This window comes from Electrophorus electricus, chromosome 17 (assembly GCF_041902795.1).
Source record: "Electrophorus electricus isolate QZ-2024a chromosome 17, ASM4190279v1, whole genome shotgun sequence".
Taxonomy (NCBI): domain Eukaryota; kingdom Metazoa; phylum Chordata; class Actinopteri; order Gymnotiformes; family Gymnotidae; genus Electrophorus; species Electrophorus electricus.
In genome coordinates this window covers 9,955,001-10,090,000 of record NC_137513.1, presented here as the reverse complement: position 1 = coordinate 10,090,000, position 135,000 = coordinate 9,955,001, and the positions used below count along the sequence as shown (strand labels likewise).

Here is a 135,000-nt window from a genome sequence, read left to right as displayed (position 1 = left end):
GACAAGACACACACACACACATACAAAAACAAACACTCATGAAAAAATACTTTATTTTGTTCCATACAGTTTGAATGGGTGGTGTAATTATAGCAAACCCAAGGAAGAATATTAATGAAGACCTACAACCATTGGTCTCTTAACTTTTCACTTTGTAAAAAAAGTGTTTTGGTGACTGCTCGAATGACTGACTGACACTTACTGTCACATGACTTCTTGCCAGTGATGTACCCAGAGATACGTCTGGGGTTGTGACCCTCCGTTTCCACGACGATCTGCAGCTGACCCCTAGACAGCCAAAAGAGCTCACGACTGTTCAGATCCACCAGAACCTCTGCAAAATCAGGGTCCTAACACACACAGCACAGACACATACATACACACATTAGAACATATGTACACATGTGTGTCAGAACCCTAGAGAATTTCTGGAATTTCTTAGGGGCTGAACTAACACAAAGACAGACATGGACACAACCACACACACAGACACAGACACACACACACACACACACACCCTCCTACATTTTGTCAGCAGAGAAAAGGTGTTAGGGGAACAAAGAGAGTCAGTAGTAAGGAAGAGTGCCAGGCAAAGACCGGAAAGGCTCTCCATCGCCATCTGAGACAGACCGAGAGGAAGGGACAGGGAAAGAAGGAGGGAGAAAAAGAAGACGAGTGAGAAAGTGAGTAAGGGAGAGAGAGAGAGAAAGATTAGACCCCCAACCCTCCCTCCAGCTGGTACTGGTATGTGTGCAAGCAGAGGTTAAGGCTTTCCTTCCTGCTGTCTCTCTCTTCACCAGGTGTTGTTGAGCCTGCGTATTTTTGCAGGTGTGTGTGTGTGTGTGTGTGTACTCACGTGAGCTGTAACGTTGGCATGTATCTCTCTGAGTGTGTGCTGGCGGTACTGCAGCATCACTCTGATGGGCACCAGTGGAGGCTCTAACAGAGAAATTACAGAGATTTGAACACAGCAGCCACAGGAAGAGCGAGAGCCACCAAAACGATTTACTGCTGATAAATACTGAAGCATGAGAACGGTCTGTGTGTGTGTGTGAGTCAGCGTGCTTTGTGTGTTTATGTGCGCGTATATGAGAGTGGAGATTTATTCGTATGTTTGCGTGTGTGTATGTAAGATTCTTGTGAACAAATATTTGTTTGTGTGTATGTTTATTTATAGTCTTTTAGAGACTTTGTGTTTGTGTTTTGAAGTTTCTGTGTTTGTATGGTTCTGTCTGTATGGGTGTTATGTGTTTATGATTCTTTACGTGTGTTTAGGTATATGTTTATATGCATATATGAGTCTGTCTGTTTGTGTGTTCGTGTGTGTGTGTGTGTCTCACTGCTCTCTGTGGTGAGAAGAACTCCCTGCATAAGCAGAATGAAATGGAGGTTGTTTTCTGTGTCGCTCAGAGTCAGCATAGCAATGCCCCCCATCCCAGAATGCTCCTCTTCAGCTGTTAAAGTGGCACTGAACGTCTCTGCAAAATAGAGCAACAAATACACAGATTGCAAGCAAGGACATACTGGACGTTATTTCAGTACAGCTCCAAAAATAATTAAAGACATATACACGCAGCATACAGAGACACAAAGACACACAGAGACAAACACACCTGCAAACAATGCTCTATGTTTGATGAGCTTTCCTTGGATCTCCTGTCTCCTGCTGTCCATTGTAACTATGGAGACACGAAGCTGTTCTTCCTGGAGCTGTCGCATATGGGACTTTGGCAGGTTCCTCCAAACACCACAAATCTACACACACACACACACACATAAACAAACAAAACAGGTACAAAAAACATAAATTATGATTAAATTACCAGAATTACCAAATTATCAAGGACCCCAAATAAGTAAAAGCTCAAACCCTAACTGCTAAACTGCCTTTTATGGTTAGCTTGCTACTAATTCCAGCTAGCTGTGTGTGTGTGCGTGTGTGTGTGTGTGTGCTGTATGTACAGTATGAATAGCTGTCAGCCTTCCGTGTCTGCGTAGGAATAAATATTTGGTTTATGGGGAAACAGAAGTGGTGATGAACACACTTCATAACTCAGAAAAGCAGCAAATTGACTCATTTTAGAATTAGCATTTCTAATACTACTGACATCATGACATAAACAGCTCTCCCTCTCTCTCTCTTACAGACAAACACACAAATACACACACACAGTTGGTGTCTATGCAATGCTGGCAGTGTTTGGACAACATAGGAATTAGACTGTGAAAGTTCTGTGAGGAGATTTACTTTGGCAGTATACACATTCTGGAATATTCTATGCCTACCATTTCTGTGTCTGTCTGAGGAACCCTGAACTCAAACGCAGTGTTTCCTTCTGAGTCCAGAAACACTACAACACTTGGCCTGCTCATCCTGAGAGACAGAGGGACAAAGAGAGAAAAAGAGAGAAAAAGAGAAAGAGCGAGAGCGAAAGAGCAAACATAACATTTTCAGTCATTAGGACTCTAAAACAAATTCAGTGTTATTCCATTTTATATGTTTGCGTGTGTACATGTGTATGTGTGTGTGTGTGTGTGTGTGTGTGTGTGTGTGTGTGTGTGTGTGTGTGTGTGTGTGTGTGTGTGTGTGTGTGTGTGTGTTTTTGTGTATTACTTCTGGTAGGTAATAGAGAATGCCAGGGTGGTTTTGGTGAGAGTAAACCGAGCACGTGCTACTCCACTGTAACTGGACAACCAGGAGTCCATCACACTGGTCAGTAAGGCCACAAAGTCTAGAGAGTGACAGAGAGACAGTAAGAGAGAGAGAGAAAGCAAGAGAGAAGGAATTTAATTGAATTGGCTAACTGCAAAGAAAGGCACCACCAGGTTAGGCACTTTTTGAAACAAACATATTTGTGTGTCCAAGTATGTGTATGTTTATGCTTTTGTGTGTGTGTGTGTGTGTGTGTGTGTGTGTGTGTGTGTGTGTGTGTGTGTGTGTGTGTGTGTGTGTGTGTGTGTGTGTGTGTGTGTGTGTGTATGCTTGTGCATGTCACCTGTCTTGCTGTCACTGGTGCTCATGTGCTCAGAGCTGAGATAGGATCTGTCATTGTAGGATTTGTGGAGATCATCCTCCTTGTCCTGGAAGAACTCGAAGCCATCAAAAAGTGACTCCGTGGCCTTCCTGTCCATGTTACCTGTTACCGTGGAGAATAAACACATGATTCTTTAAAATCTCTTTAGCTCACTTCCAGAAGCAGCAGGGTCTCATTTAAATTCACACAAGCCATGTCTGTTCTCTTCAAACAGCATCTAAACTAATGAAAAGCTTAGCTTTTCAAAACATTAAAAATATATGTATTTAAAAATATATATGTTCGATCATTTTAGAGACTTCATATCACATCGTAAGTGAGTGTAACCCTAATCCTGTGTGTAAACTCTAATCTTAGTCTGTAGGTGTATTTGAAAGCAATACTTCCTATATTGGAGGCCATGGAGATATAGCCCACTCTGAAAGCTCACACCTCTCACTCTTCCATCTCTCCATCAGTCTCTCCATCTATCTATCCATCCATACATCCATACACCCATAGCAAAATCAGCATAGATGTTCTAACATGCTCCCAAAGAAATACACCCACTCTCACATACATGCGCACTCACGACCACACACACCTAAGTAACTGTTTTCTTATGGCTGGTGAAACTGAATGAATGGAAAGAGACTGTAGTCTTTTGGAGGCCCTGTCACAAAAGTGAAAATGTGTGTGTAAGTGTGTATGTGTGTGTGTGTGTGTGTGTGTGTGTGTGTGTGTGTGTGTGTGTGTGTGTGTGTGTGTGTGTGTGTGTTCAAGTGCACAAGAAAAGTTTACAACTGTGCATGATTAAACTATGTATGTATTAGTGCAGGTCTCATAAGTATGTATGTATCTGAGTGTGTGTGATGTGTGTGTGATGTGTGTGTACCTTTAGGGCATGTCTTGCAGCATTGCCCTGGCAGTAGAACTGGCTCATCACAGTTTGGTTCAGGGCAGTCCTGCTTTATATTCTTACAACTGACTTTCCCAAACACCTTTCCACGCCTGCTCCTCTGCTGCTCTCACACACGCACACACACACACACACACACACACACACACACACACACACACACACACACACACACACACACAAAGAGAGAGAGAGAGAGAGAGAGAGAGAGAGAGAGAGAGAGAGAGAGAGAGAGAGAGAGAGAGAGTTAAGCATTTATGCATACATTCAAAATCCATTCTTCAGACCTGAATTTCAGAATTGTTTGCCAATATTGTTTGTGAACTTTAAGACGGGGGGTGGGGACTTACTGGTTCACAGTAACACATGACACAGTGCATAACACCAAATGGATCCCCAAGGTCTGGATGCCATGTGTCCTCTAAAGAATAAAACCTTCCACCAAATGAGCATCCTGGTGAATGAACTGAGAGAGAGAGAGAGAGAGAGAGAGAGAGAGAGAGAGAGAGAGAGAGAGAGAGAGAGAGAGAGAGAGAGAGAATTTTAAGACTTTGACTGCTTCAAATATCAAATTCTTTATTTATGCGAACTGACAGTGCTCGACCTGCGGCGCATGTAAGCCGGACGTGAAATGACCTCATGGCAGATAGAACAGAGGCGCTTATAGGCCTGCGGGCAAGAGTGCATCAAGGAAAAAGAGTCACTACTGCAGTCTTTCGCGCCTACTTAGTTATGTGTACGATCATCTGCCAAACGACTGTGAAGAGCTCGTTAAGGCTCGACGCAGCCTGACGAACAGCAGGTATGGAAAAGTTTTGTTTAAAAATGGTAAAAGAAAATAAAAACCGTTAACAAGTGGCGCGTGCAATCAACGTCCTTTAAATGCGCAGAAATGAGAGAATTCTGAGGCACTAGTTGAACTTGAATGAACTTGGTGACACTTGCGTCTGGATTCGTTGTCAGAAACCACCAACTGCAGCTTTCAAACACACTATACACACACTATACAGCTCAAAGGTTTTTGGATGAAATAAATAACGGCCGTGAGACGAGCAAAACAGTACTGACAGCACCCAGCTGAGGCAGAATGAAAGTATTTGTTTTGGTGCAACAAAAACATTCTATTGCCACTGCTAATTAAACTCAATATGAATGCCAATTTTCTCTCTCTCTCTCTCTCTCTCTCTCTCTCTCTCTCTCTCTCTCTCTCTCTCTCTTCTCTCACACACACACACACACACACACACACACACACACACACACACACACACACACACACACACACACACAAAACTTACCGGACACCCCTTTCGATGGGAGCGGTTCTCTCTCTGACTGGATCGGAAGAGCGGGCGACTTCATTCGGGAGGCCTGACCTGAAGGAAGCCAAGCGCCGCTGAGCACACACAGGACGGTTCCCAGCAGCCGGATAGTCTCCATCCCTGGGCCCGCCAGCATCCCCGTGGTCAGCTAAACAAAACGCTTTTCTTCTTTCTCCTCTTCGAATTCTCTGCAGTAATTCCTGGGTCCTCACGCACAGTGCTCTGTCCAGTAATCCAGAAATTGCAAGGATCCAACTAAACGAAAGGGGTTTGCAACTTATGCTGTAAATCGACACAAGACAGACTTTTTGCTAATGTGCCGCTTCTCTACAAATATTGAAACCTTTACAGATTCGTGAATATCACGCTTAATCGCGAGAGGCGGGGCGTCGCAGCAGACGCTTCGCCAGAGCTACAGCTGCGTTTGTGTTCACCCGTGTGAGCGTCTCCGAGTTTTATACGCTACTCGGAAAACGGGAGGGAAGGATAGCAGTGGGCAGGCCCAGATTCTGAACTCTTTACCTGAAAGTGTGTGTGTGTGTGTGTGTGTGTGTGTGTGTGTGTGTGTGTGTGTGTGTGTGTGTGTGTGTGTGTGTGTGTGTGTGTGTGAAGGAGGTTTACTTATGCTGTACACCTTGAAGTAGAGTTAAATGATTTAACGGAAACAAAAAAATGTTTTGAATACCACAAAAAACTCTTAAGCACCTCGCACTCGTTTTCTGTCTGGCATTTCTCCACCTATCCTTTTCCCTCTTCTCTCTCTCTCCCCGGCCTTGTTTTTACTAGTGTTCCATTTTTCCCTTCTAGCCGGCTTTAAGCATACTTTCAATCACATTTACTGCGCTTCTCTTGTCCGCCTGAAAAATGTACTCCAGAACTTAGAACTCTTGACGGTCACCATCAAACAAGAGATTGCTTAATGTTCCATTACTCACATCTTAATAGCCCGTTGTATCTGTAGAGCTAAATCAGAATCAAAACCCTTTAGGACTTTGGTGGGGGAAATAATGATTATTCAGTGAGCTCTTGGAAAACGAAATGTCTCGATAAAAATATATTCGGTGAAGAACCATTTTCTCTAATTGGTTTTCAATAGATGACTTGAAAGGTGTATTTTAAAAGGCTATTCGGCACCTGCATTGATTAAAAAGGTTCTTCAATAGTTTGTAAAAGATCAAATAAACTAGGCCTATTTCTTTCTTTCAGAATTGATTACCCTCAAAAGAGAAAACATTCATGATTTTAAGAACAATGGGATGAGAGATTTTAAAAAGATTTGTATATTGCATCTAAAAAAACCATTAAAAACTTCAAGAAATCACAGTGTTAACGTATTGCATTACGGCGATTCAGGACCTTATTGAGAGGAAAATTACTTTCATCACGTTACGTTCATCAGTCTTAATATGAAGGATACTATTTCACCACTTAACATAGCGACAATCTACTTTTGTCAGCAAGTTTAGGGTTTTGTGTTGTGACGACCCGGTTATTTTATTTTATTTTCTCTGGACGAGAACCAACACATGCACTTTGTTACGCAATTTCATTTCGCGCACTGACAGCACTTGTTTCGAGTCTCTTTACAAAATTGTAAAACGCAGGACGTTTTTCAATAATAATAATAATAATAATAATAATAATAATAATAATAATAATAATAATAACTTTATATCTTATTACCTAACTGGTGTAGGTAATTATGTTTCGTTTTTTGCTTTAGCGCGCTCTCTCTCTCTCTCTCTCTGTAGGAGACGAGAGGACCATTTCCCCAGTGCGAGGAAAAGAGAATGAAATAGTACAGGCTGACGGAATAATAAAATAATAAAATAAAATAATGGAGTAATAATGGCTCTCGTGTTCCGGAAACTTGGTGGGACCCCCACCCTCTTCACTATGCACATGCTAAACACCACTATAGAGACCTCGCTGAAGAGGTAGAACAGCGCGTTAAATGATAAAGGAAACAGGCAATAAACCGCACCGGTGGGAAACGCGCGAGTGAATTGACAGGGAAAATGTGCAAAGAAGAGAGGAAGAAAGGGCGCTTGTTCTTTAACCTTTTAAAAACGTGTTCCTTTTCTGCAGTAGGAAGGATTGGTTACATAGAAGTATCATGCAGTCAGAGGTCTGGGGAGTTTTGTATTTGTACTTTTGACTACTTCTAACAGCTCGCTGCTCGGACGGTTTATCAAGGAACTAAATCATCGCATCATTCCCTCACGAGTAGTGCTAGATGGCTCCTTTTTTTGCGGCTCATTTCAGTCATACATGAGGCGAAATATGATAGACAGAAGACTATTTTTACTGTTTTAATCTGCGTGGGAAGAGTTTTCTTATAGCCGAAGTTCCAGTCTCCCACTCACTTGCAGTATCGGCTACACACCGAAAATTAGTTAATGTTTCAAGACAAATGGTTTAACACCACCACCAGCCACCGGTAAAACGCTGGTGACAGACATGTGAGACAGAATGAAGCTAGACCATTAAATATCCATTCACCTTTACATCAGAATATACACAGCAAATGGTAATATGCTCACGGGTGTGTGTATTAGCGTTTCCGAAATGAGTTGACAGTTTGCCGTTAAAATGGGCAGGTAGCGCAAGGTGCTGTTTTTATGGAGATTTCACATTATGCACGCGGGAGGCAAGTTCGCACCTGCATCCGCATCCGACCGTTGCCAAGGCGCGTGAAAATGGGAATCGATGATGGCCTGTTTGCATTTAATCACGAGGTGTTAACCTAAGTTATTATTTCACTTGACGGACGGCGATTCATTAAGGAAACAGGGGGACAAACTGAAGAAAATGGACCACAATTATGCAGTTAACTATAATGAGACCCGGCTTTTGTGTATTGCAATAATAGTCACTTCCCCCAGCCCAGACATTACAGTGTAATGATAGCGGCATGTTATCTGCACACTACCGTGTCGGCATTAGTTTAGCCAGTTCCTTAGAACACCCCCACCCCCGTTTGGCCACGTTGGTCATGAGTCAACTGTCCCTTAGTAAATCTCAGCGAGAGTCAGGAGAATTGGGTCAGGCGTTAAGCAAAACCAGGCTTTCTCTGAATACCGGTGTGACATCTGTTGTGCGCAAACAAACTGGATTTGTTCATTAGCACACGGTTTAAAAAACGAAACGGCGTTATGAACGCGGAACGCGGAGAGACTTCTCCGTTTGTTCGAGATTAATTAAAAACGTTTGGCATTTCTTTCATGCACCGCTCTTCCAAACACACACACACACACACACACACACACACACGAGCGCGCGCCTATTGTACTTGTGAGGTCTTAATCCAATGTAACAGAATAACCCCTAATCCTAGACTCACTTACATTTAACCACGTCAGATTTGAAACAATTGCATCAAATTACACTAACCGCATTTAATTTAATACCTTTATGAAACCACTGGGCTACATGAAGATTTAAAGTAAATGCATTTAAATAGAGAGGACCAGCAAAAAGGACCTCACGGGTCGTTAAACGTTTCAAGTCACTACACTTGATACTTTGGTTCTCAGAAGTATAGCAAAAGAAGTGCACAGCCACCGCATAGATACTTTTCCTTCGTTTTTCTTACAATGACAGGAACCCTCCGTAATTATAATAGGCTTTAAAACTATTTGCTAAATAATCGTCATTATCATCATGATAATCACTGTTTGAAGGTGTGAACGTCACTCACTTTATATTTTCCCTTTTTTGCATTTCGCTTTATATATTTACCTTTATAAGTTTCCCTGATAGTATATTATATAACCTACCCTACAGGATATGCAAAGACAATCAAGTATAGCTGCATAATCACTGGCCTGAAGATGTGAAGTGTCGCAACCTGCAAGCAAACAGTCATTACCACTTGATTCATTTCTCAGTGTCAGTCGCGATACAGCCCTCCGACCCGAGACCATTCATCCCGGTCCTAGAGAAACATAAACAGCATTCGCCATTATATCTGGTTATTGTTTGGAAAATGTCGGGAAACGGTAAATACACGCATCCTGTCTCGCGCACCGCACCATGGCCAAAGTGTTTATCGAGTCCAGACATCGAGTCTCTCTCTCTCTCTCTCTCTCTCTCTCTCTCTCACACACACACACACACACACATTTGGTGCGGCGTCAGAGGTACGGTGACTAAGTGTATATTCATTAATAGATGATACATTTCCTTGAAGCAGGTCAGCAGAATTAAATGAAGCGACTGCTAGACTGAGCGTATGCAGAAGCACTGAAAGTCCGGTTCGGGGACAGATTCACTGCGTTCATTTTTACATGTTTAGTGGGCTACGTTTCATTAGAATGGGTCAGCAAAGTAGAATGAATCAACGTCTGTTGTACAAATAGACTATTTGGTAATCAAATGTGACATGCGATTACTCTACCTTTGCCTACTTTGCTGTCTCCGCTCAGAACAGATTTAATACGTTTATTTTTTCCTTATTTCCTTTATATTTTCTTAAAAAAACAAGCCAACAAACAAACAAACACCATTTAAAAGATTCTCTATGAACAGATGAATGAGTAAAACTAATAGTAGACCTAACATGTCAAGCTCTGCTCTCTCTCTCTCTCTCTCTCTCTCTCTCTCTCTCTCTCTCTCTCTCTCTCTCTCTCACACACACACACACACACACACACACACACACACACACACACACACACACTACACTACTCTTAAGTTTGTGTTTACAGGAGAAAATTACTTCCACACTTGTTTTCAGTTGGTTCATGATAGCTCACAAAGAGAGTCATTTACTTTAACGATAACTGGATGAAAAGTTCACAGTACCCCCCCCCCCCCTCCACAAACAATCACACACACGTGCGCTTCACACACACACACTTTACACACACACACACACACACACACACACACACACAAACCTAATCATCTGTGTTTCTCTGTTTCTCTGGCGTGAATAAAATGAGTGACTGCTGACCATTTAATAGCATGACATTCTGAAAATGTGAGTTAAACAATGCATGGGTGGTTCAGGGAAAGAATGAACAGATCCTTCCAAAGCATTCAAATGAGAGAGAGAGAGAGAGAGAGAGAGAGAGAGAGAGAGAGAGAGAGAGAGAGAGAGAGAGAGAGATAAAGTGAGAGATAAAGAAAGAGAAATTTTCTCTTTTGGATTGACCAGATCCTGAACAGATAGTGATTTATAGCTTCTGAATATACAAATGCAGGCCATACACTAACACTATGAGAGGACTGCCCTCCACTAGCCCGTACACTAACACTATGAGAGGACTGCCCTCTACTAGGCCGTACACTAACACTATGAGAGGACTGCCCTTCAGTAGGCCGTACACTAACACTATGAACGGACTGCCCTCCACTAGCCCGTACACTAACACTATGAGCGGACTGCCCTCCACTAGGCCGTACACTAACACTCTGAGAGGACTGCGCTCCTCTAGGCTGTACACTAACACTATGAGAGGACTGCCCTTTACTAGGCCGTACACTAACACTATGAGAGGACTGCCCTTCAGTAGGCCGTACACTAACACTATGAGGACTGCCCTCCACTAGGCTGTACACTAACACTATGAGAGGACTGCCCTCCACTAGGCCGTACACTAACACTATGAGAGGACTGCCCTTCAGTAGGCCGTACACTAACACCATGAGAGGACTGCACTCCAGTAGGCTGTACACTAACACTACGAGAGGACTGCCCTCCAGTAGGCCGTACACTAACACTATGAGAGGACTGCACTCCAGTAGGCTGTACACTAACACTACGAGAGGACTGCCCTCCAGTAGGCCGTACACTAACACTATGAGAGGACTGCGCTCCAGTAGGCTGTACACTAACACTACGAGAGGAGTGCCCTCCACTAGCTTAATACAGAGCAGTCACTCCCACACCTACAGACCTGCCTGATTTGTGTTTTGTGAAGAAATTCACATTTACGCAATGCTGAATCAGGCATGTCTCAATCAGCAAAAAAAAACAAACAAAAAAAAACAATATATGTTCTATCTTTGTCACTTTGCCAATTTTTAAACATTTGGACAATCCAACATGTGGGAAAATTTATAAATCTTTAAGGATGGAGGAAGGATCGGCTTATTGATCATTGATCATTTTTTTTTTATCGCTCTTCTCCTAGGGAATATAGAAAAATCACTTTCATTCATTATTATTCTAAAGAGATCATGCTGGACAAGTTCTGTGGACATTGTTATGGTTGTGCTAACTGGTCTCCACCGGTGTTCATTTATAATTAACCACCCATCATTGGTAGTTTATTTATTGTTAACCACTGTCCAATTGAAGTATTTTTGAAATTAGCCACAAGAGGGCAGTGTAGGTTGAGGCACCAAAACACTTGTTGGATCCTCAGTATTAGCCATTAGGATGAACTGTCTCTGGGTTTGGCTCAGGCAGGGAAGCTTGTGAGCTGGAGCTATAACTGGACATCAGGCCTGAATCAGAGTCTGACATTGCCATCTCCTCAAACTTCTGAATGACAGTCCTTACTGATCTGAAAGCAACATCTCGTTTCCATCGGCCACCTCCTGCCCCTTCCGGTCCCCGGTAGGCCGTGCTGCAGCTCAAGAAGATGTGACTTGGTGGTGGCAGGCCTGGGCGGAGCTTGAGCCTGCCCTGGCCCAATTGGAATGCGGGGCAAAGAGGAGGGATGAAGTGGGAGGGGATTGCAGTAAGAAGTTCTTGAGTTAATGGGTTGTGGAAGGTGAGAGAAAATCCGCCCACATTTAAAAACACACCCACTGTCTTCAGCTGTGGGGGAACAGAAGGCAGGAGTTCATGCCGTCCATCAAACACAGCATGGAATGCAGGACCACGTCTCTCAAACCACCATGCCTGGTCGCCATCCAATGAGCATACACCTGTATGATGTGAGATAGGCATGGTAATTAGAGCAACAGAAACTACCGAAACAGCTTACAACTGCTTAAAGTTGTCCTGAGCTATAAGGCATTTACAAAGACAAGGTCCCTAAATGTAAAGGCATATACACAACATCTTATAGATGCAGAATCACTTTTAAAATAAAAGATTTCTTTAGAGTCATAACTGCACTTCAAACTGGTTTAGTATTTATGAAAGTGCAGTATGGTACCATCTCAAGGCTAAAGCCAAACTGCCTTAATTTAAATCAGTGAATTTCCATAGATGCCTAGCTGTGGTCAGAGCTATACATTCTATTACTTCTAGCCCTAATCTAATGCACCTGGCTGTAATGTTCAGATAGTCCTGGAGCCAGGTTGTGGCTCTGTGGGAGAACTGCCTCAGCCACGCCTGTAGCTGCAACATGAAATACAACCACTAGATGGCATGAATGTTTCTGCTGATCTAATTAAAGTATAAATTTGGGACAATACATAAGCCCAGATTAAAAAGTCTTTCTGAGTTTTTCTCCTTTGTCACAAAAGTGGCAGTACAAGGGTGTGAGGGGAGAATGAGGAGCACGTTTAAAAAAAAAATTGGTAAGCAGTCACCCTTGGCAGAAGATATATAACATATATAGAGTTTATTTCTTTGGTGATTTGCATGAGGCAAAACTCGTGAGAGCATGTTAAAAACTATTAAAACGCAGGCACACTGTGTCTAAACTTACAGGGCAGTGCATGGATGCACATGTGTGTGTGTGTGTGTGTGTGTGTGTGTGTGTGTGTGTGTGTGTGTGTGAATGTATGTGTGTGTGTGTGTGTGTGTGTGTGTGTGTGTGTACTCAGGGAAGATTATTATGTTTGTGGATATATAAAATATAAAGGACAATGTTTACACATATTCATTGTTATGTATGAACATTCCTGAAGTTGGAATGGATTTCATGTTCATGGGACAAGTATGATTTTAAATCAGAAAGTCACAAAAACTATCTGGGATAGAGAATATGCTTTCTTCAGACCTTTGAAGAGACACACAATTTTGTATACATAAAATGTATATATGGCATGTATTTTTTCATCTGCTTTAAGCACAAAACAGAGGCTGATCAAACTGAATCAGATACCTTAATATTTATCCCATCTAAACAAAAATTAATTTGATTTGTTCTGTGCAATTGTTGAACAATATAAATAGGTCATAACACATTTCCTACAACTTTCATTACATTTCTAAGTGTTTCGTTTTTTTTTGTAAGGATTCCATTCCATTAGCATGTACAACTTACACTCTGTGTTCATCAACATTACTCTTAAAGTCAACAAATGCTTGTAGAGTATAGGACATAGTCATAGCCACCTGCCTAAACTTTACTATGAAACGTTGTTAGCTTACCAACCCTGTAGAGGGCGCTGTTACACACATCAACCTCCCAGTAGTACTGGCCTCTGTGGATGGCCACATTGCCACAGACCTGAGGGAGGCGAGTGGAGGAGTCATGCTCCCCAGACTGATCACCATAGTTGCCCCATGCACTGGTATCACCCCTGAAGGTTGCTGTGAGGGTGGAGTTCGTGAGGTGGAGGGACGGGGCAGCTGAGTGTAGAGCAAAGAACAGGCCTGTGGAGTTCAGAGAGTAGAGAATGGGAGTTTTCAAATGCATTTATTTATTAATAAAATAGGATGAAATAGAAATTTTTAAAAAGATAGGAGCCAATATGGTTCTTATTGTTAATTATGAATTATATATTTTTTATGTATCATTGTGTGTAGTTAGAACAGATACACATCAGACAGACAGACACACACACACACACACACACACACACACACACACACACACACACACACACATATATATATGCATGCAAAGGTTTGTGCACTCTTTGCCAAATAACACATTGTCATTTTCAAAAAATTAGAAGTAGCAAACGCAGCCTCTGCTAACCAAACATAAAACAGTACTGCAGCATCAGTAACACAAAAACACTTCACAATGATGGTAACCATCAACAGGGCACAACTATCTGAACTAAGCACATACACACAAGTCAACTATTTAATAACTATTTAATATCTGAAAACTTTAACCATTAAATGTAAACTAAATAAGGCTGCAGAGTAGTGAACGGCATCCTGGGAGTCCTACACTCTACTCCACTCTGCTCTCCTGCTTGCCCACTACCAATGTCTTTCTTAGCGGACACCACAACATTTTTGACAAATCCTAACAGGACAATTACTCTGTGCTAAATAACCAATGTGGCCTGTGCAAAAAATTTGGACACACCTTAAAAGTTGAAAAGGCTGATTTTTTTTTCCTCAGAACTCGATTAATAAATATGCCTGTCACCAATTGTAAGTAAACTGTCAGCTGAATAAAATTACCAAGCTTTATAAATTCTATGACTCTTCAAACCTTGCGATAACACTCAGCAACCATGTCCAAAGATCTGAAAATGAAAATAATTGATGCCCACAAGTCAGGGGGAGGCTTTAAAAAGATAGCCAAGTGTTTTCAGCTTTCGGTTTCTACAGTGGCAGTGCAGGGAAACTGTGGACGTCAAGATGAGATCTGGAAGACCAAGCAATCTCTTGGAGAAAATTGCACATATGCTGGTAAGAAAGGTGAATCAAAGCCACCATATGATTTCCAAGAACCTGAAGGAAAATTTATCTGAGTCAGGTGTGGAGGTGCAAGGTTCCACTGTGCATAGTTTACACAAACATAATTTTCATGGAAGAGTCCTAAAAAGGAGACCTTGGGGTTCCCTTTTGAGTCTTGGTCCTTCCAAGTTTTCTTTCTTAATTCCACCCAGGGAGTTTTTTCTTGCCACTTTCATGGCTTGCTTACTCGAGATTTGAACCCAAATATTTGTAAAGCTGTTTTGTGCCACCATGTGTTGTAAATAGTGCTATATAAAAAAACTTGACTTTGAGTTCCTTATGATCTCATCACCAAACTCAGAACAGAACAGCTAGCCAAGGCAGATGAGTTTGGGAACGAAGTGCTGTGAACTGATGAAGTCAAAATAGAACTCTTTAGACCACAATCGGCAAAAGTACATTTGGAGAAAAAGGAATGAGAATATCTGCCGTACTGTGGGGTTGTGTTGCTTCCAGTGACATTGGCTATATCTGTTAAGGCTGAAACTGAATAGAGGATGGCTTCTATAGTAGAATAATGATCCAAAGATATGCCCAAATCCATATGGACTACCTGAAGCAACCCATACTGAAGCTTTTGAAATGGCCCTCACAGTCCCCTGACCTAAACAAGTGGTGCATGCAAGACAAGCCAAGAATATCTCAGAACCTGAGGCCTTCTGCAAAGAAGAGTGGGGAAAAGTGTCCAAATACAAGAACTGAAATACTTTTAGTTGGTTACAAAAAGTGTTTGCACTTTGTTTTGCAAGCTGTTTTCTTTCAAAAGGGATGTTATGTACGAATCTATAATGTGCCCAAATTTCAGTACTGATCACTTTGATATGATTTTTTTATGCTATGAAAAATGGAATAACTGCATTAGGTTTTGCCAAAAGACTGTGCATTTTGTTTGACTGTTTCATTGTGTAATCTGTTAGCTACAGAAGCTGTTTACTACCTCTCCATTTTAAAAATGACAAAATGTGTCAATTAGCCAATGGTTCCTTAACTTTCATATATAGTTGGTGGCACACATTCTCCAACACACCTGACACTGACCGTTCCATCTCTTCGTGAGAAAGGTCCACAGAGTCATCTAGAGTAACAGGAAAACAGGCAACAAGGTAAAGGTTGGATCATTTGTTTACTTCTTATACCACTTCTTATACCACTTAGTATACTTCTTATACTCTTTCAAAAACACAGTTAAAAAATGAAAAATTTGTCTCAAAATCACTAATGAAATGATCATCTTAGACAGAATATACATACCAGCAATGAGAATCTATCAGCGGCTTTACGAACTCTGTGGAACTATATTTGTAAGCAATAGTTAAAAAAAAACACCTACCACTGTGTGGTCAAACAATGTACAAGCTGCTTTGTTCAAGCTCAGTGAATGCCTTCCATATAAACTCCTTCCACTTGCATACAAAGCTCTGCACAGTCTTGCATCTCCATCTCTGCTCTTCACTTTCATCTTTCAAATCCCAACTTAAAACGTACCTATTTTCTCAACATTTTTCATCACCTTTTTTCTGTTAATACTTGTTAATGGTTTTTTTTGTTATTTTTCTCTCCATCTGTACTGTTATTGTAAAATTATTATTATTATTATTATTAATAATATTATTATTATTATTATTATTATTATTATCTTACATAATACATTTTACACTTTCTTCTCAGTAAAGTCACTAGAGATTAACACATAACCACTGCAACTCAAACTGAATGCCAGAGAAGTCTGAGAAGGCTACAGTCTATTCTGGAAGGTAAATATGTAACATAAACATACTAATCAGAATCGAGATGCCAATTCTGTATATCCATTCACATCTTACAAAAATGCGACTAAAAGTCCATAGGAAGGCAAAAAAATGTGCCTCCTTCCATACTGATAACCAATCATATTCAGCATTAATATTGTTAAATAGGGCCATCATGTGAATCAGTTAGCTTTAAGAACCACTTAACATGGGCTGACATCATTAGATCTTTTATGATCATCATTACGACTAATATGGCTGTGAACTTGGACCATTTGCCGGAAAATGACTTAAATGTGTGGAAAATTACTTAACTGTGTCAACTGTATGGCATTCTGTATTAAGGGCTGCTATTTTGAATTGTTGGATGGGGCTGTTTTGTGGTAAAACTCCTAACTGAAAAATGCAGATTGCATAAGATCAACCCTTATGCTGTGGAAGCTCCAAGATGACAGAGGTGAAAGACCCCGATGAGTACACCGATGAGTACACCTTGATGAGGCTTCCAAGTGGCCAGTCTACCTGTCAATCATTAAAAAAGTGAATCCTTTATAGAAATGAAAAACACCTTTAATTCAAGTACCATTGTTCAGCGTGAGTGAAGAGCATTTTAAGGAAGTTACACGTAATGGCATAGATATGCAAAAGATCAGAAAAGCTACAAAATAATATCCAAGTGTTTGGACAACCCAGTGAGCGGTACCGGACCAGTTGTGAGGAAAAAGAGGCTGAATCACACTGCCCAGGCACTGCATAGACAAGCCCGTCATTCAGAATTCAGCAGCAGAGTAAGAATTTGTGACAAAAAGCCAGAGAGACCAATAATCGCCTTAAAGGCGCTACAGAGTTCAGTGTCTGAGACTGGAGTAAAGTTGCACCAGTCAACAATATCATGAACTTTGCATACAGCTGGCCTGTATGAAAAATGGCTAGAATGAACCTTTTAGTGAAGAAATCCACATCAAAGAACTTCTGGAGTTTGCCAGAAAGCATCTGAGTAACACAGATAAAATGCAGCATAAGGCCAAATTCAAAACACCAAGTTTGGTGCAGTCCTGATGCTGCTTCCTCTACCAACACCATCCCAACAGTGAAGTATGGGGATTGCAGCAGCATGTTATAATGATGCTTTTCCTCAGCAGGGACTGGGCGTCTTGTTAAACCTGAAACATGAGCCAAAGGTGCAAGATACAGTGAGGTACAAGAAGACAACTTACTTCAGTCTGCTAAGAAACTACAGCTTGGGAGAAAGTTCAACTTTCAGCAAGACAATGACCTTAAACACAAGGCCAAAGCAACACAGGATTGACTGAAAAACAAATAGGTGAATGTTTTACAATGACCAAGTCAAAGTCCAGATCTCAGTCTATTGGAGAATCTGTGGCACTGTTTGAAAATTGTGGTCCACAAGCGTCATCCAACCGACCTGAACAACCTGCAGCAAATCTGCCAGGAAGAATGTGTGAAAATCTCACCCTGCCAGCATTCAAAGCTTTTAGAAACTTACTTTAACAGAAGTAAAGCTGTTACTGCAACAAAATGTGGTTCCACCAAGTGGTCTGAGAGGGTTGAGTACTTATGCAATCAGTATTTCTCAATTTTTATTTATTTTTATTTTTTTAAAGATCTGCTGACAAATAATTAATTAAGAGTTTTTGAAGATGTACTTAAGAGTATATTGATTCATAATAAAAATGCTGGCTAGAACAATCTCTATGTCATTTTTAATTCAGGCAAAACTGATGACTTTTAAGGGGGTTGAATGTTTTTACAAAGATGTGAAATTGTCCTGCTATTAGATAACTTACAGTGATTAAAGTTATGTTTCCTGCTTAAAATCGAGGTACTAATCATATTAATTATGTAACGGCAACGTGTACTATCCAGTCAGCTCTGGTAGTGTTTTATAGGTATCAGATCAAATATACAAGCAGATAACCCCGTTGACACGATTAAATTAAATGCATGAGTAGTCAGCGTAAAGGAACCCCTCCGTCTCCTCTCAAATGATAGACCTGCACTGGTCTGTATGTATGTGCTTGTATTTACTTTGACAGTATTTCTGGTTAAGGCTGCATGTAAATATATTTCTAGTTTATACTGTAAAGAAGTTTTATTTATTTATTTATTTCCATTGTGCCCCTCGGCTAGCTAATTGGGGTATTTTATTTCACTTTGCGCCTTAGAACTTGTAGTAATATTTATGCTATTTCATTAACGTATTACCATCAATTTGTTTTGTGTACAATCTTTGTTTAATATTTCTTAATTAAGCACTTTGAGAGTATAACACTAAAACAGAAGCATCAACAAAAATCAATAATTCTTATTATCATTACATTGTGCATCTCTTTGTGGGTGTGACATTTACAGAGTTTATTTTAAAAAGTTATAAAAAGGCCTATACAACTAAAATCCTCTTGAAATAAACTGATCTCTGCTATGAGTATGGTTAGTATCGACACTGGAGGAATGGCTAACCATAAAGGCCATACAGCGTAGGGTAACTCACCTGATCTCATGGTAATATTTGTTCTCACATACTGCTCATTCTCATCTTCCTCTTGTTGTCTCTCTGGTAGCTGACACACAGCTGCCCCACATTCAGCACCAGTGCTCACTGTAGGGTCAATGGGCAAGCACCTAATGGCTGATGACCAATCAAAGCAGGGCAGTTCAACACCATGGCAACAACGTGGGCAAAGGACGGCGCAGACTGGATGAGAGGACACACCCCTTACTGCAGGTCTGTGTTTGTCTAGCCTTGCCCCCTCTGTTAAGCACCGCCCACATAATGTGTGTGAACAGGGGAGGAGGAGGGGCATGTCAAAGTCACGCCCACATAAAGGGCATAATGAGGAAGAGAGACCATCTTCTTCTTGGACTACCTGTTTTTCCTTTTCATCTTCTGATTGGTTCACTCCTTTTACTGTTCTGTGATAAGGTCTTCTTCCTTTCATTGGTTTATTACTGCACGCACTCCTGCAAGCACACATACACACAAACACATACACAAACACACATAGGTTTAGGAGGCCGTAATAATAGTAATCTATATTTATATAGCACTTTTCATTCTCAAAGTGCTTTACTTCAGAAAGATTAAACATTAAAGTTTATATGGTGGTAATAAAGCAAACCAATGAAACAGCATAGCACATTATGATAAATCAAAAATATATGAAAACATAAGCCACTCAAGGTGGTGTTGTTATTATGCATGACATGAAGCAGAGTAAAACTCCTTTAACTAGGGTAAATCTCTGGTTTATTCTTAGCTCCCTGGGTCTTCTATTTTATTTTATTAAACTAATAGTTCGTGTTCTAAAATCTGATTGGTGGAGCCACATTTGAAACATGGTAAAATACATGATATATACATATATGACTATAGATATCAGTTGAGTTCCCAGTTGAATCTTTAAAACTGTCACGTAGTTTGGAAACCACAGACTGCTGTTAACAAATGACATTGCTTGGTGTGAGACTTCATAATTGCGATTTTTGTTAATAATATTTCTATAGCATCTGTATATTTTTTTTTTCAAATTCTAGTTTTCCATTCTATTTAAAAATGGGGTTTTTTCAACTTCTCCTGGCTTATTGGTTTAATTTATATATTGGTTTCTAAAAGTATTCATACCCCTTTACTTGTTGAATACTCGTTCATCGTGTTGTGGATGTGATCTTGAATGGCTAATATTGCATTTTACCCATCAATCTACACTTAATCAACCAAAATTAAATTGAGAATTAAAGTGAACAAAATAAATGTAAGTGAAAACATGATTAGAAACTTTCAAAAATTAATAAAAACTAAAATAGTTTATTCACAAAAGTATCCAAGTATCCTTTGGCAGCAATTACAGCTACAAGTCTTAATGGGTACACGCTACAAGCTTTGCACCCCTGAATTTTGACACTTTATTGCATTCTTTTACATTCCTTTTCTTCATTGCAACAGGTGAACTCCAACTGAGCTCTAGACACATCTCAAAGAGAGTTAAAGTAAACAGGATGTACCAGACTACAGTTCTCAATACCACAGTAATGGCTCCAAATACTTTTGTGAATAAAATATCAGTCCATAAAACATGTTTTACTTCATCGTGGGTGATTAGGTGTAGATTGATTGTTAAAAATAGTAATTATATCCACAAAAATTTAAATCCACAAACAAAATAAAGTGTGCAACAAGTGGTGTGAATACCTTCTGAATCCACTGTACATACACCTCTCCTATATTACACTATTGCGATGGTAGCGACGGCACAGAGGAAGCAAGACGCAAGGTCGAGCTAGAGAGGTCTTTATTTTCCATGGTCAAATAAAAACACTCACAAAATGCACAAAAAAAACAAGTATTCTTAATATGAGGATCTGGGAAGCAATGCACGGGATGAGTTTCCCATCTGGCTTAGTCCACTAATGTGCAGTGCCTTCGGTGATCTGGAACGAGGTAGGGGTGTAGGACGGTCCCTATCTAAAGTGGGGGACCTACGTACTTCGCGTCCAGCTTTCCAGTAGATCCTACTCGGCCGTCCTTTGTAGCTACACACACCTTTTGCCCCATCACATACTGGGGAGTCTCTCCACGTCTTCTGTTGGCTTTCCGCGTGTAAGTGGCAACTGCCTTGCGCAGGTGCTGGTGTGTCTCTTCCCACACTTGTTTGCTGCGTAGTCACCACTGTTCCACTGCAGGCTGATCCGAGGTAGGGGGGTTCCAAGGGTAGAGTGGCGGTTAGTACCCTAGCACACACTCAAATGTGGTTAGTCCAGTTCCTGTATGATGCAGAGAATTCTGCCCATATTCTGCCCACGCGAGGCAAGTGCTCCACGTTTCTGGGTGTCGTTGGCTATATCGTCAGAGGACCTTACCCAGTTCCTGGTTAGCTCTCCTCCTGACCGTTGGCCTGGGGATGGTAGCCAGACATTATATTCAGCTTTCCCAGTAGTTCCTTCCATACCCGTGAAGTAAACTGTGGTCCCCTGTCGGAAACGATATCCTCTGGTAGGCCAAACTGTCGAAAGACACGATGGAGGAGTGAATCCGCCATTGCCCAAGCCGTGGGTAGACCTGCCAAGGGAACAAATTGGACCATCTTCGAAAATCTACTATTGTGAGGATCACTGTATTACCCTCCGATGCAAGCAAATCCAAAATAAAATCCGAGATGAGACCACAGGCGCAGCTTACCTGCGGGAGGAGTACGTGGCATTTTGCTATGTGCACAATCCGCGCATGAAGCCACGAACCTCACTACATCCCTGTTCAGGGCTGGCCACCAGTAGCGTGCACCTAGTAACTGGGCGGTACGTGTGGACCCCCGGATGGCCAGTTCCCATTGAGGTATGTGCCCACATGATGAGGGAGTCATGAAGTTTTGGTGGCACATATAGGCAATTGGGTGGACATTGTGGATGAGGGTTAGCCGCTTCAATTTGCATGTCGATCTCCCAGCTTAGCGACACCAGGAAGCAAGATGAGGGAAGAACAGGTTCTAAACAGGCCGCTTGTGCCTCGGCGTTGTATAGGCATGAGAGCGTGTCTGCCCTCTTGCTCTTCTCCCCTGATCTATAGGTAACTCGGAAATTGAAACGTGAAAAGAGCGACCTGGAGTTCATCCTCTTCATGTTCTGGAGGTATTTGAGGTTCTTGTGATCGGTGATCCCTGTAAAAAGGTGACGAGCTCCCTCTAGCCAGTGCCTCTACTCCTCGAACGCAAGTTTCATGACTAGCAATTCGCGGTCTCCAGCTCCATAATTCTGTTGGGTCGGATTCAACTTACGGGAAAAGTAGGCTATGGGGTGTAATTTACCTCCTTTAGCCTGTTGTTGCCACAGCACAGCTCCCACACCTACATTTGACGCGTCCACCACGAAAGGTTTTCTTGGATCGGGTTGTCGCAGCACCGGTGCAGAGGAGAAGGCGTTTTTGAGCTCCTCAAAGGATCTCTTTGCCCTGGGATTCCAGTTCAGTCACTTGTTCTGACCCCGGAGTAGATCCATGAGGGGCTGAGTTAGTGTACTGAAAGACTTAAAGTGCCTGTAGAAATGATCAAACCCCAGAAAAGGCTGTAAAGCTCTACACATATGGGGTCTCAGCCAGGCCTTAACTGCCTCTACCTCAGCTGACTGCATACGCACGCTACCTTCTTGAATAACGTAGCCCAGGAGGTTTATCTCTTTCTTGTGGAATTCACATTTTTCCGCTTTGCAATATAGGAAATTCCTCAACAGAGTCTGGAGAACGGTACGCACTTCACATACATGTCGGTCCCAGGAGGTGGAATAGATCAGAATGTGGTCGATGTAAGTGACAACGGATCTAGCCTAGAACTCCTTTAGGGCCTCATTAATGTATGCTTTGAACACAGAGGGAGCTGTGGCCAGACTGTAGGGTAGGACTAGGTGTTTATAATGCCCTAAAGATGTACTAAACGCCATCTTCCAGTCGTCTCCCTGTCTAATCCTTATATGCACTGCGTAAATCGAGTTTAGTGAAGTACCTAGCTCCCCTTCTTTGTTCCAGCGCAGCAGGAACTAGGGGAAGGGGATACGGGTATTGTATAAGCATCTTATTGATGCCCCGATAGTCCACACAGGGTCTTAGAGCCCTGTCTTTTTTTTTCATGAAGAAAATGCTGGCTGAGGCTGGAGACATAGAGGGATGGATACATCCCTGTTCCAGGGCTTACTCTTACATACTGTCCCATCGCTTGCTCCTGCTCCAGGGAGAGAGGATAGACTCGGCTTCTGGGAGGTACTGCCCCCTCCTTAAGAGGAATGGCACAATCCTAGTCACAATGGGGAGTGGGGTGGGAGCTGTGTGGCCTTGGTGGTACTGAACACTTGTGCCAGATCCTCATACTCTCGGGGAATGGTGACCTGCTTATCAGCCTCTGGGCTCTCTATGGAAGTCGCCTGGAGACACACCCTCCAATGTTTTGTGGAAAACATTGCCCTTCACAAGATGGCGCCCAATGGAGGACGCGGTTCTTGTTCCACAACAGGTGCAGGTTATGGCGACGCAGCCATGGTAAACCCAGCGTGATAGAGTGAGCAGGGGAGGATATGAGGTAGAATGCCTTTTGATCAACGTGCCCCCACCCCCAGTCTTGAGGCTCACCGAGGAGTGATGTGAGATGTATCGTAACCCCACCAGTCCTCCATCAAGTGCCTGAATGCAAGGGGAGAAGGTAAGGCTATGGCTCTTGTTCCTAATTTTTTCATGAAACCCCAGTCCGTAACGTCACCGGCGGCCCCAGAATTGACCAGTGCAAGGGTCGAAAGCACACCTCGCTCGTGGGTTACCTTAACTGGTATCCTACACAACGATGGGTTCGGAGAGTAACTCATCGTATTGCCACTCCTCCTTTGTTCTCCTGGCATGCTTCTTACCCCAGCCATGCCCAGTTGCATAGGCTCCTCTGAAACTGAAACCTTACTGGGCGTCAAGATCCCTCTCCGAGTCGAAAACCCTCGGTGGAGGTGACGCCTTCGTTCCTGTAGGAGGTGGTCGTAGGTGATTGCGAGGTGGATAATCTTGTTCAGCTTGGTAGTCTCCTGTTTGCAAGCCAACTCTGCTTGCAGCTCTGCCCTCAAACCGCCGAGGAACGCATTCACCTAAGCCGGTTCAATCCAGCGCGTTCCCGCGGCTAGTGTCCGCATCTCCGTTGCATACTCCGAAGCGGACCCCATTGCCTGCTTCAAACAAAGTAGTGCTTGCCCGCAGAGTCTTCATTGCCGTGGGTGGTAAAACACTGCTTTCAGCTCCTCTACGAATCCGCGGTAATTGTTTATCAGACGAATTAACCACTAAGGCTGTTCCCCAAACGTGAGCCTTACCCGTGAGCTGGGAAATCATAAATGCCACTTTAGCGTGATCTGGTAAATGGGACTGATACCCCCAAAAAAGTTAGCATTGGGCAATAAAGCCCTCACAACCTTCAGGGTCTCCCCAGTAAGCCTCGGGAGTGGCGATCATACACGTCACTTCCTCCTGATTAGGGGTGATGGAAGGGGTCACTCGCTGTTCGGAACTCGTAGTCAGGCGATTCATGCATTGACCGAGACTCTGCACTAATGACCGGACCTCTGCAATTTCCTGCTTCTGCTGATCCAGGGCCGTCATCTGTATTGCAAACAGGTGAGCCCAGTCGGGGCTACTTGCTTCGCTTCCTGGTGGCTGCACATTCTGTGACGGTAGCGACGGCACAGAGGAAGCAAGAGGCAAGGTCGAGCTAGAGAGGTCTTTATTTTCCATGGTCAAATAAAAACACTCACAAAATGCACAAAAAAACCCAAGTATTCTTAACATGAGGATCTGGGAAGTGATGCACGGGATAAGTCTCCCGTCTGGCTTACTCCACTAATGTGCAGCGCCTTCTCCAGAGACCTGTAGGTTTAAATAGTAAAGACACGTATGCACAGGTGTAATTGATTAACACTCCGGTGATCGGAAATGAAGCAGGGGTGTAGGACGGTCCCTATCTAAAGTGGGTGTGTCCTCTCTGGCCAACCGTGACAACTATAGCTATAGCATCACAGAGTGCAGTCAGCCCATCCGCTGGCATGCTCAACTTGACAGCCGCCCTCCATTCTATTTATTTCTGACCAATTGTAAATCATTCTCATCACAGCAGTGAAAAAGCAGCAACATCATAGAGGCATGGCAGCAGAGTTTGCATTAGTATGAGCGTATCTGGCACAGCAATGTTGCTGGAGTTTCTGCACAAGTCAGTGTTACTGCTGTACAGAATAGTCAGAAAATGGTCTGACACTGATGATGAGTTCGGCAAAGGTTAATACAAACTGTGCATAGCTTCATAGCAAACCTATTTAAAGCTGTTGACTGGCATCTCAATTGTTTTTCACACTAAGGCAGCTTTAGACAGTGTCATACATAACTTATGAAATGGTTATATATAGCTTAATAAACATGTCATCGGATTAATAAACAGGTTATCTGATCACATCTTTGTGTAATGAGACACAATGTTTTCCTTGATCTAACCTGACATAATCCTACCACTATGATCACTATGTGTGTTATGAAATGTTATGAAATATTAATGAAATACGTACGTAGTCCCCTTCAAATAAAGTGTTCTTTATCTCAGGCTCTTCTGGTCTTTTTCTCTCTCCTCCCCTCTTCCCATTCAGTCTGTTATCTGTCCGGCCGCCTCCCTCTCTGTCCTATTCTCTCTCTCTACATGAATTTTTATCCTCTATCATGCTTTTTGTCTGCTTTTCTTTTTCCCAACTAATAACACGTGACTTTTCAATAATGTTCAGCTCTCACATATCCACGAATAACCCAGCATACATCTCAGGTACATATCCAGAAATCTGCAATCTCTTATGTCACAAATCTATGTGTGCATGCATGTGAGCGTGTGTGCCCGAGCGGCCGGCAGACATAAACCCTCCCGCAGGCAAACTCACACAGAGCGATGGCCGCGATCAGTCCCGTGTTGCGATCGGTCCGTCCCCGTTCAGCTCTCCTCTTCTCCTGTTCTTGATGACAGAGGACAGAGCACAGGGAGTAAAAGAAAGGAAGGGAGAGGAGACAGCACGACGACAGAGAATCGCTCTCGTGGGCCACTCAAAGCTTGAGGTTGTCATGGTGACAGGTCTGCTGGTAAAGAGTCTGGTAGAAGGGGGAAGGGACGGGGTAAAGAGAACCAGACGCACTCCAAAGAAACAGACGGACAATTGATAGCTGCTAGATGAGATGTCAAATATGCATGCAAAGCAGAAGTGGTCATTTTCCTTCGATATTACAAAGAATAATCTCTATTTTAAAAGTCATCCAAGTGCGAATTCCGAAAATAGTCTTCTGTGTCAGCTGGTCTTAGAGCTCACTCAACAGCTCCCCATCTAAGTCTATTAAATAAATTCTAGTTTACCAAATCATGAAACAACCTAAACTTATAACCAATGCTTCTTATCTAGAACACTTGAATGATGAAAAAAGCAGTGTATCAAATCAATTTGTTACAGAATCGTATGCCATATTCCCATATATCTGCCTAATCTCATATCATATGTGATCCAAGTGAAATCAAACAGAACTGACAGTAAAGAAAATGTAAAGTAAATGTATTTCATATAGTTTTTTTTTCATATAGCTACTATATTTCCTTAAGAGATAGGCTTATTCAAATTAAAATACAATTTAAAATTTATTTGTGTAGCACTTTTTCTAACAGGTGTTGTCACCCAGAGGTTTACATTAAATCAGTTCTACAGAGAATCTGGGTCCAGGTCCTTAAAAGTGAGCCAAAGGGGGCGGTGACGATGACAAACTATCTGAGAGCACAACAAAGAAGCGTTGTGAGGAACCAATTCTCAAAGCGGGAATCCCTCCACTCCTGGCAAACTCAGAACATATAAACAGTGCTAGTCTTATAGTTGTTTCATTCTAGAGATCACTGAAAGAAGGCTGATTTCCACAGGGTTTGCCTGATGATTTTGTGGAGCCTACATCAAGCTAATAATCATTAGAAGATAAAGACGAGGACACAATGTCAGATACGTCATTGATGTTTGAATACAATGCATATTATTTGATCTTAAATTACAAGTTGCTTGACATGTCCTCTAAGACAGCATGGCTGGCCATTATATGTGGAAGAGCATACTATTTGATACCTGATGAGAGCATACACAAATGATACCTGAACAAGTCACCAGAAGCCCTTATACCTGGAGTTTGAACTGTATCCATGGACACAAGCTCATCGCACACACAATGAGCAGTAACAATGAGGGTCAATGAAGAATATAAAAATTCATGGTGTTAAACTGCCCAAGTCACATATATTTTTAAAGCCCTGATGAAATAGTTAAAATTTTGTGGAAGTGGTGTTAACTCTCACAGGTTTGTCACGGAACGCTCACCTCCCGCGAGTCACGTGGGTTGGCCAACAGGATTGTTGGTCATTGTGGATGTAAGGTTTTGATATAGTGTTTGTTGCTAAACATATGCATGTTTATTGTTAACCATTTCATGTTCTTGTTAATGTTCGTAATCCTTGTGAGTGCTGTTATCGTTTTGTGTTCATGTAAATAAATGTACGTCCCAGTCGCTGGAGTCTGTGTGTCCTGCCCCTCACCCTGTGGCATGCCACGTTACACTTAAGTATATATTTGCATACATTTGAAGTATATATTTACAACCAACCTTTAGTTCAGACTGTATCTTGTCTTACAAAAATATATATTTTCAGGATCTGTTCTTCTTGATCATGCTGAATGTTCAAGTATTTAATTCAGTTATGCACTTCAGATGATCCCTTACCTATACGATAAATTGTAATGAATTGCACTTTATTGAATAGTAGTATAGTGGCCAGAGTATTTGCTTGTAAGACCTAAATGAGTTGGTGTACTATCTGTTGTTTGATTTTTTAAATCAATGGTTGCAAACCCTCAACCTGGAGACCTATTCTGCAGGAATTAGTTCCAACCTGCATTTCCATTCTTAGTACTAATGCATCTGATCCAGCCAGTCAAGAACTACTGAAGATGTTAACTATGGGTTTGTAGGTTAATGAAATGGTTTCAATTAAATAAAATGCCAGTCAGCCAGTTCTGTACAAATTGCAAATGAGACTCCACTAATGGGCGACTGATTATTTAGTCAGCCAAATAATCAGGCTAATTAAATGCCATTTTGAGATCATCAGCATCAGCCAAAGATTTTTAAACAAAGTTTAGTGTTTAGAAAACTTGAGAACATTTTAGTTTATTTAATTTATCTAAAATAAGTACACTGCAGACAGTGTGCAGATCTACTTAAGCAGAGACAAAGCACACAATAAGTGTTAAATAAATGTTGATTTAATGGGCCTACATTTTTCTTTTATTTTATATTTTTCCTTGATGTACACAGACAATGTTTATGTGGCTTTATATTCCATCAACAGTCATAATTAATTTCTATACAACCATTTTCCAACCTCTCTTTATCTCTATGAATTAAACAGGCTGTTGATCTCTGTTCTAATTGGCTGACCTGTATTCAAAAAGCACTCAGCTGAAACATGCATGAGAACAGCAATGTAAGTGGGCGGAGTTAAACTGCTGTAAACTGTATAGGCAGCGATAAGTAAATTAGTTTGTTCTCATGACATCAGAGAAGCAATGATTTCAAAATGAGCTATTTTTGCATCTTTCTGTATCGGCCATTGAAAACCTCACACATTCCCTGCTCCCAATCCTCAGATTATCTGCACCAGTGCTTTGTTTTGTTTTCCTTTGTTGTCCCAGTCTATGTTATCCCTTAGGTACACTCGTCCAGCAATGCCTCATATTCCTCGATGTCCAACATGCCCCGAGTCTGCTGTCCTCTAGGCAATCTCTGCTGCATCAAAGCACTCTGAGGTCTTCTGCTAGTACCCTCCCTGCCCTCATAATACCTGCATTGCATGTAAATACAATGTCTCTGTCGCTACGCAGTGGAAACAATATTCGCTTCTCTCCGTGTTACAAAATAAAGGTACAATAGATTAAATATCTTACATTGACTCATATTACGCTGACTACTTACCTGGCTACAAGCTTTGTTGTAGAACAGGAATTAACCCCCACATTGTACTTATTGTATTTCGTAATCATACAAACATTTAATGGGGGGTTTTTTCTTTTGTTTTTTGTAGTCTTGAAGTTCCGGCTGCACATTTAAGGCGGGAGCCTGTGTAGATCCAGTTCGATGCAGAAATGGCATTTGCTGCACCAACGCAGAATATTTCTGCATCTTTTCGTTAAATTTATAACTGTCTAGTCTGATAGACTTAGTTAACCAATAACAAATAAAGCATCCAAATAAAGCTGGTGTTTGCAGTGCTTTCTATATTATGGATGTATGCTTGTGTTTCTTAATTTATTTTATTACCACTGACTTTATGTAGCTGGCAGTTTTGAGTTCATATTAAATAGTGTTCAAGATCACAAGATGTAACCAAAATTGGATTATAACTGCGGTTTTGCTACATTTTCAGTACACTAGACTATATAACCTTATCTAATGCAATGCACAAACATAATGTAAGGGCTGGCTTGCGGTACCAAGTGGCAGCCACCAGAGGGAGGCCACTAGCCAGAAACTAATCAGTGCTTGTTAGCCTGTTTTCCTTCAGGTCGTCCCACCCTATAATACTATAATGACAGTCTGCGAAGTATTTACTTGTGCAGCATGTACCCTAAACTCGCTGGTAATCGATATTCGCAGGTATGAGACTGTCTGCTCGTCTTTCCCGCCTGTTCTATGAGGGTCCCTCACTTGGGTGGTCCCTGCTTTGCTTCCTAGATCAGGCAAGGCTAGTGGGGCTTTTTTGTTGTTGTTTGCCTACTCGTAAACTATTGCTGGGTGATAAAACAATCTCAAAGCAGAATCGCGATACAATTTATGTCGATAATCATGATAGGCTTTTGACATTTTTCTAAATTCGAAAAGTATAGATGTAACAGTCTATCATACAGCAGAAATAAAAGCGACGACATCCAGTCAGTCCGTTTTGGATTGCACATCAAAGTGATAAATGTTTGGCGGCCATGGCCCCAAATGAAAAGCAATTAAAAAGGATATCACAATTTTGACACTCTGAAAATAACCCAAATACCTTTCCTGTGACATTTGAAAGTTATCAATTATATAACATGCACATATATAACATAAGGACTGGTTAATGGTGTTTACATTTTGCAATTTTTACACAGATTTCTATCTTTAAAATATCTGAGCGATGTGAAACCAGTACATAATTTATATTACTTTATTTTGTTAAAATAAAGTTTAAGGCAGATAAAGCATGTTTGCACAGCTAAATATTTATATTATTGTATATTTGCTGATAAACTATATTCAATCATTAGCAGGATGCTCTTTAAGCCGGCAGCATTATGAAATGATATATGGGGATAAATATTGATATTGCACAATATGGGGAACAAAAAATATCGTGTTGCTATTTTTGACATATCGCCCAGCGCTACAGTAAACCCATCCCATCTGGCTGAACCCCCAGTTCCCTTCCTGCCCTGTGTCTCCACCAAGCACCTCCCACACTTTCTTCCTAAGTTGATTCCGCCCAAGTTCCCCTTACCTACACAGTAGTGTATTGCCGTACGTTATGTCATCTGCTACTTTGATTGGAATCCTGTCCAAGATGCCTGGTTTCTTTTCAGTTGTCCTTCTTTTTTCCGATCCCCTGTCCCTGTTCCACCTCATCTACATTTGGGTCCATTTAAGAGGTCCTACTCTCCTAGGTGAACTTCCCCCTTTTGGATTACATAAACAAACAAACCTCTTCACTTGAGTTACTTGTCACCATTCTTCTTCTATCAGTTTCCAGTGTCAATAAATACCTCTTGCATTTGGATCCCTTCTGTCAAGAGCTCAGTTTTAACCTGGGTGATTCATATTTATATCACCATAATTGCTGTCAAATGTAAATTAAACATTTTTGTTTTAATGGATGTAGGACATGCATTCAAACCTTTTTGTGTAATTGGCAAAACAACAGAAGACAATTACCTCCAAATAATCATAAGAATGATAAGAATGAACAAAGGATAAGAATGAAATCATTATTTTATGTTAGCATTCTTTACACCTGCTCTAAAGCACCTGGTCTAAAAACAATAAGAGCATACAATTTACCTTTTGTAATAAAATACTTCACCATCAGCAACTCTTTAGTAGCAGTTATGATTTATTCCACTTAAACACTGGCATTCAATCTTTGCTGATATTAAAACACATAGTTGGGATATTTAGTAATGTTACACTAGCATATTCAAAGTTCTCATAAAGTAATGTTTTTATTAAACGAGTACTAGTATATTGGCTGGGAATCATGTCACTATCTGTTCTGGGAAAATTCTGCTGCCTCATTTTGACTATGTGAAGAACAGGTTGGCTTTCAGCAAGAATGATTGTGTAGTACACAGATATCCTAGAACACTTCATTGACATTTTTTGGGAACTTACACCTCAACTCAACTTGCTGTGTTAAAATGAAAGATGGGTTTACAGGCAAATTCCATACTGAGAACAGAGTGCATCAAGGATGCATTCTATCACCAGTCCTATTCCTCATAGCAATGGATTTTGTTATGTGCTGGGTGGCAGACAGTTTATGAAATGATATCACTTGGACAGCACACACTAAACCTTGTAGACTTCGACTTCATCAGTGATGTGGCACTCACAGCTGAAGTGGAAGTGGCCCTATAAGCTATACCCTTGAAACTTCAACGCAAAGCTGGAAATAAAAAAAAAAATTGCATTGAAAAAGAATTGGGGAGGTAAATGATAGCAAATCATCTGGGAAGTACCATCACAGATAACAGTGGGGTAGATGGGGATGTGTGATGGTGGATCAGCCATGTAGCCAGGACATTCCAATGTAGGCATCACATTTGGTCAGTTGGGTCCATCAACCATGCTGCAAAAATCCTTCTGTACAATACCATCATGTTATCAATGGCCATGTACTCCAGTGAAACATAGAGGGTGACAAAGAGCATTGCCTGGCACATCAATGTTTTCTACCAAAGGTGCATCCAGTCAGGATGTACCGCAATGACTTCGCAACAAGGAAGTATTACAGAGGAGTGGTTTCCCAAAGAGGGAAGACATTGTTAATGGGCATTGAATGTGTCTAATGGGCCATGTGCTCAGGCTGCCAGCACACAGAATCCCCAAGATAGCACTGGACACCCAGCAAAGAAAACCGGAGGCAGGGATACCCTTTCAAGACTTGGTGAGTGACTTGCCAAGAAGATCTCAAACCCGCTGACATTGCGCCAACCATCGCAAGCAATAGATCTTGTTGGCAACAGCTCGTTGTACACTGAACAGCACAGGAGGAACTAATTACTAAGAAAGTACAATCATATTCCACTCAGTCACAATGTTCCACTCAGTGAATAGCATATACAGTTGGTGAGTGGAATGTAGGCTATAGTCAGTGTGTTCATCTGGTCAATGGCATAATTCAGCAAGAATCAACAAGAATCAGCATACTCAACTTGCTAGTGGCATATTTTAGTTGGCAAGTGTCATAGTCAAGATGGCATTTACAACTCAGCAAATAGCACATACAGTTGTAATATACTAATTCGTGATTGGTATATACAATGAGCAAATGGCATATTCCTGATCTTTATGTATTAGATATAATGCATTTTAATTTACATCTTTGATTTCTCAAATTGCTGTTTACCAATTATTTATAAAAGTATATAACATACATATATAACACATAATAAAGCATTATACCAGGTCATTACAGACTTTAAGTGAAGTGTGTTTTTTATATGGCTTTTAAATATGACAGATATTAATACATAATACTTTATGGAGCATTATAAGTTATAAGTTTTTACAGGCTTTAAGTGAAGTGAGATAATCACATCTTAAGCTGGTTTCAGATTGTGCGATTCCGGGCCTGACTCCATTGTTATAGGCCAAATCATGCATTGCATACAAATATCTTTGGTCATGAGTATAGCTCAGTGGACATAAAACGCACAATATAACATCCTGTGGTGGCTGATTTAGCACACCAGTGTGACCAAAAAGGGATGAATTGAGTTTTGACATACAATTAATATTTTGTGCATTCAATAATGTGACATTTATTGTAAACGTTAAACAAGTCAAGTCAAATTTATTTATATGGCGCTTTATACTACAGATGTTGTGACAAAGCAGGTTTACAAATGTCCAAGTCCAAGCCCCCAGTGAGCAAGCCAAGGGTGACCGTGGCAAGGAAAAACTCCCTAGATCAGAGGAAGAAACCTTGAGAGGAAGTAAGTCTCAAAGGGAGGCCAACAATCACCACAATAGTAACAATTGTAACAAACAAGCATTTTCTCACGTAAAGCCTACAAAAATCTTTGAAATACTCAAAAATCACACATTTAATTGATGTTAAGAATTTATGGAATTATACATTAGTTTAATTCTCACACAACAAAATCACAGAGCTAGTAGTACCTGTCTGTTATGAATATATAGGTAACTCAACTTGTGTAGCATGTTGTCTCAACTTGTGTAGCATGTTGTCTGTTGCACTGTTGTTTTGTGTTGCACCATGGTCCTGGAGGAACATTGTCTCGTTTTTGTTGTGTACTTGTATATAGCTGAAATGACAATAAAACCTCTTTGAACTTGAACTTGAACTCTGAACTTTGTGCTTTTCAAAGCTGAAAACTTTCAAATGTCACGGGAAAGGTATTTTGGTTATTTTCAGAGTGTCAAAATGTTCTAGTGTGTACAAATTGGTTGCCACTTCTCACTGGTATGTGTCACATGACTGTAGATCTGAGTTCTGTGTGTAAAATGTTTCCTTGCATTTGAGAAAGGTGCTATATAATTGTTACTACTACTACTACTAGTGGTACCACTACTACTACTAATAATAATAAATGAGTATTCAAGAGGAAGATGGGTGATTACAAGCCATCAAACAAAGCCAAGCTATTTGGATTTTTGCACATTGTTGTCACCCAACATGTGAAACACATTAAATCTGTGATAGAAAATCATAACTAAAATCAAGGGTATTCCCCAAAATATTGATTTATCTTATTTAGGTAAAACATTAGTACTATATGAATGTTGTTCCAAATGGTGGGCTAATTAATGAAATAATTATTGTTAAATTGCACTTTTTACATATGATTGCAAAATTACTGAAAGCACATTTTTCCACTTAAAGTTAATTGAGAAAATCCTAACATCAAAACCTGGTGGTGAATGAGTGCAAGAGTATGAAAAAAACTACATTCTGACAGATGCCACCAGAGGACAAATGATTAGCATATTTGCTTCTGAGATGATAAAAACAGATGGGTAAGCAATAAGAATGTAATTAGGGTACAAAGATTATTTTGATTGTGTTGTCTGATGTCAAATGAGTATGATGGTATCATCATTGAATACACATAGCTTCTCGAAGACATCCTCCCTCCTAAGACACCCCCCCCCCCACCAAAAAAAAAAGTGTCTGGGTGATGCATGCACAGGGGATAGTTGCACTGTTTTCTTATCTGGAACACCCATACCCACAGCAAGTAAACATGTCACTGCAAACCTGTGCATACATTCAGCATTGGAATTGTTTATATTATGTACTTGTATATATTTATATGTAATTACATAGGAACATTACTAAGATCCAGAGAGTGGGTCTCAGTAAAACGTGGCAATTGAAGACCATACAAAGAAAAACTGCAGAGGAAAGGTGCCTAATGAAGCAAATCCCCCAAAGGTAAGTTAATTTATTAGTTACTGACTAATATGATAACATGAATTGTGAAGGCAGGAGGCTATCAAATTGTCTTTTGTCTTAAGTTGGTGGCACAGACAAACCTTCACCAGTCATCAAGAGTCAAATGACGAGGATGTGGAACCAGCCATATCTTGCTGTTTCAAGATATTCTGCTGACGAAGACGCTGTCAGTGTGAAGTTGAAAAATACCTTCATATTTTGCCTGTAACGGCCCAAGTGTCGCAGGGTAAGGAGCAGGATGCACAGACTCCATCGACGTAGGTGGCCTTTTTTTTTTTTTTACACGTTTAGGGGTTTTTTTGTTCTGAAGATAGAACAAGACTTCAGATTTATGTTTGATGAGGCTACAGCCAACAAATTCTTGGAAAGGTGGCCTACCATCTTTAAAAGAAGAATGATGGAGGAAAGCCATGGGCTTGTACTCACCACAGAACTCTTGGATTTGATGTGCAATGCTGAGTGTGGTGTTGAAGCTGAGAATGATATGAGTATTTTATCCTGTCATTACTGTTTTATGTAGATGCAAAATATGCTTTTTGTTGAAGCATTCACTGCTACTTCATTGATATTGACAAGCATGCACTCCTACGCAAGGCAATGGGTTCAGTGCCTTTGGCAAACTCTTTAAGGCCCATTTTGGCCTTGGTACATTGTGTAGTTCTTGCCTGAACAATGTTTTGATTTTTGTGCAAACAACCATCAACATTATTGACATGGGGAAAACAAAGGAGACCTTAATTAATGAATTAAGAACAAAAATGGTTAGTGAAGAACTGCTGAGGTGAAACTATGCAGTGTTTTCTTTGCAAAGGTGACCATAGACGTCTAAACAGCCTTATTAAACACCTTAAGCTAATTTGTGAACTCGGTACAAGGAAGACACTTCATCTTAGACACATAGCCAAGTGGGATGTTGACATTCTGTTGTTAGCCTTTCTGGTTTTAGAAAACATCTTACCAAGTGCCATATAAGCAGTTCATTGGCTTCTGTAGAAGATGCTTATTTTCAAATCCTCAAAGTACCCTAAATAGTTTTAATGCCACTCATGTTGAAGTATCAACTGAAAATGTACTGTCTGAGTCAGAGTTATCTTTGCCATACAACAAATTTTTGTGCATCAGTAATTGCTGAACTAAGGCAGCATGTGTAGGTCAAAGTATAGTGAATTCTGCTGTGATTTCTATGGAAGTTATTGTCAAAAATTTCTATCAGCAGGCTAAAGAAACACATAACTTTAAGCACGTTTGAGATGAAAAACAAACCAAAATGTGCAAGAAGGTTGAGGCATGTTTTGAGGAGTTAGAGAATCTTTTCATTGTTTGAAATTCTGAATCTGAGGCAACGTTGAATCTGAAATGCCTCTGATTTATCAGATTGATTCTGTTCTGATAATACATAGAAGATTGATGCTGCTCACTGTGCTTTTAGTTACTGGAACATTTCAGGAACAGTTTCATGCTTATGAACTGAGCAGGACAAAACATATTTTTGTATTAATTTATGTTGACAACCTGCATTACCATAGGCTTTTTGACAAACAAATCATACAAATGTCATGTGGGATGAATGACAGCTGTATTTGTTTTCCAATACTGCTTTTCCTGGTCAGCGTGTGACTTGTCACGTCGGCCAAACCCCAAGCACACTACAACACCCAACATGCTGTTCGTCAACAAATCATTCCTTCAGATCTTCATCACCGGAATATTGATATTACCCTTTTCTCTACATTCAACTGTATTTAAACCTGCCTAGAACTTCCCAGTATTGCGAAGTATTGCCCCTAGTATATATTGTGCATACCGAGTGTCATTTTCTCGATTTCTCTCGTGTGTTTTTTTTTGTTTTGTTTTGTTTTTTGCTTTTCTGTCTTCTGATTTTTGCCTGCCCTTTTTTTGGAATAGTTTGCCTGGTTTATGATTGCTCTCTGGTTTTTTGACTCGGACTGTTTGCCCTAATCATTTGGATTACCCCTGTCTTTAGTTTCCTGGGTTTGACCCTGGCTTGTTCACCCACCACGAATTTGGAATACAATAAATCAATCGCTCTACATCCGCGAGCGTCTGACCTTGCTTGCCCCGTCACGGAACACTTCGACAATATGTAGACGGCGGATTCGGAGGCATTAACACCAACAGGTACTCGAGGGATTCATGCGGTCTATGGACACGATTACCAAACAACAAGCAGATCAACAGGCACAAATGTCAGAACTCTGATAATGTCTCCGAGAACTTACACCCCGGTTACACGCAATGACTACTTCTCCCAGCACGACCCAACTCCGTTACACCCCAACTGCAGTCCCCGTGAGTAAACCCGATAAATACGACGGCTCTCCAGAAAAGTGCTGGGTTTTTTTGTTTTGTTTTGTTTTTTTGTTACAATGCACCCTGTATTTCAATAGCATCCCTCCTTGTTCTAACCAAGCAAAGACTGCATTCCTTACCTCTCTTCTAACGGAAAAAGCGCTAGATTGGGCTACTGCCATCTGGGAGAATATACAGGCGGTTTCTTACGAGGACTTTAACGCTCACTTTGAAGCCGTATTAAATCGCCCACATGAGAGGATGGCATGCGTGGGATGGAATGCGGAGAAATGCTTACCAAATTACGCAGAGACAACCGTTCTGTGTCGGACTATGCCCGTGAGTTCCGTGCCGTTGCTGTTGGTAGTGGGCGGAACGATCCGGCCCTGCTTATCACTTTTGGGAACGGTCTGTGGAGAAAAAATCAATCGGACTCAAACCGTATGTGCAGATGAGCGAGCTTTATTGGTTCTGTCCCTTATGCACCGAGGGAGAGAAGCCGCTGACTTCTCTCTTACACGAGTATATATCACCCCGTCGCTTCCTGCTGTTTTCTCATGTGCTAAACTCATGAGCGCACCTAAAGGGGGTTGCAAAACACATCCCCGTGCTTCATTGCTTATCTTTTCTGCAAAGAACAATTTGTTACCTCGGTATTTTAACTCTGCCCGACAACAGCTAAGCAATAACTGCCATACTTCTGCTTTTTCATCAGCTGCATCATCACTTTTTTTCACCTCTTTATTCGTGCCTTCCTTACAGACTGGTCAAGGGCAAGGGTCACGAAGGTCACATTTTCTCAATTCTTTTAAACAACCATTTTCCCCTCACAGGTCTGAACACAGAAGTACTACAGGAACTGGCTTGCCGGGATGATCAGCTTATAACCCTAGCCATTCATCTTGACCGTTTTCTGCGGGAACGAAGACCAAGTAGAGTACCTGCTTAACTTATACCACTCCTGTAAAAGTGTGGATCCCAGACAAGAGAATGCAGCAGAGCCCATGCAATGTGATTCCTCTCGCCTTACCAAGGAGGAGAAGAGATGCTATTTCCAGGAGGGACTTTGTCTTTACTGTGGGTCTTCGGCATGTTATCAGGGAATGTTATCAGGTTATCAGGGAGTGTTGTGTCTGCTTCCTTGTCCCATAGAGGAGGCATGGACTCCAACCCACTTGCCAAGGTTGGGATCATACTCGTTAAAAAGATGGTAGTGAAGTCATTTGTTACCTGTCCGTGTTAGGGCTCACACGCCATCCTCTCTGTTTTACAGCCCTGGTTGACTCCGGAGCAGAGGGCAATTTCATGCACGACCACCTGGTAAAGGATTTAGACATCCCCGTAGAGCCCTTACCAAAAACCCTTTGCCTAGCCACTCTAGATGGGTCTTCAATAGGGTCTCGTTCCATCACTCACTGCACTACACCAGTGACTCACCACAAGTGCACTTCACTCAGAACTCATCTCGTTTCTGGTTATATAAGCATCATCCTTCCCAATCATTCTGGGCCTTCTATGGTTGGAACAACACAACCCAAACATATCATGTTCACAAAGGGAGATCATTCATTGGTCATCTCGGTCAGAAGGACTGTCTAACGTTGCCTAAAGTGAACCTATGCTCCACCTCTGTAGAAAGCCCTGCTGACAACCACACCTTTTCTGTTCCTCAAGATTACCAGGATCTCGCTATGGTGTTCAGTAAACAAAGAGCTACCTTGTTACCCCCTCACCGCATATGATTGCTCCATTGATCTCCTGGAGGAAGTCGTGTTACCTAAAGCCTGCATATATCCCCTCTCCCAAGAGGAGCAGAAAGTCATGGACACTTACATTAATGAAGCACTAAGTCAAGGCTTTATTCAACCTTCCACATCCCCCCTGGCATCTGGCTTCTTCAAGGAAGGACGGAGGTCTACGTCTATGCATTAATTATTGCAACCTCTACCAGATATCCAGATAATATGCACTCCTTACTGCTTGTCCCTGTCACCCTAGAACAGCGTAGAGAAGCCAAATACTTCACCAAATTAGACCTCCATTGGTCTAATTATAATTGTTATGGATTGTTAACCTTTTACAATAAATTCTGGTACTGTTTTTGCATTTAATTTGATTAAATCACAATGTTAAATATTTTTATTCATTGTAGTGTTAGTTTTACCAGTTTTAGTATAATTTATTCTGAACGTTTGACACACACACACACACACACACACACACACACACACACACACACACACACACACACACACACACACACACACACACATATATATATATACTTTTTTAAAATTGAAAAGCCCTTTGTTCTGAAAGCACTTTAAAAAAAACGTCGCATACATTTTGTAGTTAAACAGGGCAAATACACGATCCTGTAGTCAAATGTGATGGTGAAAAAAAATTCAAAAGATTGATTCGGTAGAAAACTACATTAGTTAAGATCGTTAAAAAAAAATGACCAAGCATATTCGATAAATTCGAATATACTTTCTCGATGCAGATCCGGCCAGTGTTGTGACGATTAACACTGGTTTATGTTCAGTAAACCTGCTCGATAGCAGGCAAACTTCATGCCGTGTATTGCCGAAGCAACTAATTTACACCTATTCTGGGTTTCTGGAATGCAAACTTGCCCCGAGTTAGTAGGTCTGGCTTACTTGCTAAACTTGCATTCTGCATTACTCTCTAGGTCTCTGGTACAGCTGGCACAGAAACGTGCAAAGCGTGAATGGAGTTAATAACATATCGTGGTATGATTTGTTGTGCTTTCAAAAGATTTTGACGTGACTGCTGGTTATTCCCTCCCCTGTCGCAACTACTAGCGCAGCTTCGTGGCGAGTTTCCAGTACGCCAGCGGAACCTCTGCGTGGGATGTCATATTAACTTTAAAATCCGCAATCGTTTATCACAAATTCAAAAGGAATAATCGTGGTAGACTAAAGTAAGCTAATTATAAGTAAAAACTGGAATTTCTATATATTTCGGAAAATATATAGAGGAAGAGTCTATATTGCTTTTAAAATTAAAGAGAAAGCCACTTGCCCTTTATGGGTATGGAACTCCAACTGACCATATCTTAGGCTATGACGTAGAAAACGTAATGTGCTCATACGAAACTTCTTGGAACAGGTGTTGGAACTGTAACCGAAAGAAACCGAAATAGGAGAACGCGAGACCACGAAAGACTGTCAGTGGACTTTGATCCGTACAGAGTCTCTTCTGTGTGCGATGGAATCCGCCGCTTCCTCGTGCGTTTAAATGCGCACCAGCCACGAGCGCTATGGGAACCATGTGCAGAGGTCGGGGTTATGGCAATAAGCAGTGCGTATCAAATTCACAAGACGATGACAGATTCATCGCTTGCAGTTGGCTATTCGTGAGTGTGTGTGTGTGTGTGTGTGTGTGTGTGTGTGTGTGTGTGTGTGTGTGTGTGTGTGTGTGTGTGTGTGTGTGTGTGTGCGTGCGAGAGAGAGAGAGAGAGAGAGAGAGAGAGAGAGAGAGAGATTTTGTTGAACGTAACTGCCGCGAAGTGCTGTTATAGCTTCAATATCTTCCATATTATTATTATTATTTATATTCATTCAGTTTTAATGTCAATTAAACTCCTTGTCACCTTCTCATAATCTATAAGCATAACTTGAAAAGATATAATTACAACCTGCTGATACTTGTTTTAGTGGCTGGCATGGATTATCTAACTCTATTCATAGACTGAGTTACTGGGTTGAGTTTGACTATCTTTTTATCTTCGGCTTTAAGAATAAGGACAAACCTCCCAATCAGTGGCCCAGGCCAGTGGGTTCTTTGATTGTTCACAATATTTTGTGTGTTATTGGTTACAGTGAAAGTGATGTTGAGAGTGGTGTCCTCATGATGGTGCCACCAGCATTGTTCTAGTCAAACAGCAAACCTGTATACAACATGTATACAACACTCCCAACTTTCTTTCTTTCACCTGACATCTTAGCCATTTGCTACTATTAACTGGAATCACTTGTGTCTGCTTTCTAAAATTCTTGAACATTCTGTATACAATCTTTCTTATATAGAATGAACTACAGGATCCCAAGTGCTCAGAGTTTTAAACAATGCATTCCAAATAAACAGCAATTGTAGCTGTTACTGAGAAGCTGCATGCTGCTAGATCAGCCAAAAATGTCATCTGTTCTGATTAATTTGACCTCTCAGTAATCTTTAGTATAGTTGAAAAGCTATAATTATGTCATGCTGATACTTGTTTTAGTGGCTGGCATGGATTATCTAACTCTATCCATAGAATGAGTTACTGGGTTGAGTGTGACTACATTTTTATCTTCGGCTTTAAGAGTAAGGACAAACCTCCAAATCAGTGGCCCAGGGCCAGTGGGTTCTTTGATTGTCCACAATATTTTGTGTGTTATTGGTTACAGTGAAAGTGATGTTGAGAGTGATGTCTTCATGATGCTGCCACAAACATTGTCCCAGTCAAACAGCAAACCTGTATACATGTATATGTCACGATCAGTCCCTGCTGGGTTCCGTATTTTCCATGTCTTGTGTTTTTTAGTTCCATGCCATAGTTTCATTTTCTTCACCCCTCATTTGATTTTACACACCTGTTCCTCGTTAAGTTCATGTATTTAAACCATGTCTTGATGCCTGTGTTTTTGCTGTTCATTGAATTTGTTTCGTTGTGGTTGTTTCATGAATCTGTGTTCCAAAGCCTTCATTTTTCTTAGCTGGTCTTGTTTAGCACCGAGTGTTTTCCTAGTTGTAGTTATAGCCTGCTTCCCTGTTTGCCTTCGTGTGGGTTTTTGTTTGTTAGTCATGTATCCATGTACTCTCTGTGTTGGCTCTATGACCCTGGACTGCTTTAACGACTCTGATTTTGGATTTGCCCCTATTAAATCTTTCTCTTGTCCGCACAAGCGTCCACCTCCTTACCGTTCAACGTTACAGTATACAACACTCCAACTTTCTTTCTTTCATTTGACATCTTAGCTATTTACTACTATTGACTGGTATCACTTCTGTCTTTCTAAAATTCTTGAACATTCTGTATACAATCTGTCTTTCCTTCTTTTATGTAATGAATTACAGGATCCCAAGTGCTCAGAGTTTTAAACAACACATTCCAAATAAACAGCACTTGTAGCTGTTACTGAGAAGCTGCATGCTGCTAGATCAGCCAAAATGTCATCCGTTCTGATTCTTGACCTCTCAGCAATCTTCAAAAAAGTCAACCACAAGATCCTCCTGTTCATCCTCACAAGATTTGAGAGTAGTGGCATAGCATGGTTTCCTTCTTACCTCTATAGATGGTCATATCAGGTGTCATGGAGGGAATCCATATCTGCTTCATACAGACTCTCTACTGGCATCCAACAAGGCTTGGTCCTCTTCTGTTCTCCATCTATACTCACTCTCTTACTGAGGTCCTATCCTCACATGGTTTCTTATTCCACTTATTTGCTGATGATATTCTGCTTTACAGCTAACATTCACTAACATTAAAACACAAAGAAGCATCAACACTGTTCTCTGTCCTGACACTCAAGGGGTGCCGTACAGCTGAGACACTGGATGACTTCAAACAAAGACTGAAGATTCATCTATTCACTAGCTGGGTTAACATCTAAACATTTTGCAAATGACTTGCGCATTAACAAAAGTTTGGCTGAAAAAATGTGAATTAAATGTTGTTTATATCCACTGTGGTTATGCAAAGAACTATAGCATCTCTGAGGGAGAACAGTGCACTATTTTACAGAAGGAGCAATCTAATACCGAATGTCATCCTGTGGCTCTGGTGCCCTATGGGGTCTGATTTGTAGTAGGCACCAAGTCTCCCATTTACAGAAGTGTTGTTTCAGAGGGGTTTATCTCAGTAGCTGAGGGAGAATCTGAATCTCCTGTGACTATCTTGAGGGACACTAGTTAGTGCAGTCGCTGTTGTTGGTCAGTGTTGTTGTTTTGCATCTGGAGTAATCAGTCCTTGGGTGTATTAGGAAGGATTATATTTCCTTTCCATCACATAAGGTATTTTTAAAATCTGTCCTTGGGTATTAATGGAAGAGCATAAGTGAGATCCTAAGCTAGCGTCTCAGAGGGAGAGTGTCTTTTCCAGAGATGCAGATGATAACGGAAGGAGTATACTGGCGTGAGGATATTCTTATAGGCAGGTGGTGGCTTCAAGTTTGTCCTGCTTCAGAAGGCTCAGCTGTGATGGAGCAGATTGTGCTGCCTCTGTGTTATAGAGACAATGTTTTGCATTTGACTCATGGGCACATGGGTATTCGCAAAAAAAAAAAAAAAAAGTTATGTAGCATTTTTACTGGCCAAGGCTACATCAAGATGTAGTGGCTTTGCTGCTCCTGTCATACATGTCAGATGGTTCAGAAGCCTAATTAGAAAATTGCCTCATTATATTTTCCTCCAGTGTGTGGAGTCATTTTCTCATGTTTTGATAGGTTGCGTTTGTCCTCTCCAAAAAACAAAAAAAGGAGAATGAATAGCTTTTGACCATTATGGATGTGACAAGTCATTTTTCTGAGGCAATCCCTCTATGAAATATTAAAACTCATACGGTTCTGGATGCTTTGTTAAGATTTTTCTCTTGTTTTGGGTTTCCCAGAGAAGTCTAGTCAGATTGTGGGTCTAATTTTACATCTGGTATTTTCAGAAGGTTATGCATGAGCTTGGTTTCGACCAAATAGTCTCTTCAGCCCATCATCCACAGTCTCAAGATGTCATCAGACACTGAAAACTATGACTAAGACCTATTGCGTGCAATTCCCATGGGATTTGGATGCTGCTATGCCATTTTTGCCTTTTGCAATTTGAGATGCTGTTAATAAATCCACAGGATTCACACCTTACAAACTGGTGTTTGGTCATGAGGTGTGGTGCCCCTTGAAGATGGCAAAGGAAATGTTTCTGAAGCCAACAAGTGAAAGAATGTTGTTACAGTACATCTACTTATCAAGATTGTCTGTGGGCAGCCTGTGAAATTGCTAGGAAAAATCTACAGAAGCTGCAGGGACATACGAAAACACAGTACAATAAAAAGGCAGTGAGATATTTTGCTGTAGGGGATAAGGTATTGATGCCGACTCCAATGCCAGGTAATAGTCTTAGTGGTGGATTTTGTGGACCTTATGCAGTTGTGAAGAAGATAAGTGATCACAACAACGTGATTAGTACTCCAGATCAGCATCAGAAGACTAGGCTTTGTCACATGAATTTATTAAAGCCCTATTATCACCGCTCAGAAGCAGCCAATACTACCGGACCTTTATATCAAATCAGTACCTGTGGAGGGTGGAGAATGCTTAAAGGTCCAGTTGCTGCTGTGTCTGTTAATCGTACAGTTGATACTGCAGTTTTTTGAAGCAAGATGAGATGGGGAGAGTAGAGCTGGTTAGTGCTCAGTTAGAGATCTCTGCATATTTACAAGAACTAAGCCAACATCTTACTTACCTTTCAAAGGATCAGCAGGGAGATATTGAGTTTTTAATTCAGGAATTCCCAGATTTGTTTATGGATACACCTATTTTAACTGCTTGTGCAGTGCATGATGTGGATGTTGGGGATGTGACTCTGATAAAAGGAGGAGTTATCCTATATGGACAAGATAGGTGTTGAACTTGTACAGAATGGAGTTCTCCTGTGATGCTGGCTTCAAAACTAGATGGCATGCTGAGATTTTGTGTTGATAACCAAAGGTTAATCAGGTGGCTAAAACAGATGCTTTATCTGTTATCTGTTTATCTGTTTATCTATACCTAGATGAGAGGACTGTATAGATTGTATTGGTAAGGCCAAATGGGTGTCCAAGTTGGATCTTTTGAAAGGGTACTGGCAGGTGCCATTGTCTGATCAGGCTCAAGAGATTTCTGCTTTTGTTATGCCAAAGAGTTTATATTAGTGTAGGTTTTGAGATGAAAAATGCACCTGCTACTTTTCAGTGGCTAAGGAATAAAATTACAGCAGGTTTAAATATCATTACTTACATTGATGATCTGGTAGGTTATAGGTTATAGAGTTGTTTGGACATTTCCAGAAGGCTCAGTTGGTAGTGAATTTATCAAAATGTAAGTTAGGCAAAAGTCAGGTAACTTATTTGGGGTAACAGGTGGGCCATGGAAAGGTAAAGCCCAGACATGCTAAGGTAAAGGCTATATTAGATCTTCCTGAGCCATGAGCATTAAGGGAATTGATGAGGGTTTTAGGCATGTGTGGGTTTTATCATCGTTTCTTTCCGAACTTTTCAGTGGTGACAGAATGGTCAATGTTCTTGCTGAGAAAAGATGTACGGTTTTGCTGGACATAAGAGTGTAAAAAGGCATTCCATCCTTTACTCATAGCCCCTGGTTTTGAGGTCCCTTTTAAGTTGGCTGTAGAGGCCTATGATGTAGGAGTAGGTGTGGTGTTACTTCAGCCAGATGAGTCAAAAGTGAATAGACCTGTGGCACATTTTTTGAAGAAAGTGAATAAACATCAACAAACTTATTCTACTGTTAAAAAATAATCCTTAGCTTTGGTTTTTCCCCATTCATCATTCTGAGGTCCATATGTCAAGTCCTCTGGGAGATTTGGTAGTGCACAGTGACCTTGATCCTCTTACCTTTTTGGCGAAATTTCAGACATCCAATCAGAGTATTTAGGTGGAGTTTAGTGTTGCAGCCATATAATCTAGTAATACAGCATGTGGCTGGGAAGGATAACATCATTCAGAAAACACTGTCTAACATGCCTACACAAGTTGTCAAGAGGAAAGAGTGTAATTGTAGATTAGTGTAAGATTTTATCCACTTGGTTGGTGGTTATTGAGGGAATAAGAATTTAATATAAAAAAAAGTAAATAAACTAATGGTAGTAATGTGGGGGGTTTTTTAGGGGCAGAAAGATGTTAGGGGATTAGAATGGGTTCAGTTCACATGGTTAGGGATAGAGACTGATTCATTCAGGGGAGCCCAGAACTCATGATTTGGTATAAATCTGAGCTATGAAAGAGAATGTTTCAAACATTTTGGCATGTGGGGAAGCACGTGGGCTTTCTTGTGCTTTCCTGCCAGTACCTTTTGGAATTTCCTTCAACTCTGGACAATCCACTCTCTTGTAGTACACTTTGTAACATATTATATATATTTAATTTTGATGCAGTTTGATGTAGTTGTTTCTCTCCGTATTCATTCTGATCATTCTGCTTCTGGTAAAAGCCTTTCTTGATGCATATAAAGCAGAAATGTGTTTTCCCACCCATTCACTTTTTGTGGTGCCCTCTAAAGCCGGGGGCTTGTCGGTTTGGGTTGGGATTCTGGCCAAACACAAATGAATGAGGATATTTTGCATGATGTTCTTGGCCATAAGAGCCCAGTTCAGTCTAGTTTCTCTGTCACAGATATTACTTGTCTTCACTTCCATTATGACCTCAGTAAGTGTTTGGTTCCATTGCTCCAAAGGGCAATCAAGGACAAAGTGTTTCACAGGACTTCTTTGTAGTCAGAATGCTGTAAATTGTATGAACAAGTCAACAATGTGAAGATACCACAGACCTGGTTTGACTTCATGTAGAGCTACTGCCACAGTTTTATTGTACTGAGATGCCAGAGATAGTCCAACAACAGGCTTTGGTTTGGTCTTACTAAATAAAGTTTTAAATTCATTACCAATTCTCTGCAGAATGATTCTACATTCTGCATCTGTATTTTCTTAGCTAGTCACAAGCCACTGATTGGCTTGTTATAATTATTTCCTAATCATAGTTTCTACTGCAATTACGTATATGTTTGTTGCAGCTTACATAGATACATGTTTAGTGCTATTTCACACGACCAACAAAAGCTTAAACAGACACTCCAGAAGCAGGAACGTCACATTACAATTACACATTACAACTATCAGACAGATAAACTGACCGAAACGAGACCAAGCTGGGTGGAAACATTATTTTAAAAGGGCCTGCATTGTGGGGGGAAAAATTCTATCAGTGTAACTTCATTATATTTATATCAGTACATTAACATATGTACTTATATGTAGGCCTATGCGTACCCTTCCTTCAGCGTTAGTACTTTTCAATAGCAACTTTAATGATAATTTTAGCAATATAATCAATATCTGGCCCCCACGTATTTATGTGAAGCATTTCACTGTTTGGCGTGGTCTGCCTACGTCCGAAATATTTGTCCGATTTATTTACTTATTTATTTGCTTATTTTATGTATGTTCACTTAAACTCTAAGATTTGCCACTTTCGGCTGCGGTCTGTTTCACAGAACTCAGTACATGTGCGCTTTGTAGACATGAAAACAGTTTGGTTCAGATCTTGCCTACCTACTCAAACTGTGTGCGCTAAAGGATCAGAAAACGTTTAGTAGGGATGCAGCCTAAAGAATCTTGCTATCTGGGTAAGCATTTCAATCTTTTACTGCATTATAGTCTCAGACTATTATCCTGATAGTTGTGACGAAGTGGGGCAGGATGCAGGCAAGTGTCTGCGTGTATAGCACAAGCGTTCATTCAAAAACGAAAGTTAAAATGCGTTTAAACGGGAAAAAGCGCGACACCAGTCAAACGTAGACAGAAAGCGACAGCCACGACCACGTAATGGGGAGGGTTTTTACACGTCAGGAATGCTAACTAGACACAGGTAGAACTAATAAGGAGAGATGGGGAAACTAGCGGAGTGGGAACGCGAGGGAGAGGAAGGATAAACACAAAAGACGCGATATCATGCTAACAAAAGTTCAAAGAGGGACAAGTACGGAGTCCACGACGAGGGCATGGGGTTTTACAGTTACAATTTTTCTGACACCGAACTATAGCCACTAGAATCTAGGACCCAGAAAGAACTAAGCATCAAATAAAAACTCACGGAGACGCAAAAACACCAGTAGAATAAACATTTGATCGTCACAAATGATGTATCGTACATAATAAAACAATTAAATCCCGAAAACACAAGTCAAATAACGAATATGACAAATGCTCAAAAGGTGCGCGCGCTAAAGGATCGGAAAGCCTTTCATGCGGATGTGTATATTTTTTACACAAGTCATCTTCTCTAACTCCCTAACAAAATATAAATAGGAGAACCCCTACAACTCTGAAAGAAAAAAAAGTCACACTAAATACAGACAACAATTTTAAATGGGACCAATATTTTTTATAGCTCTCTTTTAGGAGACAGGACCTCACAATATTATTATTATTGTGGCTTGTTTGGTACAGCAGACATCCTGCCATACAGCACAATGACCAGAGATCATGGCAGAGATGGTAAAGTCCTTAGGTAAACACACCTGGCATAAATTTAATTCTCAATAAATGCTCAAAACCATCACCATCCCCAACCATAAGTTTGAAAATGGTAGAAAAGACTTTACTTAAAAAGGGCAAAAATTTGTTTCATTTCATGTGACTATTTAATCCTTGAACCAATTTTCAAAAGGCCTGTAAACATCATATATGACCCTTGCTCTTTTTTTACACAATAACATTTTTCATATATGCTACCTTTCATGCACTTACAACTTTGTACACAAGTTATGATCTTATGTAACTGCATGTAAGATACTCAGAATACTCATATGGAAAACCTGTGGAAATTGGCTTTCTTCCTGTAATGTATAGTGTGAAGCTCAACTATAAGACTCCCCCTATAAGCTTACCACTGAATCAATGAAGTAGCTTAACCTTTTGAATTATGCTTAAAACATTTATTTAACATTTTCTTTGCTGCCAGCAATGTTTTATTACCCTTGGATTACATAGGCTATATTAAAACAGAAAATCATCACAATTAACCCAGATTTAAAAAGCGGAAACCAGTGAAATAGCTAACGTGTTAAATGATTAAATAGGCTTTAGGCAATACAATACAGTTTTATGCATTTGTATTGAGTGTTGTTCCTTTGCTAATGTTGCTGTTACCTTTTAAAGTATATAAGTATGCATATGTAATGTTAATTTAAAGTTACGATGCAGAGTGCAATCCACTCTATTTTATCATCCACAAGCATGTAGAATCGCATTATCAAAGCTCAGTAAATGATGGCTTTCGAAGTTAACCATGAACACACTTCAATTAAGTTCAGTCTATTCACAGTTGACTGATGTTGATACCTGAAATTTAAACTGGTTGTCCGGGATCCAATAACTCTTGGTATGTTGGGTTGAGTTAGTTCAACTCAGAGTTCAAGTTTAAGTTTAAGGTTTGTTAAACTCACTTTCTGGAATGCCCCCCCCCCCCCCCCCGCTAAGTGACAACCTAACGTTGTCTAACAACCTAACGTTGTCACCTCAACATTACATCCAGGGACATAACACAATAGTATCCTTAACACTGACCTATCTATACTCACATGAGGCTACATATTTGCTAGAGACTGCAGAGGACCTCTCTAAGTTGCTCTGGATAAGGGCGTCTGCCAAATGCTGTAACTGTAAGCGATCAGACCTGTCTGGTGCAGGAGAACTTTAGTTTGAGTGTGATACATTTATCACAAGGACCTGTTTTCTGGACTAGAGCATATATCTATGCAGTTGAACATGAAGCAATGGTAGAGAGGGCATTTGTTCATAGCTGTTGGTATATTACCTGTATTGTTACAAGTTAAACATGGTTACGGGAGCCATTTAACTCAAATCTGCCCAAATGAATCGCACCAAGGGTGAAAACGAACCAGAGTCAGATTTAACCAAACTAAAAAGTGCTGCTGTGAAAATACCCCAAGATGGTCTGCAGATCTGTCCATCTGTTAATGAGAGATACATAAAGTGAAATTACCTTTATGAAGCTGCACCAAGAATGAATGTTTAATTGGTTATCAAAACTTTGAATCAGGTGCAAAAATCTGAATCTTTAACAATGGAAGAAAATAACTATAAACACCCACAAAGGCTTGGCTGCAGCTTTGGTACCTGTCAGAACTGAATGTCTCAACAGTTAATAATTTAATTCTTTTTGATCAGCCTTTATTAATTCTATTTTTGTGAATACATAATTGGAAGGAGCTCTTCCAAGCTGTCATCACTCCCATTTTGTTTTTGTTATGCCCTTTATTGGCCTCAGGCGTTCCTCGTTTGCTTGTCATTCCAGTGGATATTTAAATCCTGTGTTTTTGTTTATTGTTACAGTGTTCTGTGTGTTTACAGGTTATCCTGTTTTCCTGCTTTTGTGTGTTTGTATCCCTTGTTTTATTAGGTAGCCTTCTTTGTGTTTCATGTTTAGCGTCCATGTTCTGCGTTTAATATCTACTCTGATTTTTTTTGTTTCTGATTTTGCTGGATTTTCAACCTAGGACACTAATAAACATTTTGCCCTAATAAACGTTGCTCTACTCAGCATTTGTGTCCTGCCTCCTATCACTCAGCTCTTGCCTTGACACTGAATATTCTCTGTTACCACCTGAAGAGATTTGCAACCTTTAGTCGTATTATTAGATTCATATTTAATTATGTTCCTGTCTTGTGAAAGTTGTGTCTCACAGATGGCAGAGTTATGGATCCTGTGGTATGTTTAGATTTAATGTGGAATTCTACCAAACTTTGTTAAACTGGTGGACCACTCCATGTGTGCTTGTGATTAGATTTGTTTATCTAGATAGGGTGATAAGCAATCAGGACCCATCAATTTTGTTCTCTGATGCCAAATATTGTTTCTGCAATTTGCTGCTCCATTTTTCATCAAGTTCCAGGTTTCCTGTTTTGGAAGTGTCACATTGAAGTTCTATGGGTTAGAGGGGCCAATGTGAGAAGTGCTCCGTGAATGTCAGTGAGTGCATTGTTCTTGCCACTGTCATTATCATAACTACTTCTGAACCTTTTGGCTCTTTCAGAGAGGTATCTGCTAAAATATTTCCTCTTACTGGACTAAAGCTCCCTTTGTATCTGCTGATGTTTTGTGTTTTCTGGACATCAGACCAGTTTATTCATCTGCTTTCAAACACATGTTGATCTGTTCATTGGCAGCAGGCCGGTGTCACAGATTGTCCCAGTGAGCTTCCTTCACACCTGAGGAGGTCACAATCTCCCCTTTTCTGATTAAGGTTGTGACACCTGTTCCTGGTTTATGCTAATTTTCTTGGTTATTTAAGGGCTTTGCATTGAACCCTCAGTACAAAGTCTTGTTGGTTTGCACTGAACCCTCAGTGCAATGTCTTAATTTCTGAGCCATGTTAGTTTCTAGTTATTGTTGTCTTTTTGGTACCTTGACTTTGTTACTCTGATAGCCTGTTTACACCTTACATTAACATGCATTTCATATGCAAATTGTATCTGAAGATAATTTGGCCCAATTCCATTTACACTTTTCACTAAAAGACATGCCCAGTGTGACTAAATGAATTCCTCACGTAAAAATTACACCAACCCACACATCATTTATGATTACATAACTATATGCGGATATCAAAAACACATTCCATTTACACTTGTATTGAATGCAAACGTGATTTGAGTGAACAGATTGCAATGCATATTGGGTGTATTCCGCAAAATTGCATGTTAATACAAGGTGTAAATAGGCTCTGAGTTTTGGATTTCCCGTTTTGTACTGTATTTGCTTCATGTTTTTGTATTCCTGTAATAAACTTGCATTTGGATTCAACTTGCGACAACCAAGTGTTACAAGTGGGTGTTACATGTGAGGATATCTTGTACTTATTGTTCCAGGACATTACTGTACCAGTAACGAGTCTGCCATATAGAATGCTTGAATTGCTCACTGACAATGTTGGGTTTCAGGATGATGAATTGGCATCAGAATCTTCCAAGTTCATATCTTCATAATTGCCAAGATTGTAAATACACTGAAACTGAATTTGAATCATTAGAGTCATTATCCACTGGGTCTTCCAGTTGTTCACAATGGCAACATTCCATTTTATTATAAGGTGGTGTCACACATATACATTGCATTGCACTTTGATTCTTTTATTGGATATAGAGAAATGTTGAGATTACAAGGGTCCTTTCTCAGAGTGCCATGGTAATGCACCTAAATTCTTGTTTACTCCAGCCACACATCACTAGATTGGTCTTAGATCACCCTTCAAGTAGGATGTCTCTTCATTAAACTTACGCAAAAACATTTTCTGATTGCTTTTGTTCACCAAGGCTTGCGACTTTAATTTTTTTCTGCTTCTGCTTTTTTTCTGGTTCAGTATCTGAAAATAATGAGGATTCTTGTGAAATCTGATCTTGCCTAGCAAGAAAACAGTACAACCAGACAGCCCAGAATACTGGACATCCTGTTTGCAAAGGTACCGGATGTATACACGTAATTGAAAGATTTGAGCACCCACAAGCTTGCCTGTTGTCTGAAAGCAGTCTACAATAAATATAAGTTCATGGTCCCAGGAAACAGTAAGTGATCTGCAGGTCTCCTCTGAGACCTTAGATTGAGTGGTGTTGTGTGAGTCAGCTGGGGAAGAAATGAACTGTATGACAGACTGCATCACAGATACCATTGTTCCAGTGTGTGTTTTCCAAACAAGCCCCAGATCACCATAGAATTAAAGGAGCTGGTCAACAAGAAGGAGCAGGGACAAAGAGTAGAAGTAATTGAAGGTGAAACTGAGGGAGAAAAAGGAAGTCTAAAGAAGGAAGCTGGAAGACAAGCTTCAACAGAACAAAGGAGATGTGGGCTAGCATGAAGGAAATCTGTTTTCAGGATTAAATAAGTGCCAGGGGGTGGCATCTTGGATAATGGGTTTATCAACAGGCTCAGCATGATGTCCTCCTCCCCCACCTACAGCAACAGATTTACTTAAAATGGATTTAGCCCCAGTGTACTGTGTGTGCACCAAACAGGAGTGCGAGTTCCTTCAACATCTCTTCAACCTGAACCTTCATCAGGAGAGGATGCCAATGCTGTGGAAAACATCTTCTCTGGTTCCTGTCTCAAAGAAGACTGTTCCTTTATCATTAAATGACTACAGACCAATTGCCCTCACATGTAATTAAATTCCTGGAGATACTGGTCTTGGCCCACCTCAGATCTCAGCTAGGCTCTTTTTGGACCCTCTGCAATTTGCTTACTAGCCACAGGTTGGAGTGGACAATACAGTAATTTACTTACTGCACAAGAACTACTTCCCTTTCAATCCCTTTCAAATGTAAATTACATTATTTGATTTCTAAAATGCTTTCAATATTATCCAAGATGGACAAAATACATATGTACACCTTCATGATCTCCTAGGTCACTGACTACTTGTTTGAAAACCTGTTTGTAAGGCTGGGAAGCAGTCTTTCTGAGCAGTTACTGAACAGTACTGGAACACCACAGGAAACTGTGCTTTCCTTATTCCTATTCACACTGTTCACCACAGAATTCCAATAAATGTTTAATCTGTGTCACCCTCAGAAATTTTCATATGATTCTGAGGTGCTTCGTTGCAATCAGGACTGGGCAGGAAAAGAAGTGAAGGGATCTGGTAAACAACTGTGATGAGTTGTTTGGGAATAACAATCTTCTGCTTAAGATGAAGGAGGTAGTGTTCATCATCAGGAAGAAGAAGTTTACATTTTACATTTTTTTCTTGGAGCAACTTACTACATCATTCCAATTCCACAGAACCTCGAACAGTGGGTAGGTGAAGATCCTTGTTGTAAATTACGAGCTGGGGTTAAAACGCTGAAGCATATTTTATTGGTATGTAATGTTGCACGATAGAGGCTTGGATAACAGGCAACACGCTGAGACAACCACAGGGATTAAATACATGGGCTAATGAGAACTAAACACGACAGGTGAAATTTAAGAGGGGCCGAGAAAACAAAACTAAGGAACTGATCCAAAACAAGGAAGACATGAGACAGGGTAACTGAGGGACAGGATGCTAGGAGGGAAAACCGTGACATTGCCACCCCAAAATGTGCTGCTCCAAAGTGCACAACACAAAATAGGACAGAAAACAGAACAGGACCAGGAACAAGACTAGACACAGACAGAAACAGACTGGGCAAGATGAGGAGCAGGGTCAGGAGCAGGGCGAAGAGCAGGAACAGAAACTGGAAATGAGGCAGAATTAGAATTAGACAGGAGCAGAAGCAAGAACAGGAGCAACAGGAACAGAACCTGGAGCAACAGGAACAGAACCTGGAGTAGGAACAAAATCAGGAACAGAATCAGCAGGGACAGAAAAGGCAGACACAGAAACTGGGGACTCAACATGAGCAAACAAAGCAATAGACACTGGAGCAGACACAGGAACCAAAAGCAGAGAAACAAGACCGGGAACAGACACAACAGCACAAGAACCAGGACATAGATGCAGAAGCAGATGAGGGAGCAGGAGCAGGACACTGAACAGAAACAGACTGAGGATGATAAAATGCCTGGGAAAGAGGACAAGGAGACATAATAAAAATAGCCAAATGAGGGCTGACCGGTGGCACAAAAGGAGGAGGAAAACAAAAACATAAGATAGATGAGGCCAGGGTCAATGGGACAGGAAGAAAAATGGACACAGGCACCGGAATAGACACATGGACAGGTAAAGGGACAGAAACAAAGGGAATGTGAACAGACAACAGAACCTGGGGCAAAAACAAAGGAGAGAGGGTAACTAAGGAGACAGGACACTAGGAGGGGCCAACTGTGATGGCATGTCCGTTTGATAATAAGCACATACAGTGGTGTGGGGGTTTTTTTCCTTAATAATAAAAACCTTCATTTAAAAAATGCATTTTGTGTTTACTTGTGTTATCTTTGTCTAATATTTACATTTGTTTGATGATCTGAAACATTTAAGGGTGACAAACATGCAAAAAAGTAAGATATCAGGAAGGGCGCAAACACTTTTTCACATCACTGTATATTGGTGCTTAAAAGTTTGTGAACCATTTAGAAGTTCATACAATTTCATCAGATTGTCACACAAGTTCTAAAAGTAGGTAAAGAGAACAAAATCAAAGAAATGAGGCAAAAATATTAGACAAAATTTATTTGTTGAAGAAAATTATCTAATATTACATATTTGTGAGTGGCAAAAGTATGTGAACCTTTGCTTTCGGTATCTGGTGTGACCTCCTTGTGCAGCAATAACTGCAACTAAACGTTTCCAGTAATTTTTTATTAGTCCTACACATCAGCTTGGAGGAATTTTATCCCATTCCTCTGTACAAAACAGCTTCAACTTGGTAATGATGGTGGGTTTCTTCCCATGAACTGCTTGCCTCAGGTCCTTCAACAACATTTCTATTGTCTAAAGTTCAGAACTTTAACTTGGCTATTCCAAAACTTTAACTTTATTCTTCTTTAATCATTCTTCGATAGAATGGCTTGTGTTCTTAGGGTCATAGTCTTGCTGCCTGATCCACCTTCTCTTAAGATTCAGCTCATGGACAGATAGCCTGGCATCTTCATTTAGAATTTGCTGGTATAATTTGGAATTCAGTGTGCAAGCTGTCCTAGCCCAGATACAGCAACACCGGCCCAAACCATAATACTACCACCACCATGTTTCACAGAAGGGATGTTTTTTATGTTGGAAAGCAGTGTTTTCCATTCTCCAAACATAACACTTCTGATTTAAGCCAAAAATATCTATTTTGGTCTCATCCATGCACAAAACATTTGTTCCAATAGTCTTATGTATTGCCCATGTGATCTTTAGCAAACTGCAAACAGGCAGCAGTGTTATTTTTGGAGAGCAGTGGATTTTTTTTTTTTTTTGCAACCATGCACACCATTGTTGTTCAGTGTACATTAACCATAGCCAATGTTAGATGGACCTTTAGCTGCTCAGAAGTTACCTTGTGTTGCTTTGTGACCTCAAGGACTATTACACTCTTTGCTCTTGGCGTGATCTTTGTTGGTCGACCACTCCTGAGAGGGGCAATAATGGTCTTGATTGTTCTCCACTTGTACAAAATCTGTCTGGATCTGGATTAGTGGAGTCCAAACCCTTTAGAGATTACTTTGTAACCTTTACCAGCCTAATGAGCATTACCAACTCATCTTCTGAGATCCTCAGAAATCTCCATTGTTTTGTGCCATGATACACTTCCACAAACATGTGTTGTGAAGGTCAGACTTTGACAGATCCCTGTTCTTTAAATTAAACATGGTGTCCACTGACATCTGATTGTCTTTCCATTGATTGACAACACAACTCAAATTTAATCTTCAAATTATCTGCAAATCATAAAGTCTCACATACTTTTGCCACTCACAAATATGTAATATGGGATCATTTTCTCAATAAATAAATGACAGTTATACATATTTTTGTCTTGTTTGTTTGATTTAATTCTCTTTGTATGCATTTAGGACTTGTGTGACAATCTGAATTTCTAAGTCAAATTTATGCAGAAATACATAAACTTGTAAAGGGTTCACAAACTTTCATGCACTGGTGTAAGATTCAACTTGTTGCCTAATAATGATACGTATAGAGATATTAGGATTGTGTGCAAGGGGCAGTGTATTGGAGAGTGAACACAGGCTATAACTATCTGTGGATGGGTTGAAGTGCAGGAATGAAAATTGGTATTAGATGTATGTAGAAAAACTACAGGTTCCACGGTGTGGCCAGATATGCTACTGGATATTGATGCAGAGGCTGTTAAACAGATATGGTGTTGTACTGAAAGTAAATGGATAGTTTATTTTGTAGAGTTAACCATTCCATTCGAGAATATTGTGGAAGAAGCATTCAAAAGGAAGAAGCTGAAGTATGCCTATCAGGTGGCTGAGATCAGAGAATGTGGGTGGCAGGCATATATAATACTAGGTGATTTGTAGCTTGATCTGCCACATCCTTACTTGTGAAATTTGGTTTTAGAGGCTGTAAGATAAGAATAACTGTGAAGGCATCTGAAGTAGCTAAAAGGGCTTGTCAGTGGCTGTGGATGAGGAGAGCACAGGTTCATTGAGGAAGTACATAAAGATGGAACAGCTGAGGTGTTCGGTGTCTCAGGTACATGGAGGACTGGGTAGTGAGTAGATTGTTGTTTTATGTCATTGTCATTTCTAAACTGCTAGATCAAGATCGAGCTGTTTCCATTAGTGTTGATATAAAGTATAACAGCACTGGGACTTTGACAAAACATGCATCACTCCGCTTTACATGTGTGTTCTATTAATTGTTAATTACATAACGATCATTATCTGTCATAGATTGTAGCAAACTTTCCTATTAATTAATCAGAATCACACATGCCACCAAAGCAACTGTCAGCAGACACTTCACTGGCTGCACAATACATGGAACCATACAGATAAATGTACATGATACAAAGTAGCTGACCTCCAATATAACATACCTACAAAAAGTAGCAAGCTAGTGTGAATGGAAAATGTCTTAGTCTAGTTGTGGAACTGTTTGTATTGGCAGAGCCAAACAAATTGTTAGATAAATATAATCTATTGTCATTTATTACTGTTAAAGCTGCAGTCAGAAAAACTTAGATATTAGCATGACTGTGACTTGATCATAGGCATTAGGCTGCGGACTGAATACCAAAGATAATCAGTATAACAGTACTCCCTCTCAAATGATTTAGTTTAATTAATCATCTGGGAATAATAAAGTTACACCATAAGTATTACTTTAACATTAGTGATTTGTGATTTGGGCATTTCTAATGAATATGAGTATTCATTCAAATAAACTATAAGTGGTAGTAGTAATAATCAGCTGTTAGATAAAAATCTGCTCAATTGTTTTAAACTATGTTTACACTATGTTGATATATATCAGAACATACTGACCTCATTCCTGGATTCTGACTGAATTAACAATGAGGTAGTGGTCATGATATCACATTAGCTCTGCTGCTCTTGTACAGGTTTAGTTGTACTCCTTAGAGATAGACCAAAGTCTGCAGCCTATCAGTGGTTGTGCTGGAAAATAACCAACTGACCTGTTGCAACGTAACTATTGACTGTAATATATTTTACACCAATCTTACCTAATAATTCGAAATTGTTCTCATATGGCTACTTTACTCTGCATGCAGTTTGTGGGTTTAGGTAATGAGTTCATCTTACAGTCAGGATGAGCTGAACCCTGCATATTGAACCCAAAATTCCATTAATTTCAATACTTTAACTGGATAACAAAAACCTTAACTGAATTTTAACCTTAACTGAAAATACAGAAACATTGTCATCTGGAGATACCTCCTCTGCATACAAGGAATGCATTGTGCATGTAGATGAAACGTAGATATTCCTCTTAATGTGTAAATGTAAATCTCTATCAGGTGGATTCTTAATGCCATAATCTGAAAAATATGAAGAACTCAAATAAGGCCATAGTTCAGGTAAAAGTCTACATGAATTATTTTAGGCCTTTTCATATTTCATGTAAAAGCATTGTCAAATGAATTAAACAAACACATAAAGAGCAGAGAGAAACAGACCATTCTGGTGCTATAGAGGGTTTGCATTTTCGATATGCTCAAGAGTAACAGTAGAACCTAGTGCTGTAATTAAAGCAAATTCTCTTGAGATAAAACTATTTCAGGTGAGTTGATAGAAACTGGTGAATCATTGAATAGGCTTCCTGGACATGTATTCAGTCCAGTGTTACAATAAATTGCAAAAGAAGCAAATAAAGAAATGATTTTAAAGGTAATATCCAACCAAAAAGGGCAAGGAGGCATCTATTTGCCTTTAAGTCATAAGTACGCTTAAGGGGCAGGGGGACTGCTTGACTACTCAGTTTCAAAACACCTATCTTCATCTAACGTTTTTTAAAGTCGACTACACCTTTAAATTAGCAAAAGTCTCTGTGTATATAGTATCCCAAGAGATGTTTTCATGGTGCTTTCGGGCTTTCTCTGAATTTTTCATTTTGATTTCTTTGATAAGTGACAGTTAATCATGTGTATGTTTAAACAAAGATCTGTAGCTCTCTATCACAGATTAATTATTTGATTTCGCACTATTCAACAACAGTACAGCAGATGATTGGAGTGGATGGGTGAAATGCCAGATGGCTTTTAGGCACAGTTTTTCAAAAGCAGACAAAAGAAAACCAACTAACAAACAATGCAGATAATATTCCAATGGATATTGTGAATGGAAGCTCTATAAATGGAGCTTTTCACGTCTAATTTGGTTTCTGGCAATGATGCTTCTGGCCACTAGAGGTTGGCATGGGAGTTCCGAGTCCCCTCCCCCTAGGTATCATCACTTAGACTCAGCTGGTCCTTGTTATCTAATCATCTCTTGCATATTCACTCTCTCCCTCTAGTTCCAAGTCTGGCCCCTACTTAGTAGTCTGTACTTCTGAGCAGTTCCTTTTGTTTTCTGTCTACCCATTTATGACTTCAACTTTGGTTTGTGCTCCACTCCACTCCTTTGGTTTTGTCTTAATTTATACTCATTGTGACATATTCTGAACAGCCTGTTCTATCTTGTCACAGAGATGCTCTATTGGATCTGGGCACTATGAAGGCTAGGAAAACAAGAAATAAATTGCTGTCGTATTCCTGGAGCCAAACCATGACTACAGGTGCATCTCTATAAATTAGAATATCTTCTAAAAGTTAATTTATGTCAGTAATTCAATTCAAAAAGTGAAACTCGTATATTATATAGATTCATTACACACAGAGTGATCTATTTCAAGTGTTTATTTCTTTTAATATTGATGATTATGGCCTTTCAGCCAATGAAAACCCAAAAATCAGTATCTCAGAAAATTATAATATAGAAATTCAAAAAATTATTTTTAATACATAAATGTTGGCCTACTGAAAAGTATGTACAGTATATGCAATGTAATGAATCTATATAATATACGAGTTTCAGTTTTTTAATTGAATTACTGACATAAATTAACTTTTTGATGATATTCTAATTTATTGAGATGCACCTATAAACCACCTTTGTGGCTTGGTTTATTGTCCAGCTGAAAGTGTCCTTCTGCTATAGGGTAACCCAGCTGCCATGAAGGGATGAACTTGGTCATCCTCAGTGCCTATGTAAGCCCTTTTGTCTAAATATCCATCCACAGCTATCAGAGGACCCAGGGCATGAAAACATTCCCAACACCATTACTATACCTCTACCAATCTGAACTGTTGATTTCTGAGAGGAAATGTTCATTGATTCATGCTGCTTGCCCCAAATTCTGACACTTCTATCAGCCTGATGTAATAGAAATCTGGATCCATCTGACCGGGTGGTGTTTTTCCACTCATTGATCCAATTTTTGTGCCCTTTTGCCCATTGGAGACTTGCATTTTTGTTTCCCTTAAACAGCAATAGCACTTGAACTGGCCGATCCGTACTAAGGAATGGTGAGTTGCACATTCAGGCACATTAGTTGGAGCATCAGCATTGTATTTGGCTGCAATTTGTTCGACTTCCTCGATCCTCAATCATTCCAATCTCAGTATACTCTTTACATCATTGCACAAGAAACACCCCCCCCCCCCCCCCCCAACACTGGCAGTTTTTGAAATCCCATCCCTGCCTAGTCTAGCACCGATGATCATACTTCATTTGAAGTCATTCCATTCTACTATGGATTGAAACTAATCCACGGAAAACTTGCTCACTTAATTTTTTTCGCTCTCTCTCAGAACCTGGTACACCTGTGATATGATCTCCTTGGGAGTGTCTAGGGGTGGAAAACAAGCACACAAAACTACGGGGGGTCAGGCCTGGATTTTTAAATACTTTCAGCGTTGTGGTTGGTGGGAGTGAAACAGTATCATTTGAGTATGGTACCCCTGATCTATTAACCTTCACTCCTTGATGTGTTGAATGTTTTTCATACTGAAATATTACTTAACCACATCACATCAAACAGCTTGTCCTGACAATGCTGTGTGATCATCTGTGTTGTGTGATTTCTAGGTCTCCTGCTGCCGCTGCTGTGTGTGGTGTTCTGTGAGGTGCAGCACTGTTGCACTCGACCACTGGATTTTGTGTGCAACCCTGCAGTCAGACAGAGTATGAACATCATAGGAGTGTTGAAGGAAGCAGTGGTAAGCATGCGCGTGTACGCGCGCACACACACAAAAAGGTTAACATACATATACATTGATAGTTGTCCATGGGCAGATCTAGCTCACGTACATTTATAGTCCTATTGTGCATGTTTAGCAGTCCATAAAATGTGAAAGTTATGGGTATAGGTTCTAGCCCAGCTGACAAGGTTAAACTACAGCTGATATTTTTTTCAAAATTGCAAAATTGTAAACCACTTCATTTATCTCAGAGGAAGCGGTTCATTTCACAGCACACAATGATACAAGTAACATTTTATTATGATATATGCACAATCATAAATCGTGTAGTGAATAAGGAAAGCAAGACATAGTGACAAAGTGTTGCCTGGATGTAAAAGTTTTGATTGTAAAGTGTCCTTAGGTATAAACACAATAAATAAATCATTAAAATTGTATGTAATCATGGTTGACCCTCAAAGCCCTCATTCTTAACAACAGTAGGGTTTTCACATCTTAGGAAGATGTGGTGCAGCTTGGTAAAAACAAAAATTGTAGAAGAAGTGTGAAACCAAACATCTAATGACTAGAGAAATCCACTATTAACGAACACATTTTAGATTTTTTAATGTAAGGTTTGTTCCCTGAAGATATGTTTATTAAAAAGTCGATATATATATATATATATATATATATATATATATATATATATATATATATATATATATAGAGAGAGAGAGAGAGAGAGAGAGAGAGAGAGAGAGAGAGAGAGAGTCAATTAATAGATTTTTTCAGTGGGTTTTGAATACAGCATGCACAGGTTGCTGAGCTTGTAAATCCCATTTTAAACAATCTTCTTATGTGTAGTGTAATGTACTCTAAGTATTATTTTTGTACTGAGTTTATTGTAGGTTAGTGTTGCTGATCATGTGGTAATTATTTTTACACACCAATTCAAAACTCAGCACTGGAGGCTAGTAATAAATCTCTCTCATTGTATCACTGGGAGTGTAATTGTGCATTTTGTATGACCTATTATTTTGTACATCTTTGGAAATAGTTTTTGGTAGTAGGAATGTTTATACATTCTGATATGGATGTAGACAAGCATAGCCTATTTGAATTGATTTTTGAACACATAATTGATCTTAGCTGGCGGTATTGTAGGAACTGGATGCTTTCTATACCGCATTTTTGGGTTAATTGTGGAAGGCACATGAAAGTAGTGTTATGATAAATATGTTTAAGATGTGTGATGCCTTTTTCTATCCAAGATGAAAAGTTTAATATTTTTTGTTGATGGTAAAGTCTGAAATGTTCTAAATGGGGGAGTGAATAGTTTCTGTGAGTGTGGATTTATCTTGTGGTATTTCCACAAGATACATCTCTGTATAAAAGTTTGTTCTATGTCTATCCATAATCTGTATGATATGCTGGGCTTTAACCTTTTTATTACATATTGTAGTTGATTGATTAATGTATTAATGAAAAAAAAGCAGGAGTTTATGTTAGTAGCTCAGTGGTTAAGGTACTTGACTTGTAATCAGAAGGTTGCTGGTTCAAGCACCACCACTGCCAAGTTGCCACTGTTGCACCCCTGAGCAAGGCTCTTCACCCTCAATTGGTCAAGCTAGCCTCAGTTATAATTGGATAAAAGTGTCAGGTAAATGTAAGTATAATTCTAGGTGATTTATTTTTCCAGTAGTTATCATGTTATCCAAAGTATTCCATTTATATTTTAGCATATTGCTGCTTCTAAAAGTTCAATGAAAATAGAGACGAGGTAAGGAGAGCATCTTTGTCTAGTGCCTCGATGCAATGTAAAAGTTGTGATATTATCGCATTAGTAATAATTGTGGCCTTAGGTGCAGTGTAAAGAATCTGGATGCATTTAATAAATGAGTCTCCAAGTCCAAATCTACATAGCATGGTGAATAAGAATTTCCAATTTTTCTGCATCCAAGATAACCACTGCTGTTGGTATTTTTTAATGAGAGGTGTATTCAATTATATTCAACATCCTATGCATATTGGTGGAGCAATATCGGCCTTTGTTAAAACCTATTTGGTCTAGATGTATTAAGTCATGCATTACTGTTTGGATTCTGTTGGCTAAAGCTTTACTTATAATTTTTATATGTGTTTTCATGAGTGATAAGGGCCTTTAACTAGAGGGTATTGTGGGGTCTTTATTTGGTTTAAGGTGGAGAGAGATAATGACTATTCATGTTTGCAGGTAGATTTTCATTTTGTTTAATTTCTAGTACAAGTCTGTTAAAGTGGAGCTAGGATTGGTCAAACATGTTTGTAGAACTCGCCAGGGAATCTGTCAGGTCCTGGAGCTTTATTGATAGGCATGCGATTTAAGGCTTTGTGAAATGCTTCTTGTATTGTATTGTATGTTTAAGCATTTATGTTTTTTTCTCTGTTAGTTTTTGGAAGATTGATGTTATTCAGAAAATTATTGATGTCTTCTATTTTGGTTCATGATCTGATGAATATATCTTCTCAAAAAGATTCTGAAAATATGATTGATTTCTATAGGTGATTTTTTTAAGTTGACAAACCTACCTTTAAGCACCTGTTCAGTTTGTTAGTAATTTTTTCTCTACTGACATACCAAAAATGTTATTTAGTACTTAAAGGGATTTACGTGTTTCTAGTTTTAATTTTGTGGGTTTGTTTTTGTTTTTTTTTTACATTTTTATGAATTACATATTCCCTGCCTTTCATTGGATCCTGCCAAACACAACAGCCTATTCCATGGAGGATGCAATACTGGAGAATATAATGTTACGCTAACTGTATAGCTGAGAACATGTTGCATGCAACAAACTTTAGCAAGGACAACATAGTACAAGGATGAACACTTATCATGGAATTTAAGAAGGATTGACAAGATACACTGCACCCCATCACTATGAAAACCATAGTCGAGTCAGTAAAGGCTCCAGTTGAAGACAAAGTAAAAGACTTGCAAGATGATGTTGAAACAGGTTCAATCCTGTCTCACAGTCACTCCAGAAAATCTTGCTCTTCGTGCTCAACAAGCCTTAGAGTGAGTAAGCACCATGAAAGCAGTCAAAACCAGACAGGAAAGGAGAGTAAACTCAAATTTGAGAGAGCAAAGCTGGAAGCCAGAATGAATTAAATCCATCTACATTGGAAAGCTGAAGCTGGCCACGGAGAGTCTGCAGTGCTGGAAGCAGCAGCATAGGCTGGGACAAGGGAAAGTGACAGCCTCATCCCAGCTGATACCAGCTTCTCCATTAGCTCCTGAAATGAGGGGGGTGGGGGGTGGAGAGAGAGGTCAGTGAGGAGTCTTTACGGGGATATGATGTCCCCCAGAAGCTGAATGGTTTGGTCATCATCCATGTTTATCCTGGAAGCTGAATGGCTTGGTCAGAAGATGTAGTAGCTCTTGAGCCACAAAATCCACTGAGGTAAGGGAGTCCTTGGGTGTTTGTGCCAATGCATCAAAAGAACCAAATATGAGTTAAATAGATGTGTATCAAAAGGTAATAGCAAGAGTCCTCCCATGTCCAAACCCACACAAAGTGCCTCAGTGGTCTCCAGATAATGACAAGCTGCTTGCAAACTCTGTTGAGAATGTAACCTTTCTTCAGATCATAGAACAAGAGTTCTTCCAGAATAATACAAACAGCAGGGTTGCTCCTGCTCTTTTATGCCAGCCACAGATACACTATCTGCCTTTGCACACATATGAACTTGATTGACATCCCAATCTTAATCCATAGGGTTTAATATGAGCCTGCCCTTTGCAGCTATAACAGCTTCAACTCTTCTGGAAAGGCTTTACGAGTGTATTTATGGAAATTTTTGACCATTCTTCCAGAAGCGCATTTGTGAGGTCAGACACTGATGTTGGACAAGAAAGCCTGGCTCGCAGTCTCTGCTCCAATTCATCCAAAGGTGTTCTATCGGGTTGAGATCAGGACTCTATGCAGGCCTGCCAAGTTCTTCCACACCAAACTCACTCATCCGTGTTTTTATGGACCTTGCTTTAGGCACTGGTGCAATCATGTTGGTACAGGAAGGGGCTATTTCAAAACTATTCAGAAATCTCTTGGTATGCTGAAGCATTCAGTTCCTTTCACTGGAACTAGGAGGCTGAGTCCAACTCCAGAAAAACAACCCCACACCATAATCTCCCTTCCACCAAACTTTAGACTTGGCACAATGCAGTCAGACAAGTACCATTCTCCTGGCAACCACCAAACCCAGACTAATCCATCAGATTGCCAGACGGAGAAGCATGATTCATCACTCCAGAGAACATGTCTCCACTGCTCTAGAGTCCCTTGGCTGTGCGCTTTACACCAATACATCCGACGCTTTGCATTCGCTTTGTGATGCAAGGCTTGGATGCAGCTGCTTGGCCATGGAAACCAATTCCATGAAGCTCTCCAAGCACTTTTCTTGAGCTAATCTGAAGGCCACGTGAAGGTTGTAGATCTGTAACGAGCGACTCTGCAGAAAGTTGGCGACCTCTGCGCTTCAGCATCCGCTGACCTTGCTCTGTCATTTTAGGTGGCCTACCACTTCATGGCTGAGTTGCTGTCATTCTCAATCACTTTGTTATACTACCACTGACAGTTGACTATGGAATATTTAGTAGTGAAGAAATTTCACGACTGGACTTGTTGCACACGTGGCATCCTATCATGGTACCATGCTGGAATTCACTGAGATCCTGAGAGCGACTCATTCTTACACACACGTTTGTAAAAGCAGTCTGCATGCCTAGGTGCTTGGTTTTATAAACCTGTGGCCATGGAAGTGATTGGAACACCTGAATTCAATGATTTGGATGAGAATACTTTTGCCCATATAGTGTATGTCTCAATAACAACAAAAACAGTGCTCACAGCCATATGTCACTGAGACAGATGTTAGAAAAGAAACCTGGAATGAAGGTGTACTTCCCCGAGTTCATGCAAAAAATGCTTGACAATGAACATGGTGAGCTTGCACCTCAACTCAAAGAAGAGAACGAATGTTGGCATCTCCCTCAAAAGCCAGTCTGAATTTGTTGTGTTGATTCTAGTGCATGGTATGAAGGTCTCTCACTCAATGAAGTGTTGCTTTCTGGACCAAACCCTAACAGCCTCATATGGGTGCTCCTCAGATTCAGAAGAGAGCCTGTTGCAGTGACAGATGTTTTACTGTTTTGTATTGCACAAAGACTAGAGATTACCTATGCTTATTTTGTGGGACCAATTTTATTGGAGCATTTAAAGAGCTGGAAATTCCTTAATTAGTTATCAATTAATTAAAAGAGCTAATTAGAATTAATTACATTTAAAAGGCCTGGTGATTTGCAGCATAGAAGACTACCTCCTTCTACAAAAATGCACTTGGGTTTTCAGGCTTACACACTCCTCTCCTATGGTTGGCACTTAGGAGTGCAGGATTGGACTCACCCAACAAATTATAGATTCCATGCTTCTCCAAGTTGGTCCTTTCATAATTCACTCCTGAAGTCCTAAATCACCTTTATGGCAGAGGTCAGTGCTATTGTGAATGTTAGACTAAATTCCCATATCCACTGACCCAGAAGCTCCCCTCATTCTAACCCTTTCCATTCTAACCCTTTTCTGGATTAACAGAAAACAGTTACATTGGCTGCCATTGAGTTCTAAAAAGGATATCTGATCAAGAACCAGCGGAAGAGACTTAGCAGAGACCTTCTGGATTAGGTGATGGCAAGAATATTTGAGCACACTACAGTTGACAGAATTTGAAATCACAGAAAGCCCATTTCAAAGAAGGAAACAGTTCTCATGAAGGACAGTTACATAAATCAGTGACCAATGGGAATTATTGTGAATGCTATTCCCAGATGGACTGCTAAGAAAAGTAAACATAAAAAGTGAGAATCAGGCAGTCAATATATTCCCAAGAGAACATGGAAATCCCCACAGGCTCTCCATCTCAGCAGCCTCTTCAGCATGGAGATCAAGAGAGCAGCTGAGTCAGTTAACATCATAGCAAAGATGTCTCTCACACTCCAGCTATGAGGCAAGCCAGAGAAACAGTCAATGACATACAACGAGTTGACCATGCTGTTAATGACTTTAAATACATATACACCTGTCAAAATCCAGTAAAGTAGCAACTGAGCAGTCTCTGATCAGAAAAGAGTTGCAATATGGTTACTCACTCCAAACTAGATTCAAATCCAGGTTCCTGTATACAGGGAACTGGGGTAAAAGTGAGTGCACCTCCAGCAAGGGCCAAAGTATCCAAGTGCAGGGCAGCTAATGAACTTGATAAGCCAAAAAGAAAACAAATAACCAGGCCCACCAGGGAATTCATGCCTGGAGCCTGGAGAATGATTAGAGGAGCCTCTCAAAAGAGGAAGCCCAAACCATCACCCTCAGGGAAACCAGCCAAGTATGCATACCCACAAGGCTGTCAGGTGAAGGCAATAACACACTGACAGCAATGAGAACAAAAGAAAAACTTGAGTTCTCTCTATCCTTCCTTGCTTGGGAAAGCCACGTTGAGCAGTTCAAGAGATGGAAGGTACAACTCAACACTGTAGAGGAGCAGAAGAAAGGAGCTGCAAGAGCCATCCCTGGAGGTCTCTACCCATATTACTGGTTTTGTCTTTTGCCAGAACTCTGGAAAATAGGCTGCTTTTAAGAAGGATGACAGGTGCAGCGGATTGCCTCTGATTACTGTGAGGATCATAGGTTTCACGAGAGGGATGGAGGACTCATTAGGCCTTTATATAGGCCAATGTGAGCCTGAGCTGCACTTATGCCTACAGAACATTTTGAACATTTCACCAAACATTGTTCATTCCAAAAATGTCAGCCTTTAAATGAACCGTCTTCTTAGGGACAAATGACATACTTTTAATTTCAATTTTCAATACAAATATGGAAGAAAAAAAAAAAAAAAGACACCAACAAACTTGTGATATTTACTTCCCTCCAACTCAGGAAAACTGCAATGGTTCTGATCACCTCGCCTTTACTATCCAGCTTCCCTGCATCCGCATTCACAAAGCATCATGGGACAAACAGTCTGTGAGTAACACCGCTCATTACTTTAGGCCAAAACCATACCTCAGACTGTCCTTAGGCCACACCTCTCCCACACACAATGGGTTCACATTTTTTCTTCTAAATTGTGAATATTGATTGGCCTTAATTGTTTCAGCCATTTGCTACATCAACTCGACTCTCCAATTTGTGGGATAAGGTTGTAAAAGTGACATGATGAGTAGCAATAATATAAAACTTATTATTACATTAAATGTTTGAGCTATGCTTGAGGACCAGACATGGCAAGTCACAAATCAGTAAGTAATGTTCCATTTAATGGCTTATAATACTGAGGGAAAAGAGCAGGTTTTCTCAACTGCTACCTTCCAGTAAGTTATCGCACTTTTAACTGTAACTCTTAACTACAATTGCTCTCTCAATTTACAGTCTCAGTTATGCCAGGTATACTTCAGATAAGACCATAATCAGGTCCTCCACCAAAACACAAAAACTGATGAAAGAGAAAGATGTTTGCCCTGTCATCAAGAGATCAATCTCATATTATGCTGAGAGCCTGAGAAAGCAAAATTGGCCTTGTTCTCAGGGAGGGCTGAGGTAGCATACTTTGCCTCCCATGTCAATTACAGTGACACTGACCAATCATGGGTGTCTGTGAGGTCAAGCACCAATGGCTAGTCATATCATCTGAGTGTGTTATTGTTCCCCCTGATGTTACATGAGCTGCAGCTTGAAAAGATGTGGTGATTGGTTGTATGTAACATGTGACTGCCCTTTGCCTCTTTGGTTGGCTGCTGTGGAGAATTACCCGATGGGCAGGAATTGTTAAAATAGAGTGGAAACCCCTCCTCCCACCCCCAAAAAAGAAATGTAATGTGTGTAAATGAATAGGAATTAAATTTATGAAATTATATTATTCATTATTATGTTAAATTCATTAAGGACTGCCAGTGCATATGTTTCCTGAAACAGCAAAATTACTGAACACAAAATACAGCATTTATACAGCATACAAGTCTCTATCCACACATGTAAATGTTAATTATCTAATGTGTGAATTTTCTGACACACCAATGATGGAAATAAATCTATCAGTGGTAGGGTCAGAGGATGAAAATGGAGAGAAAATGAGAGAAGAACAGCAAACCAATGAAATCTGGGGCTACTTTGGTTGTAAAGTTTGTAAGTACTGTGGGATTTGGACAAAACTGGTTTCTGATTTGTGTTTATATAAACATGAGAAGATGTCCAGGAAAATGTCACAGTCAGCTTTTCAAAATTGTGAAGATACTATCTTGTTGAACTTTTTACCCTCTCTTCTTTAATCCCCTCCCCACCCTAACCCCCACCCCCACCACCTGTGGTAGCTCCAGCAGAAGCTGTCTTCGGTGTGTGGTTCTCTGGGTGTTCTACTGCAGGGTCTCAGATCATTCCAAGGTCATGGGCACCCCTGTTGCCAAAGCCGCATACTGAAAGACCTGGAGCATAACGTGCAAAACCACCAGCACATACTCAGAAATCTAGACCTCCCCAAAACCAGCACTTGCTCACAGGTGGGCTTGTGTGCACGTGTGTGTGGGTGTGTGTGTGTGTGTGGGTGTGGGTGTAGTTGCCATTGTACAAAACCTTTTAAAATAGTCTCAAGGTGCAATAAAAACAATGTTTAACAATTAGTGTGAAATATGCAATATACAACTAGATCTGGCTCCAATCTGATTTTAAGGAAACTGATCTGATACCGTCACAATCCAGCCAGAAAATAGCACGACCACAGGTCACATGAAAACAGCTAATTTAGTTAGAGCAGGTTACATAATAACAGCTAGTTTAATAATAATATTGTTCAAATGCAAATATCCATGTACATGCACACATGTGATGACTTGCATTGCTATCATTTTGATAATGAAACTATATCAGATCAGCATCAGTATTGGGTGACATGAATAGGAAGATATAGGTATTGGATTGGTAAACAGCAGATGAGCAAATAGTAGCAGAAATCAGAAAATAACACTGTTCTAAATCATAAAGCTATTGGTGTTTATCAGAGGACTTTGTGGCTCAGAATGTATTTTCCCTGGAAGTTTATAGAAGGCAATGTGTGTGGGAGATGCTGTGGGTTCTTCATACATGTACCACTAAGTGTTTACACCTCATGTTTGTTAACTTTATCTCCTGTTTGTTCTTTGCAGGGCACACTGGGGCCACAGGCCACCAGCTGTAAAAAACAGCAAACGAAGAGCTTAGGGCAGACACTGAAGCTCTACAACCTGCTACTGAGAGGGACTCTAGATCTCCTCCTGGTGGAGTTCTCAGACAACTGCACACAATATTAAAGTGGCAAGATTAAAGATTAAACCTTGTTTGCACCAGGGTCAATGATCCAGTCTTGGCTGAATACAGGATACTGAACTCTGAAATTATGGCATCTGCTCGGTGTGCATGTGAGCATGTATAATTTTGAATGAGGTGTGAACACGAAAACCTAAAAGCAGGTATGACGAGCCTTTTTCAGTTGAAAACCACATGCGAGTATATTAAAATATATGGACATTGATAATGTTTAATACTTATATATTTCTCATATACACTAAATATGCACTATAAGAAACATTTGATTATTAGAAACATCTTGTAGATACCAGTAAACTTTCTGTTAGCTGTGCTCTAGCTCTGTATAAGTGGTCCGCTTCTGACCAAAGGACCACTGTTAGTTGGATATTTTTGAATGTCAGATGGGCATTGATTGGATACAGTCTGTAAATATATAAGTTAATACATAACGCATCATATATTGCATGCAGGTGTAGACAGGTGTACACAATAAAGTTGTGAGTGACGGTAGGGGTTTCTATTAAGTCATGGATGAGTGCTTTTGCTTTATATAGTCAGTCAGAGCAATGCCCTCTAAGGTTCCTACTAATTCTGAAAACTATAACCATCAAAAATAGAATTTGTAAACTTCTTGTCTGCTCCAGTTGCTACTGTTTTCTAATTCTGATAACTTTTTTACTATATAAAGGCTTTTGTTGAATTGCTCATTTTGAATAACATGCTAGTAAAACAGTGGTATACCCACAGCTAATTTGGGGGAGGTGAAGCTTTGGAACAAAATGGAAGAGTACCTCAGAAGAAAGTAAACAAACAGGAAAGAGAATGGAAAATGTGCATGGTGACTTGATGACTCTCTCTCTCTTTTTTTACTCGTGATAGTTTTATTTTCTAAATGTGTAACCCTAGTTGTCATGACAATTGGAAAAGTCCTTTGTTTTTCTATGCAATGTTAACAGGTGTCTTTCATTTAGGGAGAGTTTTGATATAGCTTCCCTAATGTTTACAAGATTACCACACAGAAAGCCCTGTGGACTTGCTCCCATTAGTGATTTGAACATATAGCATGTATAAAGCATGTAGTTCAGTGGTGCCTAGCTCTACTTCTGAAGTTTTTTCCTCTGTAGAGAATTTGGATCTAAGCTTTAAGGATGGTAGCTCTTCAGAAGCAGGGCCAGAGAACCCATGTGTAAATCAATGTTGCTCACATTTATGCAAACACCCTGCTCTAATGTGCTATAGCCATTAGCCACATAAAGGGCTTTGTCATTAGCTGAAGAGCTTGATCAAGTTAAAAGATGCGTAACGCTAAATGGGCAGAAGAGGAGTGTCAACCAGTAGGGAATGACAACTTAGTCCAGTGTCTAATCCAGTGGCCACCAACCTTGGAGATCTATTTTCCTACAGGTTACAACTTCGACCCAGATCACCTGCCATCAGCCGCACCTGCCCTAGACAATTAAGGCCTCTGAGGCTATTATTGGATGGATTTGGGTGTGTCTGATTGGGGTTGGAAGTAAATTGGTGACCCCGCTGGACTACGGTATCGATATTCACCTCATAAGATAATATAGTACACTTTAACTCATTAGACTAGTTTTGTTAATTAGTTAATGAGCTGAGTGATAAGGAAACATGGGAGACCGCAACAACGTGGTACTTCAGGACCAAGGATCGGGAAACGATAATAAGAGTATCTTTCATTGATCTGAGATCAGTTTACCAGCTTTGTTATAATAGTTAAGATGATCATTTGGGTCTTGCTCATGTTCTTTTATATAACGTTATGTGAACATTTAAATCGACAAATATAGTTTGTTGCACATTTATGCAAATACTGTAGTAATTATAATTAATAAAATGCAACGATATTGAAAGATTTGGTGCTGTGTTCAAGATTTGTAGCGCGTCAGTCGGTTAGAACAATTCCTAGAAATTCAGTGTGTATTCGTTTTTAATCTCTACTTTCATCATCCAAGAATGACGACGGTGGTTTCAATAAAGTGAACGGTTGTATTTTGTCAGTCATTAATAAATAGTCCACTGACAGCTCGCACTTCTACCGCCACCAACAAAAGCCACTGAATGACTGTGCGTGCTGCATCACGTGACCTTGGGCGCGAGGCTCGTTTAGTTGTCACATGACCGTGGCCTCGAACCAGAAGAAAACCCAGCTAACTTTTACGTGTCCATAGAGCAGACAAAGTGAAGTTTCTTGTTTTAGCATCACTATCTGTTGAAACGGAGTTGCCTTCTTCCTTCCTTGTTTTTGTTGTACCTTTGGTTTCGTTTCAATGGGAAAACCGTAAGACAATGGAATTCGACTAATATTCGCGACGCCGACGAGCAGAACTGAGCGCGGTGACTGTGGGAGTAGCCTAGGCTGCTTGGTTCTGTTTCGGTGGGTTTCTTTTTCAGTGGCTATTTAAATTAGCCTGACGCTGAACTCGGCTAAGGACCGCTTAGAGTAGTCCGCTGAATAGTGGATGGTGTGTTCCTGGTTATCAAACTAACGTGTTAACACCAGAATGAGTGAGCGGACTCCTCTCTTGCACTACCGGCTGTCCGGGAGCGTCAATGACTCCGGCGAACAGCACTCGTGTCCAGTCGAGAACTCCGTGGAGCAAACCTCCACCACAGTGCGGAGGAAGGCGGCCTACAGCCAGCCTAAGAAACTCACCACCTTCTTCGGCGTGATTATCCCCACCTTACTGTCTATGTTCAGCGTCGTGGTCTTCTTACGAATAGGTAAGGTGTGTGTGTGTGTATATATATATATGTATGTATGTGTATATGTGTATATGTGTGTGTGTGTATAATTACACACACTAGTCACTTGCTTTGTAGTCACAAACCTACTGTTTGTCTTCATAACACGACACACGTTACCTGCCCGTTACCACAACAGTTGCTGCCCCTGAACTGCCGTTGCTCTGTGAACCTCAACTGGCACGAGAACAGTTCCAAGGTGTGCAGGAAGTGCTTTGCCAGTCTTGGGGCAGCAGCTCTTGGCCAACCTTTTACAAGCCATATGGACAAATTATCACTGATAAATGCAGCGGTTTCCCTGGCCCGGATACAATATCTACCTAGACGCGCCAAATGCAGTGACCTTCGAAGCCCTATGAAAACTCTTGTATGAATTTTATTGTAAGATACAGAGATTGATTGATGAACATTCAGAAATGGAATCATTGAAAGAAAATTTGGGGATGGATTTCTTTAATTAAGAGTAAACAAAAGGGCAGTTTTAGGGGATTACACAACTACCGGAAAGGTCATAAAGCCTGATTGTGCTTCGAGCTCACGAGGGATCACCAGATCATGCTGTTCACTGGGAATTGCTTGGAAAAGAGTTTAACTGTTTGCATCCAATTAAATGTGATTTTTAATAATAAATTTAACCTTTAATTCTAATTTGGGTATTTCTGTAAACCATTTCTGCTTCCGTGTAGCGGTTCCTCTATTGCATTTAGTCTATCACTGTACAATTTACAACCAACAATTCTGACCTTACCTGTGACTGCAGCACCTATCCTGTTAATACCAACTATTTGATTATTAATCATCCGAGATGCTCTGGTGAAGCAAAGTCCCCCTTGCCGTGTTTTTTGCTCAGTGAATGACTGAATAACGTGAGAAGAAGAGAAAAGTAGGCCAAGTCTACTATTTGGACCAGATTAGTCATTCAAGTAATTTTACCACAAGAACTTTTGTAATGCTTATGGACACTTTACATGGGATAAGAAATCTTGTGTCTGTAATTTAGAGTGGTTACTTGATTTACACATTGCTGTCATACAAATAAATAAAATAAATCTGCATATTGTTTGTGGGTTTTTGGCCCAAACTGCAGAACAATATTGCTGCATGACTTGGTTACACTTTGTCTTGTGCCATTATGAACGAGGAGACAGAATTTGGTCTAAATTTTTGAGAAGGCCTTTGCAAGTAAATGTTAAAGTATATAACAGTAAATGCTTCTTTTTCGCAGGCTCTGTCGGAATATTTGCCGATATGAATATTCTTACCGCGTTAAAATCACGGTGGTCATGGACATCATTTAAGATTGAGACATGTCCTCACCACTTTCTGAAATGGCTGGCTTTGTTCTTACATTGAAGGTGTATTCTGAAAATATTTTAAAATAATTTAATAATGATTGTCAGTAAAATGAAATGTTTAGCCTAATGCTGACAATCAAAATCAATAGTGATTTTGTCAAAGGTTACATAGCTAATAAGCGTGGCCCAACAGATTTCATGAAATACAAACTTTTTCAACTAAATAACTACAAATACATTTTAATTCATAGTGCTCATATCTTCTGTATTGTTCCACGCTGGTAGGCTTGACGATCGTTGCCATTAAAACGCTATGAACCTTAATTCCAGCTCTTATCTTTTTATTTATTTATTTTAATTGAACATGCGTGTCAAAGAACCTTAAAGGAAAACGAATTTGCAGGGCAGCTGAACTGAATGCAACACCGGTCCCTATTGTCCCCCGAAATTTTAAAAGCAAGGTTACACCCATTCCTGCCTGGGGTTATTTTTGGAGTCATTTTATAGAAAGTAAAAGCACGTAATCTTTACTGATGCAGAAGTGCAGTCAGTAATAATGTCTGATATGGCGAATTCGGATTGACCAAAACACTGAGGAATGTTGGTAATATTTGTTACCCCACCTTCCCATGTAAAACTAGTCCTGTCTGAATATGGCTAAAGCCTGTGAGATTGGCTTCTGATATAAGCTGTCTTGATTATAGTTTAGTGTAACAGGTCATAGGCCTGGAATATCGCTGGTTTGACCTCTGAAGGATTGTTGAAGAGCTCAGTTCCCTTAACGTCAGGGTTTGCCAACTCCGGAGCTGACACCCCAACAGATGAAAAATCACCTGATTGCCACCTGGTGTTTGCTAAACACACTTTGTTCTGTGAGCTCGATGTTTTACCACCATTATGGGTATTTCCTGCAATTAGAATACAATGACAATATTACATTGCAGGCTGACATGTGAAAAAAGGCTTCCTTATGTCGCAGCTAGTGCTCATGCAGTTAAATGATCAGAAGGCATGTTGCAGTATGCACTAGGGCCACACAATATACCGTTTATGATTATCGCAGTAGTGGTGTTTGCAGTACTGATTATTGCAGATGGTTGCAATATGCAAATGAACCCTTGAACAAATAGTTAAGCTCCCTGATGATGATCCTCAGGTGTTTCAGATGTTTGTTCTATGCCTGTTTCAAAGTAAGGTGTTCGTATGATCCAATGAGTAATGCAAGGTAGTGTTTAAATCATGTCACATTGTCTTCACCTGTGTATTTTATTGTATTACATGGCATGTCATGGTCACAATATGTAGAAATATATTTCTATCATATTTTGTCTGTTGTGCAGCCATAGTTCATATCATTATCATAATGATAAGCCACAGATACAGACTTCAGTGCCATTTAAATGCAAGCACTTTTTATCATTCAGGCCTTAACCTGTATGGAACTGCTCTGCTGAGCGATCTCAATTTTCTCCATATTCGTGTGAAGACATGTCAGGAATCAGTGCGGTTTTTATGGGAGTGTTATGTGGGAATGTGAACCAGCTGAATTAGAAAATAATTTGGAAAGACTTCTCAGAAGTGGAATTAAATGATGTGGAACAAAAACCAGGCCAGAAACCAATTTCTGATCGAATGTGATTTGATTAAGAGTACTAATTCATAATTGACTCATGCAGGTATTTTTGTCTATAGATATGGATATTTTACATTTAATTATTCGGTTATTGATTCTGGGGATTTGCCACAAATAGGGAAACACTGTGAATGAGACCTCTGTCTGAGCAGGTTTATCTGCCTAAGAAATTCAAGAATGTGTGAAGTGGGTTGGTGTGTGTTTTGTTTGTTTTATCTTTTTGGAAAGACTGCCCTACAGATTTCCACTGTACCATTCAGGAGGGAACACAGTGCTGTGGTAAAATATTCCAGGGAAAGGCGGACCCGGTCAGCAGACTGAAGCGACTGTGGTCAGTGCCTCATCGCAGCAGACTGCCCCTGATTTCACAAATTCAAAAAGTTTCCAAACCCACGAAGGCAGACTCCAACAGTCCCTCAGAGATTGAGTTATTTATTTTATTATTATTCTTAAATAATGATTTGGTTGTTTGATAAATAATTTGAATTGTTTTATATTCCGTTTAGTTAGTTGGGTGCTATGCAAATGGTTTTTTTTTTTTCTGTTTACAGGAACTAATCAATTTGTTAATTTAAATACATTCATTCACATAGTAATGTGAACAGGTATGGTATTTAAACTGGGGTTACCCAATTGCCTCAGATTAACACGAACCTTCTGATCTGTGTAGGTCACGGCGGGTGAGGGGTGGGGGTGTCGGAAAACAGCTGGAGGAGCAGCATGTTGGAGCGCAGGCAGATGCTATAACTTTAATTCCGGAGTCATTCCAGTCTTCGTCTGTGGCTCGTGTGAAATCCCAATCCTGAGGAACACCTTTTAAACACGAATATACACACACACACATATATATGTACGTCATGGCTGATTCTGTGAGTCAGTGGTTAAGGTACTTGACTTGTAAGCGGATGGTTGCTGGTTCAAGCCCCACGACTGCCAAGTTGCCACTGTTGGGGCCCCTGAGCAAGACCCTTAACCCTCAATTGCTCAAGTTGTACTCAGTCAGTCATAATTAAGTTGCTTTGGATAAAGGCGTCAGCTAAATGCCATAAATGTACAACTGTATTCTTAAGTGTGCTTTAAGTTGGTGGAAAAATTAGTTCCCCAAGAAGCATATGTAAGAATTTCTCACCAATGTTCTAGATTTTCTTATACAAGACGCCTCTAATGTATAAAGGTAGCATATGGATATGTTTGAGTGACTAGAAAGCTAGCTAAATAAAACACTTGATAGTGGTTGTATTTAGTGTAACGGGAAGTCTCAAGCATATTCAAGACCTGGAAGAGAGATTCTTTTGCCTCCCCCTCATCCATTTTTAGATGCTGAGGAAACTTTGTTGGTTGTAATGTTTAACGCATCATAATGCTGCTGAATGGACAACATTTTCCAAAAATGTATATAATGACTGCTGATGTTGATGAGGCACTCAGATTGTCTTGGTCCTTGAGTTAAGGCGTGGAAGTGTGGAGTCGTCTTGTCTATGCTGAATGTGCCTGTTGTGTGGGGTGTGTGCATGTGAGTGTGTTTTTTTTTTTTTTTTTTTTAATTTTTTATTTATTTTTTGCCACATTACATTGGATTCTGTTTTCTCTTGTTGCAAGTGGTTGCTCTCATCTTCAGCACATCCGCCAATACTGCTGTTTGCGTCCATTTCAAAGCATATAAAACGTATTCAGCTGTATCTTTTTGTTCTTCTATGGCATGCTGGATGTTTAACAATGGAAGGCATTGCACTAAATCTTGCCATTTATTGTCAAAGGACGCCCCCACCCGCAGAGTTGAAGTTCGAAATGTTTAGTGTGAAATCTGGCAAAAAAAAATGGCAAAGTAATATTTGTGTGTGTGTGTGTGTGTGTGTGTGTGTGTGTGTGTGTGTGTGTGTAGGGTTTGTGGTGGGTCAGTGTGGCCTGTACCAGGCCATTGCAATGTTTATTGTGGCCTATTTCATCATCAGCATGACTGTCCTCTCCTTATGCGCCATCTCTACCAATGGAGCTCTTGACGCTGGAGGAGCCTACTGTATCCTTCTCTCTCATGTGTGTGTGTGTGCGCGCGCACACACACATTGTACTTTCATTACTTATCATTACACTTATCATAGGGATTGATATTGTGCCCTTAGCTAATTGTTCAGTGGAGTTATGCATTGCTTGCATATTCTTCATCCCATTTGTATCAGCTTATCTTGACTTAAGACAATACATCTTTCCATCGGTCTGTGATGGACACAGAAAGCCTTAATAATCCTTCAGTTATTCCAATTTACATTTCATAATATGAATGATGATGATTTTAAAAAAAAAAAAAAAAAAAAGCTGTAGGCCTATAAATATGTGACATGAAGTCTAACCCAACAAGAGAGAAGCACATCACAGAAAAAGTCCATAATTCTCATTGTGCACCTGTGCATCACTAACGTCTTAATCGTGTATAAAGAACTGGGCATCCTATCGGATATATAAAAAAAAATTGAGCTCCTGATTTTTAATGAATATTGAATCAAATAATTTGACAAAGTGGGTGGGGGGGAATGTATGCTGTGCCACATGTTTAACTGCTCTGTGTGAGCTGTTTTCCTTAAGCCAGCCCCTGTGTAGATATGATCAGCCGAGCTCTAGGCCCCGAGTTTGGAGGCAGCATTGGCATCATGTGTTTCTTGGCCAATGTGTGCGGCAGTGCCCTCTATGTGCTTGGCCTGGTAGAGGCCGTGCTCGCAATCTTCGGTGTCCCTGAAGGTAGGTAGAGACTGTGTGTGGTTTCACTGTTTACTAGTCTGGTTAATAAAGCAATAAAAGCAATCTGTTAGTCATATTGATTGTCACATCAAGTCTAGTGCACTAAGGTTAGGAAAATCTATCTGTAATTGTTTTCTTTTTTTCTCATGTTCGTTCTCTCTCTCCATCCCCTCCCACAGATGGTTCTTTGCCGAGCTCCAAGTACGCCGTGATGCCCGTGGGCTACTGGTGGTCCCTGCTGTATGCCACGGTCATCCTGTTGGTGTGTCTGCTGGTGTGCCTGGTGGGGGCGCACATCTACTCCAGAGCCACCTTCCTCATCTTCCTGGTGGTCATGCTGGTGCTGGCCACCATCTTCATCAGCTTCTTCGCCGTGAGGCCGCACACCGTGGATCTGCCCAGACCCTTCGCCAACAGCAGCTTTGCACAAGCTGCCGCCAACTTCACCGGCTTTAAATTGGACACTCTACTCGGAAACCTCCAGGGTGGGTGGGTGTGTGTGGGAGGGGTTGAGGTATGTGTGCATGTGTCTCCAGCATGTGGTTTCTCTCTGTTCTTGCCGGAGTATTTTTGTGTGTGTGTGTGTGTGTGATTATGCATCTGTATATGTATGATGATGAGTCCCCCTCCCTTCTCGTTTGTCTGGTTCTTTATGCTGACTCCAGGTTGGCAGTATCTCGGCTAGGCTTCTGTTACCTGGCAGGTTTAGTGCGGTTCGGTCTGGGTCACGTGGTATGAAGAAACAAAATGACCTGCTGTGCTGTTGCTCACGTTTTTCGCTTTCACGCCATTGTTAAAGCCTTTATTTGCACGCACAGACCACCTGCTTCCAGCCCAGCGAGATTTTTTCCAGCTGTTTTTGTTTTTATGTTCATTCATCTCGGTCCCTGGGCAGCCTCACACCTTTCATATTCACATCTATATGCTAATTATTATCTAAATTGCAAGGGAAAACAGCCGGAACTATGATATCTTCAAAACAAGGTTCACGAGAACGTAGTCATTATTTGCCAGCTGCTTTTGTGGTGGTTCAAAAGGCTGTTTGGAGCCCAATGCTTATAAAAACTCATGTGCACAGAGGCAAGAAACCATGTAACCACTATGCCCCTCACCCACTGGGCTTGCTTGGTGTTTATTTGGTATTTATATGACTGTATAGTTTATTTGCAAATGGTTGATTTAAAGATCACTATACTTAGAACTCGTTGATGCAGACAATAGTTCTATATTGCTGCTGTATTATTCCATGTTGCGAGTATGATATGCTGTGTTAAAACACACGCTCAATGATGGCCTGGTCGAAAATTGACCTTTTCACCAAAATGTTCTTGGGATCATGTGAATAGTGATTCATAATGAAGCACAATCAGAACTCTGGTATTCCTGAGTTTAAATATAATGGTTACTGTCCATTATTGCAACACTGAACATTGAAATAAATGAGTGATTCTTTAATTAGACCTGATCTCAACATGGGTAACAGTACTGGAAATGTCAGAAGGTGGGATCCTGTGATCATGCATACACGCGTTCCTCTGTAAAAAAATATAATTTTTATATAACAATTTTGTGTCTGTAGCTGATTACACAGTGGATTACACCACAGGAACGATGATGACGTTCGCTACAGTGTTTGCTGTGATGTTTAATGGCTGTACAGGAATCATGGCTGGCTCCAACATGTCTGGTAAGCATGTGTGCGTTTGTCTGTAAACACTGCTGTTCTGAGGTGGAATGTCGTATAACTATGTGTGTTTTAGGTGACCTGAAAAACCCCAGCTACTCCATCCCTCGTGGAACCATCACTGCCGTCATCTTCACCTTCATCGTGTATAACCTGCTCAGTTTACTGGTGGCCTGTACCTGTGACAGGTGAGTGCGCGCACAGACGATTTTTGCATTAGATTTTCCTATATTGTTGACCCAATTTAAATGTCATGTATCGCACCTCACATTCTGCACTGTAACGTTATGGTCACAGTCATTTCAAATGCATTGTGTTGGACAACCAAGATGACCAACAAAAACCATCCACTATTATTGTACAGTTCCTAATGTGCTGTGCTTTATGCCCACACACGGACTCTTTACTGTAGGATTTGTTGCATCTTCCCAAATTAAGCATATGAATATATTGATATTTAATCGACTTGGGTTTTGAATACAGAAATAAAACAGCATGCATACACATGCACGCGCGCGCACACAGAGCTGTAAAGTCTATAACAGGGGTGGGAAGTGTCCACCCACAGAAGACCAGCTGCCGAAAGTACAATTGTTATACATTTGAACCTGAATTTGCCGGCTGATGAATGTGGATGTGAGAGATGGAGATGCATTGGGAGTGCGAGGGGCAGAACAGATGTCTTTATTGACCTTTGTTTCTCGCTTTACAAAGCTTTTATGTCACCTCAGTACTCCTGAGGCACTTGCTTTACTGGTTTGTCAATAGTATAGAGAGAGAGGCAGACAGCAAGACGAAGGGGGAGTGAGAGAGGCAGGCGGGGTGAATGAGGAAGGAAGCGTCTCAAAATCGTGTTGTCATCCTCTGTGTGGGCATGGAAAGGGTTTCAGAATGTTTTTTGGAACTGTGGTGGCAGTGTTTTTTGGATAAGTGTGTGTGTTTGCTTTTGCAGGCGTGCGTGTCAGGTTTGAGCTGTCCAGTGAGGGTGCCATTGCTCGTAAAGGAAGCAGTAATGATGAATCACTTAAAGAGCTCAATTACAGTCATACTGTGTGTGTGAGTGAGAGAGAGAGTTTTATCCCCTATGTAAAAAAAAAAAAAAAAAAAATCACTTGCTTCTCATATGACCTTGTCAGAAAAGAGGCTGTGTGTGTGCGCGTGTGAATGCTTGCTTGTTTGTATGGGTTCTTATGTAGGCATGGCATCCCAACTGCTGCCCGATTCTGCTATACGTGGCGCTCTGAAGCTGAAACGAGTTCTTTTTGACGTTCATAAACTTGGAACTATTTCCAGTTGTACAGTCTTTGAACTGGTTGTTCAGGAGAGCAGCGTAACCCCGTAAACGTATCGGCATTTAACCGCTTCAGCCCTATACTTCATGGTGGAGTATCCCTGGGCAGGAGACGCGCCTGGATCGTTCCGTAGCAAGACCGTGTCTTCCTGACCTGGACACTGGCGCACGCGCACCCACGAGAGCCGGGGATGATGGCGTGACTTGTTCTGCCCAGCACACGGCTTTCCAGTCGTGGGCCGGGCCGACACCTCCGCGTCCACCACCACTAGCAGCTTTCACACCCTCGCTCTGCGTGGGAAAAGTGATCTCAGCATTTGCTTCGCTGCACTCAGTAGTGAGATCATGGCTGGATTACTGTATTTACAAGCCACTGAGTGCTTGCAGGAGATGGTGGTAGTATCGCTTGGCGTGCTAATAGCAGTGGCGGAGGCTGGCAAGAATGTGCAGTCTGGGACTCAGAGCTGCACTTGAGGGTTTGCTGGCTCGCTGTACTCTTCTGATACAGAAGAGTTCAGACCAGCCAGTAATCTGAGCATGCAATATTACACATCCCTTGACCTGTTCAGGCTTTTTTTTTTTTTCCTTCAACAATTTTAATAGGTATGAATGTCATGAAGCCAGTGACGTACACATGCACACAATTACCGATCTCTAACTTCAGTGCAGCGGCGTAATTGCATGTGGTCATTTGTGTATGCATGTGGGTGTTTGACTTTTGTGATGTCTTGCTTGCAGGTGGTAATCTGCATGTCTGTGTATCACGTGCTCGTGAGCGTATCTGGGTCTGTGTATTCTGCCGTTACACTCACTTGTGCACAATTGAGGTAGGTGTACGTGTGCATGGTTAAAATTCAGCATGGATTTGCACAGACTACACACATTGCAACTGTGCATCCACTGTTTTGCCACTCAGTCACAAGTTCAGTGCAGCTTGGTGTCTTGCACAGTATTAAACTTCCTCTTTTATTACCCCGAAATGGGAGCAGGCTTTGCTTTATTCTGTGGGCTCGTCTGCTGCTTTCTCCAAAGCAGTCGGTCAAGTTTTGTTCCTCTCATTTGTCCTCGGTCAGAGAACAGTAGAGTCGAAAAAGGACAGGATAATGTGTGTGGTTATGGTTGCATAGCTGGTTGTTGCAGATTTATGAGTAAAAGAAGTGGTTTGGTTGTAACCTCCGCACACCTGAAGCTGGAGATCAGCATGGGTGGAGCTGGCACAGCTGTGGAGTGCAATGACGGATGTTCAGGGTGGAGTCTGTCGAACTGCTGACAGAAGGAAATCTCATCATCTTCTGTAGAATTCCTGCAGAGTCCTGCCCTGCTGATTTGCAGACTACCGCTACAAACTCCATCTTACGAAGTGAAGCCAAACACCTGCTGCAGTTTCGGGAGGGGCTCTCTGAGTGTGTCACCGACCGTTCACCCCAACCCCTTACTCCCCCAATGCTGTGGGTTTGGAGGACACATCTGTAGCCTTAAAAGACCCCTGCCCATCATTGAATCACAATGTCACAGACTTTTGGAAAAGAAAAGGACAGGCTATACTAACAGGAAGGAAAGGGGTTGGTTGGGGGGGGTGAATGAGCGAGCCAATGGGAGCGACTAAAGGGTTTCTGCTTGATTAGTGCGGTTCAATTAGTCCGGATGAAATATTAGAAATGAAGAATTGCGAGTTTTTATTAAAGCCATCAATCAGCGTCTCATCAGCGGGGTCTCAACATGTCAGTTGACGAACGCAACGGAGGCCCTCTGCCAGTCGTCTTGGTAACTAAAGCAACATAAATGAGGGTGGTGATTAAGATCTAATGGTCTTTCCTCAATGGAGCAGAAAAAAAATTGTAAAGATTTTCTTAATTTTGATTGTTTTATGGTAAAAGCCGTTGGGGAAATTTGCTGGGAGCACACAAAGCTACCAATAGATGGCAGTGTTTCTTACTGCCTGTCAGAATCTGACTGCTCTCTCACATCTTACACACGCTTACTGTTTTTTAGACCCCCCCACAAATGCGCACATAGACAAACGCACAATTGGAGCTATAGGAGCTTAATGGGAGCCTGAGGGCGATTCAGAATACAATATGTTTTCGACGTTGTCTCAGTTTCAATATTCTGCCTCAGCCGCCTGCCACAGATATGAGGAAACGATGCATATGGAAGATGATGAAAACTCACTTCCTGATTTTGACCAGGAATTTTTGACCAGGCTTGTCAAAACACATGTGGCCAGTCTGAATTCTCTTGTAGTCTGAAGCAGCGTCTTTTTTTTTCCTCTCTCTGTGTCTGTGTGTCTCTGTGTGTGTGTGTGAGAGTAAGTAAACACTTATCATTTCAATTTGTTGCTTGTTTATAGGTGTAAGATGCAGAAAACTGCAGTGTTAATAGATATGGTGGTCCCAATGATGGAAACATCCAAAGAAAGGAGTATGATGTGTAGGAGAAATACCAGGAGAAATGCGAGAAGGAATAGCAAGAAGGTGCAAGGTTAACACTACACTAAGGTTGTCCCAGTGGTGACTGGGGCACTTGGGGCAGTGATCCCTAAGCTGGAGGAGCAGTTCCCACAGACCCCTGGAATCCCTGGACTTGCCCACACTCCAGTGGAGCACCACAACCTCAAACCTTATGTTGGGACCTCTTAACAACATTGTTTACAGCTGTTTTTATATTAACATATTTTAACAAAGCCAAAACTTCATAGTGTAGGAATGGTCTATAGTACACACTTCACTCCTCTCTTAGTCTTCTTACAAGTCAAATAGCTTTTTCAAAGCTAGTCGTTACTGGTCCAAATGTGATTGTGTTACCAGGTAACACCTGATATGGATAATGAGGAATACTAGAGTTTAGAGATGATGGATGTGTTACTTTCTTATAGTACATTTGTGACTGATTGCACAACTGAGCCCCTTTAGTGGTGCGTGCGTGCGCGCGCTCACACACCATGAGTCTGAAGCCTTTCAGTTAATCCTTATGTTAATCGTGTTTGTGTGTGTTGTAGAGGTTTATATGTTCATTACGGAGCCAGTGCTTAATTGTAATAATTAAAATCTGCCACCCCTCCTTTGTTCAGCTATCTCTAACACACAGCTCTCTGCTCCACAAGTTGCTCTGATTTGTGTTCTCTCTCTCTCTCACTCTCTCTCTGGTTCCAAGCGCAGCAACAAGTCCAGCAATTTTTCCTCTTTTACCTTCTCTGTTGCTCTGCTGTCAGATTCCAGTCCTCCACGCATCTTTCCTCAATCCCTCGCTCCCTCCGCCTCCCTCTGCCTCTCTACTCATCCCGCTATCACACTGCTGCAGAAAACTAGAATCTGGCTCCTCTCCTCCTTTCTGCCCCCCCCCCCTTTCTCCCCTTGTTCGCTCGTGCTCTCCCTCTCTCTCTCGCTCTCTCTGTGTGTGTTGCTGATGCGTGAATGAGCACAGGGCTGAGGGGGAGACTGGGAAGGCAAAGGAAGAGAGATGGCGAAGGATAAAGAAGAGCGATTCCGAACAAACTAAACAAGGGGAGATGAGGGAATTGAGGAGAAACGGCGCTTCCACACATGTACACACCCCGCACACACCTTCAGCCTCCCCGGGACACACGCACTACTGTTTGGGACCAAGAGAAATAAATGAATTGCAGAGTTACAGAAAGAAAGGGAATCGGAGCACCAAGAGGAGGAGGAGAGGGATAATAAAAGAAGGGTAACGCAGAGAGGCATAGGATGGGGAGAGAGCAGGCATGATGGGAGAGAGTGCAGTGGAGAGATCTCCTGGGTTTGTTAACTATTGATCCCATTTAATGATCCAGCGCTAGAGTTCTCCAGGGAGCACTTAACTCAAAAATCATTCCCCCCCCCCACCCTAAATCTCTCTCTCGCTCGCTCGCTCGCTCGCTCCTGTACTGTCCCAGTCTTCCTGTCTGGCATTAAGCCTCCTCTCCCTCCCTCTTTATCTCTCGCTGATCTTGTTTCATTCTTGTCATTTTTATTTCCTCCTGTGATGGTACTCCACCTTAATAGTCTGATGATCCAGACAGATGGGGGCACAGGTTGCACTGACTCACTCATTCACTGGTAGCCCAGCCCCTGACGCACACAGGCCTAGCGTTCTCTACGTACCGAATCGGTGGCGAAAGACCCGTATCCCTGCAGAAGAGTATATACCAGAAGTTGGGGGTAGGGCTGGAGGGAGGGACGTCTCATTGTTGTCATGTCAGGTATTACATTTAAGCTTTTTCACACTGTACAGCTCACTTCCCCTTTTCCTGGGGTTTTTTCCTCACGCGCGGAAACGCACACTCGCTTATAACTATTCCTTTATACCAGAAGCTCCTTCTAAATCAATACCAAGAGAAATACAAGAGGTTAGTCAAAACCCAACACGCTCATTCTCTCACTCATAAACGCGCACTTTCTAATTACTGTGTTTGCAGCCGTCAGTGTAAGATGAATTCTGCACCTCCATATGAAAGTAATTTCTAATAACAGATATTGACCACACGTGCGCGCGCACACGCTTGGTACTGCAAGAAAGCCCGTTGGCATTTTCCATTTTGTGAGGTGATATTCACCTGATTCCCACATCTTTTGCATTAAAGCTGTGTGGGGGTGTGTGGCTGACTGAAATAATTGTGTTCAGATCGTTGGTTGGTCTGAACAGTAATTAATAGGCCTGTGATGATGAGTACTAAAACTGTTCGACCTGAAAGAGAACGTGCTGGGAGTGATGATGAGAGAAAGTGAAATGGAGACGAAATGCAGATTTGATTGCTTCATTCTTACTGGTACAGGAAAGCTCTCTCTCTCTCTCTCTCTCTCTCTCTCTCTCTCTGTCTGATGCATTACACATGCTCCCCTTTACTGAGCCAAAGTCCAGAAATCCTTCATTTCATTCACGGTGGATAGGGCTGCTCGTAAGACCTCCACCCACACAGGAGAGGGTCTGCGCCTCGATGGTTCCGCTGTCCCGGCCCTGCCCAGCAGCCCACAGATGGGTTGATCATTGGCTGCTTGCTTGGAGTCTGAGGGCCCAGGAAGGCCTCATCATGGTGTCTGTGGAATGGTTCTGCCTGCCACGCTGCAGTGCAGTCCTATAGGAGGGGCCCCGCACAAAGAAACATCTTTATCTCATGTTTCTCTTTTTCCGCTCACTCCATCTCCCTTAACAGAATTTAAAGGAGCTCTATTAGCATGGCTGGGTCAGCCGAAGTACTGCCAAGCTATATCGAATTCGGTTCACAAATCAGATGGCTGGCTAAACCTATTCAGGAAAGATAAGCAGCGCTGGTAATATTAATAACTGCAAACCTTCCCTCCTTCCAGGGTCCTTTTACAGAGAGACTACAGTTTCCTGAGGGACATCAACGTGTGGCATCCATTCGTTCCTATTGGCATCTACTCCTCCACGTTATCTGCAGCCATGAGCACTCTGATCGGAGCCTCACGCATCCTCTACGCCCTCGCCAAGGACGACCTGTTCGGTGAGCCACACCCCTCCGGAGCCTGCGCATCGCCAGACGTGCCGAAGGTTTTTGTGCATCTGCATGGGGGTGTGTGAGGGTGCGCTCGGTGCGTGTATGCGTATTTGCTGTGGCCAAAAGTATGCTGGATGTAGTTAAGCAGGGGAGTTTTGGTGGAATTAGCTATGGGGTCCCAGTGTGCTCACGAGGAGAAGAATTGTGTTGTCAGAAGGCCACCAGGCCATGTGGGGGTTGGTGGCCCTCCCTCTGCCCACCACAGCTTAGCAGGGAAATGCACCTGCTCTCCCTGTGTATTTCACACTTCATTATAGTCAATTGTACAGCATAATTACTGGCTGAAATAATGAAACCGCAGTTGAATCAGTGATTTTGGTCTAACACAAACGTAGAGCCCTCCCTCTGTCTCCCTCTCTGCAGGGGGGGTGTGCGCGCGCACGCACGCGTGCGTGTGTATCTGCGTGCATGCATGGGTGAATGAGGATAAATATTTAAGTAACTAAGTGATGTAATTCTCATATTTTTCATCTTTCTCATGCTCTCTCATACTCTACACACTCACAAAGTGGAGGAATGAAAGTGTGGTTTTTTTGGGGCAGTGTTGCTAGTGGAGGGGAGTCGTTGGTGTGATTGGGTGTATTTGGGGATGTGTGGTGTGGGTTAGTGGGTGGGGTGTCTGGTGAGGGGAGATGTGTGGGGGTGGGGGACGGTGGTGTGTGGGTCTCCAGCTCTCACTGGTCTTATGTGGCCATCCTTGCAGATTCTCTGTAGTTCTGAAAAAGATGGACTGTCTCTGTTAAGATGGTATTAAACTAGTCAGTCTGTCCTTTCTGTATTTATTTTTCTTTCTGTCTCTTTCTCTGTCTCTCTCCCCCCCCCCACCCCAAAGGTACAGTCTTGTCTCCTGCTAAGAAGACTTCAAGCGGTGGGAATCCCTGGGTCTCTGTGCTCATCTCCTGGTTCCTCGTGCAGGTAAGGGAGACACGGGGCAGAAATGAAATGGTCTGCGGTGAGGTAAAAGCAGAGTTGAACCAGGGTGTGCGATGGAAGAACGGAGTAAAGGCGCATGACGGGAAAGCACCAGGGGAGTGACGCTCTTCATTCCCATGGCAACCCCCCATCCCCCACACCCACGCTGCGCTTTGCTTGCTTTCAATTAATGGTTTATATGTTGACAACGGTGAAATTCTAATTTGAACCTGAGCGGGAAAGGAACAAACGGAGGCAGAAGGGCCAGAATAGAGGTCAATTAGATGAGCATGTAGATATTAGGATGGACTGAGGAAACACGATTGAGGTACCGTTTTAGTTCAACACACAGCCCAGCATAAAGGTGCGTTTGAACCTACGCTGCGTTGGCTTCACCTCATTAGCATTTGAGATTCAAATCCTAAAAAGGTATGACCCAGCCCCTCTCTAACAGAAGGCTCATTTGAATCTTCTCTTGTCCTTATTCAAATTTGAAAACTCTCAAATGCTTCTTTAATCTAAATAATCTATTAGCACATATTATCCCTTCATTAGCATATCAACTCCTTACTCGAGGATGTTCATTTCCTTTGAGCCCTTTTACGCCCTGCCCTTTTTATTCCAAGCGTTCTCTCTCTCTTTCTGTGTTTTTGTGCTCCGTTATCCATCTTGCTCCGACTATTTGCATCCCTGGGCATTTTGCCAAATATGACTCAACCTCCTCTTGTTCTTCCTCAATTCTCTCATTCTTTCACTTTCTGTCCTGCCTCTCTGTCCCTCCCTTCTTCTATCCAGCCGTCCACCTGCCTGCTCTCTGTTTTAGAAGTGTTACTTTAAAAATTTATTTTCTGGCCCCAAATAGTTCTATTATTGCAAGGGAGGAATGCCCATTAGCCAGGTATGACACAGCGGCATGACCTGGAACACCTACCTACGCACGCGCGCACACACACACACCAACCTACACCTGCCAGGGCATTAACACAAAATCACAGGTCTGTCACACGGTCTCGTCTGCACTGTTAAACTCAAGATAACCTCCATTAGCAGGATCTGCGCGCATGCATGCGCGCACACCCAGACAAGGCTGAATTGAGGCATATAAAAATAGCTCTTATATTTTAACAAGGAGCTCAAAGATGACCATCTGTCCTTGGGGAGCACTTGTTCAGTTATTGCACTGGCTTTAGGACTGGTATGTGAATGAATGCATCATTCATACTTTTGCTGTTTTTAACTCTTTTATGACTTGCTTCCACTTCACTTGACCTCAGTTAGTTGTTATATTTTTGTTACCAAGTTGTATTAGAGATGTTTGTAGCATAGTTTAGCCACCAAACTAAGTCTTAAAGGCCAAACTAAAGTTTCATTTAAAGTTTTTAAGAAGCATTATGTAATGATCTGATCACAATTCTTTGATCTTACTGCGATCATCTGGCATAGTATATCATCGCTATGATGTTGATACTATTATGGAATGTGGCAACATTTCCCATGAAGCAATTCGGCTGATCCAAAACGACCATTGACCTTCGGAAGCAAGATGATGATCGCAAAGGTGCCAGTAGATATGCATGGACCAACCAATCTCTTCTAGCAGAAACTCAGCAGTGTTTCAGGAACACGCGATGGTAGATAAGAAGAAATAAATGCTTTATTCCAATTTGCTTATACACTGCTTTGTCATTGTGTAACACGTTTGACCAAACTGCATGTCATGTAGTACCTCCAGATCGTTTTATATGCGTCTAACGCATTGACTGTGTCACACTGTCAGCAAAAAGGGGAAAACTGCCTCAAAGCTCAAGGTGTGATATCTCTTTTTAGTGCTATTGTGGGCGTTTATAGTCCGATGGAGCTTTCTGTATCTATTTGGTATAAATGAAGTGTGTTCCTACATTAACTGTCTTGATCCACCTTTTACCATTGGATATGTGCTTAAGAAATGAACTATTGAAAATAAACCTAGACACCAACTCGGGGTAAGTAGTAAACTAAATGGAACTTCTCCTCCTCCTACACCCCCCCCCAGTGTCCCAGTGACATTGTCCTAGGGCTCTGTAGCCTTATTTACATAATGACATTCCACAATGCACTATGCTTTGTATAATTTTTATGTCTGCTGTTTGTTTACAAAGCTTAAAAGGCAGGCACAGAAACATTATTTTATATCTTCAGATATTCAATATCTATTAAGTTATCAATTGCAAATATTTCTGACAGTCCTGAACTAAAATGGCATGATTGTGACAAGCCTGAAGTTTTTCCACATGGTTTCTAACGCAGTCCGGCCAGTCAGAGCACACCAACTTGCAGTGCTTCCAGTCCACTGGACTTTCTGCTAAAGCTTTGTCAGCTTCACAGGCCTTACCGTTTCGCTGCTTTTGTTTTTACATTCACCGTCTGAATGTTCAGACCAGCCAGGTATCCATCAGGCCCCCACTGGCCCTTGCATTCCAGCACCCTGCCACCTCACCCTACTCCTCATGAGACAGGCTCCAGGGCCCTGCACTGTCTCTGTGCCTGCACCCTTCAAAGCTATGCGACAGTTGATTATAGGAAAATGGGGGAAAATGTTTCGGCGTGTGCGCGCGTGTGCACACACCAATGCAAAAAGATTTAAATACCCATAATGCCTTGGGAGAGAGCTTTTAGCCTGAAATGATAAATGGGAGATGATTCAGCACTTCTTTAGTTTGTGTGTGAGAGAGAGCAAGAATGTCCTCTACTGCTAGAAAACATGAAATTCTATCTCACACTTTTTTATATATATACACACACACACACACACACACACACGCGCGCAACAGAGCCTGGCCCAAAAAAAGGTCACCACCTGAAATAAATAAATAAGCAAATGGGTAAGGGCCTCCCATTGGATAATTACTGCATGGGTGATTTTCAACTGGCAAGTTATTTAACCCTAACTGATGCAGTGAGTAGCTTCTCATTTGTTAAACAACCATGTCGAAAGACACATCCTGTGGTCATGGAAAAGATGTTGATCTGTTTGAGAAGGGTCAAATTACTGGCATGCATCAAGCAGAGAAAACGTCCAAGGAGATTACTGAAACTACTAAAATCGGGTTAAGAACCGTCCAACGTGTTATTAAAAAGTGGAAGGACAGTGGGGAAACATCTTCAGGGAAGGAATGTGGTCCTTTAAAAAAATCTTGAATGATCGTGATCAGGGATCACTTAAATGTGTGGTGAAATCAAACTGTAGAAAAACAAAAGTAGAACTCTGGGGGAAGAATATGTTTAATATTGAAAGTAAGAGCATTTTCACATGCACAATGCGAAGGGAACCCAAGGGATTGGGACTAAACAGCTGTGTAGCCTTAAGAAAACCACTTGTCAGTCAGGCTAACCGTTAAAAACGGCTTCAATTTGCTAGGGAGCAAAAAGATTGGGCTCTGGAGCAATGGAAGAAGGTCCTGTGGTCTGAGTCCAGATTTACCCTGTTCCAGAGTGATGGGTGCAACACTTCAGCCGCCTCTCTTCTTACCCTGATGTGCCCATCATGCCTAGTGCCTACTGTACAAGTCTTTGGAGACAGTGCTATGATCTGGGGTTGCTGCAGTTGGTCAAGTCAGCAATGTTATGTGCACAAAGAATGAGGCCAGCTGACTACCTGAATATACTGTATGACCAGGTTATTCCATCAATGGATTTCTTTTTTTTTTTTTTTATCTTCCCTGATGGCACAGGCATATTCCGAGATGACAATGCCAGGGTTCATCGGGCTCAATTTATGAAAATGTGTGTGTATATACATGTTGTTGACTCCCGTGTGTGTGTATACGTGTTATTGACTGTTTAGCATGAGCACTGCCATCAATGACTTTGGTATGTGCTAAGCGTTGCCATGACAACTCTTCCCAAACACCCCATTTGCTCAAGATCTGGTCTAAAGAGATGTTAAGGTGTGGGCCAGTTTTCCTGTACCCAAAAGTGACTGAGTGTAACACCAGGATTTGTACTCTCCTTCATTTCCTTTGAGGGTTGCATTTACTAGTAACAACGATGACAAAATAGCCATCAAATTTACACACCCAGTTTCTATTCCTTATTATTTACTTTATTCATCCTGGTCACGCTAATTGGCAGAAATGAGCATGTTTTTGTTCGTTTTCATTACTGCTTTTCATTCAGTCTTCAGCTCTCGGTCTTAAGCACAGCTGGCTGCATGCATGAAAATGCAGTCTAAAGTGGTTTACAGCTTTCCTGCCCTTAACACCCTTGGCCCAGCTCATCCGGGTTATGCTTGTGAGAGCCCGGCTGATGAGCTGGATCAAGGATCAGGTGTGTGTGGGGGAGTTGGGGACATGCAGCATGTGATTAAATGTGCGTCTACTGGTAATAAATACCTGAAACAAGACAGGAGAGGTGTGGAACCAGAAAACTATATGGGTGGCAAGATTCTCACTAACAAAGCTGTGTACCTGGAGAAAATTCTGGAAGAGTTTTTCAGCTCAAAACATTGAACCCAATTTTTACATGTAGCATTTAAATGTTTAAGTGTAATTTCAGGTAGTAACTGGTTCTCCCATTCCTAGGAGGTACCTGTTTTAAGAACATGTGGAGCTCTAGTGTATCCCTGCTAACTGCTTCGGTGCATGTAAGGGGTGATGGATAGGTGACTGCTTTGGTTGGTTGGTTTGTTATAAATGTGATTTCTAACAATGTACAGACGTATGTCTGAGGGAGAGAGTTAAATTCATAAATAAAATGGGATACAGAGAGGTGGTGGGGGGGGGGGGTTGGGAGGTGTGTGGGCGCATACCCAAGTGTAGTCCTGTAGGTCACTTTGAGCTCTGAAACCCATGCTGTCAAGCAACTCGGCTATTTAATTAATTACTCAGTCAGTACTAATCTCTCCTCTCTCCTGTGTTCTGCCCTCAACCCCCCCCCCCCCTGCCCCCCACAGCTGGTGTTGTTCTCTGGGAAGCTGAACACCATAGCCAGTATAGTGACCATCTTCTTCCTGCTGGTCTATGCTGCTGTGGACCTGGCCTGCCTGGCTCTAGAGTGGGCTTCAGCCCCGAACTTCAGGTAAGCCAAAGGTCATGACGGTCTGCTCAAAGTGAGGTTTACAGAAGCTCGGACGTCTCCTTCCCACGGTCGTGTTTGAGTGACCTTCCATTGAACTATTGTTGCAAATGCACCCTGTAGTAAAAGCACTACCAGGCATTGTATAGTAGAGGATTTTCCTGAATGCTAATCTTTATAATGGGAGTCAAACCTATACTTATAAACTATATTAAAGTCCGTAACAGCTGGACACAAATCGAAGAAAAGCCGCATTCATGTCTGACTTGGTGCAAAGAAGGTAAAATATAAATGCAAATAATAAATCGAACTACACCTGTTGGTGGCTCTTGCGTTCAGTGGTTGCATTGTTTGGAAACTGTGCATCAGAAGTTGCTGTTGGGGATCAGTCTGGGAAATGGGCTGTGCCATGACGCGGACTCCGATTGGTTGCCCCTCTCGTTGCTAACCCAAAGCCAATCAGTGAAACACTTGCCCAGTTTCTTTATGACATGGCATGAAATTTGAAAGGGATGATCCCATACAATCAACCAGACATGGTGTGCTTGGCCTCAGTATAATGCTGACTGTCTCAGAACTGCGATTTACTGGCACCAGTATCTTCTGGAGAGAAGGCAACGCAGTGCTCGATTTCAACAAAAAGTGAGCAGCGCCGTTTTCCTCTTGCAAATTGAAGAGCCAGTGAAGTGGAAGTTTCTGCTGTCTTCATCACATACTGACCAGGCTCTCTGTAGTAACAGCCAGGAAGGACCCCTCTCACCAACCATCTGAGGAATGCATGCTCAGCAGTTGGAGAATCTTATAGCACAACTCTTATTGGCTTTCTGCAGTGCCAATCACAGAAGTGTGCATGCACTGCTTACAAATGAGTCACACTGGGGTTCTGTGAGGCCACTATGAAAGAATCTTTTGCTCATCACTCTACCTTCCCTGTTGGACCCAGGGTTAAATGATGCACAGAAGTGTGGGGGGTGTCCCGACCTTGAATGATATTCGGTATTTTTTTATTTTTTTCCTAAGGTGAGAAGAACCCAGTATTCTTGGAATTTGTAATAATATAATAGTCCTAGAAATGTAATAAATGTTTGTACTAGTTAAATATGTAATTATTTTTAGGCAAATTATTACATTGGGTTTACTGTTTTAACCATTATTCTAATAACGTTTTACAAATAATATAATACCTTATTACATTATTAGGAATGTATTACATTTTCAGGTTGATTTTATTTGTAATACCATATCTTTGGGAATTTGTTATATTGGTGACACTTTAGTTTTAGTAGTGTTTTCTTTAGATTAAATAAACGTTAGGATTTAGATTTTGGTAGGTGCACCTGATATAAATGGGTTGATGGGGTTAGGCACTCCCGGTCTTCCAACTAATAAAAACATCTGAATAATCCATCATTTTTTGCTATCCGTACCATCATGTATACTGTTAAGAAATGCCTTGAAGCAGGTTCTTTTGGGCTTCTTTGCACCTAAGAACAATAGCACCACCTAAAGGTCATAAGAAAAATAAAGGTGGGCTGATTTGATCTTGTCCCAAACTGTAGATTCACACAGACTACCTGGAAAGTTTCTCAATTACATTTAATCTTTTTAGCCCACAATCTCTAGGGCCACCATCTTGCTATCTACATTCAGTACCATTTGAAACAGAGAGGCTATAAAAGCGAAACACTGACTATAAAATTGTAGAAGTTATAGAGAATACTTGGAGGACCATAGCATAGCAGTGAGTACATTTATAACACTGTTAAGTTGTTTCTTGTTTATCTAAGTGTGTCCTAGTCTGTTCACCCCACAGTTGGCAGCTAGCTTCTATTGCTTATTGAAACTCATGCAGGTTTATAGTTTTCTTTCAGTTCTGTTTTGTTTAGTTGATGTTAAAACATGGTGAAATCCATATATTTATGAAAGATGGAGAACTGAATGAATAAAAAATGTTATAAATGAAGGAATATATATATGAATCTAAAATCATTCATGCAATCATGAATATTAATAAGCTAAATGAATTTAACATCAAATTTGATGTGAATATTCCATTATGGTAAAAATTGCATCTTTTTCTGATGACAAAAAAAAGTCAATAGGCCTTGATGAATATCGAATATGGAATGATGTAGAACATTTGATTTAATGTATGCAATGCATTGTTTAATATACTTTAATTGGAGAACAAACGGTCTAGAACCGCCACTGGATTTTTGGGTTGGGGTTAGGTTTGGGATTGAGGTTGTGGTTAGGATTAGGGCCAGGTTAGGGTTCGTGCAAATTGGGATGAGTCATGAGACGTATCAAGAATACATAGATATTTACTTGGGTATATTCAGATGTTCACTCAATCCCATCGTCGGGGCTGCATGCCGCCCCGTTCTGCCCGTCGGCATCGTTTTCTAAATGTTCTGTGCATGCGTTTGTTTGTTTGTCTAATCACACCCCTGTGGATTTGGATTTGTCCCCTAATTATGACCCTCAGCTGTTCCTTTTCTCCTGAAGCGCCACTCAGCAAGACCACACTTAAAAGCCCTTGGATTCCTCACACGTATAGCTGATTTACCTGTGATCACACCTTGACTTAAAGCCGCGTGGGTGTAATCACATCTCTCTTGTGTTCTTGGTATGTTTGACCTTGTTTCTGCTTTCCCATTACTGATCCTTGTTTTGACTGTATTGTTCTGATTGTTGGTATTTCGACTCCAAAATGTTGTTTTGGAGACTGGAGACTGTTGTTTTCTAGTTGCTCAGATGAACTTGTAATAATGATATTGTGCAGAGGTCTGGAACCATATGTTTTCATTTTTATTTACTAGGAGTATTGTCTGTTTGTTCTCAAAATATGCGTCACAATGGATTCTGACCCATGGGTACAAATAAAACTAACTTGCCTCAAATTAGTGTTAACACACAAAATGAAAACGATGCTGTCCAACAACAAATGATTAACCTAAAAATGTAATAAATGCCCAGTAATGTAATACAATTAGGTTTTATTACAATTTTTGACCAAGCGTACAATTGTATTACTTTTCTGGATATTATTAAATTATTGGGACATTGTAATAATGTTGGGTTCTACATGACATGCCAGATATGGCCGACTGGCCAACCTTCTGTAAAACCCTCGTCTTCCAGGCTTCCAACTCTTCGTTCCATTGGTCAGTCTTTCATATGTTATGCTGTTTGTGTTGACCACCCCTCAGACAGTCATGCAGAAGCCATAGTCTCTTGGTTGGTCATTTTACATGTCGGTCAAAAGGCTCTTGACACTTAAATGATGTGGTCCACATTTTATGCTGATAGTCCAAAGTGAGGCTTGCTATCTTAGACTGGGTCCAGTCGCAGTGTTACAGAATCCAATGCATGCTAGCGTTCATCTTTCCCATTGAGCCCCTTTGCTCCAGACCGTGTTGCTATGATACCATTAAGAGACAAATATATGTGAAATTATTTTGTTGTTTTGGATAAAAAATATGCATTTAAATGCAATGTGCCCCAGACAGGACTTCATCTTTTTGATTTTAGAATGATGGATTTGAGATCTTCATCTTTAAGGGGTACAAATTGAAAGTAAAAAAAATTGCATCACATGCATGTGTGACTTTAGGGTGTGTGGGAGAGTGAGTCTGTGTGCTAGCGAGAGTGTGCATGTGAGGGAATGGGGGTGCGTGTGTGTGTGTGTGTGAATGAATGAACCCCATAATGTGTGTATTCAGCTATAGTGTTATTCCTAAACTGTCACCAGGAACTAAAGGTTAAGTGTGTGTGTGTGTCCTGGAGGGTTTTGAAGAGCGAGAACTGTGTGCGCTTTAAAAAAAAAAAAAAAAAGTTATAGCCTTCTCCCCATTGGGTTTTTGTGCTTTCTCCGTGGCCTGTGATTGGCTGGAAGTGTTGAGCCAGCAGGGCCTCTGATGGTTCAGGCCTTTAGCTGTTGAGTGCTTGGTGTCGGGGCGTGTTCAGTTGTTGCTATTTGTTGTTTTGTTGTGTCTGTGCAGAGGCAAGAGAAATTAAAAGCCATTAAGCATTGGGGTCCCCAGAGACGCATGCTGTGATTAACATAGCTAATTTAGCAGAAACCACCACAAACCTGCCATCAACACGCTGGGCAGGGATTATAATGGGGGGAGGAGGGTGTTTGGAATCCAGAGGCAATTGGGCAAGGGAGAGATGTTTGTGAGTGTGTTGGGATTGAAAGGGGTTTGTAAGAGGTGGTGGATTATGTAGTGTGTGAGGGACATGCATGCATTATTTTTCTTTCCTTCTTGGCTAGTATTTTATCAGCAAATGACTTTGGTTTTCCAGATTTGTCCTTTGGGTAAGAGAGGGCTTTACTGCATTAAAAGTATTTTGTGTGGGGGTTGATGTTTGTGTGCATTTTCTTTGTTTTGCTGTGTTTGAGAGCCCTAGGAGGCTGTAGGGTCTGAGGGGAACTCAGACGTGTGTGTGTGTGTGTGTGTGTGTGTGTGTGTGTGTGTGTGTGAGTATGAGTATTGGAAGGTTGTTTCATTTCAGTTTGAGCGCCATTGAAGGGTACCTCAGCATGCGAATACACATGCATGCGCGCGCGCACACACATTTCAGTTATGCATACTCTGTAATCCCTGAGGTTACAAGTCTGAGCTGTGCCTAGGCCTTGAGGTTTACTATAACATCTTAAGGTCATCATAAGACTATACTCAGTTGCAAGTTTTCCTCAACAACCTCCCCTGGGTTTTCATTATGAGTGTTCTGAGTCATTAAGTTCTTCCCTTCTTTCCTAAGTACAGGGAAATGGGTTGAAATTATTCTCCCTAGTACTTCAGGTGTAGTAATGCATTAACTATAGATGAAGGTTGAACAATGCTGGAACCTTCTTCTAACGCAGTCTCCTCACCAGAGCTCAGCTCCATTCAGATGCTCATTTGGTTTGCGAAATTCATGCCAAGATGAGTGCCAGTTTCTTGCTTTCTGGAAGACCCAAATGGCAGGACCTTACTGACTCCAGCATGATGGGGAAACCTCAGCATGGGGTCGTGTTCTCACCGGCCTGTCTGGAATACGTAGCCGCTTCCATCTCGAGCTCCTCATACCAGTGTAGGCTGAGTGGCGTCTCAGAGGTCACACGCCACTGTGTCTCTCATACGAATGCCCAGAGCTTTACCCACGACAAAGCGTCCAATCAGAGCCCTGACTGGGACCACATCTAATGAAGTTTACGACTGATCGCTTTTAGTCTGGGAAATCTGACTCTAATACGTAGAGAAAATAGGATGGAACTGAAGATGGACAGAGAAAGCGTGAGGGCATATGAGCGAGAGGGAGAAAGTGTCCCATGAGAGTGGTCTAACAAGACTGGCTTATCAATCACAATTAACACCTCATCAGAGAAAGATCAAGGGGAGAAGACAGGAGGAAGCAAGAAGGAAATGCAGGGGCAAATCAAAGCGAAAGGTCACATTCGGAAATCGCTTTGCTAGAATCTCTTCCCCGTGTATGGCTGGCAGTACACATGCGATACCATGTGTGATTATTTTTCAGAAGGGCGTCTGGCAGCATGGCTATTCAAGTGTTAATTGTTTGATTGAACTGATGAAAGCAATTAAATTGATTAATTGGTCCCCGACACATTCTATCAGCCCTAATTAGACACTGTTTAATAAACCACAAAACTTCAGTCCGTGTGTGGGCGTCCGAGTTTATTTTGGCAGCTACAGAACTTTGTCTTGCTGACATCAGCAGGGTGACATCACTCAAAGACTTTGTGCTACCGAGGAGCAAGATCAGAAGGAGAGAGCAGGGCAGATCTGATGGCTTTTAATCTAATTGCCCCCCCCCCCTTGCAGATTGAGATGGGTGAAGGAGACCTGGGGGGTGAAGAGAGGATGCGAGGGGGTGGGACACAGGTGTCCGTAAAAGAGCAGAGATGAGGGAGAGCATGGTATTGAACATGGGTGTTGATTGGTGTGCTTGGGTGCATGTGTGCGTAATTACGGCCATGTGCTAATATTCTCTAAGTGCTAAGAGGTGTGCATGTATTCTACATGCATGTGTGGATGGGAGCATATAGAGCAGCGTGCACACTGTCATTAAAGGCACGCACGCACGGCAACTGAAGCCAGTCAGAAATACAGAGCTATTACAGCTCTGCATACGCAATGACACACTTGTGCAGTACTTTTGGTGGTAAGTCACTCTGACTTCTTCCTATGACATACACACATTCACCTTAAAGTTCATTATTGCCCAAGTACATTCATTGCACCCATATATTTAAATACCAATTAGTCTTAACCCATAGACATTCACATTTGCATATATATGCATTTTTATAGCAATGATTTGCAGGATCATGCTGTTTTCTTTCCAGTTTGATTGGTTTGAAATGTTTTTGTGACTTGAAATGAAAGCATTGCTATTAATATTAATGAATATTAACTCCTAATTACAGCAGTTTAAGCATTTTATAATAAGTTGTCTATATTTTCTGTGGGTGTCATTAATCTGAGTTTATTATTAGTTAAAATAAGGGTAAAACTATTTATTTACTGGAGAGAATACAAAATCAGATTCGGTGTTTTTGACTTTTCTCACATTTGTGACTTAAATGATCACTTAAATCTCGCACTCTGTTTATTACTATATATACTCATACTCAGCTAATGTATGTTAGATAGTATGTAGGGTCATGGTAGGGTCGTGGCCCCAAAATTATGAAACACTACCTCAATCTCTCCGTCTCTGCTCTTAAAACGTTAAACACCCCTCTTCTCATAACTTCTCTTTCTACTCGTATTTGTTAATGTCCTTTTTTTTTTCCCCCTCTCCATCTTTGACATTGTAAAGCGACCATGAGTCTGTGAAAGGCGCTATATAAATTACTTATAGAGTGATTTGGAAAGTTCTGGTGAACCCATTCTGATCCCGGTTATGAACAGCTTCCCCTTTGTGGCTGTCGGCACCTAAGCGGCTGAAGTGGGCCCAGACCCTCATACATGGAGGAGGTGTTTCAGGACACTGTTTCGAGAGCCTTTTTCAGTTGCCGTACTAAAAGCTGGCTGGCAAGCTGCAGTTCTTGTTGATTATTTCTTGCTTGCAGCGTTTAAAATGCCTAATGCGTTCAGCATGTCAGATAATTAAATGGAATTAAAGCACTGACCATAAAAGCCCTGAAACGAAACCTGAGCACACATGCTTAATTACGAGCGTAAATGTCATTCAGATGCAAACACACCATTTGTGGGGGGGTTTTTTAAAAAAGGGATTATACATTTAATGCATTAAATATTCAGTTCATTAAATTGTACCTTTTAATTGTACATATGTAAGTGTGAACACATTCCTTTTACAAGTCACATCTGGGAGATTGTACCCACATCTTACAAACACACCCCCAACTCCCTATGGAGTTTGTCCATTGACATGTGTATTACTGTTGTTGATTTGTTATGCCTACAGCTAATGTTGGTTTATTTAAAACACGGGTGTTTTTATTGTAGAAACCAGCTAAATGCCCCTCACAATCCTGAAATTTTCATCTAACATTTTACCTTTTATAGGTACATTTGTTCCTTACAGAGAGTTAAATACCTGTTCGTGCACAGCCGCACTGCTTTGATTTGTTTCTGTTTATAACTTAATTACTTTGACCCTGTTCCCATTTAGACTGAACCCAGATATGGTGGGGTGGGTGGGGGTGTGATGTTGGTCTATGAGCATCAAGGTTTGAGTTGAAGGTTAATTGTGCTGGTGTTTTTGTTTTTGTTTGCTTCCATTAGTGCATTAACTTCTCTACTCAAGATACATGGCCTTCATCTCATTGACTGACCTCTCTCTGTCTGTCTGTGTGGTCTGATTGGGAGTCTTCTACTTATGTAGTTTGGGCCTTCACACCTGTCTCTACTTTTGATTTATGATAAAGGCTCTAATTAGCTGGATATTAAGGCTCATCTCAGGATCCTAGAGCCTGTTGTAACAAAAGTCTGACAAACCCACAGTAACTCCACACCCATCTGAAGTCCTACCTTCTGGGCTAAACACAACTACAAGCTGGTGTAAATTGGCTCTGCCCAGCCTTTTTGGGACCTTCTGACTGCCAAGGATGCTATCAGGATGCCAACAAGATGTCAACATCGTTTATAATCATGGTTGATGTTCTCTGACTAGTTTAAATCTCTCTCTCTCTCTCTCTCTCTCTCTCTCTAGGCCTACGTTTCGGTACTTTACCTGGCATACATGTGTGCTGGGAATTGTGGGCTGTGCGGTGATGATGTTCCTCATTAATCCCATCTATGCATCTGCCAGCATCGCCTTCATGTTACTGCTATTACTAGTCATCCACTACCTGAGTCCTACCAGCAGCTGGGGTTATATCAGCCAAGCACTTATATTCCACCAGGTACAAGTGCGCGCGCGCACACACACCGAGTTCTTCCAGCAGCTGGGGAGCACATCCCACACTTGGTTTCACATTCTGGCCCAACTACTGGACTATGCCCCTCCCTCTGGGGAGTTGCCAGTAGGGACTGTTGCCAGGGAAACGGTTGCAGGCAGTCAGGCGCCAGCCCCGCATCTAAGAGGCTGTGCGCTCAAGCAGAATTATTACAGCCACTTAACTTATTACTCTCTTATACAGCCACACACACACACACAATATAACCACATACGCATACATGCAAGCGTGCACACTCACTGCAAAACAGTCCCAGTAATACTTACAAGGGCCAAAGCACACATTTATACTTTGTACTTTCTCTGTTTTGTCTCACGCTCATACACAAACATTCAGTAAAAGTTATCCTTTCCGTTCTCGCGCTCTCACTTCTATACGCGCATAAGGGCGGCCTTTGGGAATTTGCTGCACTGTCTGTTTCTCTGCCTCGCTTCTTTCTTTCTTCTTCTCCATCAGTCCTGATTTAATTCAGCGCAGTAAGCGTCGTTTGCCTGACGCCAGTTCCAGTGTTGCCAAAGTGTCACAGAAATGACAGCTATTGAGGGATTCTCTTTCTCTTTCTCTCTCAGGTGCGCAAGTATCTGCTGATGCTGGACGTGCGTAAGGATCATGTGAAGTTCTGGAGGCCCCAGGTGCTGCTGATGGTAGCTAACCCTCGGGCTAGCGTCGGCCTCGTCACCTTCATCAACGACATCAAGAAGAGCGGCCTGTACGTGCTCGGTCACGTGCAGATTGGAGAACTGGGTAAGAGACGCACGGTGTGTGCGTGGTTGTGCAGTGTTCGAATGCTGCCTCTGTAAGGCCTGTGTTTTTATATTATTGCGTCATTGTCATAGGAATAGTGGCAGTGTTTGTGCTTGTGTGTGAAATGTGAGAATCGTTTGTCTGTAACATGAACATCTCCATACCTGGACTGTGTGTGCACGTGCAGATTTAGACCTATACAAGTGTTCATTTCAAATCCCGGATGTCTACAACTTTGAATCTTAAATGTCTTACCCTTTTTCTCCCTGTCTTTCTCGCCATAGCAATCCTCCCTTCTGATCCCCTACAGTCTCAGTATGATTCCTGGTTGTCTCTGGTGGATCATCTGAACATTAAAGCATTCGTTAATCTCACTCTGTCTGACTCTGTACGACACGGTGTACAACACCTCCTCTTCATCTCTGGACTCGGTTAGTACACACACAGCCCTGTAGGGCACCCACCTGCTGGTCATGATTGGTCAAAGCTGTTGGTGTTCATTACAGTAATAAGAGCCCAACTGATCAGTAACAAACCCTGTAAACATGCACAATCTTTGTCTCTCACTTTCCTTTAACGCAGGCGGGATGAGACCCAACACGTTGGTCCTGGGTTTCTACGATGATGTCCTTCCTCAGGACCAGCTCCAGGACCGCTCCTTTCTCGCGAGCAGACTCGCAGGCAGACCCGCGGACGACGCAGCCTCGTCCGAGGACCAGGAAGACCCCCTCTTCCACTTCCCGCCCCTGAGAGGTGGTGGCACGTGGGAGGGTGGGGCCCAGCCAAGCCAGCCCTGCGGAGGCAAGGCCCTGGGTGCCCAGGAGTATGTCTGCATCATCGCCGACACGGTGAAGATGCTGAAGAACGTAGCTCTGGCGCGCTACTTCTGCCAGTTCGAGCGCGCGTGCGCCCGCCAAGGGCCCGTGTTCGTGGACGTGTGGCCCGTCAATCTGCTGCGGCCCGACAGCAGCTCCTACGTAGACACCTGCTCCCTCTTCCTGCTGCAGCTGGCCTGCATCCTCAACATGACCCGGGCGTGGCAGAAGGCCAAGCTCCGCCTCTTCCTCTGCGTGGAGGCGGGGCGGAGCGTGAAGGGGGCGGGGCTGAAGCTGAGGCTGCTCCTGAAAGAGCTGCGGATGAAGGCGGAGATTCACACCGTCTCCTGGGACGCGCAGGTGGCGCTGCACTGGCAGAGGCAGGGGGGCATGGCAGAGAAAGGAGAGAGGGAGGGGGGAGACTTGGAGGAGGAAGCGGAAAAGGAGGAGTACGTAAACAGCTACCCCAGCAACACCATGCGCCTGTCGGACGAGTATTTGCATGCTGTTAATAAGCTCATTCTCGAGCAGCCCTGCCAGCCTCCAGCTGTGCGTTTCCTGTACTTACCCCGCCCCCCTGCAGACACGAGCCGCTACCACGACTACCTGCACCAGCTGGAACTGCTGAGTCGTGACCTTGGGCCAACGCTGCTGATCCACGGGGTCACGCCTGTCATCACCACTGACCTTTGACCTGGGACTAAATCAAGGATGGAATAAACACTCCCCTGTTTGTGCTCTCCTAACGGGTGTGGATAAAAAAAAAAAAAAAATGTAAAGGTCTTTCTAGCCCAATACTAAGCTCTTTCAAATTCACTCAATAGAATTGGGGGAGTAGCTACAGGGCAGATTGCAAAGGCAAACTTTTTCATCTCTTTCTACATTTTTCATTCATTCCTTTTGCTTTTTGTTTACAATTTATGGATGTTTTTGTGCCAATTTTGGAGCTCTGACACTTGATCATTCCTTTCCATCAGCAAGAGAGACAGACAGATTGAGAAAAGAGAGCGACAGAGAGACAGAAATGGATGACTATGCAAAGACTAGCAGAATACTGGTCTATAAAGACAGATCTTGATCAGGGATACTAACCTTTGGCCTCCTTTTAAGTCCCTAGCATATATTATAAATATTTGATGTGGACATCAGTCAGTGACCTCTTTTGAACCCTGCTTCTTGTTTCATTAATTCTTCTCTTAGAAACATACCATCATTTAGCCAATATATTGTATAAATAATCACCATATGATTTATTTAGAAATTCTGTTTTGACGTTCCAGTCAAAAACTGTCAGCGTGTCTCCAGCAGTGGGTGATGCAGAATACACTGCGCATCTGGTCCAAAGTGCACTTATATGGTACATGTTTTCTTTTTTTGCTGTAATGAGGGCTTTTGGATTAAAGGCCCAGAGGTGGTCCCACTGGCTGTGCAGGTCTTGGGAGGTGGGTCTGGAGACCCAGACCAAGCCGCCTTACACGAGTACCACAGCCGCCTGAGGCAGGGGGACCCATTGTCACTTTGAGGGGATTTAAAGTTTTCTTCACGTTACGTTGTTAGCACCTGACTACGCCACACTGATTTGCACATGAGTGTTAAAGGTGCAGCTATTACACGGTTAAACGTTGGAAACTCCACCTCTCCCACATCACAGAGCAGGGTCACTCAGAGTAAAACCTTTCTTGAATTCAGACCCAAGACTATAGAATTACAAGTTTTGTGCACATAGTGTTCTACGTTTCCAGCTTCTTCTTTTTTTGATCCGTCTCCTTTGAAGCTGACCAAAAATGTTTGAAATCGTGGTAAAAATGAACTTTTTATTTAATAGTAGTAATGGTGGTGATACTACTACTACTACTACTACTAATAATAATAATAATAATCATAATAATAATATTATTATTATTAGCTCATACTCATTTGCTGAGAATTGCAGAAACAAGGAACAAGAACAGTCTATATGAAATTTGGTGCTGACACAAAACTAATTGTGAATAGCTAAATAATATAGCAAAAAGCAATTAGCCTGTAGTGTATATCAATCACATTTATCCTTTTGAAATGCATGTAAAATAAAAAGAAGTGAATAAATAAAATCTGACAGATTATCATTAATCTGAGCATGTTGCCATCTGGATTGATAACTTGTCCTTTTAAATGATCACAAGTTCTCCTTAGATTATACCTAACCAGAGTGGAGGTATTCAACTCCAGACTCAGAATTCCAATCCAGTCCTGGATTTGCTAATCACTGTGGGGTAATTTGATGTTGAAGATCATGGGTATTTCCAGGACCAGTTTCTGATTGGAGGGCCAGGCTAGGACTTCTGCTGTGGAGCATGGGTCGCCTCTGAATGCCAAGTTGTATTTTGTACATGACTTTAGAGAAGAGGAAAGTTGAGACAGTGTTTCGGTCTGTTCTCGTGTAAGCTATAGATGCAGTCCCTACCGGGTGTAACCTTTTGGAGGCACCCTGGAGGCCATCAGCTTCACGCATCGCGAGGCCTTTAATGCCATTAACAGTGGTCGTGAGTGTTATGTATTGGTGTAGTTCATGTTCGATTGACTGCATTGCAGCTCACTTTGATGGAGACCAAGAGCTCTTGCTTGGTTTCTTTTCCGCTAATGATGACCTGTGGTGTTTGTGCCATTCAGCTCTTGAAGAGATGTGCTAGTAGGGCACTCCTCTTAAAGGCCATAGAGTTTAAACAGACCAGATAACAGGCTGAAACTCCTGCTCTACTCATAGCCTCCTGAAGCCGAACTCCACATGGTCAGGGCTGTGCGTTCTTAAATAACAGGGACCTTTGTTTTTCATGTCTCTTCTGGATATTAGGTGCACAGGGTCAATCGAAAGATTTGGGGAGAAACTCCTCTTAGTCGAGAATGTGAAATATTGATTTCTTGGGATGGGAATAATCTGGTTCTTCCCCATGAAAGATGTCGTCAGCCACGGTGAGTGGAGTATGTGAGAGGTGACACACATGCAGAAGAAATTTGTAGATAGTGCTGGGATTGTGGGTGTAACAGATGGGCAGGCCAGAGTCCACATGAGCGATGACCGGTGGTGATCCTGACCATACTCAAGGTCAGGAAGACCCAGCTAAGCAAGTATGTGGTGGCAGGCTGGGTGTTGGCAAGGCGCGTTTATCCTGTAAAAAATTGATTGATAACTAGTTGCTTAAAACCCCTCTCGAATGTCTTGCAGTAAAATGATCGATTATAAAACCAAAGTGCAATGGGGGTGGGGGGGGCTGTGTGCGCGTGTGCAAGCAGGTGCGTGTATTACCTCCAATATTAATAGATAGTTATTCTTACCCTCTTGACTACCACATCACCTCTGCTTCTAAAGGGATGCCTATAGAGATGAGACATTTCCATGTACATTGGCTCACTCCAATGGGATTGGGTGGGCTTTTTGGTGGGCTATTTGCTTATTTTTTGCTTTTGGAAGATGATTTGTGCAAAGTATTTATTAAAATTTTCATATTTGTAATCCTAAATAAATAAAGAATGATTGTTGCCATCTGTGTATTTATTTTGTTTCTTGTGGAAATTCAATTGCTGTTTTTTGGGGGTTTTTTTGCTTTTCATTTGCTCTAGAATTGGCAAAGATGAATGGGTCTTTTCTTTGTTTTTAAAGAAAAGACGAAGTTAGGAAGAAAGGAGAGATGGCCCAATTTAAAAGGAAAAAATGCCAGCAAGATATAGAGGGCTATGGGAGTTTTGTGAGGGCTACATAACACGCACACAGAGCTGCGTGTGCTTGAGTCATTGCCGCAGGTAAGCTAAGAGATGAGAGTAATTTGGATCTTATGCTGGTTTAAAGGAATCAATGTGGCTTTTCTGGCAAAAGAAAGGACAGATCCCGAATGATTTGACCCTCAACAGACTGGAGGTGAGGGAAGCGGCATGAGAAGGTGAGTGGGAGAGGATTAGAGGCATGAGGAGGTAGGAGGGGAGTGTGGGTGAAGGGTTGGGGAGGGAGGGAGGGAGTGGGTGAAGGGTTGGGGAGGGAGGGAGGGAGTGGGTGAAGGGTTGGGGAGGGAGGGAGGGAGTGGGTGAAGGGTTGGGGAGGGGGGAGGGGGTGAAGGGTTGAGGGAAGTGTGAGTGAAGGGGGAGGAAGGGAGGGAGGTGTGTGTGGGTGAAGGGTTAGGGAGGGAGGGGAGTGGGTGAAGGATGAGGGAGGGAGGGGAGTGTGGGTGAAGGGGAGGGGAGTGGGTGAAGGGTTAGGAGGGAGGGGATTGTGGGCGAAGGGTTAGGGAGGGAGGGAGGGGAGTGGGGTAGGGTTGGGGAGGGGTGAAGGGTTGAGGGAAGGGTGAGTGAAGGTGTTGAGGGGTGGGGGAGGAAGGAGGGAGGTGTGTGTGGGTGAAGGGTTATGGAGGGAGGGGAGAGGGTGAAGGGTTAGGGAGGGAGGGGAGTGGGTGAAGGATGAGGGAGGGAGGGGAGTGTGGGTGAAGGGAGGGGAGTGGGTGAAGGGTTAGGGAGGGAGGGGAGTGGGTAAAGGGTTAGGGAGGGAGGGGATTGTGGGCGAAGGGTTAGGGAGGGAGGGGAGTGTGGGTGAAGGGTTAGGGAGGAGGAGGGGAGTGGGTGAAGGTTGGGGGAGGGGGGAGGGGGTGAAGGGTTGAGGGAAGTGTGAGTGAAGGGGGAGGGGAGGGAGTGGGTGAAGGGTTGGGGAGGGAGGGAGGGAGTGGGTGAAGGGTTGGGGAGGGAGGGAGGGAGTGGGTGAAGGGTTGGGGAGGGGGGAGGGGGTGAAGGGTTGAGGGAAGTGTGAGTGAAGGGGGAGGAAGGGAGGGAGGTGTGTGTGGGTGAAGGGTTAGGGAGGGAGGGGAGTGGGTGAAGGATGAGGGAGGGAGGGGAGTGTGGTGAAGGGAGGGGAGTGGGTGAAGGGTTAGGGAGGGAGGGGATTGGGGCGAAGGGTTAGGGGAGGGAGGGGAGGGGGAGGGGTGAAGGGTTGGGGAGGGGGTGAAGGGTTGAGGGAAGGTGAGTGAAGGGGGAGGAGGGAGGGAGGTGTGTGTGGGTGAAGGGTTATGGAGGGAGGGGAGTGGGTGAAGGGTTAGGGAGGGAGGGGGTGGGTGAAGGATGAGGGAGGGAGGGGAGTGTGGGTGAAGGGAGGGGAGTGGGTGAAGGGTTAGGGAGGGAGGGGAGTGGGTAAAGGGTTAGGGAGGGAGGGGATTGTGGGCGAAGGGTTGGGAGGAGGGGAGTGAGGGTGAAGGGTTAGGGAGGGAGGGAGGGGAGTGGGTGAAGGGGTTGGGGAGGGGGGAGGGGGTGAAGGGTTGAGGGAAGTGTGAGTGAAGGGGGAGGAAGGGAGGGAGGTGTGTGTGGGTGAAGGGTTATGGAGGAGGGGAGTGGGTGAAGGGTTAGGGAGGGAGGGGATTGTGGGCGAAGGGTTAGGGAGGGAGGGAGGGGAGTGGGTGAAGGGTTGGGGAGGGGGTGAAGGGTTGAGGGAAGTGTGAGGAAGGGGAGGAAGGGAGGGAGGTGTGTGTGGGTGAAGGGTTATGGAGGGAGGGGAGTGGGTGAAGGGTTAGGGAGGGAGGGGAGTGGGTGAAGGATGAGGGAGGGAGGGGAGTGTGGGTGAAGGGAGGGGAGTGGGTGAAGGGTTAGGGAGGGAGGGGAGTGGGTAAAGGGTTAGGGAGGGAGGGGATGTGGGCGAAGGGTTAGGGCGGGCGGGGGAGTGTGGGTGAAGGTTAGGGAGGGAGGGAGGGGAGTGGGTGAAGGGTTGGGGAGGGGAGAGGGGGTGAAGGGTTGAGGGAAGTGTGAGTGAAGGGGGAGGAAGGGAGGGAGGTGTGTGTGGGTGAAGGGTTATGGAGGGAGGGGAGTGGGTGAAGGGTTAGGGAGGGAGGGGAGTGGGTGAAGGATGAGGGAGGGAGGGAGTGTGGGGTGAAGTGGAAGGGGGAGTGGTGAACGGTTAGGAAGGGAGTGGGTAAAGGGTTAGGGTAGGGGAGGGGATTGTGGGGCTTAAGGGTTAGGAGGAGGGGAGTGTGGGTGAAGGGTTAGGGAGGGAGGGAGGGAGGGGTGGGGAAGGGTTAGGAGGGAGGGGAGTGGGTGAAGGGTTAGGGAGGGAGGGGAGAGTGTAAGAAGAGTTAGGGAGTGAGGGGATTGTGGGTGAAGGGTTAGGGAGGGAGGGGATTGTGGGTGAAGGGGTTATGGAGGGAGGGGAGCAGGACAATAGGAGGGGAGTGTGGGTGAAGGGAGGGGAGTGGGCGAAGGGTTAGGGAGGGAGGGGGATTGTGGGTGAAGGGTTATGGAGGAGGGAGTGTGGTACAGTTAGGGGGAGGGAGGGAGGGAGGGGTGAAGGGTTAGGAGGGAGGGAGGGGGAGTGTGTGAAGGGTTAGGGAGGGAGGGAGGGAGTGGGTGAAGGGTTAGGGAGGGAGGGAGAGTGGGTGAAGGGTTGTGGGGAGGGAGGGAGTGTGGGTGAAGAGTTAGGGAGTGAGGGGATTGTGCGTGAAGGGTTATGGAGGGGAGGGGAGTGCGGAGGAAGGGTTAGGGAGGGAGGGAGGGGAGTGTGGGTGAAGGGAGGGGAGTGGGTGAAGGGTTAGGGAGGGAGGGGATTGTGGGTGAAGGGTTATGGAGGGAGGGGAGTGTGGGTGAAGGGTTAGGGAGGGAGGGAGGGAGGTGGGTGTGAAGGGTTAGGGGAGGGAGGGAGGGGAGTGTGGGTGAAGGGAGGGGAGTGGTGAAGGGTTAGGGAGTGAGGGGATTGTGGGTGAAGGGTTATGGAGGAGGGGAGTGGGTGAAGGGTTAGGAGGGAGGGAGGGGAGTGGGTGAAGGGTTAGGGAGGGAGGGAGGGGAGTGGGTGAAGGGTTAGGGGAGGGAGGGGAGTGGGTGAAGGGTTAGGGAGGGAGGGGATTGTGGTGAAGGGTTATGGAGGGAGGGGAGTGGGTGAAGGGTTAGGGAGGGAGGGAGGGGAGTGGGTGAAGTGGTTAGGGAGGGAGGGAAGTGGGTGAAGGGTTAGGAGGGAGGGGATTGTGGGTGAAGGGTTATGGAGGGAGGGGAGGTGGGTGAAGGGTTAGAGTGGAGGAGGAGTGTGGGTGAAGGGGTTAGGGAGGGAGGGAGGGGAGGTGGGTGAAGGGAGGGGAGTGGGTGAAGGGTTAGGGAGTGAGGGGGATTGTGGGTGAAGGGTTATGGAGGGAGGGGAGTGGTGAAGGGTTAGGGAGGGAGGGAGGGATGGGTGCAAGGGTTAGGGAGGGAGGGAAGGGAGGGGAGTGGGTGAAGGGTTAGGGAGGGAGGGAGTGGGTGAAGAGTTAGGGGAGTGAGGGGATTGTGGGTGAAGGGGTTATGGAGGGAGGGGAGTGTGGGTGGCGGTTAGGGAGGGAGGGGAGGGGGAGTGTGGGTGAAGGGAGGGGAGTGGGTGAAGGGTTAGGGAGGGAGGGGATTGTGGGTGAAGGGTTATGGAGGGAGGGGAGTGTGGGTGAAGGGTTAGGGAGGGAGGGGCAGGGTAGTGTGGGTGAAGGGTTAGGAGGGAGGGGGATGTGGGTGAAGGATTAGGGAGGAAGGGGAGGTGGGGTGAAGGGAGGGGAGTGGGTGAAGGGTTAGGGGAGGAAGGGGAGTGGGTGAAGGGTTAGGAGGGAGGGGAGTGTGGGTGAAGGGTTAGGGAGGGAGGGAGGGTAGTGTGGGTGAAGGGTTAGGGAGGGAGGGAGTGTGGGTGTGAAGGATTAGGGAGGAAGGGGGAGTGTGGGTGAAGGGAGGGGAGGGTGAAGGGTTAGGGAGGGTTGAGTGGGTGAAGGGGTTAGGGAGGGAGGGGAGGTGTGGGTGAAGGGTTAGGGAGGGAGGGAGAGAGGGAGTGTGGGTGAAGGGGGAGGGAGGAGAGAGGAGTGTGGGTGAAGCGGGAGGGAGGGAGGAAGGGAGGAAACAAGGGCAAAGGGTTAGGGAGGGAGGGAGGGGAGTGTGGGTGAAGGGTTAGGGGAGGGAGGGGAGTGTGGTGAAGGGAGGGGAGTGGGTGAAGGGTTAGGGAGGAGGGGATTGTGGGTGAAGGGTTATGGAGGGAGGGGAGTGGGTGAAGGGTTAGGGAGGGAGGGAGGGTGAAGGGTTAGGAGGGAGGGAAGGGAGGGGAGGGTGAAGGGTTAGGGGAGGGAGGGGAGCAGGTGAAGAGTTAGGGAGTGAGGGGATTGTAGTGAAGGGTTATGGAGGAGGGGAGTGAGGTGAAGGGTTAGGGAGGGAGTGGAGGGAGTGTGGGTGAAGGGAGGGGAGGGTGAAGGGTTAGGGAGGGAGGGGGATTGTAGGTGAAGGGTTATGGAGGGAGGGGAGTGTGGGCAGGGTGGTTAGGGAGGGAGGAGGGTAGTGGGGTGGGGAAGGGTTAGGGGAGGGAGGGGGAGTGTGGGTGAAGGATTAGGGATGGAAGGGGGAGTGTGGGTGAAGGGAGGGAGTGGGTGAAGGGTTAGGGAGGAAGGGGAGTGGGGTGAAGGGTTAGGGTGAGTGTGGGTGAAGGGTTATGAGGGAGGGAGAGAGGGAGGGTGGAAGGGGAGGGAGGGAGAGGGAGTGTGGGGTGAAGCGGGAGGGAGGGAGGAAGGGAGGAAACAAGGGCAAGGGTTAGGAGGGAGGGAGGGGAGTGTGGGTGAAGGGTTAGGGAGGGAGGGAGGGGAGTGTAAGTGAAGGGAGGGGAGTGGGTGAAGGGTTAGGGAGTGAGGGGATTGTGGGTGAAGGGTTATGGAGGGAGGGGAGTGGGTGAAGGGTTAGGGAGGGAGGGAGGGGAGTGGGTGAAGGGTTAGGAGAGGGAGGGAAGGGAGGGGAGTGGGTGAAGGGTTAGGAGGGAGGGGAGTGTGGGTGAAGAGTTAGGGAGTGAGGGGGATTGTGGGTGAAGGGTTATGGAGGGAGGGGAGTGTGGGGTGAAGGGTTAGGGAGGAGGGAGGGGGAGGTGAAGGGAGGGGAGTGGGTGAAGGGTTAGGAGGGAGGGGATTGTGGGTGAAGGGTTATGGAGGGAGGGGAGGTGGGTGAAGGGTTAGGGAGGGAGGGAGGGTAGTGTGGGTGAAGGGTTAGGGAGGGAGGGGAGTGTGGGGTGAAGGATGAGGAGTGGAGCTGGCAGCGGAGCACAAAGTAAAGCCAGGGAGAAGGAAGGAGGGTGAAGGGTTAGGGAGGGAGGGAGTGGGTGAAGGGTTAGGGAGGGAGGGAGAGAGGGAGTGTGGGTGAAGGGGGAGGGAGGGAGAGAGGGAGTGTGGGTGAGTTTTGTGAGGGAGGAAGGGAGGAAACAAGGGCAAGGGTTAGGGAGGGAGGGAGTGTGGGTAAAGGGTTAGGGAGGGAGGGAGTGGGTAAAGGGGGAGGGAGCATGGGTGAAGGGTTAGGGAGGGAGTGTGGGTGAAGGGGTAGAGAGTGTGGGTAAAGGGTTAGGGAGGGAGGGGAGTGTGGGTGAAGAGTTAGGGAGGGAGGGGATTGTGGGTGAAGGGTTAGGGAGGGAGGGGATTGTGGGTGAAGGGTTATGGAGGGAGGGGAGTGTGGGTGAAGGGTTAGGGAGGGAGGGAGGGGAGTGTGGGTGAAGGGAGGGGAGTGGGTGAAGGGTTAGGGAGGGAGGGGATTGTGGGTGAAGGGTTATGGAGGGAGGGAATGTGGGTGAAGGGTTAGAGGAGGGAGGAGGGGAGTGTGGGTGAAGGGAGGGGAGGTGAAGGGTTAGGGAGGGAGGGGGATTGTGGGGTGAAGGGCTATGGGAGGGAGGGGAGTGGTGAAGTGTTAGGGAGGGAGGGAGGGGAGTGTGGGTGAAGGGTTAGGGAGGGAGGGGAGTGTGGGTGAAGGTTAGGGGAGGGAGGGAGGGAGGGAGGGAGGGAGGGGGAGGGTGAAGGGTTATGGAGGGAGGGGAGGCAGGTGAAGTGTTAGGGAGGGAGGGGAGTGGGCAGTGGGTTAGGGAGGGAGGGGAGTGTGGATGAAGGGTTAGGGAGGGAGGGGGAGTGTGGGTGAAGAGTTAGGGAGGGAGGGGATTGTGGGTGAAGGGTTAGGGAGTGGGAGGGGATTGTGGGTGAAGGGGTTATGGAGGGGAGGGGAGTGTGGGTGAAGTGTGTTAGGAGGGAGGGAGGGAGGGGGAGGTGGGTGAAGGGTTAGGGAGGGAGGGATGTGTGAAGGTTAGGGAGGGAGGGAGGGAGGGAGGGAGGGGAGGGTGAAGGGTTGGGGGAGGGAGGGATTGTGGTGAAGGGTTATGGAGGGAGGGGGAGTGTGGGTGAAGTGTTAGGGAGGAGGGGAGTGGGTGAAGGGTTAGGGAGGGAGGGGAGTGTGGATGAAGGGTTAGGGAGGGAGGGGAGTGTGGGTGAAGAGTTAGGGAGGGAGGGATTGTGGGGTGAAGGGTTAGGGAGTGGGAGGGATTGTGGGTGAAGGGTTAGGGGAGGGAGGGAGGGAGGGAGGGGAGTGTGGGTGGAAGGGAGGGAGGGGTGAAGGGTTAGGGAGGAGGGGAGTGGGTGAAGGGAGGGGAGTGGGTGAAGGGTTAGGGAGGGAGGGGAGTGTGGGTGAAGAGTTAGGGAGGGAGGGAGATTGTGGGTGAAGGGGTTAGGGAGGGAGGGGATTGGTGGGTGAAGGGTTATGGAGGGAGGGAGGGGTATGGGTATTAGGGAGGAGGGAGGGGGAGTGTGGGTGAGAAGGGAGGGAGTGGGTGAAGGTTAGGGAGGGAGGAGAGTGGGTGAAGGGTTAGGGAGGGAGGGGATTGTTAGGTGAAGGGTTATGGGAGGGGAGGGGAGTGTGGGTGAAGGGTTAGGGAGGGAGGCAGGAGGGAGGGGGAGTGTGGGTGAAGGGAGGGGAGGTGAAGGAAGTTAGGGGGAGGGAGGGGAGTGGGTGAAGGGGAGGGGAGGGCAAGGGTTAGGGAGGGAGGGAGTGGGTGAAGAGTTAGGGAGGGAGGGATTGTGGGTGAAGGGTTAGGGAGTGAGGGGATTGTGGGTGAAGGGTTATGGAGGGAGGGGAGTGTGGGTGAAGGGTTAGGGAGTGGGGAGGGAGGGAGGGAGGAGGGGAGTTTGGGTGAAGGGTTAGGGGAGGGATGGAGGGAGGGGAGTGGGTGGAAGGGTTAGGGGGAGGGAGGGAGTGTAGTGGAAGGGAGGGGAGTGGGGGTGAAGGGTTAGAGAGGAGGGGAGTGGGTGAAGGGAGGGAGTGGGTGAAGGGTTAGGGAGGGAGGGGAGTGTGGGTGAAGGGTTAGGGAGGGAGGGAGTGTGGTGAAGAGTTAGGGAGGGAGGGGATTGTGGGTGAAGGGTTAGGGAGGGAGGGGATTGTGGTGAAGGGATTATGGAGGGAGGGGAGTGTGGGTGAAGGGTTAGGGAGGGAGGGAGGGGAGTGTGGGTAAATGGGGGATTAGGGAGGGAGTGGAGGGGGATTGTGCAGAAGGGTTAGGGAGGGAGGGGAGTGTGTAAAGGGTTAGGGAGGGGAGTGTGAGTGAAGTTGCTGTGGAGGGAGGGAGGGAGGGAGGGGAGGGGAGTTTGGGATAGTTAGGGAGGGAGGGAGTGTGGAGGGTGAAGGGTTAGGGAGGGAGGGGAGTGTGGGTGAAGGGTTAGGGAGGGGAATGTGGGTAAAGGATTAGGAGGGGAGGGGATTGTGGGTAAAGGGTTAGGTAGGGAGGGTGGGGAGTGTGTGTAAAGGGTTAGGAGGGAGGCGGGGAGTGGGTGAAGGGTTGGTTAGGAGGAGGGGAGTGGGTGAAGGGTTGCTAGAAGTGAGGGATTGTGGGTGAAGGGTTAGGAGGGAGGGTTACTGGGGTGAAGGGTTAGCGGTGAGTGTGGGTGAAGGGTTAGGGAGGGAGGGAGGAAGGGAGGAAATCAAGGGCAAGGTTAGGGAGGGAGGGAGTGGGTAAAGGGTTAGGGAGGGAGGTGGGTGAAGGGGTAGAGAGTGTGGGTGAAGGGTTAGGGAGGGAGAGAGGGGAGGTGAAGGGGGAGGGGGAGGAAGGGAGGAAGAATGGGCGAGGGTTAGGGAGGGAGGGAGTGGGTAAAGGGGGAGGGAGTGTGGGTGAAGGGTTAGGGAGGGAGGGAGTGTGGGTAAAGGGTTAGGGAGGGAGGGAGTGGAGTGTGAGTAAAGGGTTAGGGAGGGAGGGAGTGAGTGTGGGTGAAGGGTTAGGAGGGGAGTGTGGGAAGAAGGGGTAGAGAGTGGGTGAAGGGTTAGGGAGGGAGAGAGGGAGTGTGGGTGAAGGGGGAGGGAGGGAGGGAGGAGTGTTGGTGAAGGGGGAGGGAGGAGGGAGGGAGGGGAGGTTATGAAGGGGGGAGGGGGAGGGAAGGGAGGAAACAAGGGCTAGGTTAGGGAGGGAGGGAGGGTAAAGGGGGAGGGAGTGTGGGTGAAGGGGTTAGGGAGGGAGGGAGTGTGGGTAAAGGGTTAGGGAGGGAGGGAGTGAGTGGTGAGTAAAGGGTTAGGGAGGGAGGGAGGTGGAGGTGGGTGAAGGGGGAGGGAGGGAGAGAGGGAGTGTGTGGGCATGGGAGGAGGGAGGAAGGGAGGAAACAAGGGCAAGGGTTAGGGAGGGAGGGAGTGTGGGTAAGGGTTAGGGAGGGAGGGAGTGGGTAAAGGGGGAGGGAGTGATGGGTGAAGGTTAGGGGAGGGGAGTGTGGGTGAAGGGGTAGAGAGTGTGGGTGAAGGGTTGGGGGAGAGAGGAGTGTGGGTGAAGGGAGGGAGTGGGTGAAGGGTTAGGGGAGGGAGGGGATTGTGGGTGAAGGGGTTATGGAGGGAGGGGAGGGGGTGAAGGGTTAGGGAGGGAGGGAGGGAGGGAGGGGAGTGTGTGTGAAGGGAGGGAGTGGGAAGTGGGGTTAGGGAGGGAGGGGATTGGGGTGAAGAGTTAGGGAGGGAGGGATTGTGGGTGAAGGGTTAGGGAGGGAGGGGATTGTGGGTGAAGGGTTAGGGGAGGGAGGGAGGGAGGGAGTGGGTGAAGGGAGGGGAGTGGGTGAAGGGTTAGGGAGGGAGGGGAGTGGGTGAAGGGAGGGGAGTGGGTGAAGGGTTAGGGAGGGAGGGGAGTGTGGGTGAAGAGTTAGGGAGGGGAGGGATTGTGGGGTGAAGGGCTAGAGGGAGGGGGATTGTGTGAAGGGTTATGGAGGGAGGGGAGTGTGGGTGAAGGGTTAGGGAGGGAGGGAGGGAGGGGAGTGTGGGTGAAGGGAGGGGAGTGGGTGAAGGGTTAGGGAGGGAGGAGAGTGGGTGAAGGGTTAGGGAGGGAGGGGATTGTGGGTGAAGGGTTATGGAGGGAGGGGAGTGTGGGTGAAGGGTTAGGGAGGGAGGGAGGGAGGGGAGTGTGGGTGAAGGGAGGGGGAGGGTGAAGGGTTAGGGAGGGAGGGGGAGTGGGGTAGAAGGGAGGGGAGGGTGAAGGGGTTAGGGAGGGAGGGAGTGTGGGTGAAGGAGTTAGAGGGAGGGGATTGAGGGTGAAGGGTTAGGGAGGGAGGGGAGTGTGGGTGAAGGGTTAGGGAGGGAGGGGAGTGTGGGTGAAGGGTTAGGGAGGGAGGGAGGGAGGGAGGGGAGTTTGGTGAAGGGTTAGGGGAGGGAGGGAGGGAGGGGAGGTGGGTGAAGGGTTAGGGAGGGGAGGGGAGTAGTGAAGGATTAGGGAGGAAGGGGAGTGTGGGTGAAGGGAGGGGAGGGCAGGAAGGGGTTAGGGAGGGAGGGGGAGGGTGAAGGGGTTAGGAGGGAGGGGAGTGTGGGTGAAGGGTTAGGGGAGGGAGGGAGGGAGGGAGGGGAGTGTGGGTGAAGGGAGGGGAGGGTGAAGGGTTAGGGAGGGAGGGGGAGTGGGTGAAGGAGGGGAGTGGGTGAAGGGTTAGGGAGGGAGGGGAGTGGGTGAAGGATGAGGGAGGGAGGTGGGGTGAAGGAGGGGAGTGGGTGAAGGGTTAGAGGGAGGGAGTGGGTGAAGGGTTAGGGAGGGAGGGGATTGGCGTAAGGGTTAGGGAGGGAGGGGAGTGTGGGTGAAGGGGTTGGGGAGGGAGGGGTGAAAGGTTGGGGAGGGAGGGTGTTTTTTTTTTTTTGTATAAAGGGCTGGGGGAAGAGGGAGTGGGTGAAGGGTTGGGGAGGGGGAGGGGTATGGTTGAGGGAAGTGTGAGTGAAGGGGAGGGAAGGGAGGAGGTGTGTGGGAGAAGTGGTTATGAGGGAGGGGAGTGGGTGAAGGGTTAGGGAGGGAGGGGAGTGGGTGAAGGGATGAGGGAGGGAGGGGAGGTGGGTGAAGGGAGGGAGTGGGTGAAGGGTTAGGGAGGGAGGGGAGTGTGGGTGAAGGGAGGGAGTGGGTGAAGGGTTAGGGAGGGAGGGGAGGGGCGGAAGGGTTAGGGAGGGAGGGGAGTGGGTGAAGGGTTAGAGGGAGGGAGGGAGGGAGGGAGGGGAGTGGGTGAAGGGAGGGGAGGGTGAAGGGTTGTGGAGGGAGGGGAGTGGGTGAAGGGAGGGGAGTGGGTGAAGGGTTAGGGAGGGAGGGGAGTGGGTGAAGGATGAGGGAGGGAGGGGAGTGTGGGTGAAGGGAGGGGAGGGTGAAGGGTTAGGGAGGGAGGGGAGGGTGAAGGGTTAGGGAGGGAGGGATTGTGGGCGAAGGGTTAGGGAGGGAGGGGAGTGGGTGAAGGGTTGGGGGAGGGAGGGAGGGAGTGGGGTGAAAGGTTGGGGAGGGAGGGGGAGTGTGGTGAAGGGTTGGGAAGAGGGGAGTGGGTGAAGGGTTGGGGAGGGGGGAGGGGGGTGAAGGGTTGAGGAAGTGTGAGTGAAGGGGGAGGAAGGGAGGGAGGTGTGTGGGTGAAGGGTTATGGAGGGAGGGGAGTGGGGTGGGGCGTTGAGTGGGAGGGGAGTGGGTGAAGGATGAGGGAGGGAGGGAGTGTGGGTGAAGGGAGGGGAGTGGGTGAAGGGTTAGGGAGGGAGGGGAGGGGTGAAGGGTTAGGGAGGGAGGGGATTGTAGCGAAGGGTTAGGGAGGGAGGGGAGTGTGGGTGAAGGGTTAGGGAGGGAGGGAGGGGAGGGTGAAGGGTTGGGGAGGGGGGGAGGGGGTGAAGGGTTGAGGGAAGTGTGAGTGAAGGGGGAGGAAGGAGGGAGGTGTGTGGGTGAAGGGTTATGGAGGAGGGGAGTGGAAGTGAAGGGTTAGGAGGGAGGGGAGTGGGTGAAGGGATGAGGGAGGGAGGGGAGGGTGAAGGATGAGGGGAGGGAGGGTAGATGTGGGTGAAGGGAGGGGAGGGTGAAAGGTTAGGGGAGGAGGGGAGGGTAAAGGGTTAGGAGGGAGGGGATTGTGGGCGAAGGGTTAGGAGGGAGGGGAGTGGGTGGAAGGGTTAGGAGGGAGGGAGGGGAGTGGGTGAAGGGTTGGGGAGGGGGAGGGGTGAAGGGTTGAGGGAAGTGGAGGGAAGGGGGAGAAGGGAGGGAGGTGTGTGTGGGTGAAGGGTTGCGGAGGGAGGGGAGTGGGTGAAGGGTTAGGGAGGGAGGGGAGAGGGTGAAGGGATGAGGGAGGGAGGGGAGTGTGGGTATGGAGGGAGGGTGAAGGGTTAGGGAGGGGAGGAGTGGGAAAGGGTTGTGGGAGGGAGGGGATTGTGGGCGAAGGGTTAGGGAGGGAGGGGAGTGTGGGTGAAGGGTTAGGGAGGGAGGGAGGGAGTGGGTGAAGGGTTAGGGAGGGAGGGAGGGGTGAAGGGTTAGGGAGGAGGGGAGCGGGTGAAGAGAGTTAGGGAGTGAGGGGATTGTGGGTGAAGGGTTAGGGAGGGAGGGATTGTGGGTGAAGGGTTATGGAGGGAGGGGAGGTGGGGTGAAGGGTTAGGGAGGGAGGGAGGGGAGCAGTGGTGAAGGGAGGGGAGTGGGTGAAGGGTTAGGGAGGGAGGGGATTGTGGTGAAGGGTTATGGAGGAGGGGAGTGGGTGAAGGTTAGGAGGGAGGGGAGGGGGAGTGTGGGTGAAGAGTTAGGGAGGAGGGGATTGTGGGTGAAGGGTTAGGGAGGAGGGGATTGTGGGGTGGTTGCTATGAGGAGGGGAGGTGAAGGGTTAGGGGAGGGAGGGAGGGAGTGCTGAAGGGTTAGGGAGGGAGGGGAGTGTGGGTGAAGGATTAGGGAGGAAGGGGAGTGTGGGTGAAGGGAGGGGAGTGGGTGAAGGGTTAGGGAGGAAGGGGAGTGGGTGAAGGGTTAGGGAGGGAGGGGAGTGTGGGTGAAGGGTTAGGGAGGGAGGGAGAGAGGAGTGGGTGAAGGGGAGGGAGGGAGAGAGGGAGGTGGGTGAAGTGAGGGAGGGAGGAAGGGAGGAAACAAGGGCAAGGGTTAGGGGAGGGAGGGAGGTGGGTAAAGGGTTAGGAGGGAGGGAGTGGGTAAAGGAGGAGGGGCGCGGTGAAGGGTTAGGGGAGGGGAGTGTGGGTGAAGGGGTAGAGAGTGGGGTAAAGGGTTAGGAGGGAGGGGAGCAGGGGTGAAGAGTTAGAGGGAGGGGATTGTGGGTGAAGGGCTAGAGGGAGGGGATTGTAAGAAGCAGGAGGAGGAAGGCAAGGCCAGGAGGGAGGAGGAGATGTGCAGGCAGGAGTGTGGGCAAGTACAGGAGGAGGACTGTGGTGAAGTGTCAGGAGAGGCACGTGGGTGAAGGTTAGGAGGGAGCAGGAGTGAGTGGAGTGCGCGAATGGAGGCGCTAGCGAAGGTCAGTGGCGAGGATCAGCGAGCTGCCGCGATGGAGGATGCAGCTGCCAGGAGTGATGAGTGAGGATGCGGGGCATGAGGGAGCGCTAATATCGGGGAGCAGTGATCGCAGGCGCGAAGGCCATGATGGAGAGCGCGCATGTTGGTGGCGATATGGCGATGATGAGCCGGCAACAGTGGATGGTGAGCGCGTGACGAAGGCCAGTATGAGTGTGAGCGCAATGAAAGGAGCCGTAAGGAGGTGATCGCAGGTGCTGCTACAGATGGAGTGACCGTCCGCGAAGGCTGAGGATGATGAAAGTGACGTGTTACGCGATGGCTGTGCCAGCCGTGATGGAGTGGAGCCAGCGTACGATGGAGCCAGCAAGGCCAGGGCGATGAGCGCGCAGCATTGTATTATGACCGTACAAATACAGGATGGAGTGATGATGCGATGCAGCGGTGCTGATGAGCACACACAGGAGCGGGATGTGACCGTAGCATGGCCAGTGATGATGGTCGCAGCGGTCAGAGTGACGTGACACGCCAGGGATGAGTGATGCAGAGTGATATTCAGCGAAGGCCAGGATGCGATATGACGCAGCGTACGCCTGAGGCGATAGCCGCGCAAAGGCCAGTGGAGGTTCAGCAAAGGCTTTCGATCAGGATGAGCGTGATCAGCGCACAGTGAGTGATGTACGCGCTGCCGAAAGGAGTGAGCGCCAGAGCGCAGCAAATGGCCAGGATGAGCATGAGCGTGAGCGCAAGGTGCTGGTGGAGCAGCGGTACGGCTGTGGAGGTGAGCGCGAAGAAGCAGCATGGCCAGGATATGATCGTGCTACTACCATGAGTGGCGAGCGCGCGTACTGGCCAGGTGGAAAAGAGTAGCGAGTGATGAGGTGACGCAGCGAAGCGAGCGTGAGCTGCGAAGGGCTGAGGAGGTGGCGTGACGCGCGAAGCAGATGCAGCAGCACAGGATGGAAGTGAGCCAGCGAAAATGTGTCGTGGATATGACGCAAGCGGTACGGCCAGTATGATGATATGTGGTCCAGCGGCAGCGTCAGTGAGCGAGTGACGCAGCGATGCAAATGGCGCCGAGGAGTGAGGACGCAGCAGCGACTGGTGATGGCATGTGAGCGTGTTGGCTGAGGAGCGCGAAGGCCAGGATGGAGTGAGCAGCACGGTTGATGGAGGACGCAAGCAATGTCAGGGAGGAGATAATTGAGCTGCAAATGGCCGGAGGTGGATGTAGCAATGTACAGGTGGTGAGGACTGTAAATACGGTATTGAGAGCAGATGACAAGTATGGCTGGGGAGATGCGGATGAGTGAAAGTGGCGAAAAGGCAGAGTGGAGGAGCAAGAAAGGTCAAAAGAGGAGCACAGCAGTCAGGAGGAGAAGAAGGCTGAGGAAGCGCGACAGCGTATGAAGGGAGGAGTGCAGAAGGAAGGCCATGGAGGAGTATGGCGAAGGCTGTGATGGAGGAGCGCTGCATGACGAGAAGAGGACAAAAGCAAAGGGAGGAGCAGCATGGTTTGAGGAGGAAGGAGAGTGCAAGGCAAAGAAGGTCAGGATAGTGACTGTGGCTAGATACAGCAGGAGCAGAGCAAGGCATGTCAGGATAAGGAGCAGGAGTTGAGGACAGTGATCAGGGGTGAAAGGCCAAGAGGGAGCGTGACTGTGGCGGGGGTTACCGAGATGGAGTGGAGGAGTGGAGCTGTATGAAGGAGGGGAGTGGGTGAAGGTTTAGGGAGGGAGGGCAAGTGAAGGAGGGAGGGTGAAGGGTTTAGAGGGAGGGGAGGTAAGAAGAGTTAGGGAGGAGGGATCAGGTGAAGTGTTAGGAGGAGGAGGAGGAGGTGGGTGAAGTAGATGGAGCAAGAAGGCCAGGATGAGGATCAAAAGGCTAGGGATGAGAGTGCAAGCACAGAGATGAGTGAAGTGGTTGGGAGGAGGAGGAGGAGGAGCCTGGCAAAGGCTCAGGAGGAGGGAGGAGCTGCAAGAAGTGGCTGAGGATGAGACAGCAGGAAGGTCAGGGAGAAATGTACAAAGATCAGGAGGTGGGAGGGGACTGTAGCAAGGGTTAGGGCAGGAGGGAGGATGCAAATGGGTCAGGAGGCGGCTGGAGTGCATGAAGGCTGAGGAGGAGGTGGAGGCAGCATGGAGGAGCAAGAAGGTCAGGAGAGTGAGAGGCGAAGGTTGCAGTGAGGACTGTAAGTGAAGGCCATGACAGGAGCGGTACAAAAGGCCAGGAGGAGGAGGCGGCGGAGGATGCATGAGGATGGGTGAAGGTCAGGAGAGGAGGCGGCAGCGGAGGAGCGGGCAGGTTAGGGGAGGAGGTTGCGGTGAAGAAGCCAGGAGTGGAGTGGCTGCAAAAGCCAGGAGGCGGAGGAGTGAGGAGGAGTCAGCAAGGCTGGAGCAGAGGATGGAGGTGAGCAGGTGAAGGCTAGGCAGTGGGAGGCAGTGAGTCAGCAGCACAGGAGGAGGAGGAGGAGGCGGTGAAGGTTGGTGAGAGCGGCAGCTTATCAGGGAGAAAAGTGAGCAGAAGAAGGAGGAGTGGTGAAGGCCAGGAGTGAGAGTATAAGCAGCGGTTGTAGCAGTGAGCAAGAAGGTTAAAGGATGAGGAGGATCAGAGTGTGGGTGAAGGGAGGGAGGTGAAGGGTTAGGGGAGGGAGGGGATTGTGGGGCTTATTGGTTGGGAAGAGGGGAGGGGTGAAGGGTTGGGGAGGGGAGGGGGTGAAGGGTTGATGGGAAGTGTGAGTGAAGGGGGAGGAAGGGAGGGAGGTGTGGGTGAAGGGTTATGGAGGGAGGGGAGTGGGTGAAGGGTTAGGGAGGGAGGGAGTGGGTGAAGGATGAGGAGTGGAGGGGAGTGTGGGTGAAGGGAGGGGAGGTGATGGGTTAGGGAGGGAGGGGAGTCAGGGGCTTAAGGGTTAGGAGGGAGGGGAGTGTGGGTGAAGGGTTAGGGAGTGGAGGGAGGGGAGTGGGTGAAGGGTTGGGGAGGGGGGGAGGGGTGAAGGGCTGAGGGAAGTGTGAGTGAAGGGGAGGAAGGAGGGAGGCAGGTGTGAAGGGTTATGGAGGGAGGGAGTGGGTGAAGGGTTAGGGGAGGGAGGGAGTGGGTGAAGGATGAGGGAGGGAGGGGAGTGGGTGAAGGATGAGGGAGTGTAGGAGGGGAGTGTGGGTGAAGGGAGGGGAGTGGGTGAAGGGTTAGGGGGAGGGAGGGGAGGGCAAAGGGTTAGGAGGGAGGGGATTGTGGGCTTAAGGGTTAGGGAGGGAGGGGAGTGTGGGTGAAGGGTTAGGGAGGGAGGGAGGGGAGTGGGTGAAGGGTTGGGGAGGGGGGAGGGGGGAAGGGTTGAGGGAAGTGTGAGGAAGGGGGAGGGAAGGGAGGGAGGTGTGTGGGTGAAGGGTTATGGAGGGAGGGGAGTGGGTGAAGGGTTAGGAGGGAGGGGAGTGGGTGAAGGATGAGGGAGGGAGGGGAGTGTGGGTGAAGGGAGGGGAGGGTGAAGGGTTAGGGAGGGAGGGGAGGGTAAAGGGTTAGGGAGGGAGGGGATTGTGGGCTTAAGGGTTAGGGAGGGAGGGGGAGTGTGGGTGAAGGGTTAGGGAGGAGGGGAGGGGAGGGTGAAGGGTTAGGGAGGGAGGGGAGTGGGTAGAAGGGCTAGGGAGGGAGGGGAGTGTGGGTGAAGAGTTAGGGAGTGAGGGGATTGGGGGCGGGAAGGTTAGGGAGGGAGGGGGATTGGTGGTGAAGGGTTATGGAGGGAGGGGAGTGTGGGTGAAGGGTTAGGGAGGGTGGGAGGGGAGTGTGGGTGAAGGGAGGGGAGTGGGTGAAGGGTTAGGAGGGAGGGGATTGTGAGAAGGGGTTATGGAGGGAGGGAGTGGGTGAAGGGGTTAGGGAGGGAGGGAGGGGAGTGTGTGGGGTGAAGAGTTAGGGAGTGAGGGGATTGTGGGTGAAGGGTTAGGAGGGAGGGGATTGTGGGGTGAAGGGTTACAGGAGGGAGGGGAGTGTGGGTGAAGGGTTAGGGAGTGGGAGGGGAGAGGGAGTGTGTGGGTGGAAGGGTTAGGGAGGGAGGGGAGTGTGGGGTGAAGGATTAGGGAGGAAGGGGAGTGTGGGTGAAGGGAGGGGAGTGGGTGAAGGGTTAGGGAGGAAGGGGAGGGTGAAGGGTTAGGGAGGGAGGGGAGTGGGTGAAGGGTTAGGGAGGGAGGGAGAGAGGGAGTGTGTGTAAAGGGAGGGAGGGAGAGAGGGAGTGCAGGAAGCGGGAGGGAGGAGGAAGGGAGGAAACAAGGGCAAGCTAGGGAGGGAGGGAGTGTGGGTAAAGGGTTAGGGAGGGAGGGAGGGGGTGGGGGGAGGGAGCATGGGTGAAGGGTTAGGGAGGGAGTGTGGGTGAAGGGTAGAGAGGTGGGGTAAAGGGTTAGGGAGGGAGGGAGTGTGTTAGAAGAGTTAGGGAGGGAGGGATTGTGGGAGGTAAAGGGGGAGGGAGCATGGAAAAAGGGTTAGGGAGGGAGTGTGGGTGAAGGGGTAGAGAGTGTGGGTAAAGGGTTAGGGAGGGAGGGGAGTGTGGGTGAAGAGTTAGGAGGGAGGGGATTGTGGGGTGGAAGGGTTAGGGAGGGAGGGGATTGTGGGTGAAGGGTTATGGAGGGAGGGGAGTGGGTGAAGGGTTAGGGAGGGAGGGGATTGTGGGTGAAGGGTTATGGAGGGAGGGGAGTGGGTGAAGTGTTAGGGAGGGATATGGGAGGGAGTGTGGGTGAAGGGAGGGGAGTGTAGAAGGGTTAGGGAGGGAGGGACGGGGTGAAGGGTTGGTGGAGGAGGGGAGTGTGGGTGAAGGGTTAGGGAGGGAGGGAGGAGGGGAGGAGGGAGGAGGGAGGGAGGGGAGGGTGAAGGGTTATGGAGGGAGGGGAGTGGGTGAAGTGTTAGGGAGGGAGGGAGGGTGAAGGGTTATGGAGGGAGGGGAGGTGGATGAAGGGTTAGGGAGGGAGGTGGAGTGGGTGAAGAGTTAGGAGGGAGGGGATTGTGGGTGAAGGGTTAGAGGGAGGGGATTGTGGGTGAAGGGTTAGGGAGGGAGGGAGGGAGGAGGGGATTGTGTGGGTATGGAGGGGGAGGGTGAAGGGTTAGGGGGAGGGGGAGGGGAGTGGTGATGGAGGGGAGTGGGTGAAGGGTTAGGGAGGGAGGGAGTGTGGGGTGAAGAGTTAGGAGGGAGGGGATTGTGGGTGAAGGGTTAGGGAGGGAGGGGAGTGTGGGTGAAGGGTTAGGGAGGGAGGGGAGTGGGTGAAGGGTTAGGGAGGGAGGGAGAGGGAGGGGAGTTTGGGTGAAGGGTTAGGGAGGGAGGGGAGGGAGGGGAGTGTGGGTGAAGGGTTAGGAGGGAGGGGAGATGTGGGTGAAGGATTAGGGAGGAAGGGGAGTGCAAGTGAAGGGAGGGGAGGGTGAAGGGTTAGGGAGGGAGGGAGTGTGAAGGGAGAGGGAGGGAGGGAGGGGTGAAGGGTTAGGGAGGGAGGGAGGGAGGGGAGTGGGTGAAGGGAGGGGAGTGGGTGAAGGGTTAGTGGGAGGGAGGGAGGGTGAAGGGAGGGGAGTGGGTGAAGGGTTAGGGAGGGAGGGGAGTGTGGGTGAAGGGTTAGGGAGGGAGGGGAGTGTGGGTGAAGAGTTAGAGTGGAGGGGATTAGGTGAAGGGTTAGGGAGGGAGGGGATTGCAGGAAGGGATTATGGAGGGAGGGGAGTGTGGGTGAAGGGTTAGAGGGAGGGAGGAGGGGAGTGTGGGTAAATGATTAGGGGAGGGAGGGAGGGGATTGTGGGCAAAGGGTTAGGGAGGGAGGGGAGTGTGTAAAGGGTTAGGGAGGGGAGTGTGAGTGAAGGGTTAGGGAGGGAGGGAGGGAGGGAGGGGAGTTTGGTGAAGGGTTAGGGAGGGAGGGAGGGAGTGTGGGTGAAGGGTTAGGGAGGGAGGGGAGTGTGGGTGAAGGGTTAGGGAGGGAGGGGAGTGTGGGTGAAGGGTTAGGGATAGGGAGGGAGGGAGGGAGGGGAGTTTGGGTGAAGGGTTAGGAGGGAGGGAGGGAGGGAGTGTGGGTGAAGGGTTAGGGAGGGAGGGGGAGTGTGGGTGAAGGATTAGGAGGAAGGGGAGGTGGGGTGAAGGGAGAGGAGGGTGGGAAGGGTTAGGGAGGGAGGAGGGCGAAGGGGTTAGGGAGGGAGGGGAGTGTGGGTGAAGGTTAGGGAGGGAGGGAGGGAGGGAGGGAGGGGAGTGTGGGTGAAGGGAGGGGAGTGGGTGAAGGGTTAGGGAGGGAGGGGGAGTGGGGTGAAGGGTTAGGGAGGGAGGGTGGGAGTGTGGGTGAAGGGGTTAGGGGAGGTAGGGGTGGTGAAGAGTTAGGGAGGGAGGGGATTGGGGGGTGAAGGGTTAGGGAGGGAGGGGATTGTGGGTGGGGAAGGATTGGTGGAGGGAGGGGAGAGCGGGTGAAGGGTTAGGGAGGGAGGGAGGGGAGTGTGGGTAAATGATTATAGGAGGGAGGGAGGGGATTGTGGGCAAAGGTTAGGAGGGAGGAGTGTGTAAAAGGGTTAGAGAGGGGAGTGGAGGAAGGGTTAGGGAGGGAGGGAGGGAGGGAGGGGAGTTTGGGTGAAGGGTTAGGGAGGGAGGGAGGGGGAGTGTGGGTGAAGGGTTAGGGAGAGGGAGGGGAGGTGGGTGAAGGGAGGGGAGTGGGTGAAGGGTTAGGGAGGGAGGGAGTGGGTGAAGGGAGGGGAGTGGGTGAAGGGTTAGGGAGGGAGGGGAGTGGGTAGTATGGGGAGGGAGGGAGTGTGGGTGAAGAGTTAGGGAGGGAGGGGATTGTGGGTGAAGGGTTAGGAGGGAGGGGATTGTGAAGGATTAAGTGGAGGAGGGAGTGTGGGTGAAGGGTTAGGGAGGGAGGGGAGGGAGGGAGGGGAGTGTGGGTAAATGATTAGGGAGGGAGGGAGGGGATTGTGGGGTAAAGGGGTTAGGGAGGGAGGGGAGGGAAGTGGTTGGGGGAGGGAGTGAGTGAAGGGTTAGGGAGGGAGGGAGGGAGGGAGGGGAGAGTTTGGGTGAAGGGTTAGGGAGGGAGGGAGGGGAGCGGGTGAAGGGTTAGGGAGGAGGGAGTGTGGGTGAAGGGTTAGGGAGGGGAATGTGGGTAAAGGATTAGGGAGGGAGGGGATTGTGGGTAAAGGGTTAGGGAGGGAGGGGAGTGTGTGTAAAGGGTTAGGGAGGGAGGCGGGGAGTGGGTGAAGGGTTGGTTAGGGAGGGAGGGGAGTGGGTGAAGGGTTGGTTAGGAAGGGAGGGGATTGTGGGTGAAGGGTTAGGGAGGGAGGGAGCATGGGTGAAGGGTTAGCGAGGGAGTGTGGGTGAAGGGTTAGGGAGGGAGGGAGGAAGGGAGGAAACAAGGGCAAAGGTTAGGGAGGGAGGGAGTGTGGGTAAAGGGTTAGGGAGGGAGTGTGGGTGAAGGGGTAGAGAGTGTGGTGAAGGGTTAGGGAGGGAGAGAGGGGAGTGTGGGTGAAGGGGAGGGGGAGGAAGGGAGGAAGAATGGGCGTAGGGTTAGGGAGGGAGGGAGTGGGTAAAGGGGGAGGGAGTGTGGGTGAAGGGTTAGGGAGGGAGGGAGTGTGGGTAAAGGGTTAGGGAGGGAGGGAGTGGAGTGTGAGTAAAGGGTTAGGGAGGGAGGGAGGTGAGTGTGGGTGAAGGGTTAGGGAGGGGAGTGTGGGTGAAGGGGTAGAGAGTGTGGGTGAAGGGTTAGGGAGGGAGAGAGGGAGTGTGGGTGAAGGGGGAGGGAGGGAGAGGAGTGCAGGAAGGGAGGGAGGAGGAAGGGAGGAAACAAGGGCAAGGGTTAGGGAGGAGGGAGTGTGGTGGAAGGGTTAGGGAGGGAGGAGTGGTAAAGGGGGAGGGAGCATGCGTGAAGGGTTAGGGAGGGAGTGTGGGCAAGGGTAGAGAGTGTGGGTAAAGGGTTAGGGGAGGAGGGAGGGTAGAGGGAGCATGGGTGAAGGGTTAGGAGGGAGAGATGGAGTGTGGGTTAGGGAGGGAGAGAGGGAGTGGGTGAAGGGGGAGGGAGGTGAATGTGGGTGAAGGGGGAGGGGGAGGAAGGGAGGAAGCATGGCGAGGGTTAGGAGGGAGTGTGGGCAGGGTTAGGGAGGGAGGTGGGGGGTAGAAGGGTTAGAGAGGGAGAGAGTGTGGGTAAAGGGTTAGGGAGGGAGGGAGGTGGGTAAAGGGGTAGAGAGGTGGGTGAAGGGTTAGGAGGGAGGGAGGGAGGGAGGGGAGGCAGAAGGGGGAGGGGAGGAAGGGAGGAAACAAGGGCGAGGGTTAGGGAGGGAGGGAGTGGGTAAAGGGGGAGGGAGGTGGGTGAAGGGTTAGGGAGGGAGGAGTGTGGGTAAAGGGTTAGGGAGGGAGGGAGTGGAGGTGCAGGCAGGAGGAGGCAGAGCAAGGTGAAAGGGCCAGGAGTGAGTAAGAAGCAAGAGATGCAAAGAAGCAATAGTGGAAGATGAAGGAGTGGTGAAGGGAGTGAAGGAGGAGGGGACAGCGGCAGAGGACAGATGGGAGGGATGTAATGGCTGCAAGTGAAGGCGTAGTGTACATACTGATGCTAAAGCAACCATAGGCCAGGAGTGAGACAAAGGCAGATGGAGCTGCAAGTAAAAGGCAACAGGAGCAAACAGGAGCTGCTGCAAAGAAAAAGCCAGATGATGAGCTTAGAGCAAGTCAGTATGAAACAGGTGAGCAAAGAAGCGGTGAGGAGAGTTAAGGGAAGGTAAGAAGCCGGAGGGAGGGAGGAAATGAGAAACAAGGCTGCAACAGAGCAGAGGAGCAAGTATTAGGAGGAGGGAGTGGGCAAGGGGAGGGAGCACAAGCTAAATAAGCCAGACATGAGTGAAGTGAAGGAAGAGAGTAAAGGCAAAGGTCAGGATATTGGGAGAGTATATAAAGAAATGTGGAGAGCAAGGAAGGGTTAGGGAGGGAGGGGATTGTGGGTGAAGGGTTATGGAGGGAGGGGAGTGTGTGAAGGGTTAGGGAGGGAGGAGGAGGGAGGGAGTGTGGGTGAAGGGAGGGAGCGGGGTGAAGGTTAGTGGGAGGGAGGGGATTGTGGGTGAAGGGTTATGGAGGGAGGGAGTGTGGGTGAAGGGTTAGGGGAGGGAGGGGAGTGGGTGAAGGGTTAGGAGGGAGGGGAGTGTGGATGAAGGGGTTAGGGAGGGAGGGGGAGTGGGGGTGAAGAGTTAGGGAGGGAGGGGATTGTGGGTGAAGGGTTAGGAGGGAGGGGATTGTGGGTGAAGGGTTATGGAGAGGGAGGGAGGAGGGGAGTGTGGGTGAAGGGAGGGGAGGGTGAAGGGTTAGGGAGGGAGGGGAGTGGGTGAAGGGAGGGGAGTGGGTGAAGGGTTAGGGAGGGAGGGGAGTGTGGGTGAAGAGTTAGGGAGGGAGGGGATTGTGGGTGAAGGGTTAGGGAGGGAGGGGATTGTGGGTGAAGGGTTATGGAGGGAGGGGAGTGTGGGTGAAGGGTTAGGGAGGGAGGGGAGGGAGGGGGAGGGGTGAAGGGAGGGGAGTGGGTGAAGGGTTAGAGGAGGAGAGTGGGTGAAGGGTTAGGGAGGAGGGATTGTGGGTGAAGGGTTATGGAGGGAGGGGAGTGTGGGTGAAGGGTTAGGGAGGGAGGGAGGGAGGGAGGGGAGGTGAAGGATTAGGGAGGAAGGGGAGTGTGGGTGAAGGGAGGGGAGTGGGTGAAGGGTTAGGGAGGGAGGGGAGTGGGTGAAGGGTTAGGGGGAGAGTGGGAGGGGAGTGTGGGTGAAGGGTTAGAGGAGGGAGGGAGGGAGTGTGGGTGAAGGTGGGAGGGGAGTGGGTGAAGGGTTAGGGAGGGAGGGGAGTGGGTGAAGGGAGGGAGGGTGAAGGGTTAGGAGGAGGGGAGTGTGGGTGAAGGGTTAGGGAGGGAGGGGAGTGTGGTGAAGAGTTAGGGAGGGAGGGGATTGTGGGTGAAGGGTTAGGAGGGAGGGGATTGTGGGGTGGCGTTAGGAGGGAGGGGATTGTGTGGGTGAAGGATTATGGAGGGAGGGAGTGTGGGTGAAGGGGTTAGGGGAGGGAGGGAGGGGAGTGTGGGTAAAGGATTAGGAGGGAGGGAGGGGATTGTGGGTAAAGGGTTAGGGAGGGAGGGGAGTGTGTAAAGGGTTAGGGAGGGGAGTGAGTGAAGGGTTAGGGAGGGAGGGAGGGAGGGGAGGGGAGTTTGGGTGAAGGGTTAGGGAGGGAGGGAGGGGAGTGTGGGTGAAGGGTTAGGGAGGGAGGAGTGGGTGAAGGGTTAGGGAGGGGAATGGGTAAAGGATTAGGGAGGGAGGGGATTGTGGGTAAAGGGTTAGGGAGGGAGGGGAGTGTGTGTAAAGGGTTAGGGAGGGAGGCGGGAGTGGGTGAAGGGTTGGTTAGGGAGGAGGGGAGTGGCAAGGGTTGGTTAGGAAGGGAGGGGATTAGGTGAAGGGTTAGGAGGGAGGGAGCATGGGTGAAGGGTTAGGGCGAGGGGAGTGTGGGTGAAGGGGTTAGGGAGGGAGGGAGTGAGGAAACAAGGGCAAAGGTTAGGGAGGGAGGGAGTGTGGGTAAAGGGTTAGGGAGGGAGTGTGGGTGAAGGGTAGAGAGTGTGGGTGAAGGGTTAGGGAGGGAGAGAGGGGAGTGTGGGTGAAGGGGGAGGGGGAGGAAGGGGAGGAAGAATGGGCGAGGGTTAGGGAGGGAGGGAGTGGGTAAAGGGGGAGGGGAGTGTGTGGGTGAAGGGTTAGGGGAGGGAGGAGGTGGGTAAAGGGTTAGGGAGGGAGGGAGGGAGGTGAGGAAGGGTTAGGGAGGGAGGGAGGTGAGTGGGTGAAGGGTTAGGAGGGGAGGTGGGGTGAAGGGGTAGAGAGTGTGGGTGAAGGTTAGGGAGGAGAGAGGGAGTGTGGGTGAAGGGGGAGGGAGGGAGAGAGGGAGTGGGTGAAGCGGGAGGGGAGGGAGGAAGGGAGGAACAAGGGCAAGGGTTAGGGGGAGGGAGGGAGTGTAAAGGGTTAGGGAGGGAGGAGTGGGTAAGGGGAGGGAGAAGCAAGTGGAAGGGTTAGGGAGGGAGGGGGTGAAGGGGTAGAGAGTGGGTAAGGGTTAGGGAGGGAGGGAGTGGTGAAGGGGGAGGGAGCATGGGTGAAGGGTTAGGGAGGGAGAGATGGAGGCAGGGTTAGGGAGGGAGAGAGGGGAGTGTGGGTGAAGGGGGGAGGGAGGTGGAATGTGGGTGAAGGGAGGGGGAGGAAGAGGAAGCATGGGCGAGGGTTAGGAGGGAGTGGGTAAAGGGTTAGGGAGGGAGTGGGTGAAGGGTTAGAGAGGGAGAGAGTGTGGGTAAAGGGTTAGGGAGGGAGGGAGTGGGTAAAGGGTAGAGAGTGTGGGTGAAGGGTTAGGGAGGGAGGGAGGGAGGGAGGGGAGTGTTGGTGAAGGGGGAGGGGGAGGAAGGAGGAAATGAAGTAGGGAGCATAGGAGGGAGGGAGTGGGTAAAGGGGGAGGGAGTGTGGGTGAAGGGTTAGGAGGAGGGAGTGTGGGTAAAGGGTTAGGAGTGGAGGGGTGGAGTGTGAGTGTAAGGGTTGGGGGAGGGAGGGAGGTGAGTGGGGTGAAGGGTTAGGGAGGGGAGTGTGGGTGAAGGGTTAGGGAGGGAGAGAGGGAGTGTGGGTGGAAGGGAGGGAGGGAGGGAGGGAGGGGAGGAGGGAGTGAGGGAGTGTTGGTGAAGGGAGGAGAGGAGGGAGGGGAGTGTTGGTGAAGGGGAGGGGGAGGAAGGGAGGAAACAAGGGCGAGGGTTAGGGAGGGAGGGAGTGGGTAAAGGGGGAGGGAGGGTGGGTGAAGGGTTAGGGGAGGGAGGGAGTGTGGGTAAAGGGTTAGGGAGGGAGGTGGAGTGGAGGTGAGTAAAGGGTTAGGGAGGGAGGGAGGTGAGTGTGGGTGAAGGGGGAGGGAGGGAGAGAGGGAGTGTGGGTGAAGCGGAGGGAGGGGAGGAAGGAGGAAACAAGGGCAAGGGTTAGGAGGGAGGGAGTGTGGGTAAAGGGTTAGGGAGGGAGGGAGTGGGTAAAGGGGGAGGGAGCATGGGTGAAGGGTTAGGGAGGGAGTGTGGGTGAAGGGGTAGAGAGTGTGGGTGAAGGGTTAGGAGGAGAGAGGGAGTGTGGGTGAAGGGGAGGGAGGGAAGGAGGAGGGGGAGTGTGGGTGAAGGGGGAGGGGGATGAAGGGAGGAAGCATGGGCTAGGTTAGGGAGGGAGGGAGGGAGTGTGGGGTAAAGGGTTAGGGAGGGGGTTAGGGAGGGAGTGTGGGTGAAGGGTTAGGGAGGGACGGAGTGTGGGTGAAGGGTTAGGGAGGGAGGGAGTGTGAGTAAAGGGTTATGGATGGAGGGAGTGGGTAAAGGGAGAGGGAGCATGGGTGAAGGGTTAGGGAGGGAGTGTGGGTGAAGGGTTAGGGAGGGAGGGAGTGGGTAAAGGGGTAGGGAGTGTTGGTGAGGGGGTAGGTAGGGAGTGTGGGCAAGGAGTAGGGAGGGTGGGAGCGTGGGTGAGGGGTAGGGAGTGTGGGTGAAGGGGTCATTTAGATCTTTTGCTGGCCCCAGCCTCACTCAAAACCAAACCGAAGTTACATTTCTGCTTTATGCTGACAACCTGGTGCTTCTGGTTCTCACAGAAAAAAGGGAAGCATTTGCGTCTGCTGAAGGTGTACCCTCAGAAATGGGAGCAGGAGGTGTTCCCTCAGACCGGGTCGCTGGAGGTGTTTCCTCAGATATGGGAGCTGGAGGTGTTCCCTCAGAAATGGGAGCTGGAAGTGTCCCCTTAGACCTGGGATTAGGAGGTGTTCCTTCAGATCTGGTCACTGGAGGTGTACCCTGAAACCTGGGAGCAGGAGGTGTACCCTCAGAAATGAGAGCTGGAGGTGTTCCCTCAGAAATGGGAGCTGGCAGAAGACCCACATAAACCTAAAGTAACCAGTAAAAAAAATAATAAGACAGATCTCAGGAGAGCAGATACATGTTTAATCTAGGGCCCTCCGCTCTAGACCAAACCCTATAATGGCCTGGGTTTAAAGCAAGGAAAAGGCTTGTAGAGCCTGTATTCAATCAAACCAAAGTTCTTCAAGACTCATATTCTGATTAGAATCTGGCCAAAGATCTTCGATCCCACCCATTGCTCTATATTACTCAATATTACTATATTACTACATATTACATTGCTCTATATTACTATATGCTACACTCTACCCACTGAAGTGGGGTGTTGAATTTTGTAGAATGATCTTAATGTCCGAAGGAAAACACCAATGGATGTATACAGGACAGAATTGGGCAGATTCCCAATAATCATGAACACTGAAAAAAGAACACTTAGATTTTGGATCTCTCTCAAATCCCACATCTCTACCACTATGATCTCAAGAAGTCAATACTGAAACGAGTCCCCTGTCAGCTGGTAATGAGACTACCTAGCCCTTAATGACACAAACACTCTGACCTGCACTGCTTCCCAAACAGCAGTCAGAAGAAGCCACATTGTTAAAAACAGCAAAACCCGGAACACCAGAAAAGCCAAATTACTTCACAGAGCAAATGGAGTTGCTTCCTGACCCTAATAATAAGAATAGAGACTGGCCAAATATCTTGTTCCTGTCCAAGATATGGAGCAGAGACGTATTCTGACCACACATAGACTCAGAGAAAAACAGATTCAAACAGCCCTAGTTACCAAGAGAGGAAAGAATATGTGATCACTGAGACTGCTGAGCTAGAGACAGAAAATCCTAAAATATGAAAACAGTAGGAATAAATACGAATAAACGTATATAATTTCACAATGTTAGGAGATGATGATAAATGTGATGGAGAGCGTCAATCAGCGTCCATTACAGCCAGGTGTGTGTGCATGGGACTGTAACCACACACACACACACATGCACACTAGGTCATTCTTCATAGTTATATATGCAAATATTTCAAGAAGGTTATCTTTAGTAATTGCATATAGTTGCATAATAAATTGCACAATAACCAGCATTTTCTTTTTAATTTTAATATACACTGCCTGGCCAAAAAAATTCACAAACACTAATATTTTGTTGTACTGCCTTTAGCTTTGATTATGGCAGGTGTTCACTGGCATCGTTTCCACAAGCTTCTGCAATGTCACATTTATTTCTGTCCAGAGTTGCATTAATTTTTCCCCCAAGATCTTGTATTGATGATGGGAGATTTGGACTACTGCACAAAGTCTTCTCCAGCACATGCCAAAGATTCTCAATGGGGTTCAGCTCTGGACTGTGGTGGCCAATCCATGTGTGAAAATGATGTCTCGTTCCCTGAACCACTCTTTCACAATTTGAGCCCGATGAATCCTGGCATTGTCATCTTGGAATATGCCCGTGCCATCAGGGAAGAAAAAAATCCATTGATGGAATAACCTGGTCATTCAGTATATTCAGGTAGTCAGCTGATCTCATTCTTTGGGCACATAACGTTGCTGAACCTAGACCTGACCAACTGCAGCAACCCCAGATCATAGCACTGCCCCCACAGGCTTGTACGGTAGGCACTAGGCATGAAGGGTGCATCACTTCAGCTGCCTCTCTTCTTACCCTGATGCGCCCATCACTCTGGAACCGGGTAAATCTGGACTCATTAGACCACATGACCTTCTTCCATTGCTCCAGAGTCCAATCTTTATGCTCCCTAGCAAGCTGATTTCACCACATGTTTAAGTGATCGCTGATCATGATCAATCAAGATATTTTTTACGACCACATTCCTTCCCTGAAGATGTTTCCCCACTGTCCTTCCACTTTTTAAATAACGTGTTGGACGGTTCTTAACCCGATTTTAGTAGTTTCAGCAATCTCCTTGGATGTTTTCTCTGCTTGAGACATGCCAATAATTTGACCCTTCTGAAACAGATTAACATCTTTTCCACAACCACAGGATGTGTCTTTCGACATGGTTGTTTAACAAATGAGAAGCTACTCACTGCATCAGTTAGGGTTAAATAACTTGTTGCCAGCTGAAACATAATCACCCATGCAGTAATGATCCAATGCGAGGCTCTGACCTATTTGCTTAGTTAAATCCAGGTGGTGACATTTTTTTGGGCAGGCAGTGTATATTGATCATCATCATCGTTTTTATTTATGTAGCCCCTTTCCCAAGATCAAGGACGCTTTAGATTCAGAACTTGAACAAATTAAACAGACAATTAGTAACAAAAGAACATTACATACATATGAATAACACTAATAACACAGTGAAAACCAGTTTTTAACAGAGATTTAAATGCAGGAAGAGAGAAGG

The 135,000-nt window shown here is 45.0% G+C and overlaps 4 protein-coding genes and 1 long non-coding RNA gene across 13 annotated transcripts in view; 2 read left to right on the top strand and 3 right to left on the bottom strand.

Annotated features, from left to right (window-relative positions):
* Window positions 1-10,050, bottom strand: part of chrd (chordin) — a 17,032-nt gene extending 6,982 nt beyond the window's left edge. Inside the window, exons 1-10 of the mRNA XM_035534501.2 lie at window positions 5,232-10,050; window positions 4,284-4,399; window positions 3,910-4,036; window positions 2,997-3,137; window positions 2,615-2,732; window positions 2,287-2,374; window positions 1,614-1,755; window positions 1,341-1,478; window positions 857-939; window positions 203-350 (exon numbers count right to left, since the gene is read on the bottom strand). Coding sequence (XP_035390394.1) covers window positions 203-350; window positions 857-939; window positions 1,341-1,478; window positions 1,614-1,755; window positions 2,287-2,374; window positions 2,615-2,732; window positions 2,997-3,137; window positions 3,910-4,036; window positions 4,284-4,399; window positions 5,232-5,391 — 1,261 coding nt within the window. The 5' untranslated portion in view covers window positions 5,392-10,050. The remainder of the gene's footprint in view (window positions 1-202; window positions 351-856; window positions 940-1,340; window positions 1,479-1,613; window positions 1,756-2,286; window positions 2,375-2,614; window positions 2,733-2,996; window positions 3,138-3,909; window positions 4,037-4,283; window positions 4,400-5,231) is intronic.
* A 28-nt stretch (window positions 10,051-10,078) lies between these two features.
* Window positions 10,079-26,194, bottom strand: LOC113580388 (putative E3 ubiquitin-protein ligase MID2). Of its 5 annotated transcripts, XM_081700256.1 has the most exons (6): window positions 26,004-26,194; window positions 19,445-19,538; window positions 19,069-19,176; window positions 15,836-15,883; window positions 13,537-13,761; window positions 10,079-12,137 (listed from the first exon to the last, which is right to left on the bottom strand). In XM_081700256.1, the coding sequence occupies exons 3-6, from the start codon at window positions 19,076-19,078 to the stop codon at window positions 11,632-11,634; spliced, it is 789 nt and encodes a 262-aa protein (XP_081556382.1). In that variant the 5' UTR covers window positions 19,079-19,176; window positions 19,445-19,538; window positions 26,004-26,194; the 3' UTR covers window positions 10,079-11,631. The 5 variants fall into 5 exon arrangements, 3 of the variants coding, with proteins under 3 accessions (XP_081556382.1, XP_026870695.2, XP_026870696.2); XR_014117917.1 differs by having other exon boundaries at window positions 13,541-13,761; window positions 19,069-19,538; window positions 26,004-26,193; XM_027014894.3 differs by having other exon boundaries at window positions 19,069-19,538; window positions 26,004-26,193.
* A 6,444-nt stretch (window positions 26,195-32,638) lies between these two features.
* LOC145651901 (uncharacterized) lies at window positions 32,639-37,990 on the bottom strand. The gene is made up of 3 exons (XR_014117987.1): window positions 37,473-37,990; window positions 33,568-33,713; window positions 32,639-33,350 (listed from the first exon to the last, which is right to left on the bottom strand). It is a non-coding gene; the product is annotated as an uncharacterized LOC145651901 (long non-coding RNA).
* Window positions 36,265-72,307, top strand: LOC145651900 (uncharacterized). Of its 5 annotated transcripts, none has more exons than XM_081700644.1 (5): window positions 36,274-37,174; window positions 60,987-61,117; window positions 68,050-68,136; window positions 69,489-69,665; window positions 70,308-72,307. In XM_081700644.1, the coding sequence occupies exons 1-5, from the start codon at window positions 37,087-37,089 to the stop codon at window positions 70,449-70,451; spliced, it is 627 nt and encodes a 208-aa protein (XP_081556770.1). In that variant the 5' UTR covers window positions 36,274-37,086; the 3' UTR covers window positions 70,452-72,307. The 5 variants fall into 5 exon arrangements, with proteins under 5 accessions (XP_081556773.1, XP_081556770.1, XP_081556769.1 ...); XM_081700643.1 differs by having other exon boundaries at window positions 36,282-37,174; window positions 69,480-69,665; XM_081700646.1 differs by lacking the exon at window positions 36,274-37,174 and adding an exon at window positions 39,946-40,498 and having other exon boundaries at window positions 69,480-69,665.
* A 267-nt stretch (window positions 72,308-72,574) lies between these two features.
* zgc:153039 lies at window positions 72,575-106,852 on the top strand. Its single transcript, XM_027014897.3, has 13 exons — window positions 72,575-73,194; window positions 78,026-78,160; window positions 78,739-78,876; window positions 79,056-79,361; window positions 80,456-80,563; window positions 80,637-80,748; window positions 87,158-87,315; window positions 88,202-88,284; window positions 93,212-93,336; window positions 101,524-101,716; window positions 102,340-102,514; window positions 102,799-102,945; window positions 103,097-106,852. The coding sequence occupies exons 1-13, from the start codon at window positions 72,975-72,977 to the stop codon at window positions 104,020-104,022; spliced, it is 2,826 nt and encodes a 941-aa protein (XP_026870698.2). The 5' UTR covers window positions 72,575-72,974; the 3' UTR covers window positions 104,023-106,852.
* The last annotated feature ends 28,148 nt before the right edge of the window (window positions 106,853-135,000 follow it).

Bases quoted from the DNA above. Each gene is read 5' to 3' on its own strand.
- LOC113580388 (XM_027014894.3), bottom strand. From the start codon at position 19,516: ATGAAAGGAAGAAGACCTTATCACAGAACAGTAAAAGGAGTGAACCAA. The intron at 15,884-19,068 runs GTGAGTTACCCT...CTGTTACTCTAG, and splicing joins AAATATTACCATGAGATCAG to ATGACTCTGTGGACCTTTCT. The intron at 12,138-13,536 runs GTAAGCTAACAA...CACATCATACAG, and splicing joins CAGCGCCCTCTACAGGGTTG to GTGTATGCTCATTGGATGGC.
- zgc:153039 (XM_027014897.3), top strand. From the start codon at position 72,975: ATGAGTGAGCGGACTCCTCTCTTGCACTACCGGCTGTCCGGGAGCGTC. The intron at 80,564-80,636 runs GTAAGCATGTGT...TGTGTGTTTTAG, and splicing joins GGCTGGCTCCAACATGTCTG to GTGACCTGAAAAACCCCAGC. The intron at 102,515-102,798 runs GTAAGAGACGCA...TTCTCGCCATAG, and splicing joins CGTGCAGATTGGAGAACTGG to CAATCCTCCCTTCTGATCCC.
- LOC145651900 (XM_081700643.1), top strand. From the start codon at position 37,087: ATGTCTCCGAGAACTTACACCCCGGTTACACGCAATGACTACTTCTCC. The intron at 37,175-60,986 runs GTGAGTAAACCC...TGTGATTTCTAG, and splicing joins ACACCCCAACTGCAGTCCCC to GTCTCCTGCTGCCGCTGCTG. The intron at 69,666-70,307 runs GTGGGCTTGTGT...TGTTCTTTGCAG, and splicing joins AAACCAGCACTTGCTCACAG to GGCACACTGGGGCCACAGGC.